Consider the following 113,497-nt stretch of genomic DNA (forward strand, 5'->3'; position numbering starts at 1 on the left):
GGTCTGCTGAACGCTTTGCTGTGTTGCCACAGGAGGCACACGATGCCACGTCCCACAAAGGAGATGAAGAAGAGGGCAGCGCGAATGTCCGAAAAATCCCAATCGGCAAAAGGTTCTTTGAGTTTTACGACGCGCCCTTCACCAAATTCTGGTTCAACACAGTACGTTTTTTTGGGTTTGATTCCATTAGTTGGTATGTCGATTCATGGTCGATTAGTTAAATTTAAATTTATGGCTTTTGCCTCATCACAGATTTGCTATCTGGGATATTTGATGTTGTACAACTACATCATCCTGGTGAAAATGGAGCGGTGGCCGTCTATACAGGAGTGGACTGTCATTGCATACATCCTCACACTGGGCACTGAAAAAGTCAGACAGGTAAAGTTCAGACTCCTCCTCAGCTCGGTAGACTCAGAATATGTGAAGTACTAAAAGCGGCTGACTGTGTGCAGATTCTCATGTCTGAGCCGGGGAAGCTGAAGCAGAAGATCAGCGTGTGGCTGGAGGAGTACTGGAACATCACGGACCTGGTTGCCATCTGCACTTTCCTGCTGGGTTTGATGCTGCGGCTGCAGCACGAGCCCTACATGGGCTACGGCAGAGTCATATACTGCATAGACATCATCTTCTGGTACATCCGTGTGTTGGACATCTTTGGAGTCAACAAATACCTGGGACCCTACGTGATGATGATCGGGAAGATGGTAAGGACGGTTTGCCAAATCATCTGAAGCTCGTGTGACATGTATATAAATGAAATGAAAAATCACACTGTTTTTACCGTTTCCTTTCTTTCAGATGATTGACATGATGTACTTTGTGGTGATCATGCTGGTGGTGCTCATGAGCTTCGGCGTGGCCCGCCAAGCCATCCTTCACCCAGATGAGGAGCCCACATGGCGCCTGGCCAGAAATATCTTCTACATGCCCTACTGGATGATCTATGGAGAGGTTTTTGCGGACTCGATAGACCGTAAGACTAGAATTCATAGTAAGATTCTGTTTCCTGATTCTGGGCAGATGATCAGTGTTATGTTAATCTGTATGACTATCAAGCTCATATCTAATAACAATGCATTGAGCCCCCGTCAATACTTTGTCTCCCTCTGCTGGCACCATTGTAGTACGTGTTACTAAACACTGCTCCATTAGTAGAAGATGTCTGACTACCTCTTCTCCTCAGTCATGATCATCTGCCTTTAAGTTTTCTTTTTCTGTGAATGTTTCTTCTGTCAGGGTGAAGGCGACAAGCAGGCATTAAACAGCATCTTCTGTATATGTTTCACTAACTTCCACTAAATGGTGTTAAAACATTTGTTTACTTGTATTAAAAGTGGTAAAACTTCATCCCTTTTTTTCATTTGAACAAAGTTATACTGAAGATTTTAACATCGTCAGTGACTGTTGAGAGACGGATGAACATTTGTTGACAGTCATCCACCCTCTCTTGAACATCAGCTTGACCTTGACAGAAAAATTGCATGAAAAATCTTGTATTTATTGATTTGTAACGCTTTCTTGGTGTTTATCTGTGCTTTTCTGGGACCTTCCCTCAGTCTATGCGATGGAAATCAACCGTGAGTTCCCTTCAAGTCAAGAATGCAAATCCAATGGATCGAAGTTCTGAGAACAAGCCTACAGCTCTGATTTCCTCCCACAGCTCCATGTGGCGAACATCTATATGACGAAGATGGGAAGAAGCTCCCTCCGTGTATCCCTGGAGCCTGGCTCACGCCTGCTATCATGGCCTGTTACCTCCTCGTGGCAAACATTCTTCTGGTCAACCTGCTCATTGCAGTATTCAAGTAAACGCATGCTCTGAAAAGCCTGGCCAGCTTTTTATTTTCATGGAAACATCCGCTCTGTACTCACCAGTTTGCTGTTTCTCCCTCACGCAGCAACACGTTCTTTGAAGTCAAGTCCATTTCCAACCAGGTGTGGAAGTTTCAGCGGTACCAGCTGATCATGACCTTCCACGACCGTCCCATCCTGCCGCCGCCGCTCATCATCTTCAGCCACCTCTACATCCTCTTCAACAGGCTCTTTCGACGCTGCGCCAGGAAGAAGCAGGAGGGAGAGCTGGATGAAAAGGACCGAGGCCTCAGTTAGTCTTCTGTGTTTATTCTCTGTTTTATGTGACTTGTTGCTTTCATCCATAAACAACTTTATTAATGACTGGTATCTATTTTTTTCTCTAGAGCTCAGGTTGAATCCAGAGGAGCTTAAAAATCTTTATGAGTTTGAGGAACAATGTGTGGAGGAATATTTCCGTGAAAAAGAGGATGAGCAGCAGTCCTCCAGTGACGAGCGCATTAAGGTCACATCAGAAAGGTAAATATATCTTTCAAGTTTCGGTTTCAAATGGAATTCACTAATAAATCATCCATAAACTTCTCGTGTTCCCTGCAGAGTTGAGAATATGTCAATGCGTCTGGAGGAGGTGAATGAGAGGGAGAACACGATGAAGGCCTCCCTGCAGACCGTGGATCTCCGTCTTGCTCAGCTGGAAGAGATCCACGGGAGAATGGCGGTGGCGCTGGAAAAGCTTGCGGGAGTGGACAAGCTGGAGCTGACCAGGACCTACTCTCGAAATTCTTCCGTGTGCGACCCTTCGTCTCTGCTCCGCCAGGGCAGCATCAACAGCGCCGACGGCTACAGCCTGTACCGCTTCCACATGGACATGGAGGAGTTCGCGTCCAAGACGAAAGACGCAGACGAGACGGCGAAAAGTGGGCTGGAGAGACAGCGGAGTCTGCGCCAAGCCTCCAGCGTCAGCAACCTTAGCGGCAAGGAAGCTGGTCAGACCTTGGAGGTGGGCGGTTTGGACAGATCCAGGCCCAGCTCATGCGTGGACATTCTCATCTCCCCGTGCGAACAGAAGCCTGCTTCTGCGGCATCAAGTCAAGAGACCCTAACTAACAAGGGCAGCACGATGCTGCTGGACAGGCTCATGGACAAAAACAGACTGAAGCCCTCATCCCCTCCGAAAAGGACGAAATCCTTGAAGCACTATCCGGCTGAGGACCAGGCCGCCTCTCCTCTGACCAAGAGGAGGACGATGAGCACCATCATAGTGAGTCCTCCCGACGAGCCGGAGGAAGTGGTCGAGCCCATAGAAAGGGCCGAAATGCTAATAGGATCATCTTCCTCCCCAAAGAGGACAAAATCTCTGAGATATGTCCCGAGTGAAAGTCAAGCATCTCCCATCACGAAGAAGAGGGCGATGAGCAGCATCGTCTACAACCCGGCCGACGCCGGGGACGAAGAGCTGCAGACCGCAGACTACAGGTCACTGCTGGAACAAGTCACCAAGAGTCCAAACCAGTGGCCGGCAGATCTGGAGTATCAGGTGCATCCCAGCACCCTGGGCCACATGCCGAAAATCTCGACAGTCAGAAACCTGACTCAGCAGTTCCAAGCAAACACAGAACTCAAAAAACAAAGCGAGACTGAAGAGTCGCACTCAGAGAGGAAAGAAACTCCTCCGGCCGCAAAACCCGAACAGAATCTAAGAAAGCCAATGGCCAAAAGGAACCTTTCAGACGGTACGGAGTATCTGACCGTGGCCGATGCAAAGTATATGCCATCGCACAGGTCGCAGAGCTGGAACGCCACCGAGAGGAAGGCCAAGTCGTTCACAGTCAGCAGAGAGCGGAGAGCCTCCTGCAGCGACAGAGACCTTGATGGTGATCGTGGCAGAGTGTCGGCGGCGGAAGGAGAGGACGAGACCGCCAAGAAGACGGAGCTGCAAGACGAGGCACAGGACAAGAAATGAGTAAAGCAGGAAAGAGGAACATTAAACAAAAAGAGACGAGAACTGAGCAGAAGCAGTGTAGTAAAAAAAAAAAAAAACTTTTGTAAAGATTCACTTTCTTTATTGTCTTTACTTTTCATTGGTGTAACATACAGTAGTTCACAATCATTCACATCACAGTTCCCCCCCCCCATCACTGCGTTCTGCTGTGGGTTATGTGAAGGGAGCCTGTTGGACGGCGACGGATTCAGGAGAAAATAAAGCACAAACACAACTGCGAGCTGTGCCGACGTCTGAAACAGCGAACACATGACCTTCTGACACACGGTTAACATCTTCAAAATACTGCCTGTAAACGCTTTCTTTTTAATACTGTGTGCTTAATAGTGACCCCCCTCGGAGGTCTTCCTACAAACTCTCATGCAAATACTGTCAATCGGATATCGATATGTACAAATAACATCCACCATGAAACAAACAATCCTTTCACAGTTTCATTTTGACACAGAAGCCTGTATAAATAAAATAAAAGCTTGGCTAAAATAAAATAATAAAAAAAAAAGATAATACAGTAAGTTGTATCAATACATGTTTTTGTCATTTCTATCACATTGCTGTGATTTCTTCTAGGCACACAAAGAGAACAAATAGAAATTATGTTAAGTGCAACTTGGAGACCGTAAGCGTATTAATGCACATGATTTCACACAGACAAATACAATCAATGCTGAGCCTTGATATGTTTATATTACAGCATCATAGTAAATATGATAGTAGGTAGTGTGTAGAAAAAGATGCTACAAAATATGAAAGGATCTTAAAGTGGTTTCTTTATTGCAGGTGCATTTCAATAAATTTGAAAATGTAATTCAAACAGTGACATATATTTTAGATTATGTCAAGATATTGTTTTTTTCTTTTTTAAACTGGAGGCCGTGATTATCATAAGTGAGATTTTTTTTTAAATCCTTTTTGTGTTGGGAGTGTTTGGAATGAGTGTCAAAGCAATTCACTTTTTGCTGTCGTTCAAACTTTTTGAGATGCACCTGTGTAAGACGGCTGTGTTTAACCAGATGGAGGCCCACGGCGAGCAGGCACTGCACGGCGAGCTACAAACCACCGCTGATGGTCACGCAGAAGTCTTTTGCATGAGTGGATTTAAAAAGAAAAAAAAAAAAAGGTTATCAGGCCTCATTCCTCATTGATCCTCTGCTGGTAGGCAGATCAGGGCGGCGTCTCAGCCGCCCGTAAAGCTGTCAGCTCAGCTGGCAGAAAAAGCCCCCCGACTCAGACCAGTGCTGCTGCCGCCGCTGCCAGGAGGCCCGAGAGCGCTCCGGGACAGCAAGGTCACGCTGGAAAGGTGAACGCTGCGGACCAGCAGCCTAGAGGAGCGAACACTTGAAGATCTTGATCCGCTTCGACTTCTTCTCTGTGATCTTCACTGGTTTTCCCGATCCTCCAGCGGTGCTGTCAGTCTGTCAACAACATCACAATTTAAAAAAAAAATAAAAATACAGTGACTAAAAGCTTCACTACAAAGCGTGGCCATCTATTTTAGGAGTCTCTTCACAACTTACGTTCTTTAAGCTGAGATTATGCAATATGTCTCTTCCCATTGTATAAAAAGCCTGATTTGATAAAAAAAATACAAAGAGAAAAGTTATGAATATGTTGCATGCATGTCATGTCACGTGGGTTACAAATTCTGCTTACCTCTTCTACGTTTAAGCTAGACTTTGCACTGGTTTCCAAGAACTTCACTCCATAATCAATAGCCAGCTGAGGAAGAGAAGAGCACAATGTGACTGTCACTGAATGCAAATTCTAAACTGCATTAGCATTTGTGTGGGTTGACTTCCTCTTTTAAGAAATGACTGTGCACGCTGCGGGGACTCACTTTTTCACCTCGGTCTTTAGACACCTGCCTCCTGTCAGTCATGTCACATTTGTTACCCAGGATCATCTTCTCCACATCCGACGAGGCATGCTGAGGACATTGAAAACACCCATTATGCAACCTTATGTAACTAAATGACTTTATTATGGGCACAGAAATGGGCTCATTGAATGAAAAAATACAAAACAATAACAAAACATACTGAAATACAGATATTTCAACCCCCTTTTTCTGCACTTAGTTTTAGTGCAAAGAAATGTAAAAGTGCTTTCTCTTATAATCTTAAGAGAACAAAATAATTAAGACAATTTTCTGAAAACAGGAAGAACATTAAAGTATGGAAGCATCAAGCATACACTATACTAAAGATATATCATAGATATTACTGTTAATTTCCCCACAGATAAATAAGTAGAAGTAAAATATAACATAGGAAACCACTGACTGTTATCGTAATCTTTTCAAGTACTATTAGAATCATTTATGTTCCAATTAAATATATTTTTCTTGGTAAGATGAAATGTTTATGAACATGAAAACACTTGTAATCCCTTATTTTTATACAGTATTACAAAATAAATAACTGAAGCTGTGGCCATTCATTCGAATGTGTTTCAATGAAAGGAAGTATAATTTTACACTGGTGCCATTTGTAAAATCCCCTGATTGCTAAATACATTCAAATGTGTTGACATGTATGTCCTCCGTTTCAACCACTTCCTCTGCTGCACTGACTGAATATATGACTTGATTTTGTGTTTCTGCCTCTGCATCTGAAATCTTCTCTTCAAGTCAATGTTCACAAAAATGCATGTTTTCAAGATGAACCTTAAGCAATAATAATATTAATGAAGACGCTTCATTCATTCCAAATTGTTTTTCAGCCATCCAAAGGATTCAACCCATTATGATCGTGATCAACCAGAACTCCACAACACTCAGTGGCAGTGTTTTGGCAGTGGGAATTGAACCTCTACACCACCACTGTCCAACACACTCCATCACTGCTGCATCAGAAAATGTTTCTTTCTGAGTCTCACATTATGCAAAGTAAGTTTGCAGGCCAGAACAAATCTTTTAATGCACCTGTTTTGGCCCACGATACTTTAGTGGGTCTTTCGTCATATCTGTAGTCAAATGGGCCAATGGAGTTTAAGAGCAGTGGGCCTCAAACCTCATTAAAACCTTATTATAACTTCAAGTAACTCCATAATATAAAAATACAGTATAATGTGTCCAGTGATGATTTTAAACTGCATTTTAAAGCCAGGGATGGGCTAAATAAATACATGACTTGAACTATCAGAAGTTCAGAACTTACCTCTTCGATATTTCTAATCCAGTTTTTGATATTTTCAAAAGACTTCTCATTGCAGATGTCGTAGACCAACATAATGCCCTGTTAGAGAAGAAATAAACAAATTCGTGACAATCTGCAAGGGAAGCTTTCACATCTGGGTGACAGTGAGAAGATGAGCACCCACCATTGCTCCTCTATAGTAAGCTGTCGTGATGGTGCGAAACCTCTCCTGTCCTGCGGTGTCCCTGAACACATCACATGAAAAAAGATCACATCTAGGAGGAAGTGCGCTGCATCAAAGTGCAGATTCATCAGTTTCGCATCTAAAAACAGGAACAGGAAGCTCGGAACACACTTACCAGATCTGAAGTTTGACTCTCTTTCCATCCAGCTCTATTGTTCGGATTTTGAAGTCTATTCCTGCATTTTGACAGGAGAGAGAGCATTCAGAGCAGCATCAGCTCAAGCATGCTGCATCAATTAGTTACATGACATCATTGAGTTTGTGTCATGCCTCAGATGCCACACCAAAACCATTGTTTTTTTATGGTTTAAGCACAATAACTTTCACTGTTAGATATTATCACAGAAATAATAAGAATTTGGGGACTATGTGAAGTGGCATATAATAAAAGTTAACATGATTATAACAGTATTTTGGACACACTGACTTCAACACAAACCCTAGTGGGATGAAGTCTGGAAAGATCAGAAATATTCAGAAGAATTCATCTCAAACTGATGGCAAATGAGCTTTCAAGGACAGAATATCACAATTTGGATCTCAGTGCCATTGTCTTGCTCTTATGCAGTACCAGCCCCTTTAGACAGCGTGGATCTGAGCGATCAAACTACCAAAAAAATATCAACATCAAAGGTATTATCAGCAGTAAAAGCGATCTACGTGCTCACCTGGGAGTAAAATGTGAAGTAGAGACGACGTGAGCTTTGTGTTTGATTCTGAGGGGCGTCTGCGGGGTACTCACCTATTGTGGAAATGAAGGTGGTGTTGAAGGAGTCCTCGCTGAATCTGAACAGCAGACATGTCTTTCCCACCCCGCTGTCTCCGATCAGCAACAGTTTGAACAGATAGTCGTACGTCTTCGCCATTTAAACCAGCGTTCGGTTCTCTCAAGGCCGCGCCGAGCCGGGAACTGCCCCAGTCTGAAGCCCTCAGCTGTCTGTGTAGCAGAAGCGAAAGACCACCAGCGTCCCGGTGCCCCGCCAATGACGGCACGCGCCGCTTTGCATCATGGGAAGTGGAGTTTTATAGGATAGCGGCCTTTTAAATTTTTATTTATTTTACCCATCCCTTTATCATGAAGAAACATAACTTTAATTTCAGAACTATGAGGATTATGAGGACAAAAATACTATACTTTATTTTTAAATAACATATTGTCGTATCAGACTCGTCTGAGCATTTCAGAAACTGCTATTCTACTTCCTTTTTTCAAGAACTTTATTGATTTATTTTTATGACGCCATGAACTAATTAAAACCCACTCACCCAAAGGCCAAAAAAAAAAAAAAAAAAAAAAAAAAAAAGATACTGCTGCGTTTGTAGAATTTGTAGAATTTGAAAAGATTGTGACTTTTCATTTTGAGGGTACTTGTCTGGTCATAGCATGTTATATAACAGTCATACACATTTTTCAGAAATCTGTTGAGAAATATGTGTAAAGTGATATGAAAGTATAGAAATGTGTGTGGTTTTGATCTGCTAGGGTTTTCTGCACTTTTACAACCTGTGCCATTCATTATAACAGTGTTCAACTCTAAGCAGGATGATTCTAAAGTGTGATTACTGAATATTGGAGAAGGGGTAGGATTAATTTTTTAATTTTTTTTAACCAACTTGGCATATGTTTACTTCAGGTTTATAATATAAGTATGTAAGTCTATCTGTCTGTGCATGTGTGTAGCAATAATTTTAGAAAGAGTTCAAGGACATAAGGCCAGTAATTTCAATTTTCCAGTATTTCAGTGAGCACCTTATAATATGACCAATCAAACTAAGTTTTATTAACACAGTTTGTGTTTTTAAGAATGAAGGAGAGCTCTAGCGTAATTTTTATGAACATACTTGGTTCATACATTATAAATTTGAAAAAAGGACTCCAGAAAAAAAAAGTCCAATGTACATTTTGTGTTGTGAGTAAACAGTTGATGAAATTATGAAACAATACCTTGCAGTTTGTAGATTTCAGGCAGGAAGACATCCTGTGCTCTGTTTACTGCAGTCAGCACGCGCATGCGCACTGTGAGACCAGCGCGGTGAAAATGCCTGTAAGTTACAAAGTTGTGGCATAAAACGTTTTCCTTGATGAGTTTATGTGCATTACTGTCACCTGTCTGTGCGGGTTTTTAGTCTCCGAATCCCTTGCGTGCGTTTAGTGTTGACACGGTGAAGCCTCGGAGTTGTGTTGTTGTTTCTGAGCACATGGAGATTGGTAGTTAGCTAGCTTAGCTGTCCGGGTGACGACTATTTGCTGAAACGCAACCGATATTCATGTGGAGGGATGTCGATCCGGGAAACAGTCTATAACAAGGCCTGTTTCGATAGTGTCTTTCACCACTAACTGGACACAGATTATATTTTATCCGTTCATAGTCATGGGTTATAACTGAGTCATCAGGATGCTTTTATTCACTACTGTCATACCACAGATTGATACTCAAATGCAAATTCAGTAAGATGGTTTCGTTTGTAGCTGGCCAAAGACCTCCTCCACCCTACGATCGACCAGGAGAGACGACAACACAAGAAGAAGAGACTGGTTCAGAGTCCTAATTCCTATTTTATGGATGTGAAGTGCCCAGGTAACTTTATAACGGTCATCCTCTCTCATTTTACACTATTTCAATCATTTAATGTGAAACAGTATTCACAGTTGAGAATATAAATCATAAGGGGGATTTAATACTAATAACCTCAAAAGTATCAATTGTTTATAGGTTTGGATAAAACTTCTGGCTGACTTTTTCACAATACAAGTCCAGCTTTGTTCCTCCCATGATTTTAAAGCTAGTATGATGCTACTCATGCATTGGGCATGTAAGTTGACCATGAGAAGAATGGAACATTTTTGTACACTATATTTCTGTACACATCCTCATTGGTGTGTCATGGATAAAAAGCTGAGAGAAAGGATCAATTCTGATTTGTAGTCACAGCAGATGAAACATTTGCTTACCCATATGACCCATAGATGCCCTCTGACACAGATCCCAAATCTGCCTAAGTGAATCAGCTGTTTGGCTGTTTGTTTGCAGGCTGCTACAAGATCACCACTGTGTTCAGTCATGCACAGACAGTGGTGCTGTGTGTGGGATGCTCCACAGTGCTGTGTCAGCCCAAAGGAGGAAAGGCTCGCCTGACAGAGGGTAACCCCACCTATCCAACCCCAAAAAAAGAGGACCAACTTCCCAAATACAAAGATTAATTTGTTTTTTTTCCTTTACCCTTCCACAGGTTGCTCTTTCAGGAGGAAGCAGCATTAAACATTTCTTCAACACACTTTCATACATTTCACAATTTTCTGTTGATTCCAGTGTCTTGTTTTTGCCAATAACAAGCTGTTGTACAAATGAGTTCAAGTTTTATAATGGAAGGTCTTAAAGGTGAAATGGTAAGAAATCGTAAGAAATCAATAAACACTTTTAAATGAAGTATCTTTTGGATTTTTTTTTATTGACGAATCATTAGAAATCTTTGAGACTTTAAATAACCTTCACAGAAAGCATAAAAGTCATTGTTTCCGCTTCTGGATGGAAAAAAAAAAAACCATTGTGCCACAAACGTTTGAAGAAACATACATACAGAAAGACACTGATCTTAGACAATACACCAACACCAAATACAGAAATTTTAGGAGCACATTGCTCCAATTACATTCATCTTGCTGACAAAAAGATCACAAAAATGAACTCTGTGTGCTCGGTTCCAAAGACACAAGTGAAATTTTGCTTTGACTGGACAAAGAAAGGAAATCTCGGAACATTACCCAAAATCCTGACATTGTTTCAAATTGACAAATCACTTCACAAATCACTGTGTCTGACACTGCACTCCACTTCTTGGACTCTCATCATCTTCCTCGTAGGCTTCCCTGCTGTAGTGTCTCTGCTGGTTCTCATCCTCTACCTCCATGAGATCAACCTCCTCCATATCATCTGTAATCATCACGTCTTCTCTGGGGGGAAGTAATCTCTCCAGCTGGAACATGAGATGCTCCGGGAGCCAGTGTTTTTCTGGGAACTCCACCTGCAGGACAAGTTAAAAGTGGTCAAAATTGACTTTTCTTTTAAACAATCGTGGCGTCGCAGAGAGGCTGGTAAACCATATCATATTTTTTTTATCTCTCACCTCAAACTGAATGATGAGCTGCCCCTTCTCATAGGGATCCTTGTAAATTGGCATACCCTCTTTCTGAACACATTTCACATCATTGTGCTTAATGATTTCACCTGTTGTGAGCAAAAACAAGTTGTTAAAAATAAAATATTTCGAACATAAAAAGAAGAAGTGGAAGACTAGCCGACGGCAAACACTGACCTGGCTCTGAGTTAATGATGAGCGTTCTGTTGTCCAGGGTTTGAATGGTCTTCTTGAAGCCACACAAGGCTTCCACCAGTTTGAGCTTCTGCTTCATTATTAAATCATCGCCTTGTCTCTGGAAAACGGGGTGGTCCTTTTGATCCAGTACAATCACAACGTCTCCAGGCTCCAGGCCAGGCTCCTGGTCACCTTCTCCATGGAATGTAATTTTCTGACTGTCTTTCATCCCTGAAAAAGAAATTCAAATAAGTTTATTTTTCTTCCTGAAGGATTTACACCAGTGTACGTTGATGATTTTTTTTCCTTTCTTCAAATTGTTACCTTTGTCGATGTGAACTTCGAGAATTTTCCTTTTGCGTTCTACTTTGTGTCCGTTGCAGTTTTTGCAGCGGTCCTTGGAGCTGAATTTCTCGCCCTGCCCCTGGCAGTCTGAGCACATGCTTTGGATCTGCTGAATCATGCCCGGTCCAATCTGCTGCACTCTGACCTGGACTCCTCTTCCTTTGCAGGTTGAGCACTTCTCTAAGGTACCTTTCTTGCCACCATATCCTGTATAAGGAACAAGATGGGAGTCAAATATCAATGTTGACTTTTATAAATTAGCCGCAATTATAACTTAGAATTGCAGTTTTGCCTAAAACTTCATTAAAACTCAGGTCTTAAAATTGCATATTAAGTTTTTGTATTATTTCTACTTGTGTATTATATGACTTGTGCTTTAAAATAAACATTTTTCCAACTGCCGTGCTCCCACCAGACAGTCCTTAAACCAGCAATACTGACCGTCACATTTTTCACAAATTACATTCTTCTGGAGTCCAAGTTTCCTTGTGGCGCCATTATACATCTCCTCCAGCGTAACAGACAGTTGGTGGACAACATTTTTCCCTACAGAAACATAAATTTCCCATTATAGATGCATAAACAGAAAAAAAAAGTAAACATTTCACTTTGTCCTACATCACAAGCTATATCTTACCTCTCCTCTCTCTGTGCATCTGCCCGCCACCTCCAAAGAACATGTTGAAGATGTCCATGGGGGAGCTTCCTCCACCGATGCCTCCCTCTTTGATGGCTTGCTCTCCTCCTTGGTCATACAGGTCTCGCTTCTTCGCATCTGACAGCACCTCATAGGCTTGTGATATAGTTTTGAACTATGGAAATAAAAAGAACGAAGCTGAATTTAAAACTTTTGGAAATCATATTATGGATCATCTGATCCTTTTATTAAGAATGCATCCGCTATTATGCTGAGACTTTGGGTGGAGTGACAGGAAAGGAAAATGCACATTGTTAGCTTCCAGATAATGAGAAATGGGCCGTTTGAGAGGGACACCAACATTTTTCTACTGCGACGTGTTTTGTCCGAGCGACACAGTTTGACTGATGTGCTTACTAATTAAAGGTCACAGAGCTACTTCTCATACTTCACTGAATGAAGTAGTTGACATTTATTTATTTTGAGGAAAATTCCTTCAATCTAACTCCAACTGAAAGGCTAAACATTAGTTTTCACACTCGGTAAAAGATCCCTGACACCACCTAGTGACTACTGCGGGATGTGTGCCAACAGTGATGTCCAAGTTTAGGAGATTTTTTTTAAGACAGAGTGACAAATGTGAGGCAGACTGTAAATTATGTTCTCACAAAATATCAAGAGGTGAAAGCCAGTTCATACAACACCAGCAACTTAATCGCCAGTGACATTTGGACAAAGAGATTTCCCAATGCTGATCATTAGTTTAGCTCATTAGCTCTGCACATAACTTGAGTCACGCTTTAAGAGTTTTTGGGCTAACAGGCCAGTCTAGAGCAGCAAGCACAGCACAGAGCAGTGTGCAGATAGGCTCAAGGTACAACTCTCTGCATGCTGTAGGCTGTAAAGTGATCAGGTGAGCAGAGCATTTATGAAGAGGCTTTGCAGAGAGGATTCATGGCATTGCAGAGCCTCCGCACATGGAGTATGAATTAGGCTTCATGGCACTAGCATCAGTATTCAGTATCTGCAAGTAGCTAAAGGTTAGTACTCAATTGTACTAATCTTTCATAAAAAGTGGTATCGGTGTATCCCTACACTTGAAAGTTATCCAGCATTCAGACAATAAATTCTTGAAAAACTGAGTGTCTTGAAAACATCATGTAGTGATGTAAAATAAAACATGTTCAGTACCAGCAAAAATCTAAATAACTGTATATTTTTGTTCAACATGAGGATTCTTTAATATCAGTTGTCAGTAAAGTGTTAGTGTACCTGGGCTTCCAGTTATAATGCAGTTTCTCTCTCATAAAGCAAACAAGCACTTACGTTTAACTCCAAAAGTAGGAGTATATTTCTGAGTCTACAGCTACTGAAATGAACAAATGAGTGAAGTGTAACTTTACTTGAAGCCAAGTTTAAAGTGGTGTTGTATTTTATGACCCAGCTATTGCACAACAGAATGTCTGTGCACAGCCCCAGCTGCAGGGTTTTCTAGAAACAGGATGAACAGTGAAGATTTTACATAAAATATGCCCTAATAAAACAGCCAGTTTAAGGGTTAAATCATATACTATTTATTCAAGTTTATTCCAGTTTTGTAGTTCATTTCAGAAATTCAATTCAAAACATTTTTAAAAATTGTTTATTTAATAAAGAATTTAAATGAATTTGGGAAGTCGCCGGTTGGGAGTCGATCTGGATCTTTTCAGAGGGTCGATCCATGGGATCGGTTCATCTTCCTGTTCCTGAAAAGCGCAGCTGCGACCAGACGCTTCCAGAAAGTTCCAGGCGTCCGTCCGTCAGCGTGCAGTTTAAAATTAGAAAGGCCGCTTCCAGCAGCCCATAAACGGATGCGGAGGCACCGCGGAGCCCCTTCAAACGTCTCTTACCCTCTCTCCTTCGCTGGGGTTTTTGTCGGGGTGATATTTCAGAGCGAGTTTTCTGTACGCCTTCTTGATTTCTTCCGGTGAGGCCGTGGGGCTCACGCCCAGGAGGTCGTAGTAACCGGTTTCTCGAACCATCGTGACGAGTCTTAAAACAAAACAAAACACACGGAGATAAGAACAAAATGTCACGTTACGTCAATTCGCTCGTTTTCAATGTCGCCGTTAGTCAAGCCGATATTACACAACCGCCGCTCACAGCGGCTGGAATGTCTTACTAATCTGAATGCTGCACATTAAAAAGAGAGTCGAAGCCTCGTGCCGATTAGAAGCGAGGAGGACGTGTGGTCGTGGTTGCACGTGAAGCTCGCGCTGACTGAATTAAAAAAGATGAATTTCTTCCTCCTCGTGACAGTCCGGGATACTTACTGCTCAGGAGTCCGCTCGCGGAGCCTTCGACTGGTGTCTGCGGGTTTGTGAGGGAGACGCGAGTCCTTTATAACCGCGGTGAACGGCGGAGAACTTTCTGGAGAGCTCTGGGGCCGGATGTGTGGAACGAAACCTGAGGGAGGGGGAGCTCTCAGCCAGTCCCTGCGCCCTGCAAAACTCCCATTCTCGAACATAGACATACCTGAAGCATATAAATGCTTCCAACTAAAAATACTGTGTTGTTTAAAGTGATTCTAATGCCACAAATAGAAAATATGATTAATGCATGAGTTAATTTAAGTTTTGATTGCTTTCTCCTTTGCTTTATATAAAATATCCACCTTGAAAACACATTTCTTGGAGAAATAATTTAAAAACACTAACCAAAGCTGCATTTTCTGAAAAGATTAAATTAAGTTAGTATGTACGGTAGTTAAAGCAGTCTGCAACAATGCAGTTTCAGCATTATGTGAAATTGTGGTCGGTCAATGTTGGGCAGGGACATTGAAATTATTATAAGAAAAGAGGAACAAAGCTCAACCAAACTGCATGTTTTTGCATGCATGCATTGTTATTAAAACACAAAAATATAAAGTGCTCTTACATTGTAGTCACATTTAATTGTACTGTTATCTGACGCATCCATATATCTTTTACACTGCTTTATTCTGTTCAGGGTGCTGGAGCTAATCCCAGCTGTGGTCTCTACACCCTGAAGAGACCACCACAACATCAGGACAAATAGAGACAAAGTGGCTTGAAACATATCCTGGATCAGTATATGTCAGTTCATTGTTTCCATTTTCTGCAAAGACAAAAAGCAGCTTCAATAAATGTAGCAATGATTTGGATGTATTATGTAAGGTGGTTGTAAATATGAGGGCTGCACATTGTAGTTACAACCACACTCACCTCACAGTGGGGGGTCTGGGGATCCTTTGTGTGTGTGTGTGTGTGTGTGTGTGTGTGTGTGTGTGTGTGTGTGTGTGTGTGTGTGTGTGTGTGTGAGTGAGTGAGTTATTTGTAACTATATGACAATAGTACTATTCATTGTAAATGTGTCACAAATTTTTGAAAAAGGCTTGAACTAGAAAAAGGTTTGTAATAAAAAAAAAATAGTTGGAACCGAAGTCCATTGTTGTGTTTTCTTTGTTTTGATAGTCAAGTGAAAAAGCCTTGATGTATAAATAAGTAAATATATAGTTAAAAATGAATTGCGCTTTACCCCCTTCTGAGTCCATCTATCGACACTTTGGGCAAACTGAAATGACACAGTACATCTTGACATTTTCTGAATTGAATCAAAAATGTTAACTTCATTCATATGCTGTTCAATGGATAAAGGGTTTGCAGAAGATGAAGATAAAAAGATCGACTCCTGAGCTGTGGTAACCAGTAACACTCATCAGACACGGAACACCAATGACTTTTATGCTCTGAAATATTAGAAAATATTAATTCAATTTGGGTTTTTTTTTTTGTTCTAGAGATGTCACAGTTATCTAAACACTCAATCATTATAAGTGAAAAAATATGCTGGTTTTATTTATCTAAAAAAAGACATTTATTTGCATTAAGTGAGCTGGGATATAATCCAGATTCCTGACTCTCAGCTGAATAAAGAAGCAGGTGTAGAAACAGGATTGACGGAAGATAAGAACTATTTATGAAGATTTTTCATTTACTCATCTTTACAAACATGATGTGCTGCCAGCAAACATACTAGCATAATATCCATACTAGACAGAAAAAAACCCAATCACACAAACATTTACACTTGTTACTTCTTTCAGTGATTGTATAAGTATCTTCTGATCAATGAAACGTGCTTTCACGGTGTAATTTAAACTGATTTTAAACAATAGATAAGGATACAAGGTGAAATAATAAGTTTTATTGTTCTGTCTGTCTGTGTGGGACTCGGTTGTTTGTAAGGAGACTGTTTTACATATTAAAGGGCTGAACTGATTTAAATTCTGGACCCGGCATGAAACAAGGGGTCCGGTGCAGTGTGTGGTCAGTTTCACAACTTCATGAGGAACTGGGTATCTCTTCAGGCTTCTGATCTCTGAGTCAATCTATAAGATTGATTTTGAAAGGTGCTTGTCTGACTTCTGAGGCTCGACTGTATGTAAACTAACAGGGGACCTGAAACCAATACCATGGTACATCCTGGAGAAGGGAAAGTTGTTGAGGTCAGGTAAGAAAGTTTAACTGTTTTTTTATACTTTGATCAAAACTCTTCAGCTTTAATACTCTCTTTAACAACTTCTCAGTAAAAGAGTTAAAGTTAATGTACAGTATGTAATAATGTACACAAACATATTCCTTTTTTAATGAGCTGGAGTGACCCATCTTTTGCTCTTACAGAATATACCCCGTCAAACAAAGGGGGCTTTAGCTGACCCAAAAGCTCGACATTGTGTTGGGTCAACAATTAGAGCCATGTGATGAAATGAAAGCTGCCGCATAAACTACTGCCAGAACCGGAGCTGGAGTGTGTGTGCGCCGGTTAAAGTACATGTTGCTCCTGTGTGTTTCAGGGTGGCGGCATCAGCTCAGGAGTCTATGGCACATGAGCAGGCAGACAGTGAAGACACTTTAGGTGAGTTAGTTTCTCAGAAGAGCTCTGCAGGGCAGCCAGCAGCTGACCTCCGCAGTTTTCCTTCTCTTTAGGAATGACAAGATTTATGTCCTGCTTCATCTTGACATCCAAATTTGATTTTCTTTCGTTTTAGAAGAGATAAATATAGCAGAAGACTCGGCAGGCACATCCCTCGCTCCAGCTCATTCCCTTTGGACGACTGACGCTGGAGGCTCCGTGCTGTTGAGGATGGATGATGGATGTCCAGAGAAACCTGTCACAGTCCACCAGATGTTCAAAACCGCAGTGGAGAGATATGGAAACATGCATGCACTCGCCAGCAAGATCAACGACAAGTGGGAGAAGATAACTTTCTTTGAGTATTATCAGCTCTGCCGGAAAGCTGCCAAGAGCTTCATCAAGGTATATGATCTAAAAATAGAATTCTTTTTTTTCTGTTTAGCATTTAAATAACTTGATTTAGAATCATAGTTTCAAAAAAATGTTAAGAGAAACCATTTGTTGTTGTGGTGCAGCTTGGTTTAGAGCGGTTTCATGGGGTGGCAATACTGGGATTCAATTCTGCTGAATGGTTCATTTCTGCTATCGGAGCCATCATGGCAGGGTAAGAAACGTCTCACCACAGTGGTTTTCAAAGTGTGGAGTGGGCTGGGTGTCAGAAAGCTGCACACATTGTAACAAAGATCGATTAAAATGCTAAAGTTTAATACAAATCCATAAGTGTGACAGTTTCAGACTAAATATATAAACACTTAATAGATATTTCAAATTAAAATTAATCCCAACAACCATGAACAATATCTTTAAATGTGAAAAACGTTCAAGTATCTGTAATATTACTAAATATATCCACTTGGCACTGAGCTTTGTTTTTTTTAATTCCTTACACCTATCTGTTGCAGTGGCACATTTCATGACTTCTTCTTTTCTCTGCTGTCTATAACATCTGGTGTTGTCTGTTGCAGAGGAATAATGACAGGAATTTATGCCACAAACTCACCAGAGGCTTGCCAGTATGTGGCCAGTGACTCCAAAGCCAACGTTGTAGTGGTTGAAAATCAAAAGCAACTGGATAAGATATTGCAGGTACTGATACTGATCGGGAATTGCATGTTAAATAGTACAGGTCTGCATTTTTTGGGGTGAAAATGTTCACTCTTGCTGCCGCAGATAAGAGACAGCTTACCCCACCTGAGGGCCATTGTGCAGTACAGCGGACAGGCTGACGAGAACATCTCAAATCTCTATTCTGTAAGTCCTCCAGACGTCACACCATACTGACTGAAACGTCTGCTGGTTTAAAGTGACATGCTGCTGTTTTTTGGATAGTGGGAGCACTTCATGGAGCTGGGTGTGGATGTTTCTGATCAAAATCTGGACGACATTATCGACAGCCAGCGAGCCAACCAGTGCTGTGTCCTGATCTACACGTCCGGGACCACAGGCAAACCCAAAGGAGTCATGCTCAGTCATGACAACGTAAGCTTTATGTGACTGCTGCTGTTATTGTCCAACTCTCCTCAGCTATGTCACAGGTTTATTATTTCACTTTAAACTTTTTAATTTAAACGTTAATTTTAAACCTTTCAGAATTTATCTTGCTGGTTCATAAAGAAAGAATTAAAAATCATAGCTTTGAACTGAGAAACCGTTAAAGACAGCAAGAAACAAAGACTATTTGAATTATTGCAGATCACATGGACTGCCAAGAATGCCAGTCGGGCTGGAGACGTGCAGCCAGCCGACACTAAACAGGAGTCACTGGTGAGTTACCTGCCTCTCAGCCACGTCGCCGCTCAGATGTATGATCTCTGGACGGGAATCCAGTTTGGTGAACTGGTCTACTTTGCACAGCCGGATGCCCTGAAGGTAAATGATGATCAAATATGTGTTGAGTCTATAGGGTTAGACACTTCCTCAAAGACACAAAGCATTCCTTTGACACACAAAAAGTTTCCTGTCTACATGTTTTCTTCCTTTTATTTTTCATAATCCCTCATTACATGAAGGGAAGCCTGGTCACTACGTTGCGTGAGGTTTGTCCAACATCTCACATGGGTGTCCCGCGAGTGTGGGAGAAAATGATGGAGAAGATAAAATATGCCATCAGTCAGTGCGGATACGTGAAGAAGAAGCTGGCCACATGGGCAATGTCAGTGAGTCTGGAAGTCAATCAACGGTTTCTGCTAAAGTAAGTGCCGGAAATTATACTGAATGACTAAAATCTGTTATAGAATTTAACTTCTCTTATAGAAATATGCTTGTGTTTATTGGCTACATTGATTCTTGTTCAATAAGTGCAAAGACTTACTGTTTATTGTATTGATTTCCCTACTCGCAGGGATGAGGGGAAACCGTTCCTCTTCTTCCTGGCTGACAGCCTCGTGCTGCAGAAGCTCCGGGCTGAGTTGGGCTTTTCCTGCTGTCAGAAGTTCTTCTCCGGAGCTGCACCCATCAGCACCGAGACAATGCAGTTCTTCCTGGGCCTCAACATCCGTTTGTACGAGGTCTACGGCATGAGTGAGAGCACCGGACCTCACTTCATGTCAGGGGCCAACGCTTACAAACTACCCAGGTGAAAAACTACAGGATGGTTAAAAAAAGAAAAGAGAAAGTTCATTTTAATCTTCTGTAAGATGTTTTTTTGGTTGTTTCTTTGTTTTCCAGTTGTGGAAAGGTGGTACCTGGCTGTCGTTATAAAATGGCTGATGTAGACTCAGAGGGCACGGGGGAAATCTGCTTCTGGGGACGCAACATTTTTATGGGATTCCTCAACATGGAAGACAAAACCAGGGAAATCCTGGATGAAGATGGGTGGCTGCATTCAGGAGACTTGGGAAAGATTGATGAAGAGGGGTTCTTGTACATCACGGGGAGGATAAAAGGTATGGACGTCTTTTGGGGCCAGTAAGGCATTTGTTAAACTAAAAAGGTAAATTTATAAAAAGGTAAATGTGTCCACTCTTCTCATCTAGAGCTGATCATCACAGCTGGAGGGGAGAACGTTCCACCCGTTCCCATAGAAGAAGCAGTGAAGGCGGAGCTACCGATCATTAGCAACGCCATGCTGATCGGAGACAAGAGGAAGTTCTTGTCCATGCTTTTAACCCTGAAGGTAAATTGATATTTCCTTTCATTGCACCAACAAGAAAGCATAAAATCCTTCTGTTGTGAAGGTGAAATCTAGAATCGAGTATTTGATTTCAGTGTTGCAGCAACACAGAAACCATGGAGCCGACAGAGGCGCTGAGCCTGGAGGCCGTGGAGTTCTGCAAACAGTTGGGCAGCCACGCAACCACGGTGTCGGACATCGTCGAAGGACAAGACAAGGAAGTGTACCAGGCAATCAAAGAGGGGATCGAAAGGGTGAATGCAGGCGCCACCTCGAATGCCCAACGCATCCAGAAGTGGACCGTTTTGAGGAAGGACTTCTCCGTTTCTGGAGGAGAGCTTGGTGAGTGGAGCAGACCTGATCAGTCAACAGTTCGAGTTTATATGGAGGGTGTATCATTAGAAAACAGCCCCTCCCACCATGAAAGAAATGATCTGGAGCAATGGTTCAATCAGATGTTTGTCTTTGTTTTCCAGGTCCCACAATGAAGCTTCGCCGCCCCGTCGTCTTGGAGATGTACCACAGCGTCATAGAGAGTCTTTATCGAAACTAGTCTTAATAAATTACTGTTTTGTGCAAACAATGTAAAAAAAAAAAAAAAAAAAAAAAAAAAAAAAAAAAAAAAATCAAAAATACCAGCAACACAATACTTCATACATTTTCAGAGGCTTTATTTAATATTTTAAATTGTGACTAATACTTTCTTAGGCATTCAGTACATCCTCTCACATGCTTATATATTTCCTCATGAAATTGCTGTATCTAGACAACACTTCATTTTAACGCCTTTAAAATGATTCCAGCTAAATTGCATCATGGAATTTGAATGTTGTGTATCGTTTTCTTTGGGATATTTACCCAAAAACTCTCCCGTAACCGTCAGCAGCATTCACAGCTGCGGCTGAAAGCTGCCTTCATGATGACACCCACAACAGTCACTTCGAAAAATTCTGAAGTAAATGCCAGTTATGACAATGTGATATCCATTTTTCTTTTTTTAAACATCTATCATATTTGCAGGAGGAATGATATTGTCATGTAAAGAGCAGCAGATATGTGAAGCAAAAAAGAAAAAAAGATTAAGAGTTTGATTTGCTGATTATTTGCCGTTTTCTCGGGTTAGTTTTAAAATAAAATAAGGTCCAGTACACTAAAATTCGGGTTTAGCCAATAAATACATAATATTCACCACAAACACCTCACAATCGTCACAATGAGTATGCATACCGCATGTTGAGAAACTGTTGGTCAAAGGTTTTAAGACAGTGCTTTAGAGTGTGCGTAGAGAATAAAATAAACATTCAGGCTCTGTAGTTCCTGAGCTCTTTTTCAACACGTTTTGATGTGCGCGTACAGGATGGCGTTAAGTAACTCAAACCCGAACAAATAAACCGCTGACCCAACCAGAATCTTCTTAGTCCATGTCTCGCACTCTTTGACATATTGCCTCTGTGAAATCGGAGCACTTCGACTCTCCTCCCAGGTCTTTGGTGAGAACCTTGCAAGATACACAGCAAAAGTATTAGAAATCAGAAACAAGTATAAATTACATTTGTAAATGAAGGATTACCTTTTTGTCTCGAATGGTGTCAAAGCAGGCTTTTTCGATGTTCTTGGCGTAGTTGTGCAGCCCCATGTGCCGCAGCATCATCACTGCACTGAGCAGCAAGGCGGTGGGATTCGCCATGTCTTTGCCTGCAATATCTGGAGCAGTTCCATGAACCTGAGGGGGGAAATTACAATCCATCAATATGCCCCGAGGACTCCATAAAACACTGCACTGACAAGACTGAAAAACATACCGATTCAAATATGGCCACTCCATTAGCACCGATGTTTCCACTAGGGGTCACCCCAAGACCCCCAATCAGTCCAGCACAAAGATCACTGCAGAGACAAACACATGAGGTTGATTGGAGAGAATTAAAACAAAAACAAAAAAAAGCAGCAAACTCCACAGGTTCCATGGACAGACACACACAGAGATGAACTGGAAAGATTAGTCTCACTTATGACAAATATTTGCACAACTGAAGCCAATTAATTTAGAGATACTCTTGGTCATGACTTTTCTTATTTTTAACTAGGGTGAAAAGTCTTTGGAAGAGCTAAATTGTAAGAAAAAAAATAATAAAAAATTTGTAGCCCACACTGCTTTCCTCAGTTTCTACAGAAGGTGCGACAACGACCCCATGTGGACCAACCAGGGAAAACACGTTGGACACATGACTGGATTTCTGTTTTGATTCCAACATGCTTTCATTTTTCTTTATTTAAATGACAGACACATTTTCACTTACCTCAAAATGTCACCATACAAATTTGGCATCACGAGCACGTCGAACTGTGTGGGGTCCTGCACCATCTGCGAGTGTGTACAAACACAGTCCCTCTTCATCACGACTGCCGAGTGTTTCATCAATGTCACACATTAAACAATGAACTATTACGGGACTTACGTTAAGGCACACAGTATCCAAGTACATCTCAGTGAATTTCACATCTCTGTGCTTCTCAGCGGCTTCTCTGCACTTTCGCAGGAAAAGTCCATCCGACATTCGCCTGAGTGGAAAATCGCTTCATGTCAGCAAATACACTTGAAATAACAGCTCGTTATTTACATACTGAACACAACTTACATGATGTTAGCCTTGTGAACAGCGGTGACACTGGCCCTCTGATTGTTTCTGGCATATTCGAAAGCATATTCAGCAATGCGTTGGCTGGCCTGCTCTGTAATGAGCTTAATACTCTGGACAACGCCATCAACGATCTGAAATCAGAGGTGTCATTAGTTCAAGTACTTCAACTACTGAACGATGGAAACTGTGTGTTGTTTTTGAAGAATCTCACCACATGCTCGATCCCACTGTACTCTCCCTCAGTGTTCTCTCTGATGGTCACCAGGTTCACGTCAGTGTAGGGGGTTTTGTAGCCCTCGATGGACACACAGGGGCGCACATTCGCGTACAGGTCAAACGTTTTCCTCAGCAGCAGGTTCATGGAGGGATGGCCAGCAGCTATCGGTGTCTTCAACGGACCTGTAAGATTATCAATTTATTACCTCTCAAATACATTTTTTGGAAGGACTCAACTATAAAGTCAGTCAGTCATGCTCATGAAGGCCTTCAGGCACATCGCAGAGCAACAAAGGATCGCCACTCCAGTCTGTTCGAAACCAAGAGGCCCGTCGTACCCAGTAGTGTTGGTTTCCTCTTGTTGCTATTTCTGTGACAGGAGTTCCAACCCCCAACCTAGAGGGCCAGTGGATCGTGCTTCGTCAGACCTCTACCCTTTTGACTTCTCTGGCATGGGCGACCCTACCAGAAGACAAACCTCCCTACGGCATAACTCTAGGGGTCAGTGAGACACAAGTCCACCAACCACTGCTAGGCAGTGATCCTTTGTCGAGTTCAGCTAAAAAGTGGTTTGTGCTTCACTTTGATGCAGTTTTTTCAGACCATTTTATGACTTGGTAGTTTTGAACCTGTAAGTCACTGCTGCATGCATTGTAGGGGGGAAAAAATACCATCTCAGCACACTTTGATCGCCCTATTATAATTCTAACAAATGATAGTCAGTCTGTTACCTTTCAGGCCAATTTTGTTCCTGTCCATTGATTCTTTGGCATCTGGAGGAATCATCCATCTCCCACCAGGTCCTTTGATGGCTGTAACATTTCTCTCCTCCCACTGAATTGGTGCCTAAAAACATGTGTTTAGATATAAATAGAAACAGTGAATTAGTTTCAATGAAGCCTGAATCAATATGAAAACAAAGCACTTTTCTTGTTACCATTAATTCCAAAATTGAAATCCTGATTTAATTTGAATTGTCAATTACGGTCTTGTGACTAGTATACGTTCTTGGTAAGAAACTGCGGTTTCTTATATATTTTATTTTTTTAGTTGATCTTTCAATACTAACTTTAGCTGCCTCAAATATCTTCATGACAGCAGAGGAGATCTCAGGACCAATTCCATCACCAGGAATTAGAGTAACAGTTTGCATCTGAAAGGCATAACAAAGACAAAAATGAAAATAATTGCATACTCAAAACATTATCTTAATGCAACAGAAGCACAAAGTGGCAAGAAGTGATACTTCAGAATTAGACAAAAACATACCCCACGGACGAATGTCCGAGACTGAGGAGCCTCATTTTTAAAAGCACCGACGACCCGTGACACCTGTCAATCAAAAATGCCCAAAACAAACATCACAAAACTGCTTAAGTACAAACTTACGATACTTTATAACAATTAAAAAAATCTTAAACATTAATCTGGTGTTGACAATCAATAATATTATAAACAGCTAGAATGTGATGGATACTTAGCATAGTTAACTGAGGTTTGAGAAAATATCAACACAACTGAATATGTCTTTGTAGCTGTAAAGCATGTATTTGATTGAATAAATGATGTGGTAATCACTGTGACCCAAACTGCTCACAGTTCCTTAAGCCTGTCTGACATGCAACAAACTTGAGACACTCAAAATACAAATCATCACTATCATGACAGAGAAAGAGACAATTAAATAGCTCAGATAGATCTGTGAATGACGAGTTGTTAGTAAGTTACGGACATGTTACATCTTGAAGCAGTTTCCAGCCATGTCATAACAAAATTATATTTTGTAAGTAAAAAGGAGAGTGTAAACATGTGTGTCTGATTTGATCTGAAAAATATCATTGAAGTATTGCCAACTTAATATTGTGATCTGAATAAAACCAAGGGAAAATGAGGCAGTTTTCTTTTTTAAAAAAAGTGACTGAGATATGACACCCTAATGTTCTTTTAACTGTGGCTCTGGAGGTCCCGCCCTGCATGTTTTAGATGTCTCCTTGCTTTGACTCCCTGGATTTAAGAGGTCAAACTCTACCAAAAGTGTGATCAACATCATTTTAGTTAGGTGTCAGAGCAGGGAGACATCTGAAATCATGCAATGCTCGTCTTGCTAGTTTACAATACAGAAATGGCAGCGGCGCAAAAGCAGAGAAGCTCGAATGAAGAAAAAAAAAAAAACACTGCAAAAGACGAGGTTTTTTTTCCCCACAGTGGAACATCAGCACTACGGGAGGATGTTGCCGACTAACTTTTACTAACGCAGCAAGAACAGTCAGCATTAAAAGGGCTTTACATAGGCTCAACTTACTTCCTGTGGTTTGATTTTATCCTTGTCATTGATCGAAAAACCCAACTGTCTTAGCAGATTTAGTATCTGTAGATGACAGACACGTGTTTCCATAATGTAGCTTTTACAGACAAATAATCAGGGTAAGAATACAGGTGAAATGTGTTACTAAAGTGCAACAAAGTAGTAATACTTGAAGAAACATGTAGTTAGCGTAGCAGCTAGCTTACATAGCGGACAGGGATGAGGTTGCTATAGTAACTACAAGCAAGTAAACCGCGTTAGCCATGAGCTAACTGATAGCATTGTGCTGGTACTGCGGCATGCCTGAGGTTATGTGGCCAACAGTCTCCAACAGTTTCAGCCGTAAAGACATAATCGGAACACGGTAACATGCAATTGATCATCCAGGCTATCGTTTACGTTGTTTCCGTGTACATACCGCTGACCTCCACGCTCTGCCGGCCATCGTGAGTTAGCCAAGGTCGACACTGCTAAAACGAGCAGGTGTCCTTTATAAATGAGCTCCACAGAGGATATCCGGTCTGGAGGGTTTGTTTTTTTCGACGTAAAACCAAATTGTAACATTTGCACCGCGCTGGTATCATCGCGATTAATTGTCCACTTTAATTATTTCATTTCATAAATATCTAAGTATAAAATGTTTCATTTAATTGAATTTGTTCTTTCTTTTTAGCGATTAAATTGACTAATTTTGCTCTTATTTTGAAACTATCTATTTCGGAAGTTGCATCAACATTCAGACTGGTTACATTGTAATAACTATAATTTTGAACTATTCTACACATAGATGTACATAAAAGTAACCCCAAATCCTACTTGAGAAAAAAGACACTTTATGACAATAGACTCTCTCTGATATTGTAAATTATGGGTTTAAATTTCCCAACATTGGCTTTTTAAGACCACTATCTACCAGCAGGTGGCGCCATTAAGCAACACGGTGCTACACAGTCTGTGTAGGCTGTCGAGAAGCAAATGGTGCATGGCAGTTGTATAAAAATAATCTTATTTATTCATTTTTTTGCCCCAATAATCAATAAAATACAGAATGTAGGATTATTTTATCATCTTGCAAAGCTCTGCTGCCACAAAACTCTGAGTTAAACACAGATGTCCAAAATATGAGCCTGGACTACTGCAGCCTGTTCTTACTATACCCTTTGTAGTTATAATTCGTCATATTATTTTATTATTTACAAATTTTACTGAAAAACTGAAATACATTGTTAATGTATTGGGCGAACCTACTCCATGAAGTTTACCATCTTTTTGTCAAGACTACATGTTTTTTTCACTTTTCTTTTGTAACAAAGCTGAATAAGTATTTTTATCAAAAGGACAGGTTTCTTTTTAATGTGTTTGCACCTGTGTTTATGACTTAATCAACTTAAAAATATGTAAAAAGATAAGACGACACAGTTTTGAAGCTTGGTTAGCGTTATATTTCCCACAAGTTGAATTTGCACATAATAAACTCTATGGTATAAAACAAGTAGAAACGGCTGATTTAATCATTCAAATCACTTTTTGCAAAAAATTCAACATACCAAGAAAGCACACAGCATGTTCCACATGAACTCTCCGAACTATCCAGCAATGCAAAATGGAAAAAAAGCTCTTAAATCACTGAAAACGTATAGAAACTCTTAAGCAGCATAGCTCTGAGCATAAATGCAAGCTACATGGTACAAAATGCACACTGTGCAAGTAAAGACATCGTTGGACCAAACTGAGGGCTGTCAGTATGGGTAAAGGTTTCTTTAAACCACCTACATGTTTGCGCCAGGACTGAATGCATAGAATGTGTACAGTTTCAACAAACACCACACCCTGCAACACACAGCACACGTCTGGCAATGACAGTTACCAAGCATTTGGATACAATGTGGTCCTTTAGAAAGCCTACAGTACATTAGTCATGGTATATAACACAACAGAAAAGTTGCTAAATATTGCACATAAAGGTGGAAAATAGCCGCGATCAGATGGCGTATTGCTTTGGCTGCTTCTTCAGGCTCATGGATCTCTCCGTCTGCGAAATCACATGGGTGGCTCTGTTGTTGAGGAGGCGGCATTCATGAAGAACATCTGCACAGAGGAACAGCGGGAACAATGAATGTCACCGAAAACCACACGATAAATAATCAATATGTTGAATTATAAATAACTCCAACTTTTCAGAGAACTTCTTACCATTAAATTGTTTGTAGGCTTCTTCAACAATGGCATTGTTTGACCTTTTAATCTCCCAGTAGTTGTCCTCCACCCATGGTTTGCAGTCTGGATGCTCAACAAGTTGTCCATTCTTGTACACACCAGCTAAGCATGCATCACAATTAAAGATGGTAGAAAAATAACACATTACTGAGTTAGATTCTTCTAAATGGGTATATATAGTGGGTATATTTCCTTTTAAATAAAAACAGTAATCACAAATCTGATAGAAATTATGGTGTGTGATGAGGTACAGAACACATTCTACTGTCATACAGTTGATTATAAGAAAAAGAAAATTATACCTTTGATCGTGTCGTCTATGTCTTTGCACAACTGGTACAACTCACTCCCACGTCCGACAACTCTCTCACCTTCAATTAAAACACAATCCAAATAATAAAGACTTTATTTTAATGATTCTGACACTTCTTTGGCAGTGGTGTCAAACTTATTTTACTTCAGGAGCCACATACAGCCTGAAATTTAAAAAAAGAACTCAAATTTCAACAATAACATGCCTCAAATCACCATGGGCTTTACATCTTTAATAGAAAAAACATTTGGTCACATGTAGCTGGAATTAAAAAATATAATAGTCTAGTTCATATTATGATCAGGCTAAGTTGTTATATAAAAATATTTTTACATCTGTGTTGTAATTCTAATCACCTAAACTGAATTGAGAATAAGAATCTGTTAGACATCTGAGCGCCCCTGGTGGTGAAATGAATTAAATGCATTTATTGTCATAATTTCTCACAGCAGGCAATTTTCATCTTGCTGCCAGATCAGACTCTCTGGTGGACCAGTTCTGGTCCACGGGTCGCACATTTGACACCCTTGGTCTATAGCTTTGTCCGTGAATATTAATTATTGTCATTTTCTAAACTGTTCAGGTTCAAAAACCACTTGTGCTATGTGGCATTATTGTAATAACTATGCTATCCCCTGCAGGAAATAAAAGTCTTATCTTAAATACTAAAATCTTTCCTCAGATGTTGGATGTCAATTTGATGAATAAATCTTACCATCCAGCACCTTGATGTTGGGAAACATTTCGAGAAGTACGGTTCTGTACGAAGCGTTCCTGCAAACTGACAGAGAGATTTTGTGTTTGCTGGCAGATTTAAAAAAAAAACAAATATTATTCAAATCAACCTGAAAGGTTTCAGATACAATCATAAAAAGGTACCTGGGTTGGAGTAATTGTACGTGTTGTCTTTAAACCGGATGTTTTCTAGCTTTCTCAATGAAGCAAGGCAGCGGAGGTTTTCAATGCTGTTGGAAAAAATAGGTATATTGGTTAAAAACAAAACATTGTTGAACAATTGACATAAGAATTAGAGATATATTCACATTCTTAGTCTTAAAAATCAGAGGTTTTCAAACAGTGGGAGTTTGAGCTTCCACCAGTTCTCATGTTGCTCAGGCTTCATCTCAAACCAGGCACTGATTTTTGGTTGAATACTGAACAATGTGTGTTGATGAGTAGTTGTGTTGAAGGGGTGTACCTAAAAAGGTGGCGATGAATGTAGTCTGCAGCTGTTTTGCCCTAACATGTAATTCAAAAACAAATCATCTCTATTCTGCTTGCAAAAATAGTGTCTTCATTTAAAAAAAAAAGTCATTGTTTACTCTCATTATCAACTCCCACCCACTGTTTTCAGGACACAACGGATCATTCCTACCAGGATATGATATTGCCAGCCACATTTAGGTTCTGTAAATTGTCACAGCTGCGCAGAGGCTCTGAAAAACACAAAGAAAATCAACCAATGCACAGTAACAATTTGTCCACTCACGATGACTCTTAAATAAGACCTTCATGCAACAAAAAGAAAACCTACCTATATTGGAGATCCTGTTGGCTGACAGATTGAGAACAGAAAGAAGCCACAGCGATGACAGAGGAGCTAAATTTGTGATATTATTCCCAGAGAGGTCCAGTCTCTCTATATTTATACATTCTCCAATACATCCAAGGTCACGTATACCTGTAAGATTGAAAACAATCAAAAAAAAACTGTAGACAGTAAAGCATTTTTAAACCTAAAGCAGATACAGATATATCAATTTTATCTTACCAAGACCTCTCAATTTGAGAAACAGGATGGACTCCAGATCAAACTCCCCTGTCCGAGACTTGAGCAGCACAGCTGTTATCTTCTCGCAGTCAGCATCTGAAAGGATGGCAGACTGCAGCATTAACACAGGATATTTATTTCTCCATTCTCACAGTAAACAAGCTCCGCTGCATATTTCTGAGTCAGCAACGGCCAGAGGAAACTGCTGGACGTCTCTTCCATTTTACACTGGAGCAGAGCAAACAGCCCATGCAATCATCTCCAAATAGGGAACAACAAATCATGCATCCCATAAATTTGCTATCTGGCAGCTTCTCCTGTGCCAGCTCAGAGGCACAGGGTCACAGACGGCCAGCTGCAGCCCTGTGCTGCTGCTCAGAGGCTTTATCACGCCAGTTGCATGCATGAATAGGGACTGAGGAGTTATATTTGGTTGACTGTCCTGAGGCAATGTCAGTGTGCTGCACATGGATTCTCCTCTAATGAAACAACCCCCTTAAGAGAGGAGGAACAATCACAGTCTGCAAAAATAACGAGGCTCTGGAGTCTGTTTTTAACCCAATTACATGCTGTTATGTCATATTCACAGCTCAGGTTCACTGTTTTTTCCCCACTTGTGACTGCTGCTCCGCAGAGACGCAGACGGGTGCCTTGCTTTGCGGCTGCTCATGTTAAAAGTGTTTAGTTTCGCCTCGCAGGAGCGTAAAAAAAAAAAAAAAAACTGTTGTTAGCATGTGTCTGTCGCTAGCTGTGAGCGAATTCATGAGGATGATTCAGCCGGATGAGAGTGGGTGGGTTATTTAATGAAATGATAATTGTCCTCCTCTGTTTTTCCCCCCTCCTGTGATGACACACGCACACATACACGGTATTATATAAACGACTCGGTTGCTCCCCCAGCTTTGACAGCAGCTAGCTAGCATCGGCGGCTAGCGGCTAGCGTAGCAACAAGCTACCGCCGTCCGAACTTACCTTGATCCTTCTCGCGCTTGGAGTCCATCCTCAGCAGCCGCGCCGCTCACAGCCGCGGAACCGACACGGAATGTGGAGGGAGGCAGGTGGCAGGCAGTGCGGCGGCGATCTGGGGAGAGGGGGGGAGGTGTGAAACTGTCATCTGTCCCGGGGTGTAGTCAGGACACGCTCGCTGTTAACTGGCAGGTGGAGGAGAGACGACGAGACGGACCTCGGTCTCCGCAGCCCGGCGGGGGGGAAGAGAGGCGGCGCGCCCCGGCCGCAGGGCGCCCAGGGCCCGCAGAAGGGGAGCGCAGAGCCCCGGACTTCTCCACATCCAGGGTTTCTGACAGGATGCTGCAGCGCAACAGGTCCTCTGGGTCCATTAAAAGTTTGACTCTTTGTCACAAGACTGATAAAACTCAGTTTTCGGTGGAACGATGTAGTAATAAAATATTAAAGTGAGTGAAATAATGGGAATTATTCGCACAAATGTTGATGCCGAGTTCAAGTGTATTCCTTTCTGGCTGACAATCAACAAAAATATATCTGAAAATGTTCAATGTGTATTTGTAAAGCACTTTTGAGCGATTATATGCTCAAATAATGGATCCGTTATTTGCGCAAAGATCCAGGGTTGCACTGTGCTTAATACAAATTACCATGCAATAGATCTGGCATGTTTCTACTTGCGCAATCTATCGATGTTGCGCATTTTGTCAATTTTATACGGCTAGAATGTCCCTTAAGGCTGGATTATTTGGTAGAACACGCCCATCATCCAATACTGGACACCCACCTATCTAGACACGCACACTTACAGTATTTACAGGCACTTAGAAATACACAAATAACACATATATCTATTTTATCATGAATAAAAATGGGAAGAAGTAATGAAACGATTATAATATTTAATAATAGGATCATGACATTCTTATAGTGTTGAAGGTCTGTATTTATTGGTAGCCCCGTCATCTTTACCAGCAGGCTGTGGTTGCTTTTATTTATTTATCTAGCAGAGCTCTCATTGGTGTGTGTGTGTGTGTGTGTGTGTGTGTGTGTGTGTGTATGTGTGTGGATGATCAGGGAGAAGCAGATCAGTTTGCACTGCTCGGACTCCGCAGACTGCAGCCTCCTCACACACACACACACACACACACACACACACACACACACACACACACACACGCCCACACGGCTCCCGGAGGGCTGCAGGCTGCTCCTCCACTCTTCCTCCTCTTCCTCCTCCTGCTTGGAGGCATGCAGCATCCAGCCACGTTTGGCGGCCATGGCGGGAATGTGCTGGAAGGACAGCAGTGACCCTTTTTAACATTTTGCAGGACCGATCGAGTCATCCTGTGCGGAGACTTGGACTAAATGCCTCCCGTTGAGAAAAGGCTCCGGACGTCCAGTGCTGTGAATGTGTTCAAGCAGCCGAGAGCCTGGTTAAGATGGGTAATAAACAAACGATCTTTACCGACGAGCAGCTGGATGCCTACCAGGTGAGCCTGCATGTCACACCTGCACTGAAAAACATCACATTTACTGTAAGACTCAGCTCTGTCATGACATGTGAACTGCAAAGTCTGGCGATTTTTGAAACCAGTTATGGTATTTACATCCCCATCTGATCACACGATGCTCAGTTTTTGATTTTCATGACTAATTCTGTCAATATGAGGAACTAGGAAGAGGGAAAAGGGGGCGATGTCTGAATCACCATGACTGGGAATTTCCCACAGTGAAAATGGGAATTTTTTTAAAGCTTGCAGAGTCTAATATAAGATTATTCTATACAATCACATTTGTGCATCTATTGTATAAATACATTCTAATATTGTTATTAATATTCTAATCACATTTCAAGTGAAAATAACCAAACTGCTGAAAACAACAGTATTTAGTTGTAGAAGTGATGCTGAATGAAAATACTGATGTTACGGGTGCCATTTAATCTCTCTGCTGGTTTATATGCTAATTGAGAATGTAATTTGCCACTAATCAGATGATTTTAGTGAGCAAACTGGACAGTCTTTGTTATCATGTGTATGTGCCCAACTGGGAAATGGGATTTCCCAACTGGTAACTTTACCAGGTAACTTTTGTATCTCATTCATGTGCAGCTCGAACTCCGCCTTCAGGAAAGACTGAAAATCTTACGCTGTAATTCATTCAGATTTTCAGACCTTGTGTAACTAGAGAAATTTTAAAAAGAATCGTGAAGATAAAGTAAATTCAGAGAAATAAACCAATGGTCATAGTGAATATTAGGTTTTGTCATGATGTATGCCTTAACAGGCATATGATGCATAGCTTAATAGAATAAAATATTAATTTCCTATCGAAGTGTCATCACTTATGAGTCAACCCTTTAAATATTGACATAGTCTTGAAAGGAGAGAATAGCCTAAAGGTTTAATTTCACTGCGAACTGTAGGATCCCGTATACGTCGAGTTACCATCCAAGAAGATCTGACCTTTTGTTTCCCTGTAACGACAATCCAGGGACGCATCTTCATGTGCACAGGTTTATCTTGTGATTAGGTGTGGGCTTAATAATTGATGCCGAGCCAGCGTGATATGCTGTGAAACTCTACTCTCAGGGCACAGTTTAGATCTCAAGAGCCTCTCTGGTTACTCCAGCTATACCCTGAGAATACTGCTGCGTTCTGTAACTCTCAGTGTTTGTGTAGACTTTGTACTTCAAGTTTAGCTCAAATATTTAAAGGGATCAAGCTGCAAGAATGGGATCAACACCATCTGACTGAAATTGGGTGGTTTGTTCAGAAAGAAATATAAAGGGATTGTATTAAATATACTCATAAACAGTATGATCAATCAGTAGGCCTCTTCATCCCTGGATGAATGCAGCAGTTAGAGCAGAGCAGGACTCAGGAAGGCGTGTTTTTGTCTCCAGAGCTCGGCAGACTGCGCCCTGCTTCTTTACACCCAGCAGCACAGCACAGACAGCATGGACACAATAGACGGACGTAAACTGAGGTGCCTCCGCCGGGGCCGTTGGATAATGTGTGTGCCAGCACATGCATGTCAGACAACGGCCGATCATGTTTCCTGGTGTACTCACACACACATCATCGTTTAAGAGAAACCAGACACCTCTCTCGGCGTTTTCCTGTAACGGTCCTTCACATGACTTCAGAAAAAAAAAAACAGTGATGAGACGATGAGTCATCAAGACTGCATTTCACCAGGTATTATTGTGCTTTACAGTATATTGTTGATTAAATTGATAGGATTTATCTTCTTTCTGTTTTTCTTTCAATACAGGACTGTACATTTTTTACCCGGAAGGAAATTCTGCGGTAAGCGTTTCATCAATTTTTATTACTTTGGATCCGACTCAAGCGCTCAGTTGTAAAGCACTCATTAGTGTTGGCCAGATGCACTCTCCCTTGTTGATGTGGATTTGTTGTGGAACTTTTTTTTGTGGATTCACTGATCCCTCTGGCATTATTAGAGAGGAGAAAAATCACTTCACAATGTCTGACCGCACCATTTCCTAACTATTGGTCAAAGGAGTGTCTCATCCTTGTCATCCATGTAACCACATTTGTGCACGTGGATTTCTACCTGATTCAAACGTGACTTAAATGTGATGCTTCTATTTTCTGTGAATCCCATATTACTGTTAACTTTATGTTGTCATCAGACTCCATCATGGACCAGTACATGATGATAGAGCGCATGTTGTTTACACTGTTTTCTTCTGATTTTGATGCACAACAGTGAATTTACTATTAGATTCAAACCATTCATTGTGGGACTTCACAGAGTCATTCAGTGTTTCCAGACCTACAATAAATTACCTACAGTGTTCCCTCTGTAGTTTGGCCAAAATACATTTTCTTACTTTCTGTCTTCATACTTTTAGCTGGAACACTTTACAACTGGATCTGAAGTTATCCTGTTTGATTTCATGGAGAGATTTTAATCGATCGGTATTTGTTTTGGGTATTTTAACCTCGTTCACTTGGCATTTATCATTGTTATCTGACTGTGCTCAACAGAATCATTGTATGGGATTTTTGTTGATGATTAGACATTATGTCTAAAATGTATAAATGATTATACGTGGAATAATTCTTAAAAGACCAAATTTTGTAGATGTACTCGTGGAGATGTTTTATGCTGCGCAAGTCTGTGGAAGGGTAAGCTGCTAAAATGCTCTTATGTTTTTTTGTAACACTCAATGCATGTTAGGAAGTGACTTAGCAGTAGAGAAGTCAGTTTTTGGTGTGTCCGCTGTTGAACTTCTCTCAAACATCATTTCTTCTCAGTGCATTTGAACACCAGGTTTTGAGGAAGGAGCAAAGTACAGATCTCCCACACATGCTGTCTTCTTCTTTAAAACCCACGCAGACCTGACTGTGTTACAATCAGGCCACTCTAGAGGCCACGCCATCACTTCACATCGGTTTTTAATGACTAAATGCTGTTTATTAAAGGCAAAAAAGAAAGAAAAAGAAAAGTTCCATGATGCCTTTTACAGTGTGTCAGCTGCACAGTGTTGTTATACAGACTGGCGCCTTGAACTGTTTAATTTCCTAACTCAATCATCTGATTATTCCAGCAAATTCAAAGAGAATGCAGCAATGCAGACACACATAATGACATTTACACATAGCACAGGAAGTGCTCTTATCATTGTGGAGGCTGCTGCTTTGAGCTTGTGGGTGGTTATCTCAGCATGTTACTCAAACATTTGAAAGTCATGCTGATATTATGACATTTCAACCCCTCTCTCAACATTTGCAACTTCCCTATTAAGAAAGTTAATTATATCTATTGGCCTCAAGATGACATGCGGTAGCATGACTTTTATGGTTCACAACCAACAATGTTCTTGTGAAACATTCAGTGAGAACCATACATGGAGAAGCAGATGATGATATTCTCATATCTGTATCTTTTGTTTTGGTGTTGGAAAATAAATAGCTATTTTAATACCTTCTGAAATTTTGTGAATCATTTATTGGATTTGAATACAAAACACCAAATAGTGACAATATAGTCATGATTTCTTTTATTCACACGTCATATGCAAACGTATATAAATACTTATTCAAAAAAGAGAGAGAGCAAGTTAAATATCTAATTTACCCCCTTCATTATTGAGCATAACCAGATTCTTATAGCATTCCTATTAAATTCTTACAGGGATGGAAGTAGTCAATTATAAATACTCATGTTTCTGTAATTAGCTAGTGTTGTTTGAATTAAAAAAAAAATAAACAAACTATGTCCTAAAGCTTATTGTACTCATATTTGAGTACAAATTATACCTTAGTATGTCAACTATTGTGGCGCCCACAGTCTGAATTCATATCCACCGTTTTTTGAATATAATCTTCCGGAGTGAATTTCTTTTTGTACTTTATGGTTTATCTGCAAAATATGCTTTATATTATCTACACTTTACTATGAATTGAATCAAACACTTGCTATTTGCATTGCAAATAAATGGGTTAAAAATCTCCTCTTGGAACAGTTGCTGTGAAGGTTCGTGGATGAACAGGTTCTTATGAAAACGTAACAGATCAGAAAACAGTTTTCTTGGTTTTGCAATATTCATTTGTTGAATAAACTACAATATTTGCTGTTGAACTGCAGCAGAAGAGGAAATACGTATATCTTTCTTTGCCACACGTGCACAGTGAGGCTCCGTGCGCTGCTTTTAGCCCGTCCTGTGTTCAGAGCAGCTGCAGCCGCCGTTGTGCTTGTGGTTTTACTCAGCGGCCCACAGCCGTGGTGATCATGGAGGATAAAAGTGTTTTCTCTGTGCTTCAAACCAGTGACCTTCTGATTACCATCTCCACCCTGAAACCTGTAGGCCGGCCGTTCTTAACGTCACATTTGCACTGTCCCCCTTTTTTTTTCCCCTCTCGTGAAAATGTCGAGTCTTTTTCTTCTCTTTTTGCCTCGATAACACACCCCGTGCGTGCACGTGCTCCTGCCCAGTGATATTGGACTGACTTTGATTCCACGGCTAGCAGCGGATCGGAAACAAATTTGACAATCGGCAGAGGGCGTAATAGGGTCCTTCACTTTACGACCTGCATAAAGCATCCGTCCTCCCATCCACAGCTGCCAGCGTTACGTAACACCTGAGAAAGAGGTCATCTTGGATTTAAACCCCTTCCGTCGATCTAAACCTGCGCTGACGCAAGATCATCACGTTTCTGAATTCAATAACTCCCAATGTCTGGTAGCTTGAAAAAAATGGAGGCAAAATTTAATTTGCTGACTGAACATAATCAAGGGGGCAATTAAAGTTGTCCTCATGAGTTGCTCGGGAATCGCAGGCGCTGTAGGGCGCAGAGGGGTCATCGCACAGTAAAACTGCCGGTTTACTTGCTCATTTCCAGGAACGTACCAATGAAACTCCATCATTTTGACAGGCTTATCTAATTTAATTGCAGCGAGCTTGTCCTCAAAGACCGGTGTCCCTGCTGATAAATGGCAAATGAAGGCACGCCCTGACAGGATTAGTCAAAGGACGGGATGAATCGGAGGCGGGAGATAAGCGCCCACGTTCCAGACACTGTGCCTTTAATCTTTCATACAGTCCATAGACATTATTCTGTGTAATAAATAATTTCAAATCAAGGGTTTAGAGTTAACCTGAAAGAGAATGATGGAGACAGGGACGTTAAAATGAGGAATAATCATCTGGCATTTCTACATATTTGTATTTATTCGGGTTTGTGTTTTATGCTTTCACTGTAGAGTAAATATATTTCTTTTTTTCCTCAGTAAAAGCTTTCTGGAAGCCTGCAAAGTCCTGAGCTTACGATTAAATGCTGAGGGACACACATTTCCTCTACTGAACGGCAGTAAATCAGAAGCAGTAAAACAGAGCTTTGTTCGCCTCTCCTCCAGGCTGCACGGCAGATATCATGAGCTGGCTCCACACCTGGTGCCGATGGACTACACCAACGAGCCCGACTGTAAATTACCGTTAGCCTTGATAGTCAACATGCCAGAATTAAAGGTAAGAAACCGCGTCTGTAATGTGGTTCCTGCATTTTGAATGAATCTGCGTCTCTTGCATGCTCTCTGTTTTTCAGCAGCGGTCTGAACCACATTGTGTTTTCTTATCCTGTTGGTTTTTCTGTTTTTCTGCCACACAGACACAAATGTAGCACTCACTGCTCATGCCGACCAGCACCTAATCGATTCCCTCCCTCTCTCTCTCTCTCTCTCTCTCTCTCTCTCTCTCTCTCTCTCTCTCTCTCTCTCTCTCTCTCTCTCTCTGTTTCCCGGGGACAGAATTGATTTTGAACCATCATCCCTGATCTGATTGTATGACTCTGCACTTTGTGAGAGCATGAAAGTTAATGTGCCGTGAAATGCTTCTGCCTTTCGGTCCCCACACATTCACCCCACCAACCCCTCCTATTTTTAAGTGTCTGACATTTCAAACGAACGTCTGGATTTTTAAAAAAATGATTTTGTTTATTTTACAGATGTCTTGTTGCGCAACATCACAGCCACATTTACCGTCGTCACACAGGAGCACGCTGTTTATTATTGGCTCCTTATCCGCAAAGGGCTTTTAAGCGCACGAACTCGTAATGTGTCTTTCCCCTCGGCATAATTGGCCCTTTCCTGTAAAACTGTCACATGGTCGCCAAGTTCTTAAGGCGGCACAAGAAAGATGGAGAGCACTCGAGGCTGAATATAGGAGGCCCAGACGATACACAGCCAACAAGAATTCTCCACAACTTCATAACTATAAATACATCATCCGCTCACTCAGGACTAATGAGCTGTGTAGTTGAGCGCCGTGATTCAAGCTCCAATGAGACGCCTCAGGATACTATAATAACAAACAGCATCGATCAGATTTATTATTTCTGCTCATCTGGTATTGACGTCAAACAGAGCCCGTCACAGCAGCCGTTGTCACAGGTTCAGAATGACTGAAAATACAACTCTCCTTTTATGGCGTCCACTTAAATGTGAAATTTATTACCATTTGCGTCAAACCTGCTAATTATCCGGGATATTAACCGCCTGGTAGCAGCTTATGGTTGATCAGTGGAGGAGAAAATGATGGCTTTGCCACACCAGCAAAAGCACAGAGTCAGCTTTCTTCATGTGAACCACATGATCAGCACAGCACGACGAGCGATTTCCCTCTATGAAGCTCCCATGTGAAAACCCATCACAACTCTAGCCACCCCATAATGATCAGGGTTGCCCATCCATGCTCTAACATACTGTTGACCACCACTGTCCAGCTATATGTTGGGATATTTACGTAAATGCATGTCATTCTATTGCAATGCAATTAGATTCAGAGATTCAAGATCTCCCGATTTCATTTGCAGGAAAATCCATTTCGCAACAGGATTGTGGAGTCCTTCTCGGAGGATGGGCAGGGAAACCTCAGCTTCAATGAATTTGTAGACATGTTTTCAGTCCTCAGTGAAATGGCTCCCAGAGAACTCAAGGCCATATATGCCTTCAAAATCTATGGTAATCACACATCTCCGTCACACTCTCTTGGCTTTTCTGAATTCTGTGAACTCCATTAAACGAAAGGAATCATGAATCTTTTATCTTTCCCACCCACAGATTTCAATGTGGATAATTACCTGTGCAAAGAGGACCTGGAAAAGACTCTGAACAAGCTGACAAAGGAGGAGCTGACTCCGGAAGAGGTGGAGCTGGTGTGTGAGAAAGCCATCGAGGAGGCGGATTTGGATGGAGACAATAAACTCTCCTTTGCTGATTTTGAAAATATGATCTCAAGGGCTCCAGACTTTTTAAGGTACACACAGTAAAAACGCAGTTGGCTTCTTGTTTCTTGCGCCGCTGCCTCCTCATGATGTTGTTTTGATTGTTTCAGTACCTTCCACATCCGGATCTGAGAGGGCTGAGAGGACAGCCTCTCATGTTGACGTCGTGCTGACATTAAGGACTCAGTATGACTCATTCCGCGGCCGCAGCACCGTCCCCGACTCCCACTCGCATCTTCAAGTCACCCATCAGTCCTGTCTGGCCTCCGCTTCAGCTGTCCGTTCGTCCCTGAATTCCCGGCACCCTGGATTTCACCAATGAGGATTTAAACTGTTTTTCTTTCACTACCTATGAAAGGGCTTGACCTGCGATGGAAAAATGGCGACTCTTTCCACATTTTAAGGGTGAAAAATGGTTAATGACACAGGTTGGTCGAACCAGACTGGATCATTGCCTACTGAGCACATTTAACAATGCATAAAAAAGCTTATCTACCTATATTGCACATGAGATAACTCCCAGTGAAGTCTTCCTACACTATTCAGTATTTATAAGACTGTGGAAAAAAAAAAAAAAAAGTCTGAAATGAATGAGAGTGCAGCACTGGCATCAAGGGCATACAAATATCCTTCGCAGTATTTGTACATGCAGTGTTTCGGTGGTGACTTTTTCATTATGGAGCTGGAAGTTGATGACAATCATATCTTACTGTTCTCCAGTTGGATCAAGGGCTTTGTCATCCGAACTCATTTTGGTAGCTTTCATCCTCTGCCTCAGCCATTACAATGCGATGTTAGTTACAGCCATGTTTGTATATTTTATAGTATTCACGTGAATTCAGATATTTGTCTTTCTTCAAATAAATGTTTTTATTTCCGCGTGTTCCGATTGCGTCACGTGTTTGCGAGCCTTCGTCAAAAAGACACACTCGCTCGGAGTGACCTGCAGGTTTATCGGGTTCTTCATGTGAAGCCGGTCGACCTCAGCCCACCCGCCCATGATGATCATGCGGCGTTAAAGATCGAGGAATGGCCGGCGCCTCTGCATAGCCCATCATATGAGCTGCAATAACTTGTTCTGCGGGACGTGATCATTAGGAGTGAGCTGCCTCAGCATTCAGGAGCCTGATTACATCCTGCACACACAGTCAATCTCAGCTGAGAGCCGGAGGGAGACGGTCTTGATGATTAACGGGTCTTTGTTGCTGTGCTGTAGGTACAGATTTACATCAAGGAACCGAGCTCCGGCGTTCTCTCTTGGCCGTTCAGCTCAGGTTGCACCTAAAAACTGGTTGTATTCCACGGTGGGCGGCGGAACGTGTTGACCGTGTCTTATCGTCTTTGTTGCAGCGCAGCACTTTCAAAATGGATGTGGCCTGGTTAGATGGTGCTGAGTCGGACAAACAGCAAACGGCAATAGAGTAGAAATGAGGCCACAAGCCACAGAACAAGAACAGCAACATGACTGTCTCCCTTTGGTTCAGTATAAATAGACACAGTTTACTTTATAAATGAAAAAAAAAATCAACATTACTCAATTGTCTTTGTTTTTACCTAACCAAAACACAAATTGGAAAAATCAGATCCAGAAATTATGTTTTTTGACTCATAGTTACATATTAGTGTACAAAATGCATTTAATTTACACACTTTGTGCTTTAACCATCTTTGTGATTTCATTGATTTTTATTATGTAGCTCCATTTGTGTTGAAATCAATGATAAACCCATGGGTGTCATTTTTTGGGGATCAAACTCAATTTGACAATTTGAATTGATATTATGAAACAAAAAATAGTTGAATAATAACTTGATCAATGTTGAGCAGGACCAGTACCTGTAAAATCAAAATTCATATACCAGAAACAGTCCTAAATGTGAAAAGCATTAAAAAAAAAAAAAAAAAAAAATTGAGATTAAGTTCTTAATTTCAGCTGGTGAAGAAGGAGAGGAAGGATTTGTTCCTTAAGCAGTGTGCAGCCATCAGAGCGGCTCGTTAATTCCTTCTCCTACTATCTCAGGTTTCCTTTATGAGGGCGGTATCAAATATTGGGGGCAACAGAGAGCTGATTGTGTGGCTTCATTAATTACTGGTCTCACTGGGAACATCTGTTAATTATGATTCCTGCAGAGAAGCTTCTGGCGCAACACGATACTGCGGCTGTAAAGCAGCCATTACTGTAAGCAAGCGATTCTGAGGCTGAAGGGGGCAAACTGAGTGTGTGTGACTGAGAGTGTGTGTGTGTGTGTGTGTGTGTGTGTGTGTGTGTGTGTGTGTGTGTGTGTGTGTGTGTGTGTGTGTGTGTGTGTGACACACACTGGTTTCACTTCAGAAGGCCGTCTGCTCCTGAAGAGATCTGAAGTAAGATGGCGAATTCAGCTCTCAGTTGAGGATTTTCGATCTTTCACAAGAATGAGATTAATATTAAGTTGATCTGTAAATGAAACAATTTCAGAAGCTTTTGTTGATTTCCAACAGATGTAACACAATAATTTTTATAACTAAATAAGGAAGTATTTACTAGCGTATTTCACACTTGTGCAATGCAGGAAAGTTGGACAGACTTCAACATAACGAAATACATTTAAATCACGTGAGCTGCTTGTATCCAATAAATGAAATGTAAGGATTGAAGCTTTTAAGCATTAATGCCCTTTGAGTGGAAAAGTATTTTGATCAATGACAAAGCTGTTGAAATGTTTCTTCCTCAGATATTTATGATAATATATATTAACTGAAAAAAACAAATCACATTTAAGGTTTACAATCAGTGTTTTGTGTTGAGCAGTGGGACTGTCCCTGCAGAAGACGACGGGGACGGTCCCCGGTTCGATTTCAGGCTTGGAGGCCTTTCTTTGTCAAGCTGTTAGGTCTCTCTGTGGATCTATGGGTTTAAAATATAGCAACGTCACACCACCAGACCTATGTATTCTGTGAACCCATGTTTTAATCTTTTATATGTGCATATGTACATAATTATTTTTTGTTTGTTTTATGGGAAGGATTGCATAAACGTAGCACATGCGCCGTGTTTTAATATTCACCACCATGTTTCAGTGACTTTTCATCACGTGGATCTCATTCACATGTCCTCACTCACATTATACCGCTTACAGTATAGTGAAAATTCAGCTAAAATCTAAAAATACTTCTCAGAACTTCATTTACCAGTGTTAGTATTGTTGCTCCAGAGATTGGCTTCTTCTGTGACATTAAAATTATTCAAGAGGTACAAATATAACTCTTTTACCGGACTTAATATAAAGAAATTTGAACATTTTAAAATGAATAAAGAACTGCAATTATAAGCAGTTCCTCACTTTTTAGGTAGGTGTGGTTAGATTGGACTTATGGACAAGGCAGGAGCTTCAAGTAAAAATAAATACAGAATTACCCTCTTGATTAATTTACCTTGAACACCTCGAGACGTCATACACTTTATATCAATATATATTATTTTAATGTTGCTGCTGATGTGGTTACTATATGTATCAGGTCATCGTCTGTGGAGGGTAAAACCATTTACTGATACATTTTAAAGAATTTACGGAAAAGAAAACACACACAGTTGTATTCATATGTGTGAGTAAAATTAAAAAGATATCAGAAATACAGGCACTCAAATGCAGATGCCAAAAAGAGGGTAGAGTACAGTAAGAAAAGTTTTTCTTCTTTCTTACTTCCCATGTCTGTGTTGTTGTATAAAGAGACTCTAAAACTATTTTCATAAAGAAAAACAGGTGTTCATAAATAACAATACACTTCTCCACATCTGTCGCTTCCATTTTAGAAATCTGGATGCAAATATGTGTGAATGAAGTAATAATCAATTTCCACAAACAACATCCTCCTATCACCTCACTTAAAAAAAATGCTCTGGTTATTTTTTTCCTCTCATAAAGAGCATTTACTGTGAGTTACATGCTGCAGATTAAACTACACTACATTTTCCCCAAAATTTTTATATGTGCTGCTGATTAAAGCCTCTGTGTTGAAAGTAGTGGTCTTTATTAATAAATATTTTACAAAATTCATCTTTTTGAAATAATTATAAATAATTTAATGACAGATAAAATTGGAAATAAAAAAAAATGATGCATCAACATTTAACAGAGAAATAAAAACACAGATAGACAAAAAAAAAAAGATATAATTAGTCTTCAAAAATGCATCTGAACACAGTAGTGTCAAGTCGTGCCTCTTCACTATTTCCTCTTCATTTCCGGAAAGAGCCATTTCCATTTGTCATTCTGTGGGGCGTAAATGTATAAATTTAAGTAAAACAATGATTGCAACTTAAGAGGTGAACTTATGTAACAATATAAAAGCATTTCTCATGAAGTGACTGACCTTGAGTCCCCAGGACGAGTGGCTGTGTTTGCGTTTGGCCTCCTCCGCAGGCTTGTGATGGTGGCTGTTCGGCCTGACGCTCACTGGTTCCTTGGCGCCAGGAATCATCTCGTACGTCCTGTCAGCGGGGAAGCGGTCGGCGGGGACTTCGCAGAGGATCTCGGCGTACACGGAGTCGCCGTCCTGCTCCGGCGCTGCTGATCGAGTGTCTCCGGACGCGCCGTGCGGGCCGGCGGGGCCGCTGGCCAGGTGATAAATGGCGCTGTCGTCCGTGTGGTTCAGGCTGTGGCTGCTGCTCGCTCTGCTGCTCAGACCTGTCCTCTCTAACAGTGAGACACAGCCCGAGAGCGGCCGCACCGGCTTGGGGGAAAGTTTTGGTGGCGTGCTGGGAGGCGTGCTCAGCCTGTGTGGCTGTTCTCCGTCGCGGCTGCTGTCCAGGAGCGGCAGAGACCGGCTCCTGCTTTCCGGCAGGTCAACCTCAGAATAAACAGAGTGTGGCTCCAGTACTAGACTACATCTGCCCACGGTCCCGCTCCCGTCCGTGGCGTTCGACGGCTCGGCCCTCGCAGCTCCGTGTAAAGCGTCCTGAGAGGCGGCAGCTCTGTGTTTCTGTCTGGGCGATTGCTTCTTGAGCTGAGCGTACAAAACGTGGTCCAGGAGGCCGGGTTCAAGGTGCCTGCTCCTCCGAGGCAGAGGCGGTACCTCCTGCTGTACAAAATATGTCCATTTTGGTTAAAAAGTCAGATAAAAGTCAACTTATCATCGTAAATTTCAGTGAGATGTGGTAACGTCCTGTTTACCTCTTGTGTTCTGTTGCTCTTCAGGGGTCGTGCAGGCTGCTGCTCAGAGGTCAAGGGTACCTGGTGCTGTTGTTTCATGTTCTTCAAAGCTCGTTCAGCAGCAGGGGGTCTCAGTTTGGGGCTGACCTGGATGGTATCATATATTTCCGGATTCATTGTCTGCAAAAACAAATTATCAGTTAGATCGTCTCCGTTTTTTTGGGGGGTTTTTTCAAACTGAATAAAACACACACTATTTTCTCTCACCTCGAAGCATGAAGAGGTCAGATACTCTCCGAAAGGCTGGATGGGGTTTTTCTTGTAGTAATCCACCAGATTGGGCACTGTGTTGTGTGTGGTGGTGTCCCCACAGATGACAATCTGTCCGCTTTCATTTTGATTTACGACAAAATGGCGGCACCGATCTCTGCCTCTGTAACGAATACATAAAAATATTTGTTCACAAGCAGAAAACACACACTGGTAATTGTTAGAGGTGTAGATTGAAACTTTAAAGTGTGTGAAATTACTTTTGATTTTTTTTTACACGTAACATCATATGATCTTAAAAGCAATTTTAGAAATACAAACAATAAGAAGATTGCTTCAAAAACCAAACCAATACTCACCTATATGAGAGAATGTACCCGATGGCCTTGTCACTGAGGCGGATCAGGAAACAGCCCAGCTCTTTTTCCCTGAGAATTTCTTCAGCCTCCCTGTTGATAGATCCATAACAACACTTAAAATCTATAAATCTTACATTTGTATTATTTTCTTTAATTTGAAACTTATTTATCAAGATATTACAGGAACAATTAGGCATATCTTTAAGGTTTGCAAAGTAGAAAATATAATTGTCCTTGGAACTGTAACTTTACTCGTAGCTCTTTTCCCATGAAGTTTTCGTTACCAACTGTGCCGACTGACATGATTGTTCCTCGTATTGTTTTTGTGGGTGTTTTTGAGGAAACAGCAGTGGAGAGACGGTGAGAGCGGGACATATCCGAATGAACACTTCTCATCACATTTACGAGCAAATTTTCTGTCATAAAGTCTGTTATGTTTTTCTAAACAGTCACGTTTATATTAGAAAACCATCACCGCTTATATGAAAAGAAAACACTGAAGGTACGATTGATTGTGTTATATTCCAAACATATGATTAAATCGCTGTCTTTTCTCATCGACTACTTACTTTCTGCTGATAAAACCAAGGAACCAGGTGGGGAGGAGGCCGCTGGTGACCATCAGAGGTAGCTGGGTCTCTAAAAACCACTGAGATGCCAGTTCCCTGACTTTCCTTTCGGTCCTCTCAGCTTTGGAATCATCCTTCGGCTCCTGCTGCTCCATCCTTGCTCGATCCTGAGCAAATCCACACAGACATCCAATAAGGAAAACCAGCCTTCACATCACAGTGTTTGCTGTGAGGCAGTACATTAACCGTCTAATTTGCTTATTTTCCAGGAGACATCATCCACAGCTAAAAACAGCCCAGTGCTTTCACAGTTATTGTAAAAAGCTGGCTCAGGAGGAAAAAAAGGTATTTGTTTATTGTGTTTTAAAATTTGTTGATGGTGTATTTACATTATAGTGAGGAAAAATACTATATTGGAATGATTTACAACACATATTCCCAAACAGACAAAGTCTCATCTCGGTATTAAATTTGCATGCAGGCCTTCAGTTAATAAATTACTCACAGAAGTTGTAACTTCACCTGAAGTAGGTCTTACCTTGACGCAAACCTTGAGACAAGTCCTAACTATGGGTGATTTTTCTTGCTTATGATTCTTCAGCCTGCTTTCAGAAAAGTAGCAGGTCGTTTCAGATCTATATTTCAGTGGTCGACACAAGCAGCAGCAGTTCCTGTCAATCTCTGAAAAATAGGAAAAAAAAAAAGGGGGGTTTAAAATATGTTCTAAAGCAGCTATTGTTTCCTGAAGGTATAAGAGAGAGTACTACATACCTTCCCTTGAGATTACCAGTGAGAAGTTTGAGCCTGGTGTCATTTCAGCAGACATTAAGATGTAACTCTCGACTTCTGAACAGCCTGTGATCTCCTACTGAAAGTGTTTTGAGGGACCCCTGCATGGGAGATATAGACTGATGACATTTACAATTACACACACACACGTTTCCACTGGCTTGGAAAGCAGATGCAATCGTCAGTGGCACAGCCAGCAGAGTTCACGTAGCTCATTTGCATGAAAGACCAAGAGACTGAGTCTGCCGAACGAAGCAAGAGCTTCCTGAAGAGAAACGGAAAGCAGGCTGTACGAAGACTCACTGTGGTTTTTGTGCACAGAAGTGCAAGAGGTTGTTTTGTTCCCCATGGAGCATCTCATAACAGTAACATGGTTGATAAGTTGCGTCAGCAGTTGAGTGTGTGTGTGTGTTTTCTGACCAGCTTGCATCATAAATTCAGATTACAGTTGCGAAGGCAGGGCATACGAGGGCGGAAATAACCTGGAAGATTTAATATGTTTGTTGATTTGTTTTTCAGGGGGGGCATAAACAAGGTTTTCACCTCTAAAAGTCCAAGTCATTCTCCCCGTTGCCGAGACGTTCGCTATAAATCCCCCTCCATAATTCCTGTTGTGTGAAGATGAGTAGGAATTCCCAGTGGGGAACCACAGTAACAGTAAAAAGTGTGTATCATCCTGAATGGGGAAAAGTGTCAGCACTGCCCACATTAAACAGTGATCTCAGGTGACATACAGTCATAATTACATCTGTAGTTTTCCCCTGGGGGGGGGCTGCCTGGGGTTACTCACGACGTGAATGTTAATTATCTTACTTAAATACATTTTACAGTCAATAGAGATAAATTGAATTCACAGATAAGGTTGAATACAAAACCAGATGTACAGAAGTTACAGATTATATCTCTAATATGACTTAAAGGTTTTAACTATAGCACAAGAAGAGTTTATGATCCCAACAAGTATAAATAAAAACATTTGACATTAATGTTTCCACTCTTTGAACAGAGCTGGTCTAAATTAAATTGAGAAAACACCCTGAAGCTGTAGTCTGTGACTGAATGATGGCAAAGTTTAATTTACTCCAGATAAATTACAGTTAAGGTCGTTAAAAGCAGCGGAATGTTCCTCACATGAGTAAGTATTGCTAACATATGGAGCAGAATTTCAATGTTAATTCAAGTATGGTCGCCGACTCTTTAAATGTCTTTGTGAGTCATTCTGTGCTCCTCTGTGGGAGGATTTAGGTTTGAGGTCAGGTTTTGTCACTGTATCTGTGTCTGGAAAAATTTAATTAAACTTCAGTGACAAGTGCTATTTGAATAGGTGTGTATTTATTCCAGAGATTTTTGTGTGAGGCGCATGAATTTAAAGAATTTGCAGTTATCAGTCAATTTCCAAATAAATGTCGCTCTTGTCTCTTGATTTTCTGAACCAGTCTTTTGCGGGGGTGTAATGCTATAAACGGTCAAAAGTCAGTTGACACAAAATGTCATTACAACACAACTGCACTGCTTTGACCTACAAACGCCTTTTTACTTGGAGTAACACACACATCCTACCAAAAGACCTAATACTCGTATGTTCAAATGTGAGAAGGTATACTGCTCATGTGTACATATCATGTTATTGCACGCTCAGATTTGCAGCCATAAATCAACATGATGTGTTTGACACATCCACCCTCAACGGCAGAACAAACCCTTTGTTCCTGTGGAAATTTTTCAGGATACTTTTTAGAGAAGTACCTTAGTTTTGGATGAGTCAGACTGTGAATAACATAGTTAAACATGTGTCAGAGGGACTGATCATACGTGGAGAAAAGAACCCCATCTGTTTGTACTGACTCACTCATCATATAGCCTGGGTTATACACAAAGCATTTACAATAAAAGTAACATTTCATTTCATTTATTTGTTTTTTGGAGGGACACTGCGCATTAATAAACATTTTATATAAAAAATAAATGTAAATGCACCCGAGTTAGCCAAAAGGCTGGTTTACATCGGCTGTCCCAACATCTGTACCTGTAAATGAAAAGACATTCAACAAATGAGAAGTTGACTAATATTACTGATCATATTTATTGAAGACAATTCAACTCAGTGTATATAAACTATATGGAGGCCCCAGTCTGATGCATTTTCACATTAGATGACTTTCAGAATAATGTTGTCCAGGAGAAGATGTCAGATATATTTGAATACAGAAAGTAAAGAGATACATTGATACTGGTGGACCGAATGAGTGACAGAGTTAAGTTCACCTCAGTTATTTTCCATTATCACCACATCAAAGCTGGAATATGGCTGCAACAGAGTCAATTAGTGGTTTTGTATTATATTCAAATAATCCTGAATTATAAACTATAAATCATAAAACAATGTTATCTGGCATAAACAGAAAAATAAGTTTTTATTTTTAGTAGTAACCTGAGGACTACTGTTTTCTTCTCTGCTGCTGTGTCATGTCATGTCGCTCATGTGGTCAAACAGCGCCCCCCAGCGGCCCCTGTCCGCTCTGTCGCTGAGAGGAACTCCAGCTCCCGGCATGCCCCGCGGGGGAGGCGGGCAGTCATGTGGATGGAAACGGCGGAGTGGGCATCCGCCGCGCTGCACGTAGAAGAAACTTCGAGGGAAGATGCACGAAGAGGAGGATGGCGGTGAGGAGAGCCCCGGCAGCGCCTCGCGCATGGCGCCCTCCAAGTCCGTGGACGTGTCGGAGCTGGAGAGCGCGAGGGAGCAGACCTCCAGGCTGTGCGGCTACTTGAACAAACTGTCCGGCAAGGGGCCCCTGAGGGGGTACAAGCCGCGCTGGTTCGTCTACGATCCCAGGAAATGTTACTTGTATTACTTCAAGACTCCCCAGGACGCCCTGCCTCTCGGACACATCGAGATCGGCGATGCGAGCTTCGTGTACGACGTGGAGGGAGAGGAGGGCCAGTTCGAGATCCGCACGGCCGAGAAGGAGTTCCTCCTCAAGGTACGAACTTTTCTCTGTGTGTGTTTCAGTGTGAGCTGCTGTCATTTGGGCAGACACACCCTTCACGGCTACACTGATTTATTCCCAAATTTGGGAAAAGATTGTAAATATTCCTGCTGACAGCAGGAAAAAAGTAAGAAGTGTTTTTGCTTGTGTGAGATAAAAGCTCTATCAGCGGGTTATCCAGCTGAGTTTTCCAGAAAGACACTCTCAGCTTTTATAAACATGATGGCTCACTGCATCTCATGTGATGGTTTTCTCTGCTGTCATGTGACAGGGTGAGGGGTCAGGGATCAGGGGTCAGGCCTGCAGACACACAGGTGTCCCCGGGTTTCTGCCTCTCTCTCAGCAGATGGTGGGAATGCTTGATTTTGAGCAGCTTGTGTGGCCTCGGGCTCAAAATGACACTGAAACTCACGCCTGTGCTCATTTCACACAACAGATCCTCACAGCAACGCGCCGTTTGCAGAGCTCCTTCATATCAGATCCACATCTTTTCAAGTGTTCATCTGGATTGCTTTGAAACTTGTGTGAGTGTGTGATTTTGAAGGAAGATCTGGTGAGCTGAAGAGCCGTGTGTGTGCTTGTGTGTGTGTCTGTGTGTGTGTGTTTGCAGGCCCCCACCAAGCAGGTGATGCATTACTGGCTCCAGCAGTTGCAGCAGAAGCGCTGGGAGTACAGTAACACGCGCGGCACCGGACACAGAGACAGCTGGAGCTCTCCTACGCTGGCCTACCCTCCCTCTGGCCTCGTCGGCAAAGATAACGGTCAGTATTTACACACACACACACACTCACACACACACACTCATAAGTTTTTTTCTTTCTTTGCCTAATGGGAACATTGAGGTACATTAACTTCCTGCAAAGTTGCACTGTCTGTTGTCACAGTGACAGAATAATGCTGTACATGGGTGCATCTGCTTTATTCAAATAGCTGAGATGTCTCTTGAACCAGCGGGAAACGGCCATCTGCTGTGGTTTAATATTTACACTCGTGTTGCAAACACAAGCGGCATCATTTATTTTGTTGCCAGGTTCCCAAGTTCCTGCAGAAAGTGTGTGCGAGCGGGGCAAACTCAGATTAAAGATTAAGTGTTGGGGTGAATACAAGAATTCATATCCATGGTAGCTGCCGGGTTTTCATGTATAAAACACATCAAAGCCCAAATGCTGCTGTCTAAATCATGTTTTGATTTTATAAATTAATGATTGTAGCTCAGCTGTGATGCAACTGAAGTTTTGTTGGTTAGAAAACAAGCTGTGAAGCGAATGAGCTGGCGTCGAACCTGGTAGTGTATGTAGTAATGTTGATTCAAATAATATTCACACTGAAGCTTTTCTTTCATCATCTCATGGTGTTTAAAAAAAACCCATTCTTTCCCCATGACAAGCTTAACTTTCAGTTTTAGAGGATTAAAGTAATGAATGAATGCAACACTGGATTTCACCCCTCTCTTTCAGTATGTTGTAAGTTTTATTTTCAGTATGACTGTAGGAGTTATCAAATCTGAAGCGATCTGCTCTCCGACTTTCCTCAGAATAATTAAAATATATCAGAAATGCCACGTAGAATAAAACTGGTTAGAAGTCTGTTGATGAATCCACCCTGCCAGAAATAGACGACTGGGGCAGTGACTTAATTTCCGTTGAGGACTATAGATTCAGACGAGGTGTTGCACAACAGCAGCTCTGGCAGAAGGAGTGTATTTCATTCGGTGGAATTTCATTCTCGGGGGGGGTTCTCCGTCAAATTTCAGACACTTTCGTCTTTGAGAAGCTGAGCGAAAGCATGGAGAAGGTGCGCAGTGACTTTGCCATGGAGACGGAGAGGGACGGCGGGGGGACGGCGGGCGTCCAGGCCGCCAGGGGGACGTCCGCGGCGTCCACAAACCCGCTCAACTTCTCCCTGAAAAACTTTGATACAGTGCTCAGGTGAGGCGGCACGGTTCAGGGAAGTGATGTTTTTTTGTTTTTTTTTCCTCAGGATGACTTTTGGACCCTCGGTGTATTTTTTTGTTGAATTTTTTTTTTTAAGGAACTCTTCATGTCAAGTCTTTGTTGTGAGTCCCCACGAAACAGGTAGATCTAGTTTGTCTACCATTTGCCTCGACGGTACCGTATCTATGGCAGAAAACACCTATTCAGGTGTTTGTGTTCAGGGATAAAGGTCAGTATGGAAGTAGATGGAGAATGTGGACATGGTCCAACATTTTACCTCCTTAATCTATTCTAAACTGAAAAGAAGAGGCAAAATAACGAAGATAATAACAAAGATTAAGATTATTTGATGACAATATTAAAAACTAATTATAGGAAAATAATAATACTTTCTGATGCATTTCTATTAGATGCTCGTAGCGTCGGAGGAAAGTCCAAAATTGCAGTGTGGAGCTACAAACTGTGTAATTTTGGACTTTCCCAGATTGCTTGGATCTGACTCCAACACAGTGGTTTCACACATCGTTTAGATGAATTGAATTAGATCTGATTGGATGAGTGGAACTTGTGGTCATGTAGAAATTGAGCAACAAAAACTTTGTGCATTAGTGGCAGCAGTAGTTGTGACAGTTAAATAAATGATTGTTTTTTTTTTTATTATTCTGACTATTGGATGAAAACAACATTTCAGTCGAGGCGATCATCTGGAACCAAACTCCAGATGTTGACAGTCAGTCGGTAACACAGCTCTCCAGTGGAGCTACAGGTAAACAGAACCGTTAGCTTAGCAAGCTTCACAGAGGATCATTTTGCCAGATCTTTTCTGCCAATATCAAATAGCTTTTGTGTTGTTTGTGTCCCTGAACCAGTGTAATATTCACGTTGAAATCAGTCGAGGAGACGGCTGTAGCGACTTGAAGTTTGTCCGGTTGCATAATGTTCATAAAGCAGAACAAACTGCAATTTTTCAGGAAGGCTTTACAGTATGGTTGTGCTAATAAAGTCCTACTCAGCTGCCATCTGTTACCGGCAGCTGTATGTATGCAATGATACACGTCCCTTTTTATCCCCCCAGAGGGTTTTGTCGTTTTCAAAACGGGCTGGTTCAGCGTGAAGATGAGGTGAGACCGGTTATGTTGTCTTTTACAGGAACTCCATGTCTTATCTGCGGCCGGGCCGAGCAGGGGAGAACCGCCGGAGCGTCTTCTACACCGCCAACAGTAGCGCGGAGGAGTGGGAGCTGGTGGACGCTCCACCCAAGGACTTCCCCGAGCACAAACCTCACCAAGACACACACAGGCGTACGTGTTCTTCTTCACCTTACTCCTGCCTGCGTCCCTCTGCAGGATCACAGATAAAAGCCAGTGAACTCACCTTCCATTTTCCACCTCCCTCTCAGATTCCTTCGGATCGGCGTTCACCTTCGATTTCGTGCGGAACCCCTCGCGACCCAAGAGGCCTCTGCTTCGAGACATGATGGGCACCGGGAGGTTCGGCCGCAGCCCCGACTCGACGCGCGGCGGCGCCGAAGGCTCGGCGGCAGAGTGCAACGGCAGCAAGCCTTCGGAGATGCAGCTACGCCTGCAGAGCCAGCAGGAAGCACTGAGCCAGATGAAGCAGGAGCAGATCGAGCTCAGGGAGGAGTTAGCCAGCCATAAGGTACCGTTATTCTCCTTGTTCTAGCATTTAAAGAAGACTTAACCCTTCCCAGTCTTTCTTTTTCATTTATTTGCACCTTTTTCTAAATCAGCCCAACTGCCTGGAGTGCATTTACTATCGTTTGAGTTAGTTCAGCAGAATCCTTAGGATGTGGCGTCTGACTGTCATTCTGATGCTTTTAGTAATACAGGAAGCTCGCTGATGATTAGTCATTCTTAAGCAAGAAGTAAGGAAACGGCAGCTCTCTTCATAACAATCACAGCTGTGGCGCCGCTTCCCCAAACTCTCGGTTCTTGTTTTTTGGTGCTGTCAGACTGGTTGCAGCTGAGCGCATGAATAAATAACGCGCGCGCGTGTGTGTGTGTGTGTGTGTGTGTGTCTGTGTGTCTGTGTGTCTGTGTGTCTGTGTGTCTGTGTGTCTGTGTGTCTGTGTGTGTGTGCGCTCCCAATCTGAAATGTGGTTTGCTTCCAGGTCAAACTTTAACAATAGAGAATGAAGTCAGCTGGGGTAAACAGTTCAGCTGGATGTTGGCGTAAAACAGCTGATTTGTGAACAATGTTCACATTGTGATGTAAAAGCCATTAATTTATGTCTTCCAGGTTTCAGATTGTGACATTTTAAGGATACCAATGGTGGATATGTTAGCCGAATTTATTCAGTCTTAATGATACGGCGTGTGATAAACTGTAGCTGAATGGAGTCTTCTGGCTCTCCTCCAGAGGTTTTTCAGCTCTCGTAAATAGGATTGGAAAAGAACGGCTTTATTTTTGAAGTTGGCCTCTGATATTTTACATTTCCTATTTTCACATGTCATAATCGAATGAGGAAGTCTGCATGACTAATTTAATATTGGTGAAATCTGCTTAACTGGAGAAAATCAGACATACAGACTGTTTTTCCAATAGTTTTCTTCTTCATTTGAAGTCTTCATGTAATATATTTTGCGACAAGTATTTAGCAGTATATGAAATGTTATTAATGAAAGGTATGACATTTTGAAAATCTGTTGTTTTTTTTTTAAACAGAGGTTTTTAATGAATAATATCTTATATGTCTGTGTGGTGTTTGCATGTTCCCCCCATGCACAGCCCCCTCCAGTAGTATTGGACTACAAGGCCAGTTTCTTTGTTTTTGTTGTTCAGAAAAGGCTTTTCGTACTTTTCAGTGTGAGCCACGAGTTCAGCATTTCAGCTTTTATTTCCTGGTATTTACATCTAGATGTGTGTTCCACTTTTTCGGACATATCACTATTTGGATTAGACCACAGTATTTTAAATTGAGCAGAAGTATTGGATCATGGGACTGACAGGCGTGTCGCGTTGCCCCGGCGTTTCCTTTTTGCTTATTTTTCCAAACATTAAATGCACTTTGCATGACTACTCTTAAGTTTCTGTCCCGGTCGTGTCTTACCCTCGCTGATAGTTAACTGTTATTGTTCTCTTCATCTTTCAGGAGCTGGTCAGACTTTTACAGCAGATCCTCAGAACTTCGCAGGGCGACAGGCCGCCGGTGCGCCGCCCGGCCGCGGCTCCAGACTCGTCCGCGGAGCTGATCCAGATATCGCCGGGGCCCCAGGAGGAGATCAGCCGGCTGGAGGCGCTGCTGCAGGAGCGAGACGGACAGATTCAGTCCCTGTCGGGCTACATGGAGCATCTGAGAATGGAGAAGGACAGCCTGCAGCAGGAGCTGAAGGGGCTGAAAATCAAGGTGGGGGAGATCAACGACCAGCTGGGGATGATGATGGAGACCATCCAGGCCAAGGATGAGGTGATCATGAAGCTGTCGCAGCAGAGCGAGGAGCAGGGTGGGAATCCAAACGAGTCCGGCTCGCCGCCTCTTCTCAAAGAGCAGCAGGAGTTAGACATCCTGAGGGTAAAGAAGTGAAGTTAAACAAACTTATTTTATGACGCAACGCACCTTACGCGCTGTTGATTCTTTTTTCCTTTTTCTTTTAGGACAGTCTGCAGGGCTACAAATCCCAGAACAGATTTCTAAACAAAGAGATCCTGGAGCTTACAGTGTTACGCAGAAACTCGGAGAGCAGAGAAAAGGCCTTCGAAGCAAAGGTACCGTCCTGCGGTCGGTGGTTAATGATACAATATTCATAGAAACAGGAAGTCTGAGGAGCTTTAGGGGAAGTCCAGCGTTGATCTCGGCCGCCGCTCACCAGATCCGTCCTGGAAAAAATACCAAGTGGGAAAGAAAACAAAAACAAAGCCGGCTGGAACTGTGTTCTTTGCCCTCTTTTGCTGCAGTGCACGGCCCTGGAGGCCAAGCTGTGTCAAGTGGAGAGCAAGTACCTGGTGCTGCTTCAAGAGGTTAAGACTCCAGTGTGCTCGACTTCCGAGCAGAGCCCGGCCAACGAGGTCATCTCAAGATTAGTGGAGGACGCGCTGCAGACGGAGAGCCCCGACCAGCACGAGCAGCAGATCTTCAAGCCCAACACAGTCAGGTACCTGCAGAAAACACATCAGTGTGTCGTATGAAGCTCATGTAATACCAGCAGCGATACCATGAGGAGAAAACTCTCATCCAGTGTTTATTAAGACGTCTCTTCAGTTTAAAGGAGAATGAAGCATCCTGGATGTGACCTTGCGTTCTCACACAAGCTTGATCTTAACATCACCCAGTTCTGCTCGGCCGCACCGTTCTTCTCTTTTTCTGACATGTGACGCATTCTCATGTCCTCATCTCCTCAAAATGTATTTTTAGACAGTCTCCCGGCTGGTGTGGAAGTGACGACAGATGCTGTGGTTCCCATGCGGGCGCTAACCAGCTCCGGAACACGTGTGTGAATAATGATTTCCCTCCCGCAGCGAGTACGACGCGTACGGCTTCAAGACGGTCCCCGAGGAGGAGGAGGAGGAGGAGAAGCTGGTCGCCAAGGTGCGGGCGCTGGAGCTGAAGTCCCTGTCCATGACCAACCAGGAGGTGTCCGTCGGCGTCAAGTGGGAAAACTACCTGACCAGCACCATGAACCGAGACCTGGTTCGATCCCCGGAGCTGAAGGCGCTGATCCGCTGCGGCGTGCCGCACGAGCACCGCTCGCAGGTGTGGCGCTGGTGCGTGTCCGTCCACGTCAAGAAGCTGCGCGAGCAGCTGGCGCCGGACTATTACGAGACTTTGTTGAACGTGGCGCGGGACAAACCCAACCCGGCCTCCAAGCAGATCGAGCTGGACCTGCTGCGCACTTTACCCAACAACAAGCACTACGCTTCCCCGAGCGCCGCCGGCATCCAGAAACTCCGCAACGTCCTGATTGCTTTTTCCTGGAGGAATCCAGACATCGGCTACTGCCAGGGCCTCAACAGGTACACCGGTTCTCGTCCTCTCCTTCCCTTTTTTTTTTTTAATATTCATGTATTTTATAACCACTTATTTTGACTGAATGTGATTTCTGTAGGCTGGCAGCCATCGCGTTGCTCTATTTAGATCAAGAAGACGCCTTTTGGAGCCTCATCGCCATCGTGGAGGTCTTTATGCCAAGAGACTATTACACTAAGACTCTGCTTGGCTCTCAGGTGAATAAAGTATCTTTCGTTGTAACGCAATGGTAGAATTAGTGACGTTCAAAAACCTGAGTCAAATCAAACACAGGCGGCCATGTTGGCCCCGGGACGGAGCCGTCTGGTCACCACCAGGACTCGTCCTGCTCGGTTTTTTTGCGCAGGTTGACCAGCGCGTGTTCAGGGACCTGATGAGCGAGAAGCTGCCGCGGCTTCACGCCCACTTCGAGCTGCACAAGGTCGACTTCTCCCTCATCACCTTCAACTGGTTCCTGGTGGTGTTCGTGGACAGCGTGGTGAGCGACATCCTCTTCAAGATCTGGGACGCCTTTCTGTTCGAAGGACCAAAGGTGAGAGGAGAAGCCTGCGCCCGTGAGCCGCGGCGCCGTTTCACATCTGTGTCTGAACACGCTCACAGAGCCGTGAAGGAAAAAAACAAATCTGAAATAGACGTGCGATAAAATCAGTCTGCAAGCTGAAGTTCGCTGCTCGTTCTTCCTTCCTGTTGATTTCCACTTTGATATAGACCGTGTTTAAGTCGAGCTTAATTAACCATTGGAGGCAAACCCGGATGACCTCTTGTCTTCTCTCTCCTGAGTGTAAAATAATGAGTTTTTTTTTTTTTGTGTGCATGCTATATGATCCGTCTCCACATCAATACAGTCTGATCACACTTCTCTACTGGAGCAGAGGAAATGCGTCCCAGGCAGCGTTCCTCTGAACACGGGTCCATGAAAGTTTGCAGTCAGACGGAAAGTCATGAGCTGGATTTCACAGCTTTTGATCGTTATTCTCCACAGATCATCTTTCGCTTCGCCCTCGCTCTCTTCAAGTACAAAGAAGAGGAGTTTCTGAAGTTGCAGGACTCCACGGCCATCTTCAAATATCTGCGATACTTCACACGCACAATCTTGGACTCAAGGTACAGAGCGTTCTTTGTTTTATGTGTTGTCACGTATCGGCTAAAAATAACCGAGGAAAGAAAGATAACCCTGGAAAAATGGATCAGATCTCCTTCCTGTGCTGCGACCATACTCAGTGTGTGACTATAAAGATTTCACATGGCAGCACAGCCGGCTGTTCCAGCATTCCACAAATGACACAAAGTCCGGCTGTATAGTGTATAAAAAGAAGTTAGAGGCTAATAAAACACGACGGTGTCGTAATAATTGAAGCCACCGGGCGTCGTCCATAAAGACAATACAAGTGACAGTAACTTTCAGAAACACTTTTAACACATCGGTGTCGACTGTCTGTGTGAGTGCATCTAAATGAAGAGTGTGATCTGTCATGGTCCGACCACAACAAAGCAGAACGTGTGAACAAACTTCATGAACTAAATGGAGTGGAGCTCCTGTTTGATTCACTCAGTGAACAGAAAATATAGAAATGAGTGAGAGCAGCTAAACTATATTGATATTCACAGTTCTCTATCATGTCAGAAGAGTCGTGAGCCTCCAGCGGACTGACAGGTCGATCCGAAGTGGAGATCAAGACAAACATTTACCGGTCCTCGTAGGTACACAGAACTAATTCCACACACTGGAGAGTCGCACGTACAAATCTGTGTGCACATAATTCAAAGTGCGCGTTCACAAATCTCTGTAAGAATGTTCAAACATGATCACACTGAAACAAAAATCTGAAATAACTCAAAGCAAATCAATCAGTAACAGGTCTGTTTCTGTAGTGGGTCCATTGAGATGAATTGTAACTTAGAGATAAAGTGTATCAGCTGAGCCACAGCTAGAAACATGAAATAGTTAAGAGCAATAACAGGCTGACATGATGTTTCTTTTTTTTTTCTTCCAGGAAGCTGATGAACATTGCCTTCGGGGACATGAACCCGTTCCCCATGAGGCAAATCCAGAACCGGCGCTCCTTCCACCTGGAGAAGGTTCGCCTGGAGCTGACGGAGCTGGAGGCCATCAGGCAGACCTTCCTCAGGGAGAGGGAGACGAGTCAGGACCGACGCAGCTTCGGCAGCGACGACGAGGACGACGGCTGAGCGGCCTCGCGTCGGCGCGAAGACAAAGAGATCAGCCAGCCCCGCACTGCAGCCGTCTGCTCCAAGAGATTTCCTCTCCGCCGTCGGAGTTGGTCTCTGCATCAGAGCTGAACAATCAAACGAGAGTTTTTGTGAGGGAGTGAAATTGTGTCCAAGGACCAAAATACTCCAGGCTGAACAGGCTTTCCATCAGTATTCCTGCCATTTTTTAATAGTTATGATTTTTTTTTTGAATGCCTTGTTTGTTCATTTAACGCCAAACTCAACACTCGCTGTCCGAATCAGTATTTTCAAAAGCATTAATGTGATCTTAAAACTTTTTTTTTCTTCTTTGCAACAGCTGAAGGATTTTTTTTCATTTCATTATATTTCATTCGTATTTTCCAAAATAACTTACTTCTTTTCAAAGCCAAATCCTTTCTGACCTTCCAAATCACATTGCACTCGTATTTTGCATAAATCTGTTTTTCTTCTGATGAACTCAAATCCCTCATGCTGAAAGTGAAGCTGTGCTGAATATTCAGTCTTAAGGCCCTCAGTAATATTTCTGTCATTCCCATTTGAACAGGTTTGAAAATGCAGGCACTTAACAATGAAAAACACACAATTTCAAGGAGACTATTTTTTTTTTTTTTTTTTTTTTTTTTTTTTTTTTTTTTTTTATGTCAACTAAAGCATTATATTCCTGCAACATTATTTTTTAAAATCATATGTTGAGTCCACTTTATTTGCTGTAATTCTTCAGTTTCACCTGCCTTGGGTCTTTTGTATAGTTTTTTTTTTTTTTTTTATCTTTGTCTCGAGGCGTGCTCTCCTGTTCCTTTGACTTCTGATGCTGCTGCGGTTCTCTGTTTTCTGAGTCCGCCTCGAAATGCTGGCGATGTGTTTGCATCCGCTGTCCACAGGGGGGCAGTGGAGGTTCTGCCTCTGTCATGCTGGCTCTGGTTCACAGGTACTCTCACTGTGGGGGCAAACTGAGTGTCTGACACGGCTGCAAAGTCGGTCTGTCAGCGCGATTGTTGTGTGCAAATGTAAAAGACGATTTACGATTCATGAGGGAAGCGTTTGAAGAAATTTCCCGACGCGTGTTTCAGAAACTGTCCCTTGCCTTCAGGTACTTTCGACCGCTCCTCGCGCTGTGTCTTTGATTTCAACATCATTGAAAAGTTACTGATTCAGTTACATTTACACTGATACCTACAAATTTAAAAGCCCAGTTGTATGAACTGTTAAATTATGCAAGTATAAACTTTTCTATTTTTTGAGACGTAGCAGGTTTCATCGATTGTTCCACAGAACCATCATGAAACACCAGAACCCATTTGGAAGCATTTTATTTTTAGTCATTGATCCATTTACAGTGTTAGAATGGTGGAGTTGGAAGTTCTATGCTGTGAGTGTTTTTACTCCTCTTCTGTGTGCCGATGTATCGTTTACGCTTTAATTTTTTGTCTTTAGGACGTTACATGTTTACAAGATACATTTAAAAACCTTTTTTTTTATTTTGGAAATCATGCATATAAACTGAAACATTTAAGCCAAATGAATAACTTCGATCGAGACAGTTGTGGCATCTGGTTTAAACGCATCTGATCAGTTGTTTCAAATTTTCTCAACTTCTGAGTAGTTTGATGATTGGATGAATGAACTTTTCCATTATCAAGATACACCTCTCCCTATAGTTCAAATGTGATTGAGATTTGTCTTGGTTTTTGTTTTTGGGTAGTGAGAGCAGGTCTCTCTTGTGACCAAAGTATCAAAACTTAACATTTTTTATGATTCAGTATTTGTTGGATTCACTGATGTTGCTGAAAAGCGCCAACAGGTCTCAAACTTGAGTTCCTCTGCTCAGGCTTGTTTGCATGGCATTTTTTTCCTATCACAATTAATAAGCTACTCTTAAAACTCTTCTTTTTCTAATTTCAATTTCTCTTGCTTGCTTTTTACTTTTCTCAGCATCATATTGCACAGTTTTAAAAGAAAGATCAGCTCAATGTTTCACGTACTGCACTTCACTTTTTGTATGTAAATTTGCCTTCTCTTGTCCATCGTCAGTCTGTGTTACTCAAAGATGAAAAACTGCAACATTTGTTACAGAAATGAGAATATTGCCACTGCGTGTTGTTACCATGCCAACTTTCAATGAATAAATTCAATAAACAGCTGCTGCCTGAATGTGTTTTTTCTTTTCCCTTTCTTTCCGTGACAAGCAGGTAAAAAAAAAAAAGATCGGTTTAGTCAATCTCAGTTCCTCAAATGTTTGTCCGGGTGGCAGACGTGACGGTCATCTCCCCTGACAGTCATTTCTCCCTCCTGCTGCAGTTTCATAATGGAGCCGTGAGGGGGAGGGACCTCTGCTGACACAAAAGCCCGATGGTGCGGCCGCAAGTGACAGAAAACAAGCCAGACGCTGAAGGAGCCCTGTTCTCGCTCGGCTGCAGCCATGAGGGGAGCACAGCAGCTGTAGAGGGACTGGATGCAAGTTCAACAGAAGGTAAGAGGCGACGTGTGAAACTGACCCAGTAGGAAGTTTCACAGAGGTGTTTCAGGTGTGAGCATGTTTACTTTGTGTTTACATCACATGTGTGTGTTTTCCTCCCTTACTGTGCAGGTCATGATTCTGTTGTTCCTGCCTTGTTATTCACAGCTCTAATAATGGCCATGGTTTTATGATTACAAAGTCTACGTTTCAGTCAAAGCCAGCTCTCTCTCTACCAGATGGGCCGTTTCACAAAGCATGCCCTGCCCCAATTACTCAGAAAGGCACTTTTCTTTTTTATTTCTAATCCCGTAAAACGCGGCTGCAACCGCCTGCTTGACACAATTGCAAGTCTTGAACTTCTCAGCCGGCGATCAGCAGTTAGTGAAAGGCGGACTAACGGTGAGAACAGGTACAGGTCTGAATGCTTCACAGCAAGCTGGGACACGTCGCGGACGCTCTCCCTTCACTGCAGTAAAGATCAACCTCTTTGTGTCGGCAGGGTTGGACCTCCAGTGAAAGACAGAGAGGCTGATCGGCAGGGCAGCACATCAAGGACCGACCGACATCAATGAAGACACCTGGCATGGCCATTTTCAAGCAACAGAATGTGGATGATTTCTATGAAATCGGTCAAGAGCTGGGAAGGTGAGAATCATTCTTGAATATCGCTTAATTTCGCTTAATATTGTTTAATTTCAGATGTTGTGAAATCCTCCTCAAGTGCTGCATGAGTTTTCGCCGCTTGACGCAGGGGATCCTTCTGTGTACCTAAGTATGCAAACAGCTGGCTTGTTGAAGCTTGAACTTGGGAGTGTCCACGCACAAAGTAGGTGGAAGTTTAAAGCGGGAGAAACTCTTAAAGGTAAACGCAGGCTGAGAAAACAAAACCTGGTGACGACTTCGTGAGGCGAGGTGCGAAAATGAAATGCTGACCGGCTGCTTCAGCAGCAGCTGGTGGTTCAGGGTGGAGGATCAAGGTGTTGAGTGTGTAATCAGCCCTGTGCAGAGCAGACATCAAGGAAGCGGTGACCTCTTGGGGGAAATCGGTTAAAGGAAGCTGGCCGGGTGCAGCGCGGTTTTGAGGAAGCTGCTCATCCATTTTGCAAGGAAAGACGGCTCGGGCATATGAGGCGTCTGTTAACAGATGGAGTGGGTGTTAAAGGAAAGCCCTGCGACCGTTAACCTCTCATTATTAATCCAAGCCTTTAATGGCCACTTTCTGCAGAGCGTCTTTGATACACCTAGACCTGAAAGCTGAAGCTGAAACGGCTGCTCTAGAGGAGGAAGAGTTTCCAGCAACCGTGTTTATTTCACTATGAGAGCCTTCATGGAGTATTCAGACTCGTGTATGGTTTATCGATCATTTCATCAATGCAAACAATGAGTACGACTTTCAATTTTGGTTCCATTGACAAGAAATCTGAAGATAACTGTGAACATTTTTAATGTTTAATACATTAGTACTAAAGTAAAAAAAAAAAAAAAAATTAATGTTTGATTTCAGTGTACATCAATATATGATGATATAGCATGACAGATCAGACAAAATCATCCAGCGGTCATCTAAAAGACGGTTTTATGATGTGTTCCCACCTGAGTCAGCGACGTTATTCAGCTTTACAAATCTGTTTAGTCGGTCAATACAAGTTCGCACCACAAGGTGGTGTAGTGAGTCTCTCAAAGAAGCAGTATGATTGAGTACTTAACTAAACAATGGTGAAAACCATGTGATGAGCAGGTTTACAGAAAGTGCTCAGTGGACCTGATCACCAACCAAAAACACCCCAGAAACCCAAAGAAGAGCCAAAGCTGTGAAAAGCCATGCGGAGGACGGAGGAATTAACAATCAACGCTCTGCAAAGGCTAAGCTATAATCAATAAATAAACCACTGTGATCATTATATTTGATAATTGTGAGTAGTTAGCTACACACTTACTGAGGGTTAATAAGTCAGTTATAAGTTGCTCATGGGGAGGATTTGAGGATAATGCTCAGTCATATATGGGGTGTGTTCTGATTGCTGAGCTAAGTTATCATCATCAAAATACTACTAATTCAACCATTTGGCTTTAATAGATACTAATGACGATAAAGACCACTTTGTAGATGATTTTCTAACATTTGTAATGGCATAAAATGCTCTTTACTTTTTTATACTGTTTTGGCAGCTTGTCACCTCCAAAGCTTGGCTCTTATGCACTGCATTAGTTAATAATCCGTTTAATTTTTCAACGTGTCACTGATAATCTTTGACCCTTTTACAAAGATTTAGAAAAAAATTAAGAAGCATTACCTGAATGAAATAACTGTTTGCTGTTCAAAAAGGTTTGAAAATGCTTTTGAATGTTGTTTGATGTTTAATTGTTGTCTACAGTCTAAACGCCGAAAATCACCGAGTTGTTTTTCAGCCTTTAAAGAGCAGTTTTCTCTCTGAACTTCACCTTCGTGAGATTCAGGAACTGCGAGCTGCTGTGGTTTAAAGCCGCAGCTGCCTGTGACTGAAAAAAAACCTTTGCTGCCTCATAGTGTGGCGTTATTTCCTCATCGTTTGTATGTTTTTTTTTTCTTCAGCTGTTTTGCGTTGTTGTGACTGCTTTCTAGTGCGCATAGGAAGATCCATCTTCACAGTTCCGTTCAGAGCTCCCTCCCACACACCGCACTACTACAGCTATTACTCAATTGTCCTTTCAAGCGGGTGTGGAAATTCAATAAAAGGGGGCTGTAAGCTGATCTGTGTGTGTAGGGGGGACAGTGTAAGATGTCCTGGAGGAAAGTTAATTCATCATTCGGTCCTCCTGATGACAGATTTTAATGTCACACCGGAGTACCCAGAGTTATTTCCACTAATGACGCACAGTTTTGAGTAAACCAATCTTGCCGCCGACCGTACCTGTCTCCCCGTCCACCCGAGGCGACACACAGTAGGAAGTGTGGCAGCGTGACACGGCTGACAGGCGATCGTCACACCTGAGAGATACATACGTTTACTGGAATAAACAGTGAGAACTTTGTGAGTCACTGTCAAACGGTGTTGGTTAGGGTGTGCCGCCGTCTCTGCAAGCCAGAACAGAGTTCAGGACTCCACAGACTTTTGGAAAAGTTCGGTTGAATCTCGGACTTCCTGATGTTTTTCACGTTGTTAAACCATTGTCAGTTGTTTTGGGCGTGAAAAGGTCGCATCTCATCACACGGATATGCCGAGTAATTTCACTATTACTGCTTATAATCCAGCACTGATACCGATCATATGTGTTCAGAAAGGTTGCGGACGGGACACTGATGTACATTTCACACGTTTGATGTGTTGAAGTGAAAAGAGCCGACGGTCGTCCGGCAGACAGGTGCTGCCAATGAACACCGCGGTAAAAACGTCCTCGAACTTTTCCAAGGAGATGTTCTTTCCACGGTGTGCGTGTGGCGCAGGCGAGCAGACCTGCAGCAGCACAAGACGGCGCGCTGTCAGCTCAGACAAACAAAATTCCTGCTGTTAAATAAGGAGAGAAAAATGTGTTGTTTTCCAGTGTGGCCTGACAAGAGGGAAGCCCCACTGTGACCTTTGGGACATTCCCAGAGTTCCCATTTGACAGAGGTCATCTTATTACTATCGCCGAGCAGCCCGGCGGATCCTCACACACACACTGCTGACAGGGAGGCACTTAAAAACCCAGAGGAATCCAAAGAATCCCGAACACTCTGGAAGCGGAAATGTTGACAGATATGACATAAGTAGCAAATGAAGTTCCTTAAAAATTGTTTGTATTCTTGCACAAGGTAACACATAATACAAGAGGAATTGTGTTTTGTGAAGCGGTGAGTCATCTGGTCTGGGCTGCTCCCTCCTCAGCTCTTGACATGAAGATTAAGGGGATGTTTGGGGACAGGGTTTGGTTAATTATGAATCTGGCGGTCTCAGCCGGGCCGCCCCAGAGGTTACTCGCTTGAGAAATGTGTTTAAATATTGGGCCGGCGCCGCTTGTCCAAGCATTCCCCGCAACCTTGGCTGTGGATAATGACCTTCAGCTGTTGGAAGTGGAAACTCTGCGGAGAGATGGTCCTTTCAGCCCCAGCGGCCGGCTTAGGGCTAAGACTGACGGCACGCCAGGCCCGTTTGTGGAATACCACTCCCTGCATCTCCTCTTGTCGCCCCGCGCTGCAGAAACAACACGGCGCTGACATTCGTGTGGAGCACGTTTCTGATCACGTTCCTGATCCTCCAGATGCATCTCAGACAATTGCATTATCTGTGAAACACACTTTTCGTCCCTCTCGAGCTGACTGCTTCCCACTGTGTTCTGATTTTTAAAGTATCCGTCGTCGGCGTTGCTTCGTAGGCGTATCGTGCTCTGCCGTTGGCCCCCCTGCCCCGTGACAGCTCCTCCCCTCGACGTCTGTTTTTACAACTGGAGTCCATTGAGTGATTTACCCTCCTCTTCATTTCTCACATTATCATCGTCACGTCGAACGGGGTCAGCTCTTCAGGGGAGGGACTCAGGGGTGGAGATATCCTGTGAATAGAACAGACAGAGGGAGCGTTTGGGATTCCACGCTGCTGGCGCTTCGTCGCCCCAGACGCTGCGTTTTTTTTATTTTTCCTCAGCAGCAGCAGCAGCATGTGAACGTGACTCTGCGGACCATTGTAGCAGTGTACAGTCTTCTGCAGCACTCTCTCTTGGGACATGTTCATGCATGGATCAAATGATAAAGCTACCTGAGGCTTTGTGGTTGAGCAGCGAGCTTTCCATGAGCCTGAAAGCGGCGCGGAGGACTAATATCCATTCATCAAATTCCTTTTCTTTTTTATTAGACACACTCGTGACATAACTGAGTAATCTAATGTGATTCAGAACACGAGGCTCACAAGTGTGAATTGTGAGTTTTCAGTGGTTTAATACCCAAAAGTATTACATTCATTCCATTTTTTTTTTTCTTTTTTCATTTTGAATTTATCGTCTGTTGTTTTGAAGCCAGGCTTTTACTGGATGTGGTTGCAGAGCTGGAAAAGCACAGTGCAGGGTGTGCCTCAGACAGAGCAAGCTGACTCCACCATCCCATATTATCAAGCTTGGGGAGGAAAATGCAGGTTGAACCTCTTTCCCTCATACGTTATCTTGTTTGCGTGAGGTCTTTCCACCGAAGCGACAGCACGGTCGCATCCAGCAGCTCGTCTTCCCGCTGCCGGCCTCGGCAGGCTGCTTCCTCCCCGGCAGTGGCAGCAGGTGGAGAGTCGGCCTGTGCTCGGCTATTCTTAGCTCAGTATTGACACAGTCTGGGGAGCCCGTCGCAGCCACATCAGACTCTCTGTGTGGGCAGTCACTCCAGAAATGTACAAAATGTCAGCCTGATATTGTGGGTTTTGCCTCGCTGGGAGATCTCGGAGTGTCACGGCACGTCAGAACTTGCAAACATTCAGTCGGTTTGGAAAGTTTGCACATTCCTTTCACCTTCTCCACATCTGTTAAGTGTTATTCTACAACTGGTTGAATTCATTATCCGTCACAAGGTTCCACAGAAATGTCAAAATGACAAGGCGAAAGTGTGCTTATGCTTTGAAGTGACACATAGAGAGCTGGATGAAATTTGTATAATTGACTTTAACTTAATTGAATTCCAACAGTGATAAACTGAAATAATTGACTACAGGTGGTTCACAATAGTCTGGATGTCAAAGGTCACAGTAAGGGTTGCATTTCAGGGCAACCTCTGAGCCATAATAATGTTTGAAGGTACGGATTTGGAGAAGCTTACAGGAGAAACTGCTGCTGTTCTACAGCACAGCGCCCGCCATCATCTGGGACCACTACGTATCATTTCCTGAGTTAATGGTTAACAGAGAAATTTACTCTCTTTCACAAGACTCCTTAAAAGAAATGAGACCAGTCATCCTGGCAGGACTATTGTTGGATCAGTCAGAAATCTGAAGTTGGTGAGATTAATGTCCGAGAGCGAATGGACCACAGAATAACTCCAGTGTTTCCTTCTGGAGCTGAAGAAGCTCTCAGAAGATCATATCAGACAACACTCCAATGACTATCCGACAGCAGACTGCATGTTTGTCAAAAGGCAGCTGGAGGACACTTAAGATTTTCCTGTCTGATACAACCAAAATTTCACTTTTTGGCCTGAAGTCAATCATCACATCTGGAGGAAAACCAGATGCTTCACATCCAGCAGGACAGAGTTTGTACAGAGAAGCTCAGAGAAAGTGAATAAATTGTCCACAATCTCATGCAGCAAAAGCAGCTTCATTCTTAACACATCTAGTGGTGGAATGAAATGTAAAATAATGTTTTTTAATAGGAAGTGACCGCAAAGGAATATATTCCACTCTGTTAACTGGCGGTCTGTTTAGCACACAACCATTGGTTGTAACATGTAAAACAAGAAAGCACTGATCCAGCGAGCGTCTCCCAGCCACACCTCTGTTGGGAAATATTCAGTTTGGGGATTTTTTTTTTTTTTCAGAGGGCTGAACGCTGGAGGATGGCTAGAAGTTTTGGCAGGAAGCTCGATGCGGTGGGAGGACTGAGCCTCTGTCTGATTGTTCTCTGTGTTGCCAGGAAACAGGAAGAGATGGACTGTAGCACAGTATTTTAGCCGTGTTTGTCACTCAGCTTCCTCTCTGTTGTCTGTAAAGTCACATCCTGTTGTTAAGTGTGACGGATCTAAAAAAAACAAGATGCTAAATCATCATTAGATTGGCATACTTCTTGAGGACAACAGTTAAATGTCACATGTATTGATTTGCCTGGGCAAATTTGAATATTTCTGAAAATTATTATTTTTTTATTCTTGGAGTTTCACGGAGGTTAAACTTGAATTATTCCCTTGATCATTTAATGCCAGCTGTTTGGAATCATTCAGCACCATTAACGTAAATCGCTGGTTGTCTTTGTGTGTCCGCAGTGGGCAGTTTGCCATCGTCAAGCGCTGCACGGAGAAGAGCACGGGCGCCGAATACGCGGCCAAGTTCATCAAGAAGCGGCAGAGCCGCGCCAGCCGGCGAGGCGTGAGGCGGGAGGAGATCGAGCGGGAGGTGGACATCCTGCAGCAGCTGCAGCACCCCAACGTGGTGGCGCTGCACGATGTGTTCGAGAACCGCACGGACGTGGTGCTCATCCTCGAACTGTGAGTCCCAGAAAACATTATCATTATGGCGTCTCTTCATCTGAGGCAGGAGGTCTTAATGTTATGGCTCACCAGTGTACGTTGCAATTGTTTCAATTTAAAAATAAACTGTCCGCAGTTGAATCTTTGAGGTCAGTGCTCGTAAACTGCCGAAACCCCCCACCCTGCCGTGACCCCGGCGCTGGCGTTCCCGTTCTAATCTGTCGGTTTATTTCTGTGTACACGTATTGTTTGTGGAAGCGGTGTTTGTTGAAGACCGCCGGCCAGAAAGAACCCAGTGTCTCTGACAGAGTCAATAGTGCCTGTATTCAAACGGAGGCCCTTGAAACGGGCCCCCATCCCAGTCCGCTGACAGCCTGGGAACATGCGGGGCCTAATTAGGACATGCTGGAAACTCGTTTGATTCAAATTAACGGGGAATCATTGTGACTGTTAACAGACTGCTAGACGGAGGTTGACAAACCGTCTTTCAGTCACTGCGGAGTGTGTAAAGAAACGCAGCATATGGACCGCCAGCGTCGGTATTGACGCTTTACACGAGCTTCATTAGGGTTCAGGAGACCTGCAAAGATTCACCGACAAAGCAGCGCCGAGTTGTCACCACAAACAAACATATCTGAGGCATCCAGGACTTGAGTATCTAATTCCTGAGGACACACTCCAGATAAAGTGCTTGAGAGGCCTTTAGTCCTGATTATCTGAGCCCACAGTCACCCGAGTGTGTGTATGTGTGTGTTTATGTGTTGCAGGGTCTCTGGAGGAGAGCTTTTTGACTTCTTGGCTCAGAAGGAGTCTCTCTGCGAGGAAGAGGCCACTCAGTTTATCAAACAGGTCCTAGATGGAGTCCAGTACCTCCACTCCAAGAGGATTGCACATTTTGATTTAAAGGTACAACGTGCTGCTTTGCTCCGCTGGTAAAAATGTGCTCAAGATTAAAAATACAGCGACTGTACAGATACGCACGTGCAGAGTGATGCAGGACTCAATGTCGAACGCATATAGCAGGTGTCTTTTGTACGTGTGGCTGGAGTCTCTGTGTTCTGATTCACACCATCCTTCCTGTTTACCGTGGCTGCCGTCCAGACTCTCGGATACCGACACCACAAGGTTATCTTCACATTCAGAGAGCAGTGACGCCTGCATCGCTCTGCGAAAGCCGCCGCTCTGTCTCTCTGCAGCTGCAGCTGCTCGTCGCGCTTCATGCATTTTATCTGGCAATCAATGAAAAGAAAAGAAGTCTCAGTGCAGAGATTGACATATTTTAAAGTAATATTTCTGTAACAGCACTACTTTTTATATGCTTTTTCTTACTATGATTGAAAATATTACACTGTGTTTCATTCAAAATAACATCTTTGTTTAATTTACTTAAAAACTACTTAAAGCACTATTGAAAAGTAAACTTGAGATCCTTGATGCTGCCTTCAGGATACTGACCTCTAACAGGCAGGTTTGTGATTATTTCCTTCCCAACATTGAAAACAGCTCAGATTTCTGGGATCGGAAGCAGGCGGCTACCGGTTGCTTCCATGGTAGAATGAATCGAGCCGTACAGCTGCAACAGCTTTATGCTGGCCCCTTCGCTGGACTGTTAGTGTTAGTCCTGCCTTAGCTGGTAATCTTTCACTAAACTCCTGTTTACTGATAGTGAGCACCTCATTACTAATGAACCAACTCAGTCCTCCTGACAGTCAACACGTCCTACTTTAACTGAGTAAACATCACTGTACCGGTGATCCCAGCAGCTCAAAACAAACATTTCTGCTTCTTTCTGTCGTCACCTTCCCCCCAAAACTAATGTAACTTCAGCTCAACATAATGAGAGAATCAGTCATAAGGTTGACACACATTTGGGGCATTGTGGGTCAAGCCTGTGCTGGAGGGCTGTTTTGTTACATGTGAAAACTTGATATTTTCCTGTGTTTCCAGTAAATTTGACAGGCTTCCCCCCTAAAGCACCGTATCTGCACTATTGAGTCGAGAGAATTTGCCAAGACTTAAACTTTTGCTACTATTATTGCGCACTAACAAATGTGATTGTCTTTTTAACGCTGACACAAAAGGCAGCTTTTCCCAGGTAATTAGTTTCACTGGCTGTGTGTTATACCCAGTCTCTTTTTACTGAACCTCTTCTGATAAACGTCCCTCCATGTTTTGTTCTCTTTGGATCTCCGCAGCCTGAAAACATAATGCTGCTGGACAGGAATGTTTCTCTACCCCGAATCAAACTCATAGACTTTGGACTGGCGCACAAAATAGAGGCCGGGGCCGATTTCAAAAACATTTTTGGCACGCCTGAATTTGTCGGTGAGTGAGATTTCTTTTTTAACCATCTGAGATACGTTTGTGCTGCGGTGCAGTCGGTGGGTTGATACGATGCTGTTTGTGATGCTGAGCATGTCCGGTCTATTTTCAGCTCCGGAGATAGTGAACTACGAGCCGCTCGGACTGGAGGCCGACATGTGGTGAGAGCTTCGACTCGCCTCTCCCTCAGCTTCAGCAGCATAACTTGGGATTAACAGTGTTGCGTTTTTCCACAGGAGCATCGGAGTCATCACTTATATACTGTAAGTGTTCATTAACGCGCCTCTCGGTGTGATTGAGGACTTATCAAAGGAGTTCTCGTCGTTTCAGGCTGAGCGGCGCGTCGCCTTTCCTCGGTGACACCAAACAGGAAACGCTGGGGAACATCTCCGCCATGAACTACGAGTTTGACGAGGAGCTCTTCAGCAACACCAGCGAGCTGGCCAAGAGCTTCATCAAACAGCTACTGGAGAAAGACACGAGGTAAAACAATGGGAGGCTGAAGAGCTGGACGCACAGCAATGGGAGCTTTGCTCTAATAAATCCCAACGGCGCAGACCAGAACCAAATCAGCACGAAAGGCCAGTCAGTAGGAATTTGGACCAATGTGATGAGCCAAATTAAACGAGCTTACTCTAATTACTCTAATGATTACAGACAAGAGGGATTCTTATCTTTCCTTTTTGCACCAAAGGAACCTGGTTTCCTGACATGTGTTTCCATTTAAATAAACTTCCTGGAAACTTCATACTCCTGTGAATGTGAGGCTTGACTCGTCCTCCGAGACTTCAGCCTAATTCACAGCTGACCTGCTCGGTCTTTGTCTGATGAACCTGCTAGGATGTGTTTGCCCTTCTGAAGGCTTTTCTTCATCTTTTTCATTGTTTCAGAAAACGGATGACGATACAAGACGCCTTGAATCACCCCTGGATCAAGGTATGTGCTGGGTTTGTGTTGCGCTGCAGCATGCCTCGCGTTCTCTAATGCCGCTGTCACTACTTCACGTCCGAGCAAAGAAATAGAGCAAAACAGGAAATGTGGTTTTCATTTCGAAGCCGACACGTGGATAAAGGTCACGTCGAGGAGCAGGAGCTAATCAATCTTTCAATTTTCCAAAAAATGTGGCCGCAGTCTCAAGGTCCCAGAGTACACACCTCCGGCTGCGATGTTCTGGATTATTAGAAACATACTGCACTGTAATTTCTCTATATTCTGTTACAGTTTTTCTCGTTTGTTAAAACACTAAACCTTGTTCTCTGAAACTAAACCTTCACAAGTCAAACCTTTAACTCTGCTCAGGTACTTGCGCAGCAGTGGAACATTTCTATTCCTCTACAATTGTTTACACATTTAAATACACATTGTTTTATTTTATAAACTGTTCTGTGAACTACAGGCCCCGGATGCTGTTTCTTGAATTGTTTTATGTGTAATCTAAACACAGTTTGGTTTGTAACGCCAGATAAGTGGCTCCTGATGATGCGGTTTGATTTTGATCGAGTTTTAGATATTTAATTACAATTTGCATTCAAAGTTCTGAGGAAACGGGTGGCGTTTTAGAAGAATATTGTTTTAGATGTTGATATCAGACTGTATTTGTCCAAACAACTACCTCAGCTCATCTTTTACAAGCTTCAGCCGCCTGAAAGTCTTGTTTTATCACAAGAGACTGAAGACAGACTGGAGGAGGATCTCACTAATCGTGTTGTAACGGCATGGAAATGCTAACAGTGTGTGTTGAAGAGGCGCGCTCCCTCCCCGGCTGCCGAGATGCATGTGGACGGTGTTTCTGATGTGGAGTCCTCATCCTGTTTGGACGCAAAGCATGAAGCCTGGAAGCGTTACACACTCAGCAGGAATGTTTGCTGTTATTCGGCGCCCTTACCCTCTGACCTGCCGCTGTAGGGTCACACACTAATCCCACAAAGCCGCGCCTGCTGGGATTTTTCACTGCTGTGCGTGCTTTTTCTCGAGATGCAACAATGAGACAGCCTCTCACTCAGTGTCCCCCTCCTCCTCCTCCTCCTCCTCCACCCTCTGAAGTCCTGGGACCCCCAGGACGAAGGCAGCGCTGCCCCCGAAGCCGAGAAGAAGGCCGAGCAGCTGAAGACCAAGCGTCTAAAGGAGTACACCATCCAGTCGCACTCCAGCATGGCGCAGAACAACACGTACGCCAACTTCGAGCGCTTCGCTCACGTGGTGGAGGACATCGGCCTGATGCAGGCCGGGCTGTCGGAGGTGGCGGGAGCCCGCCGCGCTCTGCAGGCCGACGTAGACACGCTGCTCTCCGTCTACAGCGGGAAAGAGGCCCGGTACAGAGAGGAGAGCGAGACGGCGAGGAAGCGGCTCTCGCAGGCCAGCTACGAGTTCCGAAAAGTGGAAGCCACCAGGAGGGTCCTGCAGGAGGACATGAAGGCCGTCGACGCCTGTCTGGAGAGCATCGGCGGGAAGCACGGCCACAGGCAGCGGCAGCTGGACGCCCTGAGGCAGGAGCTGAACTCGGAGCTGCAGTGGCTGCAGGAAGTGATGAGCTCCCTGCATCCCGACGGAGCCGGTGGCGGCGGCGTCCGCGGCCACGGCGTCGGTACTGATGTGAAGCGTGCGCTGAAGGAGCTGCTGGAGCAGGCCTGTGGAGGAGAACTGAGTCCGGAGGTCCAACAGCCTGCCTCTCACTAAGTCCGCCTGACAAACACATCCGGGAAAAACTTGACTTTATTGACAAAATATACAATTTCTTTATGTCTATAAGTCTTTACTTGTGTGGACAAATGCACAACATTATACCTTTTTTAAAAAAATGCAAACGATGCTTTACAAGGGAAGAAAGACGTCATGTCTGCACATTTTATACAAACAATAAGTTTGAGTTGATCTAACTTACTAACACTAACTTGGTTTTTCCAGAGAATAAAGAAAAGAAACTTTCTAACCACCACCTTTGATATATTATATTCGCACACTGCATCTTGTCTGCTTGTTCAGGTAAAGAAATGGATTTAAATACAGTTTAAAACAGGATTTTTTTTCCTAATAAACTCAACTAAGTTTTCGGTAAATTATAGCACAATACAAGAATTTTCTTAAAATAGAAACTGTACGACTAAAAACTAGATTTAATAATGTATTACTCAATTTGATTGAGGTTTATTATTATTTATTCTAACAAATTGATATTTATTGAAGAGTGTTTGAAGGATTTTACTGAGTCAAGGCCAGAAGACGATGCAGGATTGAATGAAGTGATCTGAAAGTCATTAGATTTTCTTTCCTCCAGTTCTGTATTTCAAGCTGTGTTTTGATGCACTTTCTTACTTTCTTTTTTTACTGACCTCATTTGTAACATGACGTGTGCCACTTTTTTAAGGGATGGATTTTTATGGAAGCAAATGTGCACTTTTATTAAGAGTCGATTTAATTTATTTGAATTGTTTTTCTTGGAGATGTTTTCCTTGTCAAAACATCTATGATAGACTCATACTTGATCATATATTGGATTTAAAAAAAAAAAAAAACTTTCTTTAAGCATCTCTTGTTTCTCTTTTCATGAGCACTTTGTTTCAACTCTGTTGTCAAGCCTGAAATAAACTTTGATAATTTCTTTTACATTCAAGTTCCTCATTTCTTATTTTTGGTAGTGTGAGATCTCAGGGTTTTATTGAAAGGTTTGTTTGCATACTGGAAAGTATTTCCTCTGCAGCTGTTTCTCTGTGTGTGTGTCTGCAGCCTCTGAATCCCAGACAGGCCATGGTCAAGCGGCTCTCGGTGGTCAATCTAGAGAACTTCAGGAGACAATACGCCAGGCGGAGGTGGAAGGTAAACCGAAAACACTTTTCAAGATAATTTCCTCACAGAAGATCAGGATTTTTAGAGGTGAACTGACTCTGTGTTGGTTTGTATTTGTCCACCAGCTCTCGTTCAGGATCGTAGCTCTGTGCAACCACTTAACACGGATCATGAAGAAAAGCCAGAAGCTGCCTGAACAGGACCAGGTAGAGATGCTCGGTCACAAATACAGCATGAAATACTTCAAATTAACATACATTTTATGATCAGATATGATCAGAAAGAATTTATTGTTATTGCATTCACACCTATACAGTGAAATTAATGGTGCTTCATCTGATAGTAAATTGACAGAAAATGAAATCAAGCATTTTCAAAATGAGTTGTATTAAGTGTAAAGGCAAATAATTTATATATATTAAGTGATTAATTAGAGGGTATAGCGGTAGCTGCTTTAATGTTATTACTCAAGAAGTTTTCCTGAATTCCTCCAGTATTTTTGTACAGTGTTCTAATCAACCAAAAGACAAATACGTACACATTTTCCCATTTGTTGTTTCTTCAATCAAATGTGTTGTTTTATATTATTTTCATTAGAGGGATTGTGAGAGTGACCAGGAAGAAGAAATACTGACGATCAGACCGAGGACCAGAAAGAGAAGCAGCACTTCCTGAGAGCAAAGTCAAATGTGTGTTTGGACTCTGTTACGGTTGTGAAACAGTGAATCAGTGAAATTTGAGGAACTCTGCAGCTCGCACTTGTCCAAAAAAGATGATCTGAAGAGGCAACTTTTCTTTTTCTTTGTTAAAGATCAATGCAACTGAATTTGTCTTTTTCATCCTGAAAACCAGGCGCGTGCTGTCTGTTGGATATTATCATCCACCCCCATGTTAGATTTACAGTTTTCAGTCACAGAAACGTGAAGTGTTACTGACAGGAAGCAAAGCGCAATCGGACGGTTTCTTCTGATAACCGCAGTCTTAAAAGTGCTTCGGCTGTTTCACAGAGTTCAAACCTGCCTCTTTCATTTTGATAGCGACACTGCAGTGTTTTAGTCCAAAGTATTGACAGATAAAGGAGGTTTGAAGGCGTTTAGTGCGAGATGGCAGCAGATCTTCATAACCAAACGTTTACATGTTGTTCTGCTTAACACCACGCAAATGTCTGTACAAACACACTGTTTACTTTAAACCTCAAGAGTAATGCATTACCTTGAGCCTGTTCACAACACCGAGCTACGTATTGACTGTTTGTAATACAGGCTGAATCACTGTACAGCACTGTCATGTAATAATAACTGCATTTCATCTTATGTGTACATAAAGGCAGAATATGAAAGCCTCATTTACAGATGTGAAACTAATTTTTGTCATGTATTGCTAATGCAATGTTAAGGTCTTGATGTATTTATGGTGTAAATACACACGAATCGGTGAAATGTCTTAAGGTCACTCTCTGTTGTGTCTTAGCTCGGCAAACAGAGCCGCCGTTGTCGTTTCTGTACTCCTGTGTGAATTGTAATAAGAGGATGTTCAATAAATTAATGAACATGATGATCTTGTGTTGGTTTTTTTTGTCAACATGAAGTCGGTAATTGACCCATCGTACATAAGAATCCCACAGGTGTGATCAGAAGTGCCAGCTGTGACGACGCCCACATTCTCACAGCAGTAAAGCTGTCTGAGCTCACTCGGGCTGAAACAGATTGGAGGGATAATTTGCCCTGAACTAAATACGTCTTGGCATTGGCACAAAGTGGGCCGATTCCACCCGGACGGTGCCGATTGAGACGCAATCAACAAGTGGGTCAGTCTGAAGGTCTGCTGGTCTCGATTCTGCTGCAGCATCTCTTCACAGAATAATACTGACATCTCAGGAATCAAGTCCTATTTTGGGATAGTTGCATATTGTAATCTGTAACTTTTGAGATCATTGTTCAAAACTGTGGCCACCCATAATTTGTAATGTAAAAAAAAAAAAAAAAATCTTTATTACCATTTCTTTATAAAGCGATTTTTACATCTTTGTTTGTATGAGAAATTTGCTTTGGGCATTTTATACCAGTACACTGGATCAAAGCCCTGTGATCAATGATGCAATGAAACATGGTTATAAATTCATGTATGCGTTGCACACACACTTTAAAAAATAAGGCTGACCCTGCATCATGTACTCCAGTTTCATCCTGGATTCCTCATCCAGGCAGACAGAAACACTGCAGTCACAGGGTGTGTATTACACGACACTGAATCTTTCCTGTAAAGACAGTACTGTACTCCTGCGTTCAGCATGTGAGTTACTGGCATAAAATGAAACGAGAGAAACGTAGTGCTCGCCTGTGTCCCTGGTCCGCCGGACCAGGCCGCTGGCTGCAAATATTTCAGCCGTGTCTCACTGATATATGAGCCGAGTACTTTGTAGCTTTGTCACCGCGAGACACTGCGATGACATGCCTTCCAGTCATCCATTACCCTCGAGTCCAAAGCATCTCGTGTAACAGTCGCAGCTGGGATGGCGGGGATCAATTCTGAGGCATCATGGGATGCCAGCAGACTTATGCGGAGATGATCTGTTCACACAGACAAATAAGGTGTGCTGTCAGCAGCAGGAGGCTGCATATGGGCAACTCAAAACGACGTCCTTCAAGGTATGTTTACAGCAGGGTCTGACTCAGCGCTGCATCGGGAGGCCCAGCTGTCATGTGTGACGGTTCAGAACAAACCATGCAGACTCTGATCACTCCTCTCTGACAAGCTGATGCTGTAAGAGCCTGGCGGTTAAATCTAAGGGATGTGGTATCATCCTGATGCATAAAATGAAAATTTACATCTAAGCAAATTATCCAAATACAGGCTTTGGTCAAGAGAAAAACTCTGATTTCTATGGATTAAAACTCATAGTTCAACATTTACAATGACACTGAAATAGTTAAAATTGAATTAATACTCTCAATGTTTGTATAAAATATAATTTGAATCTTTCAAACCTCCAAGCCCAAGTTTGGTTCAAGAATATGCAGTTCTTGTCTTTTACAATAGCGCCATCTCGTGGTCACAATGTGTCAATACTGATTGAGCCACCCAATCGTCAGTCCTGCAGAATAAAGTCTGAATAGTGTAAAATGACTCGTGACTGTAGATTTGACTGGACTGAGAAATGAAATAAGAGCTGTTTGAATCGTCAGTGGAGATATTTAAAAAAGAATGAATAACTTTCAGTCGTGAAGATGGGTGTTTTTAAAAGATTTAATGATTAAGTTTACAGGCTTATCTCTGGGAAATTAGAATACAACAGAAAAGTGTATTGTTTGTTGGTTATTGAATCACTTATAATATATGAAATAAATAAATGATTTTTTTTATTCCAAAGTTTTATCCTCTTTTCGGACCATTTCTTTCTTCTGGTGACTCTTCTCTCCCCTGTTCTCTTTTTACTTGTTGGTTGGTGTTAGTGGTGTGTGTCTGCCAGTATCTTGCATTTTGTCACTGCTTACACCACACACTGCCCTGTCCTCTGTCCACACCGTGTTTTATATTCCTGAATACAGCTGTTGCTGTGTGCTCAGCGTACATGTAGTTAGAGGCCGTGTAGCTCTGGAGACGGACCTGAGAGCATTAATCATGAATGCCAGCCTCTCACTTTATCTGTGTGATCATTAGGCCGCATGTTAGCGTGATGATCACTCTCTGAAATGAGCTCCTGGAGCCGGCTTCCATTATTCATACCTACAGGAGCATCGTCTGCCCCCTATTCTTGGAAATGAGACTTAATGGGGAAGGGTGTGGGGAGTGGGGACATATTCTGGCTCTGTGCTCCTGATACGTCACTGAGTGGCAGGTCTGTGTCAGCAGCCTTCACTCCCCTCACTGCATCACCGATACACAATTATAGAGATTAATTGTATTCTTCATTAGGTTCATGAGGAGGTGGAAGTTTCCTCTGTAGGGACAGTATGTACAAGTTTATTTAACTGACACATTTTAAACTAAGAAAAACAGGCATGATGTAATTCCACTGACATTTATGCACTGTACTGTTAGTATGGCCTATTTTTGGAGGAAATTTGAATACCTAGAGAAAACCAATGGATGCATAAAGAGAACAAGCAGATCCAGAAAGGCTCCATACGAGGATGAAGTGGAGATATTTTTCTCTGGGAAGTGAGAGCGCTGCACACTACAGCAGTGCATGGCCCATATATGGCACCTTAAGGGTAAAACGTGTCATTTGATTGGCTGACCTTTTCATCCAGGTTGTATAAGCTTGAAGGACAACTGTGACCCAGTACATGCTAACCCATGTCACAGTTTGGCCTCAGGACAACACTTTGTGGAGGCTCCATATAGGCGATAGTACATCTACAGTAATGACCATTCTCCACACTGTTTTCATGGGTTATTTTTAAATTAGTTTGAAGAAAAGGACTTTCAACCTGGCTGTTCGATCTGTTGTGGTCTGTAAAAAAAAAAATCTTAACATCTAAATTGAGGCATTGCCATAATGTTAATATCCCCCTCTGAGTACATGTTAATGGTCAGTTCCATGAAGAATATATATTCAACTAAAGGAGCTCCTGGATTAGCACGCTCCCTCATGTAATGGACAAAAATGCTTTAAAAGTGTTGTCTGGATGTTACAAGAACATAAACATCTCAGATCATGTCCCCAGTCACCAGGGTAAGTACAGGCAATTAGCTGATGACATGTTGTGGTGTCAGGACTTGATGATCACTTCGCTCACATGATTGGTCTCTGAAGACTGATGATTCATTCCTTGAAATGCAGCTGAGAGATAAAAGCACACATATAATGGCCTCCTCCTCTATGACTTATATACTGTATGATGTAGCTGCTCAACAGTATAGCAGTTCATTTTTACAGTTTCCAGTAGATACGATTCACTGTCTGTCCTTCACGTTTAAAAAAGAAATCAAAGAGCCAGAACATAATGAGAAATTCAGCATCAATAAACCCACGCAGAAAGCCAAAGGTGCTCTTTGAACACCGTTCTTTCCCTTAGAAGAGATGAGGATAACCTATTGGAGACGGCAAAATCAATTGTACTCTACTGAATTGTAGAGGCCTGTACTGTCTGTATCATCGATCAATGTACTAATGGTCACGATTTCTCAGGAGACCAGAATGTCAACACTGCAAAGTCAGGGCAAAAGAAACAGCTAAATTTGCTAAGTGCAGCTATTTAATGTTTGGTCATCATTGCCACGATTGCAAGTAAGAAAATGTGCATTACTCATTTTATACAAAAATAGAGAAACAAAACTAGAACAGGTAGATTTCTGTCTAGAGTGAAAGTGACACAAGACTGACAGGGTTTTTCTGGAATTTCTGAGAGCAGTAAGCCCACAAACTGAAGCCCTCAGTGCCAAGGAGCGATCGGTTTCTTCGCTTGTATAACCTGCTCTCCTGGTGATTGATCGAGATGTATTTTGGGTTCACGGGTCTCCTAATTAAAGGTGCTCTGTTCTCTGACAGAAAGGACTATTATCTCTGCGGAGTGTGAATGAATCAGCTGCAGTTCATAATAACACAATGAGTCCACTCCTCCCTGGCTTTGCAGGGATCAAATGGAAATGTGTGACAATCTGCTGCAAAAGTTACCGAGTGTTCTGAACATGCTGTTCTCACACCAGAACCTCCTGCTGTTCTGCCAACCTGAATATTCTCAGGAAAAATTGAATTATAGAGACCGATGGAAGATTTTTTAACCTTTATGCTAATTTAGCCTTTAGGAAAGGAAATGGACAATCCATATTTGGCTTTTAGATGAAAGAAAAGATAGTATCTGCTGGTCCTTTTCAGGCACATCATATTGAATGAATGAATGAATGAATGAATGAATGAATGAATGAATTTATTTCGAACATGCAAAGGAAAATGGAACATAGGTTATCACCAAAAACAAAAACAAACACATGCATAATAAAATTAAAAGAAAACGAATACTGCATCAACGCCCTACATGTGTTACAGATCTGCATGTTCGAAAAGGAGTAGGAAGAAGTTAAACTTATTTAATCCTACCCCTTTTATCCACACCCCCTACAGTGATATTATAACTTAACTTAACACACATACACACTCCCCCATACACATCCATATATATATATATACTATATATACACATACATACATACATATGCTTACATACATACATATATGGACACACACACGCACACACACACACACACAGACACACACACATATGTATATACACAGTCATACACATTTGTTTGCTTGTTTGTTTATTTTTATTTGACTTTCATTACCGCCCTGGGTCAAACTGCTGTTCTTCATCCCTATATTTATTTAAAAGTTGTGTTTTTAATATTCTTTTAAATATGCCTATGGTTTTACTTTTCTTTAATTCATCTGCTAAACTGTTCCATATTTTAACTCCTGATATTGACAAACACATACTTTTTAGTGTTGTTCTGGCATGGTGTATTTTAAAGTTCAGCTCCCCTCTTAAACTATAACCTCCTTCTCTTTCCGTAAACAGATTTCTTATGTTGTCTGGAAGTAAATTATTTCTCGCTTTGAATATTATTTGTGCTGTTTTAAACTGGATCATATCTTGAAGTTTCAGAGTTTGTAATTCTAGAAAAAATCTGTTTGTGTGGTCTCTGAATCCTGCTTTATGGATGAATCTGATGGCCCTTTTCTGCATTTTAATCAGTGTTTGGAGATTACTTTTATATGTGTTTCCCCATACCTCTAGGCAGTATGACAAGTATGGCAAAGTTAATGCACAATATAAGATATAAAGTGCTCTCTGGCTGAAAATTTGCCTTGTTTTACCCAGGACGGCCAACTTCCTCTGAACGTATTTGATATGTGGCTTCCAGCAGATTTTGTGGTCTAGAATTACACCAAGGAATTTGATTTCATTAACTCTTTCTATGTTAACATTGTCAACGTTTAATTTTACATTTACATTTATACTTCTATGTCCAAATAACATAAAATTTGTTTTGTTCAGATTTAAAGACAGCTTATTTGCTTTAATGTTATTACATAACATTTGTAATTACTGATCAGTTTCAAAACTGCAGAACTGAAAATATGACAAATAAGCTCAAGTAAGCATCAACACCAGAGGTAAAGCAGAAAGTTTGAACAATGTTGCTACAGTTCCCCAGAAGGGTCAATGCTACAGAACAACACCAAAACTCCAGACACAACAGCATAATCCACGACACAACACAAATGTAAAGGTCACAACACCACAGAAAAAGGCTACTATAGAAGTTAACTTACAGTGGAAGAGCTCAGAGTCTGGACGAACAGGATTTGTTTCCGGGGGACAATATTTACTGACGGACAATTCTGATTACACGAGAAAACCTTGCAGCTCGACGGCTGTCATCATTATCGTCATGTTTTTTCAGAACTGTTTTTTTTGATGCTATATATTTTCTTTTCCTCTTTTTTTCTTTTTTATTTATTTATTTATTTATTTATTTATTTTAATTGAAGCTAGGGTTGGCAATCTTGGAAAACTAGCATGTAGCATCTCCCCAAGGCTGGGAGCGGAGACGTGGAGAAGTTCGCGGCGCGCGCATCGCAAAAAAAGTAAGTATGCTGTTCTAAATGACTAGGGAATTGCCCTAAATGGGTCAATTTGCCAAAATGTTGAAGTATCGCTTTAAATATACATCAAAAGGGATTTCATAACCTTGTGTATGCGCTCTCTGAGTGGTCTGCCATTATTTCCATTTTGGTTCCATCAGAAAATATCATCCCCCAGAATCAAAGCCTGTTCTTCTGACCGCTGTGCACTCCCATTGTGGGTCAATAACACAACCACAGAGGCCACAACACAACAGCAAAAATCAGTCATGGGACCAACATGGCTGATTTCTCTAAACACAAAACGAGTATTCACAGTCATCAAGCAAACCTGATCTGGCAAACCGTCCGGCGCCTCAGGAGGGGAAAGCAGGTCTCCGCCAACACTGTTTACAGTGGAGGTGGGGAGTTGCTGACCTCAACTGGGGATATCACAGGACGGTGGAAGGAATACTTCGAGGACCTCCTCAATCCCGTCGCCACGTCTTCCGTGGAGGAAGCAGAGGCTGAGGTCTCAGAGGTGGACTCGTCCATCACCCAAGCTGAAGTCACCGAGGTGGTTGGTAAGCTTCTCGGTGGCAAGGCACCGGGGGTGGATGAGATTCGCCCTGAGTACCTCAAGTCTCTGGATGTGCAGGGACTGTCTTGGTTGACACGTCTCTGCAACATCGCGTGGCAGTCGGGGACAGTGCCTCTGGATTGGCAGACCGGGGTGGTGGTCCCCCTGTTTAAAAAGGGGGACCGGAGGGTGTGCTCCAACTATAGGGGGATCACACTCCTCAGCCTCCCCGGGAAAGTCTATTCCAGGGTACTGGAGAGGAGGATCCGACCGATAGTCGAACCTCGGATTCAGGAGGAACAATGCGGTTTTCGTCCTGGTCGTGGAACAGTGGACCAGCTCTATACCCTCCATAGGGTGCTCGAGGGTTCATGGGAGTTTGCCCAACCAGTCCACATGTGTTTTGTGGACTTGGAGAAGGCATTCGACCGTGTCCCTCGTGGTGTCTTGTGGGGGGTGCTCCGGGAATACGGAGTCCGGGGCCCCCTGTTAAGGGCCGTCCGTTCTTTGTATGACCGGAGTAGGAGTCTGGTCCGCATTGCCGGCAGTAAGTCGGACCTGTTCCCGGTGCATGTTGGACTCCGGCAGGGCTGCCCTTTGTCACCGGTTCTGTTCATCATTTTTATGGACAGAATTTCTAGGTGCAGCCAGGGGCCGGAGGGGGTCCGGTTCGGGGACCACAGGATTTCATCTCTGCTTTTTGCAGATGATGTTGTCCTGTTGGCTTCATCGAACCAGGACCTACAGCATGCACTGGGGCGGTTCGCAGCCGAGTGTGAAGCGACAGGAATGAGGATCAGCACCTCCAAATCCGAGGCCATGGTCCTCGACCGGAACAAGGTGGCTTGCCCTCTCCAGGTAGGTGGAGAGACCCTAGCCCAGGTGGAGGAGTTTAAGTATCTTGGGGTCTTGTTCACGAGTGGGGGACGGATGGAGCGTGAGATTGACAGGCGGATCGGTGCAGCGGCTGCCGTGATGCAGTCGTTGTATCGGTCCGTCGTGGTGAAGAAGGAGCTGAGCCGAAAGGCGAAGCTCTCGATTTACCGGTCAATCTACGTTCCCACCCTCACCTATGGTCATGAGCTTTGGGTCATGACCGAAAGGACAAGATCCCGGATACAAGCGGCCGAAATGAGCTTCCTCCGTAGGGTGGCTGGGCGCTCCCTTAGAGATAGGGTGAGGAGCTCAGTCACCAGGGAGGAGCTCAGAGTAGAGCCGCTTCTCCTCCACATCGAGAGGGGCCAGCTGAGGTGGCTCGGGCATCTGTTCAGGATGCCTCCTGGACGCCTCCCTGGGGAGGTTTTCCGGGCATGTCCCACCGGGAGGAGACCCCGGGGAAGACCCAGGACACGCTGGAGAGACTATGTCTCTCGGCTGGCCTGGGAACGCCTTGGGATCCTCCCGGAAGAGCTGGAGGAAGTGTCTGGGGACAGGGAAGTCTGGGCATCCCTGCTGAGACTGCTGCCCCCGCGACCCGGCCCCGGATAAGCGGCTGAAGATGGATGGATGGATGGACAGTCATCAAGCAGCTGTATTTTACTTACGTTTCATTAAACTCTCGTTATCAACATTGTACATCAGAGAATATTGTCCCTGGGAAACAAAGGCTGTTTTTCCAACCACTGCACACTTAGGTTAATGTCTGTTGTGGATTTTCACATTTGTGTTGTGGGTTTTCGCTGTTGTGTAATGGCATTGACCCTTCCGGGCCACCATATTACCTCCCAGGTTGAGGAAGATTCTTTCAAGGTTTGTGTCAGAAATGCTGTGATTGTCTCCGTTTCATTTAAAACCTATACTGGTGCAATCAGTCCATTTCGGCATTAAATGTAACGTGGTGCACTTCTGACTTTCACATTGTGAGGGTGTAATTTTCTGATTGGGTAGTTAGCGGTTGGTAAACGACTTTACACACATCACATCTGGTTCCTTCTGTCAGGAAAGATCATGAACACAGTGCACATCAATAATTACCACCAAATGAAGCACATCCACCTCAGTGCTATTCAAGCTCACCCTCTTGTCATTTCACACTCAACTGGAGCTCAAATCAAGGCCAATTCAAAATAAATGAGTTGCGCGAGAGAATTAAACCCTATTTATTATTCCTTCCGGGCTTTTCTGCAACAGGAACCACAGACCTGTCCTCCCCTCCTTTTTTCTCTCCCACTTGCTTTTGAATGCTGCTTAACAAAAGGCTCCCATCTCTGCTGCTCCAGTAATGATTAGTCTTTGTAGTTTTGCCCACGCAAACTGTAGCCCGGACAAAAAAACAGAGAGGGAGAGAAAGACATCAGTCAATATTGTAAAGCATACCCTCTGTGAACCTTTAAAGTGGAGAGAAATTGGATGTATTTTCACAGTGTGGCGACATTACCAAGTGAGCATAATACAATTGAGTTGAAAATAACTCAGTGAATTCAAAGGTAATTCGTAATAATTTACATTGATATTTATGGTGTTGGCTTATTTTTGTGCCCGTGTGTCTTTGTTTTGATCGATGCAAAAAGCACCATCAAATCAGCTCATTTGCATTTTTGGATCTCTTCACCAATTATAGCAAGCATCCACAAAATGCAGTACATATGGATTTAATATTTTTTCCTCACTGTATCATTTGTGAGGGGTCCAAGAGGAAGGATCGGTCCCCACTTATCTAATCACCAATAACTTTTTTCTTTTAAATTAATGAATAAATGAATAGAACTATGAAAAAAAGAGGAGTTTAAATGTAATATTTATTTAATTAAAAGACTGATTTTTGAACTGAATGTGTTGCAGATTGAGTGGTGAATGGAGTAAGAGCTATGAGTCAACATCCTTAAGTATATATAACAGGTTGTCAGTTGCAGACCAGTGTGCTCGATATCTAAGGAATTATTCACTCGCAGAGATTTTTTAAAAACTCCGACATCAAGTTCAGTTTATTCCAATGTTTGATCCTAATTCAGGGTTTTTTTTGTGTTTGTTTTTTTTTTTGTTTTTTATTGTAGTAGGATGAGACTCTCTCAGAAGGCTTGAACCACTTTGGTGAGTGTGGGATAAACCCTGAACACATTACCAGTCCAGCACAGTTAAAGACACATACGATCAGATCATTTAGAGTCACCAATTAACGACAGATTAACCACAAAAAAACATGAAGTCAAGACTCTGCAGCTATGAGGCAAGAAGGCAAACCTCTAAACCATTGAGCCTCCCCTGCTGCAGGCACAATGAAACCAGAATATATGAGTTTTCTCCTCCACTCCATCACACATGAAAAGGCACCTTCCGGACCCCCAGATGTTTCCTGGTGATGACCCTCTGGTGTCTGCAGCGAAAAGGCCCACCCCACACTGTCATGAAAGTCAAGTGTGACTTTCACTCTTGGGAGTGAGACTTGGCGCCACTGCGATAAAAATAATTCACCTGAAGGGGGGAATCCTTCCAGAGGGAGAGGGCGATACACACCTCTTAGATCTAACCTTGAAAAATATGCTTAGCAAATCACCAATAGCCATGACTACATCTTTTTGTGGAGTAGAGATTCTTTCCTTGTTTTTCAATTGTATTATTTATTCCCGGCTGTTTGTTTAGTGCTACAGCTCAACACTGGCAGCGGCGTCACTGCACAATGGCGATCCGGTCAAACCTCTTCCAAGAAAAGTGCCGTTTTGTTGATCATTCACAACAGCTTCTTTTTCCCAGAGTGATGTCTGCCTGCTGCAGATGAACATAGATACACTCAGGTTTTCCATGCACGTGAGTCCAGACCATTAGCCTTTCCCTGGGAGATGAGATCTGGGGCAGCACAACAAAAACAACGTAGCGTGGTAATCGACCCAATCAGCCCATTTAGTGTGGAAAAAGTGGCATGTGACCGTGCTGTGTAATCCGGTAAATCACAAATCAAAAAAAGAGGGTTAGATTTGTCCCATTTTCTTTTTTTTTTTTTTTACATTTCCCAAACTTCCTGACATGTTTCTTTCCAGGCCACAGCTCTCCCACAAACTTCTGTTTTCACCCTCAGTGAGTACAACACGTTCTCTTTGACCTAAGCTGACATAAACAAAAAAGAGATCTGGCATAAACCGACTGCAACAGGATCTGGTGTTCGTGGTATCGTGGAGGTTTTCACAAGAATGTTATGACTTATGTACTGAGAAGGAAGAGGTTCTACAGCAGCATTAATCTGTAAATCTAAAATAAATTCATAATAATAAAAGGTTTTCTCTGAGTAATCTGCGTGAAGGTTACACAACAACCTGTCGTGTTTTTCTTAACACCTACAGAGGGCAGCATTCGGTTTTGCATCCCAAGGTGAATTTAAATCCTTTATGGCAGGAGTGGTATGTGGGCCTTTTTCCTTACAGTCTGCATGTTCTCCCTGGGGGTATGTAGGTAGTACAGTTTCATTCCACACTCCGAAATTTCACGTTTGTGATTAACTGGTGACTAAATTGCCAAAAGGTGAGAATGTGAGAGTGTGTGTGTGTGTGTGTGTATGTCTTTGTCTCTGTATTTGGTTGCAGTGGACCAGCGCCATGTACACGATGCATTGATGATACATGATTTCTTTAGTCAAGATCAGAGATAAACTTCTGAGAGAAAGAACAAAACACTGTCTAAACCGAGCAGATCATGGAGATACAGATGCTTCTCACGCTTTGCAGAACAAACTTTCACATGGCCAAAAGTGGTTTTTCTCTGTACCACAGGGTGCATGTTTGTTTTTCGCAATAAATTTCCCCATTTTTTTTGTCTCACCAGTCTTGTGAAAACCCACACTGGTAGCACTTCCTGAGAAATGCAAATCGATACCGATTTTGGTTCATCTATGCCGACACACAATAAATCTTATTTGCCTGGGAAGTAAGCTCACTGCGAGTGTTCCCGTCAAGTCACACTGTAATTGGTGTAAATGTGATATAAATGAGATAGCACCCTCATTCTGAAGCCCTTTTAACGGCATTGAACTTTAAAATGGGCCATTACTTAGGTTTTCACTCACACGGGGCTTTTCTCCAAGTTTTAATGCTTAATTCAAGTTTACTTGTATAGCAGCAATTGTAAAAATAGTCATCACATGGATTATTTAGAGAAAAATTCAATAATTGCACCTGACAAGGCTTTGCTCTTGTGTGTGAGAGTAAGTATATTTGCTCTCAGTCTCTCCAAGTTTAATTGGCGTCTCCGAATTGATGATGTATGAATGTCTGGATGGAGAAAAGTTTACATTAAGAAAACGCACAATGAAACAACCTCAAAGCCATTTTTTTTTGCATCAAACAAATATAACCACATTTATTTTGAAAGTATAAAATTTCACACTATAAAGGCCACTTTTCAGGGTAAATTGACAACCTTTGTTTCTAAGATTTACACAGACAAAATACCTTGTCCCTCTCTGCTGGTCGAACATACGCGCTTGTCCAGTTCTGTGGCAAAATAAAATAGTAAAATGTTCTACTCCACCACAGAAAGTAGTTGGCAAGATCTGAATAATTTACTTGATACAGGAAAAATGGCAGGAGAGCGAGAATTCCTGATTTGTACATCCCACGGAGGAGCAGGTATACGAAAACGATTCTCTCTTTATTGAACCGGCTTACAGGCACAGCTTGACGTTACAGGCACTGTTCGCCTTCTACTGGGAGACCGAAGAAAACAAAACAAAAAAAACAAAAAAAAAAAAGGAAGAAGAAAGAAATTTGCAGTTGACATTCTTTACAATGACACCAGTCAGGCCACAGGAGCATCCCCAGCGAGAGAGAGAGAGACCGAGAGAGAGAGAGAGAGAGAGAGCATCCTCTGTTTGTGCACGTGAAGCGACGTGCGCCGTGGACCCGGCCGCCGGAGACCGCCGTCCGGTGAGGTGTCCAGACTTTGAGCCTAGTGTTCACATTCCTACTCACTAACCGTGACGTGGTGCTCGCCGAGGTAGAACAGTTGTACCAAAAAAAAAAAAAAAAAGACTTATTTATAAAGAATACAAATGAGTAACAGTCACATCGATAAAACTTAAAAAGTGGAGTCAATGGGGAGGTGGTGGAGGTGGAGGGTGGAGGAGGCCAACGTCACATTTCACTCACGTTTTCGGCTCGTCGACACGCGAATCCTTCCTTCCTTCCTTCCTTCCTTCCAGCACAAACTTAGCTCTTTTCCCTTTCAGGCATAACGGCAGTTTCACAGATACTCAAACTGTGTCGTTAACATCTACAAGCCAGTGGGAACAAATCGGTTTGTGAAAAGAAGAAAAAAAAGAAAAAAAAAATACTTGCTTCTGGTTATCTCGCCACGTGAAATCTATCCTTCCAACTCTCACACATGCTATTCAAGAGTGCAAACAAAAAAAAAAAAAAAAACAAACAGGAAAAAAAAAATAAAATAAAAATAAAAAGAGAGAGAGAGGAGAAGTCAACAGATGGGAAGTAAAGCGGACACTTGTCATGTCATTGAGGGCGCGTTGCCAGACAGAGAGTACGGCGTGTCTGTGGACACTCCCTCCCCGCTGCGGGGGAATCGGTGACGTCCCTTTTAAAGGCTCCTGTCTCTCCTGAAAGGCTGGAATGAGCGAAGCGGGCCGATCGGCTCCCGGCGGGGCGGACAAGGCGAGGACGGCCCGCCCTCTGCGTGGACTAGGACCAGCTGCTGTCCATCAAACCGCCCGTCCCCGTGCCCGCCCCCCGCCGCGGGATGATGCTGTCTCTCGATTTGAGGAGCCTCTCTAGATAGGGGGCGTTGATCTTGCCCGGCGGCGGGGGTCCGCGGGGGAGCGGGTCAGTCTTAGTGTTGCTGTCCGTGCTGGAGGACACGGCGCTGTCCTGCGTTAGGTCTCTGTCTCTGGGGGGCAGCAGGTGCCGGGGACCAGCCTGGGCCTGCTCTGCCGTCAGCGAGCAGATGGGCGACGTGTGGAGCCACTTCAGGTTATTGGCGGAGTACGCTCCGGGGGGAGTGAGGTCCGTGACCCTCAGGGCCTTGGCGCCGGCCGGGGGGTCGCTGGCGGGGACGGGGCTCGCCGCTGCAGCGATGGTCACGGGCGAGAGCTGCGGGCGATTAAAAAAAAAAAACATCAATTTAACACAATAAAATAACACTCATTCCTAGATTGCAGCTTCAATTCTGCAGTCGTAAAATCAAAGTGAGTTCGGTCGATGTGCGAGAGCTTCAGGCGTTCTGGATCTCACTGCTGTTCAGCTTTACTGTGTTTCTCAGCAGCTCACATTACAGGTCCCTGAGGCAAACATCATGACTGGTACAGAGCACAAAGCGCCACCTTCCTGCTTAATGATAGTTTTTTTAATGTCCCAAATATCAAAAAAGTTTAAGGATTAAGCATGAAAGAGGTTTCAGCTTCTTATTAATGTCTTTTTGTTTCATTTTTGTATAATCAAACTGTATAGATGAAGAAATTAAAAAAAAAAAAAAAAAAAATATGATTTGAATGTAATTCCTGATAGGTGAAACAGAATGTTTTGGCATTAAAACTAAAAACTGAAACACATGACATGGCATTAAAAATAAGGAAGAAGCACTGTTAAAAAACAGAACAAGTCCGTTTTGTTCTGATTACTTGATAAATGTCCACTTTCAGCTATATTTTGCTCCTGATCTCTTCATGAGAGAATGTAGTTCATGGAGTTCAGAGGCTCACTGATAACTTCAGTGAGCTACATGTTGTTGAACTTGTACAGTAAATTTAGATATTTTCAAGCGTTTCTTTTTTTGTAGAAATGCAGAGACTGAAACCCAAAATTAGAAATACATTGCTGTAATGGAATAGTATTTTTGGAGAATATTAGTCCAAATATTTTGCTTATATTTGATTAGAACTGACAAATAATTAACTGTGATGCAGTAAAAAAAATTTAAATAAATGTTACTGACTTCAAACAATAGAAACTGCTATTAGAAGCCGTGTGGCTTTAACAACTAATACGTTTACACCTCTGAGTGACAAGTTCCTGTAAAAACACGCTTTTGCAGGTGAGTATTTAGAGTAAACGTCTGACGTAAAACTTGCTTTTGAGAAAAGTGTGTGTACTTTTTCTTGAGTCCTCCTGTCAATGTTTAGTATTCCTTCCACCTCTGAATACATGCTACTGTTTGCATTTCATTATCTAATTTGCTGCCTTTTGTGTGAAATAATGCTTTAATGTTTTCCTCTTCTCCTATTTTTATTCACTTTTGCTATCCTGCATTTGTTGGTTTAAAGCACCTTGTTGCTGAAACACGTTGCACAAATAAAGTTGCCTTTACTTCAAACACTCTAACAAAGGCGTAAGTGTGACCTTCACGTTTAAGACGACAATTAAAATTCATAATTAATATTAGAGCAGTAAAACTTAGAGCCTTAACACTGAGAGCCCTCCCTCTCTGGAGTCAATAAAAAAAAAGGAACATGAAATTCCTGTTTATAGGAGGGTGTGTCAGGATTAGCCATAGAAATAAATCCTCACCAATTAGACGCCAAAGAATGTTGGAGTGTATTCTGACCGTACTTATCCCCGCAGGGACACTCCTCCGAAATTACCTTTTCTCCTCTTGTCATTGTTCTTAGCGAACCTGAGACTCCAGTAATACCTTCGAGCAAAAAATAGCTTTTAATCCTCCTTTCCCAGTACTGGACTTGTGATTAAATAATAATAGATATTTCAGTCGCTCCTTCGCCGTGTCGTCACCATGTGCTCTTGGCAGCAGGAGCTCTTACACAACACTTCTGTTTGGTTTTTTTTTTTTTTTCTTTAATTCTCTCTATACCTTCTCTCTTACCTTGGGTTTCTTGGTAGGAGTAGCTTCTTCTGTGTGTGTGACGTCAAGCTGCTGCTGGACTCTGACGTTGGGAAACCAGCTCTTCAGCATTCCCTCCATTTTTAGAATGATATCAATATACTTCCCCCTAAAAGAAATTAAAAAAAAAAGAAAGAAAGAAGCAGAGATGAGCGTTTACTCAGTCGCCCGTGGGTGAATCTTGCCAAATATCTCGCCCAGCCTCTCGATTGAGATCTTATCTCTCCATCAAACTCGCACAGGAAATACGCAATTCTGAGAGCGAGCAGCACATGCTCTCACTCCGCCGAGCCTGCGCTCCGTGCGAGGGAGGGAGGGAGGGAGGAAGAAAAAAAAGAAAAAAGAATTTGGTGGAGTACATTTCTCACATGTTTTGCGCTCACACGTGGCCTGATGTATAATAGCCCCGCTCGGCGCTAAATATAAACAGCAAAGCCGCAACGCCGTCTCCAGCAGCGTCACTGTGAAAATAAACGGGCTGTGGAGGTGGGCGCAGCCAGCGTCCCATTAACTCCCACTCGTCAGAACCAGATGGCCGGCGGTGGTGGTGGGGTGGGGGCGTGGGTGGGGTGGGATTAGCTCGTGTGTCATATGATCAGGACTTTTCTCTGCTGCGTTTCATTCGGAGCATGTTAAATTCATGCGAAAGATTATCCGCGACGGTGACTGCTAAAAAAGTCACTTTGATCCGATCTGCCCATTGTGTCGCTGCGGGGGCCGCCAGCTGGCAACACGGAGGGAAGCAGCGAGGGGGGGGGGGAGGGGGGGTGGGGGGTGCAGTCCACCTTCCAGCCTCTGCCCCGGCTGTCTGCGGGGAGGCGGCCACACCCACTCTTTGTCTCCCATATGAAGGCAGCAGCTGGTGGCTGAGGGCTCCAATTAGTCTGAGCCAGACTCGGCAGCGGTGTGTCTTACATCTTCTACCTTGATGCAGAGCTGCACAGGCCCGCCGCCGCGCGGCGATACCGGAAGGGACGCCTCCATTTCAGGGCCCGTCCCGGACACGAAGCTGCTTTGTCCATTTGAGATTTTCAGAATTCAACACTGTCTGCTAGCTCTGCTCACAGAGGAGCGAATGACCCCCTACGAATCTGTTTAATTCGCACATACAGAATTTTCAAGACGACCTAAGGAAGAAAGACGGCTGTTTGCTCCTGTAAAACAGCAAAATGATCAGATTACAGGGACGAGGACTTTCTCCTCTGAAGGGGTAATATCATACTCCATTATACTGTCTGGCCAGTGGAGAGCTAATCAGGCAGACACAAGTGTACTGCTCCCACAGAGGAGCCTGATACATTTTTAACAAGATGCCCAGCTATAGTGAGATCCAGCCATCTCTGCAGTGAATTCATCCTCAACGTGTGTGTGTGTGTAGGGGGGGAGAGCAGCAACCTGCTGTGAGCCGTGTGTCAGAAACAAAATGGAGACCACTTTGACCTGCTGATAGCGAAGCACATTTAAAGCACTTGTAATTGCCCTGCTGGAGGACGGATTTTAGTCGAGATTCAAATCCCGGTGTGAAGCCCCGCACTTGACAGGAGCGTTTAGAAAGGCGGCCCTTTTCTGACAGTATATGCCTGAACATTCATTTGCATTCACGTTAGGTACAAACCCACTTCGGAAAACACATCGTTTAATATCAAGTGTTGACCGGGATCACCCTTTCGAGTGTTTGCAGTATGAAGGTGCTTTTTTTGAACCGATTCTTTACAGTTTTACTGCAAATAAAGCTAGAAAAATGGTTCCAGAAATGCATCAGAAGTCATGTGTGTGAATAGCGTGATCAGCCGAAACGCCGTAACCAATTATTAAAGGTAGAAAAACAATCCTTTAGCTTGGACTCAGAGTCCTGTACAGACAGACAACAGTAATTTGTGAGGAGGCCACACTGCTGACTGAGTATGAAGACGCAGCGCAGTCTGACGTCAATATCGGGAGGATAAAAATACATTCAACAGTTTCTTCCCACTGGATTGAAAACCAGTCATTCAAACTTCAGTAAGGTCAACCAAACAACAGAAGCAGCGCTCACGTTGGTGGAGGAGGAGGAGGAGGAGGAACCGGTATGTGGGTCACACTGAGGACACTTACCCCATGCAGGGGTTCTGCAGGACACCCATGATTCTCTGGATCCTGTCCATGGCTACACTCTCCTGGAAACTGCTGAGTCCTGGGAGAGAGAAGAAAGTTGCCGCATGAGCCACACGAGCTGCGTTGACAGCAGGTCTGAGTCTGAGCAGCAGATGGGTTGTGTGATATGTGTGTGTGTGTGTGTGTGTCTGCGCACGAGGGAGGAACAGGCTCCAGTTTTAGTGGCCAGGAAGTGTCGGGTCACCCGAGGTCCGGGTGAGAACCAGATTCCAAACTAAGCAGTTTCAGAGCTTATCTGGACGCTGGGTTATCTTCCAAAGAGCCTTTTACAATGCTCACAAACAGCAGCTGCTTCGCTGAAGATGGGGGGGGGGGGGGGGGTTACAGTATGTTCCCCTCCCATCTATGATCTGGTAGGATTTATGAAGAAGACTGAACTGTGACATTTACTTCATCACTAAGTGGAAAATAAATAAATAAATAAATAAATAAAAATCTGATTTTCCCACTTAAAAGTCTTTCAGAACTGTGCAGACAGTAAGTGAACTTTCACCCAAAACAGGCCCTTTCACAAAAGAGACACACACACTCACACACACCGGAATAGTTGTGGTTACGTGATAGTCATACAACAATGCATGTTTCAGACATCGCACTCTCAAATCTCAGGGACACATATTCCACAAAGATTGGCACACTGTCTATGCAGCCCATTGTTTATGTCTGACTCCAAAAAAAAAAAAAAAGCCAAGGGAGCAAAGGAGGACACAAAGAGGCTCCGTCAGGAAATACTTATGTTGAACAGTATTGATCTATTAAGATTCAAGACAAAAGGTGCAAAATGATCGACTTACTTTCTTTGTATCTCCCTGAACGAAGGCCATTCAAGATGGACGACAGCGGGTCAATGTAGCACTGTAGCTCCATACACTGGAAATGATTACAACAAAAAATGATATGTTAGTGAATAAAACCACTTCAAACTATTGATTCTGATTTTATTTCATTTTTTTTTAAATGTCGATAAACCCGACATGAGGTTGCTGATTTTAAACAGGATGACTCAAGTTCTACAGAAACGCGTGATGACGGCTGCACGCGGCTATAGGAGGAGGGTCCTCCTCTTTACTGGAAACGATGTGCAGGAAGCAGTCTGCAGAAGCGGCAGGGGAGTCGAAGTGGGGGAGAGGGCATGCGCCAGCCTGGCTCGGCGTGTCAGCCGCCCCACGTGAAAAACAGACATGAGTCACAGCGGAGCTCACCTTTCTGCTGAAAAGCCAGTCTCTCTCCGACGCGCTGAGCTGCCTTTCCCTGCACTCCTCCTCCTCTTCCTCCTCCTCGGAGCCGTGAGGTCTCTTCAGTGCTTGCTGGGTGTTCTTGCCGTTCGGTTTCCCCCCTTGCTGCGGTTTACACAGTCCAGTGGCGCTTCCTCTGTCCCACGTCTCCGTGCGGCCGGAGACCTGGCTCCAGCCGCCGCCCCTCAGCTGTCCGCCGTCGGACAGGCCCAGGTGAGGGGGCGCGCCGGGGGGCGGCGAGGCCTCGGCCTTGCCGTGCTCGCTGGAGCAGTCGAACTCCCGCTCGCTTTCGTTCTCCTCATTGTCGCTCGCCAGCCAGTCGATGGAGTTGTCCGAATCCGTAGCAGACATCCTCAGCTGCAGGTTCTAACTAGCACTGACCATCACTGACCTGCCGGAGGAAAAAGACCAGGTTACCAGTGAAGCAATACAGGTGTGAGCGAAGAGATGACGATCAGGAACGTCACTTTTTCCAACCCCTGCTGCCATAAAAGCTAAATGATCGTCATGCAAGCGTTGGCACAATGTGACCTTCACCCACACTGAAACCCACAAGTTTCATACTGCACAGAGAAGTGATTTTTTTTTTTTTTTTTAAAGGACTTCCTGTTTTGCATATCAGAAGAAGGCATCTGATTGTGTAACATCTGCTTACTTTGCTGTAACTGATTGGTCTCCCTTACACTTTCCAATAAATTCAATTCTGACTGCGTTTTAATAAAAATCCAACATCGTTTGTTGTTTTTTTTCTTCCCTTCGCCCCTATGAAAACTGCTATCCTGGGGCAAAACGCTGCAGGTTTGCCTGAATAAAACCCTTCCAGAAAGCGCTGCGTCTCCAGCCAAGTGGAGGTGAATGAAGGCAGGGAGGCGGCGGAGTCCTCTGAGCAGATGGTGGCGGTGAGGCCATAGTTGTATTGAGGCCACAATGACCTGTTTGTTTTGCAGATGCAACACCTGAGCCAGTAAACACGGGCTGACCACCATCACAAAGCAAACACCGAGCGGTCCTCGGCTGTCCTCAAACACTCGGGCCGAACGGATCTTTATCTCCCTGAATTACTGTCGCGGATTTCGACATTTTCAGTGGCCGGGCGGGCGCGGTGTTTTCCCTCTCTCTCTCAGCTGGCCTGCCAGCTGCTACCACCGCCACATTCATTCATAAACATTGTTAGCTTGTTTATTCAGCGAGGGCAGGGGTCTGCCACCATGGCGACCAGCGCCTCAATGGACTGCAGGCCTCCCATCGACACAAGTGACACTTGTGGGCTGGGAAAAAAAAAAAAAAAAAAGATTTTACAAAATGGGAGCCTGGCACTGTTTGTTCACAATGGAAGATCGCTTGGTGAATGAAAACTGCTCTTCACGGATGCTGAACTGCATTGAGGCTCTTTACGGCGTTTTGTCTGCGATCTGTGCATAAAGGAAGTACGATCAGCAATTTTTTTTTTTTTTCAAGAGAGTGATTATTTTTGGGGTGTTTGAACGGTCAGCGGTTGCGACGTCTCCTGCTTCCCGTGAGATCCGATGGCAGAACAGTTAATTGCTCCCCTGTTCTTTGTCTGAGGATGACCACCTCTGATCTTATTGTTGCAGAGGAGGGTGGAGCAGGGATTTACTGATCCACAAACACATAAATAAGTGAACACTTCAATTCTGAACTCGGTGGTTTTAATATTTAGCTCAAAGCAGATGTTGAACTTTACACGCAGAATCTGAGATGGTTCCGGGATTAACCTTTTGTCTCAAACAGTGCAATGTGTGCATAACCTTTTGGATCATACGGAACTCTTTTATACACAAACACACTACCTAGAAGGAAAGAATAACAGTCTAATATTTGTTTTTTTTTTTTAAAGAAGGCAAATCAATAGAAGCATCTCCTCACCCCTGCCTCCTCTGATATGAAATAAGACACATGAACAATTCTGCTTAAAAAAAAAAAAAAAAAATCAATCAAATGAGTGCCACAACTTGTTCCTTCAACGTTTTTTTTTCTTCTTTATCAAAACATACACAGACCAGGCTTGTCTAAATACTCAACTGGCCCGGGCCTTTAACACACCTCACAGGCCTGCAGTCATTTCTGATTCCAAATCCAATTGTTCAGGTGGTGCTGAACTCACACTCAGTACATTACCGAGGCTTTAGTGTTGCACACCAGCATTTTATGTATCCTACTTCAAGAGCTTTTCTTCTTTTTTTCTGTATTATTACTGTCTTTTACATCTAGCATGGGCTGAGAAACGATCCTGCAGTTCATAATCTATCTCGATTCTTAATCAGAGAACTGTGTATATTAAGAATATACAAAACACTAGTCTGTGTCCTTTTTCCCCCCACCTACCTGTGTAGGTGGGGCGCCTAACTGGAGATAACAAACACACACTCTGATCTTTTAATTGTAGGAGATTATGCCTTCATCCAAAAAGCGGAAATCATCCCGGTCCAGGGAGGAAAAAAGAAAATAAAGGGATAACACGCGGAGGTGAAAGATGCGATGAATCCGCCGACATGCAGGTTTCACATGAGTTGGGTAACAGACACAATAGACTTCCTCATCAGTCAATAGTAAATTTGGCAGCCCGCATTCTTCAGATTATATAAAGAAAGAAACGCACATGGGATTAGGAGTCAGACACACGAACTCGAGCAATAGAAAATCTTCATTACGGGAGACAGCCTGTTTGATGTCTTTTTTTTTTCATTCTTGCTTTTTATGTCAGTGTGAAATTCCTCTGGATGATATTTTTAAATTAAGATGATTTCGGGCGTTTCATTCTCTCTCTCTCACACACACACACGCGCGCACACACACACACATAAATATCTACGTTGTGGTTCGGGTGCTGCGGCGGAGGGAGGCGGTTCTCCTACCGTTCCCGGGCTGCGGTGTCCTTTGTTCGGCGGTATATCCAACAGGACTGTCGGGCAGAGAGCAGCTGATGTGCGGGACGTGCGGCTTGTGAGCGGGGAGGCAGTACAGCCAGTGATCGGGCCCGTGTTGCTTCTCCCAAGGCAACGTGTCTGGGTGGGCGGGACCAGCGCGAGGCGGCGCTCCCATTGGCCGCCGCGGCGCTCCGCGGAGGGCCAATCAGCGGCGCGGCTCGCTGCAGCCGCGGAGCAATAGGCGCGGCCGGTTTACATGTATGCAAATGACATGGAAATGACACAACACGTGGACACGCGGATCGGTTTCATTTCAGCAGCTGGGCGAAAAGTCAACTCAGGGCTAGCTTTGGTCATTCTGCAGGCATTCTTCCTCATTATATCATCTGGATGGTGATGCCTGACTTCAGGCATGTCAGCCAGCTGAGCGCGCGCACGCTTCAGGGCGCACTCAGCAGTTTCAGGCGCAACTGTGGTTGTTCAACAGCCAGTTTGCTCAAAGGCACTCCAGCAGATCACATGTAAGCATGGATTGTCCGGTCAGACGGTCTGGAGAATAATTTTACAATAAAATACATTTTAATTGTCAGAAAGCTGATTTTTATCAATTTAATCAATGATAGTAGTTCTATTATTCTATATTGATGTGACCATCAGTAGACTAACGTATGCAGTGTTTTACCTGTATAAAAATGAGGAAATATGTTTTGGAGAAAATGTAGTAAACGTTTTCAAAGAACTATTGATTCCCTTGGGAAATCATTTAATAAAGTTGGTTAATTGTATTCATAGATAACCTTAAATACCCACAAGGAGCAGAGAGCTGCTGTGGTTGCACCTGGGGGCTGTCAATGGCCTTGCTCAAAGAGCCATCGTAACATGCCAATTGTGGAATTCAGACCAGTAAACTTCTGGTCACGAGTTTGCCTCTGTAACCTCCAGGCCACCACAGTGCGATTTTTCCATTTCAGAAGTGCTTTATTCCAGTGAGGGTGATACACAGTAGAGATGCACACTTTCAGCTCACAACAAGGTAGACCTGTTCTGTGGAGTTTCCTTATATATTTGCGGGTTTCTGTCTTCCACCATTCAAGATGTAAATTATTTCAAATGATGATATTAACTGTGGGTCTGAATGTGTGTGATTGTCTCGCTGTATCTGTCCTGTGATGGACAGATACCGCCTGATTGATGCCAGCCAACTGTTGAACAAAAGTGTCTGGAACATGGCTTCATAGTTTTTCCTCTAAGGATGGTGTAATCGGGTAGTTGTTACTTTGAAGTCATTTTATTTATTAACCCTGACTGATCACATTTATGATTAATGAATGTTATTAATAAAAATACACATATATAATCGGTTTTATGATCTTCTTTAATTGTCAAATACATCAATCCTACATCATTTTTACAAGCCTATCATGACTTCCATTCATGACTAAACCGAAATGCACATTGTGTTCACTCTGCGCCTTTTTCCTTCATTGTTGTTGTGTTTTTTTTAGGCATTATGACGGTAAAAGCTCGATGACTCACAGGACCTCTGTTTGACTGCCCGAGAGGGTGGGATTAGGAGCGCTCTGTCAGAGGCCGGACAAGAATCCCGAGCCTGGAGCCAGTGAGTCACGAACCCTCTTCACAGCAAACTTGGATCACGTGCACACGGGAGACACCCACTCCCAATACACAACCAGCTCGGCGCTGACAGTGATGACAAACAGGATCTAAAACAACACATTTATGCGCCTGAGCGACTCAGTCACATGTGACGAAAAGGCTCTGTGAGACTCTCTACCGAGCCAAAGAAGGTTTGAATGGCTGGGTGCAAATGTGTCTGAAATGAAACGCTCAGGAGCATCTTGGACTGCCCTCTGCACTTTCTATAACGGGATTGGACCATGGTAATTAGATCCTAAAGGCAATTTGTGGGGAAGTGATCACAGAGGAGCGTATGTGGTTGCTTTTGTTTTACGCGCTGCTGTCAGAACGAGGGCCAGACATGACCAGGGCAGCAGCAGCCCTGTGTGTCCAGACGATGAATTTACTCTCCACTGCTGCGCCTTTAATCACATCCTACTGGGAAAATGCACTCCACAAATACCAGAGCACCCATAAACCTGGTCGAGGTGACTCGACACGGCGAGTGCTGAATTTTAAACGTTTTTTTTTTAAAGATGCAGCAATCCTTTCAACATCCCACTGTGTCATGTCATCCTGCTCCTTGAGTTCAGATCCTCTGGTGACCCCAGACTTTGTGACGACTTTGAACTTCCTACAGATTTCCAGCAAACTCTCATTTCCCTTTTTTTTTGTTTTTTCGGTTTTGTCTTCAAGGCAATCATAGCACTGTGGAATACATCACCTCCACTTCAAAGCACAGGAAACAGCCATCTACATTTGTTTTGGGATGAAAGCGATATTTTGGGCACACACATTAAACAGTACACACACAGTATACAATGAAGAGAAGCCGGGGCTCACATTTATATAAGTAACAGGTGCTCGATTGTCTTTTGCTGCAAGTGTTTAACCACAGATTATCCTGAATGTTTCACTAAATCTTCTGTGTGATCTCCAGGAATGTTTATATAACAATAATCCCTCTCCATTCAGCCGTACTGCAGTTTTGCAATTTGTCATTCCCATAAAGAACAACAGCAGCAATTTGCAGTCTTCTCACAAAAGGGTCCTCTTTTATCTGCGCATTCTCCTGTCAGGAGCCGAGATGAGTCACACAACGCAAACTGGCACTGCGATTTTCAATTTGTCAGAGAGGCTGGCTGAGTCTGTATCCCACGGAGACTAGATGTCTCCAGCTCTCATTCATAAAAAATAAAAGCCCAGTCAGAGAATCACACCCACTTTATTACAGGGCGTGCAGTGAGCATCAGTCCTGCCCTTCACGAAAAAATCCAGCACGTGTGCGCAGGGTGCCACATGCCACTCGATCTTCTGAAATAAACTCGGATGTTCTGTGGTCTTCCGGGGGCTTCAGACGTGTGTATACAGTTTACAGCATTGCAGCATCCCTTTCTCATCGTTATCAAATTGCATGCAGGTCTGACACAGGAGCTCGCTGTTCCAAACATCTACTGACATGCGTCGCACCTGCCGATTGCTTGCCATGACCCGTGTTTCGCTTGCATGGCAAGAGATCAAGTACTGACTCACAAGTATGCTGCAAGTGGATATGGACGTGTGTGTGAGAGAGTCTGGGTGCAGCTGGCCAGGGAACATGTTTGTGAGAGTCTGGTCTTACTAACATCTGTACCCTGAGCAGAGCAGATGACTCAGCCTGGTGTACTTTGGCTTCAGGCCGAACCTCCAGATCTGGACCTATAGTCTGTGATGACACTTGAGCAAAGGTATGTGTGTGTCTGTGTTCATTACACAATGTCTATCTATCTATCTATCTATCTATCTATCTATCTATCTATCTATCTATCTATCTATCAGCAATATAATAAAAAACTAATACCTGGAATAGATTTGAGATGTACTACTCAGTAATTTTGCTCAAGTATTTTATTTTTATTGCCAACAACATATTCATTAACAGTTAAGTACGATTTTAGCAAAACATTAGTCTTGTCTGAGCACCTCTTCTCTGTAGTTTCGGCCGGGCTCTCAACACCGCTGTGGCCGTCACGGCTGCTCGCCACTAATAGCAGGAGCATTTCCCAGCCACGGGATTCAGTCTGAGCTTGAGGGGAGGAGAAGACCGACTGGAATGTTCACAACTGCGACAATAAAACCTGCTGCAGGCGAGACAAACGTAAACACCAACATGTGAGCCATGACAGCATGCATCAGTTGTGGAAGACGCTCCCTGGTTGGACACAATAGATGTTGGTACAGAACACTCTCCTCTTGCGGCAACTCGTAGCCTCGCAGGATTACATAATTATTTTCTGTGACGCTTGCAAAGCCTTGGACCAGCTGCTTCAAGTCGCTGCTTATCTGATGAAATAAAGGACGGTCTCTATGAAGGATTAAAACGTGTGCGCTCATTAATCAGAGTGAAACATAACTGTAGGAATTGGGTTTAATTTTCACAGTTTGACAGCAGAGAAAATCACTCCAAACGCTTTCACAGTGACATCTGCAGATGCTCCACATGACAAAGTCAAAAACCTGGAAACCACTGTAGATTTAATCTTAATCTGGGCAAAGCTTCCCCATGTCAGGACCCCGTAACTCCTGTTAATCTTGGTTAGAAAACGTGTCTTCCACTCCTCCAGATATGTCATTGTGTTACAGTAAATGCTAGTTCCGCAAGTTAACCCCACCCACACACCAGAAATGTGACTGCATGCAGTGTGGGCACGCTGCAGCAGTGTGGGGGGGCGGCCGGGAGGGTGAGGGAGAGAATGCCAGCTGTATGTGCACCAATCGCATTGAGTGTTGGCGATCGAGGTTATGTAGTCGGAGGAGAAGTGATACTCAGTGCATTTTTGTGACTTTAAAGGGTTGGACTTCCGGCACCCCCGTCATGCACCCTCCCCTCTCCCTTTGCGACTTCTTCCCAGTCCAACTCTGCTCAGTCACATGTGCTACACCCAGAGAGGAAGCTCCCTGACCATTTTCCATGCAGACAGTTCACATGCAGGCAGTAGAGAATGTCTGGCAGCGAATCACTGTCAAATCTTTTATGGTCATGTGTGTGTGTGAGTGTGTGTGTGTGCGCACGCGCATTCGTGCGTGTGTGTTTATACTCTCTCTAATGTCTGAACGGCTGCCAGAGCAGCTCAAGCGACAGTGGGATATCTATCTGCAGGGCTGAATGTTACATGTGACTGGGGTATATTTTAACTAGGTTATGTAAGTGCTCCAGCCTGCGCTCTCCACGCACAGATGAGGAGGGCTACGCATGATGCAGAGGACTGTGAGCTCACCACAAGCATTGCCTTCGCAGCACATTGGATAATTCCTGCACTAGGCTGGAACTTGGGCCAATATGCGCTTCATAGAGAGACAGAAACGGGGCTGATTCCCACTTTGAAAAGCTCTTTTCAGAGTCTCTTGTGATTCATCATCGCAGCTTACCTTCGCCTTCAGCAAATATGTTCAGATCGATTCCAGATGATGTAACATTTTGAGTTTGTAGCAGTATAATATAATCTTCATGTGAAGGTTGGGGTTATGTAAGGGGATTTTCATGTGGAAAAAAGCAGAAGTCAGAAAAGTGAACCTGAAAACTGACAGTTCTACTTATATTGAGACGGAAATTTTACTGTGGGCTTTTGTCATGTAGTACGAAACAAGCATAGAATTGGGTCTTGATCTTATGTAGCCACTATGCAACACTTTTTCTTAGATAGGTTGACCAAGTGTTTTTCTGAGGCTCCCTGCGGAGAAATGGCTGATGAGATGGCTGACAACAGGCCTGTTGCCAAATTTATGTCCAATGTAGAGCAGCCCACGCTCCCTCTGCTCCCACTTTTATGGGATCATCTTGTAGGCGTTTTGGTGTGAAATCCTATCTAGAAGTGATGTGATATGGGCTGATAATTTCTTAGTAGGCAGCCATCCAGCCACACTAGAAGAGGAGCTGATGATTAGTGTTCTTTCTGAGGAATGACTTTTGACCCATAACTTCATCACAGGCCTGCTCTGACGGTGGCAAGGACAGAGATTCAATGAGACTTTTCTTCATCACAGAACCCATTATTGTGCAGTAATTAGAATACACAAGCAAGCAGACATGAATTTAGAACATCCATTTATCAAGTAGTTTTCTGACAGTTGATTTGTGTTATTAAAAAGATCAAATGTCAGTATTTCAAATGTCGTTGATCAACAAGTACCTGACTATAATTGAACACTTTTGTACAGTACAAAGTGCTTTACATGTGAAATATAAGCATTTGTGGGATTGTGGGAGGGGATTAAAAAAAAAAAACCTACGCGAACAATGGAAACCAAACACTGAAAGGCCCTGACATGGTTTCAAACCCAGGTGCTGCGAATTGACTGTACTAAGGACGCTATCAATGAGAAACTCAAAAAATCCTTCAACAAAGCATTCCTGAAATGGTATTCTTTCACTTAGTATGAGAAGCATTATCTTATTAAACATTAAGTCATGTGTGTATTTTTTCCTGTATCTAATCAGTCTATGGCCATATTTAAATTTGACGATGTGGTGTTCTCAGGTGGCAGGAGCAGACTTTTATCGATTGAGCTGAAGTATTTGGTCATTACTTACTGCTAGACAAACAACTCTCTATTGGCCTTCCTGAAAATTCAGTTTAGTCTTACATGGGAAAACATGCTGATCTTGTGATCCAACAGAGAGGTGTTCCACAGAGTTCTCTGCTGGGACAACGTCTCTTTTCCATCTGCGTGAGTAACCTTCTGCCAATTTTCAACTGTCATGTTCAGCTTTATGTGGATGATACTGTCATTTATATATCACCTAATTTTTCTTTGTATACACTTCAGTTAACGTTTTTATTTGCAACAATATTTGGTAGCAACTATTTACCACTGCCTGATTAAGCATGCCAAACGATTGTCAATCAAGCATTTATGTGCATGGCTCAATTTGAAGAAGTTTAAACATGTGTTCTTACTTTGTGATCAGTTGTTTTTGTTATCAGTTAAACTGTCTCTAATAAAAGTCAGTGTCAGTGTTCACACCTAAACATAACTGGTAATACTCTTGCTTTATATTTTGTATTTGCTTTGGGTCACTTTGGCCAAATGTGTTCTTGCAATGTGTTGTTTTTGTTTTATAATTTAATCTGCTTTCAACTTGATAACTTGATAATTGTCTTTGCAATTTAACCTCTGGCATTACTTCTATGATTTTATTTTGATGGGACCCTCTTGAAGACGACAAATTCTTTAAATGTTTCTTTTAGGACCAAATAGCACAGGAAATGATCATGTATTTCACGACTCATGTATTGCTTTTTCAGTACATTCTGCCACCTATGACAGGGGTATTTTGGAGTTACACAGGACGTGCTTTATAATGTTTGCAGTGGGAGCTGATGTAAAGTCACAGTGCTTTTATCCAGGAGGCAGAATGTCTGAGTGCAATTTTACCTTGAGATACCTCATAGTCACAACTCAGTGCCGGAGCAGATTTGCAGACATGCATTAGTCATCCATTCAGAGTTGCTTTACAGTGTGGCTAAAGAGTCAGACCTCAGAAATTTCCACCCGGAGCAGATCTTTAATAGTGGGGGCTGTTTGTGGCTAACACGTGTCCTTGGCCCTGCCCCAGGTGTGAGGTTTCTGCTGTCCTCACCAATGGGAGTGAAAAAGCTTCAATGTGGGCTTCATGTTTTTTGTTTTTTTTCATTATTATGCTGTAGCTGCTGCAGTCATATACTTGCATAACATCGAGAGGCCCACATTGGGACTATGGCTCTTTTGTTTGGCAGTCATCCCAACCTTTTAGAGCGATAAAAGTACCTGGGATATTTCCAGCTTTCTTCTACAGAGGAGGAGGAGTGAAGCTGGGGGTCCTGAGTGCCAGAGAGAGGAGTTAGCTTCTACTCCGTCACCTCTTTTCAAACAGAAACACTAAGATGTGGCGCTAAGTGATGACTGCACCCTATAGTTAGCCTAAGGGCACTGGTGGACCTGCTGCTGCGCCTTGTGCCTGAGCAGGGATGAAACCGCGCATGTGTAATGGATTTCAAATGTCAACCACATACATTTACAGCGAAGCCCTACAGCCTCAGCCAGGCAGAATATGCAAGCTGAGATGAAAGCCGCTAAAAATCCCATAGCTTCACTGGCGCATCTTTATGAATGGGGTGGGAATATGGCAAAACCATTGCAACAAGATGGTTGTGATTTCCCACGAAGTGAGTGGTTCTCTCGAGGGCTGTGGTGCTGATACTGTGGCTGGAGGATGGGGTTAGGTAAGGAGATAGGGAGGACAGGTGTCAGTGAAAATACATGTGGAAGGAGCATGAGGGACCAGAGGGACTTGGGGTCTGACTTGCTGCTGCTGCTGCTGCTGCTGCTGCTGTGTGCAGAGATTGCTCCGCTGCAGCTCCACGCTTATTCGGGCATACACGTGACAACCTCTCACTCCTCTGGCCCCGACTTTCTCTCTCTCTCTCTCTCTGTCTCTCTCTCTCTCTCACACACACACACACACACACACACACACACACACACACACACACACACACACACACCTCCTATCACTCTATATACAGTGCACTAATCCTGTTCCTGCCCCCTCACTGCCCTTTCTGGCATTTCACATCCCCTTTTCCACCTCCTTCAGTGGTCTTTCACTCAACCTTTCTTGTCGTATTCCATCTTTCTCCCTTGTCGTCCTATCTCGCCTGGAGAACATGCACAGGAGCTCCCTCACTTCACGTGAACTTGAACGTGATGCCCTTATGAAACATCCATTTGCAGTAGCCATTTTATTTAATGTTGCATTATAGTCATATTATTGCGTTTGTTTGTGAGTAGGTGCCTCCTCAGAGGAAAAAGCCTATAAATAGGAAGAAAATGCAATGTGAAGTGCATGTGTTGGTCTGGGATGCACAGTATTTGACCAGTGTTGGGAATAGCATGTTTTTCTGTCAAATACTAACTTTTACTCTCCATAGTGCAAAGATATTGAACTCTAAAAATAACTGATTGACTCATATAAGGCAGAAAAAATATGCTCACCACCATTTTACTTCCATAAAGTAATACGACTATCAGTTTACCAACAGTTATTCCTGAATGTCGGCCAATTCAGGATCTTCTCTCTAATTGATGTAGTTGAATATTGAATTGAAAGTAAAGTTTGCAAACAAAACATGACAGAACTTTTTCTTTGTGTCAAAAAGTGTAAGAAAGCAGAAAAGTGTGACTGTTTTGTTGAATAAACACCTCATTGGAGTGATGAAGACCGCAGGTTTGAAGCGGCCTGCAGTGAAACCACTCAGTACAGAACAGTATGTGCTTTAGGAACCAGTCGCGGCAGTCAAGAAAAACAAAGCGCTGCATGATTCACCCTGCAATTTTGAGTCACTGCTGGCCTCATCACTAATGCGATGAGATTTTTCTGTCGTCTTTATTTAGACAAAATTTTCTGGTCTGTGACCCAGCAGTTTGTTAATGAAGTACTCATGGCAGCAGGAGCTGGATGTTTCAGTACAATATGCACGAGTTTGCTTTTGTGTCTGAGATAAATTCATCATGTGCACTATTGCTAATACTTTTTGGACTGTTTAATCAGTACTCAGATTCCCTTTATAGGTGCCTGATATTAATGCAACACAACAAATTAAGATGCAGTTCATTAGCACGAACTCGTGAGCCGCAGTAATACACTGCAGCGACCCGAAGCAGCAACAGCAGGGGAAGCGCAGGTGTGATCAATAATATTTATGACTGTGTCCTAATTAAATGTCCATGAAAACAAAAACAGAAGGCCAGCGTGCATGACACCAGTCAAATTTCACTGCACATTATATTCAAAAATCACCTCTTATTTTTTAAAACCCTCTTTTTGTGATCACAGATGTCAACGAGAACGGATCATAAAAGCAGGACCAACACGCATGAAATCTCAGCTCAGTGACTGTGAATACTAATGAATCTATAATTGGATCTTGGGGGGTAGTGTGAAAAGCTGAAAGTCACACTCTGAAACAGCCACATGTTAGTAAGTTTTTCCCCCACTGGAGACACGTTTGACATTTCGCATCCTTAAATTCACAAGTGCTCAGGATGAAATCGGTTACGGCTCGTTACAGCGTGCTGTTCATGCCCGCTCTGTTATGATTAACTGCTTTACAATATTACTGTTTCTTTACTCAACTAAAACCTGACGGCACGTCTGAGTGGTGATTGATTATACTGACGGAGCCTCTAAATTTACGGCTTATATTTCTCACTGTGAAGTGTTTACACACTCACATCCTGAGGGCTTGAGGTGAAGACATGCTGTGGGGTTAAACTTCAGGTTTGTGGTAGATCTGGGTTCGAGTTTGGCGAACGGCAGTCGTAGTAGAGTTCAGAGTAAGTCTGCAGGAACTGAATGTAGGTCAATGAGAGGAACGAACACACAACACGGGGGAAGATTTGCGGTTTTGCATCTTCTGTGTTTCTCAGGCTTAAAGTTTCTTCGCTTTTGTTTCTGGTTTCATCAGCTCACTTGAGTCGTCATTGAAATATGAATCAACAGATGTTGAAGAGAGCAACATAATCAAGGTGACACATGGTAATGTAGGCAGTGATAAAGAATAAATTCCCTTTTCACTAAAGAGAAAGAATTAACTTAGCCAAACAAAAAAAGCTTAAAAAGTAAAAATACAAACTGAACAATTAAAATTTTTTTGGTCTAAATATTAAAGAGAGATATCAGTCTCCCTAGTTGTCACTTTTGGATACTCCTCAGGTTTTACTTTTGGTACACCGTTTACCTTTCCCTAAAAATTCAGTCTGCCTCTGGTTTTAAAGGAGTGTGAGAATGATAGATTTTTTTTTCTCTCTATTAAGAATGATAAGTGTTATTACATGACTTGCCACTGGCACTGTATAAAAGATAGAACAACAGTCTATTAGAAAAATTGACGCTATTGGCATATGAAGTAGGAGAACCGGTTGACGTTTGTGTAGAGCGACTGAGCAGCGTGTTCACGTGACACGTGAGAGTTACGAGATAGAGTAAATATTAGAGCAGATGTCAGATATCATTGTCACATTGCAGCCTCGAGCTGCAAATATTCAGGACACCTGCAGCATGTGTACAGAGATTACAGAGCATGGCCTTTTAAGTGTATATCTATAGATAGCATTTAAATGGGATAAAAAGCCGTAAAAGCATGTGTTTACTGTATGAACAATTTATTGTGTTGTTGCAACGCTGCTATTTTACTGCTAATTTCTCAAAACAAACGGCTGTCAGGGAACCATTGTGCTTCTCTGTTCGTCTCACATTGATCTTTTAACTACACACTCACACTGATGCTTTTTCTTTTCTGTGGAACGGCTTGATTCTCACTGTTGTACAATAAGGGTAAACACCGTTTTGAACATCATGAAAGACAGGAAAGGAAAATGTCATTAAATAAAGCACAAATTATCCCACAAAGGAGAAAGGTAGCCTACTACAGAGTCAGTGTGTCCACAGGCTGTTGAATATAGAAATGCTCTCCATGCATTTGATTGCATGACCAAAATATTCCCTCTGAAGAGGCTCCTCCCACGGCCTGGCTCATGAACTGGGTGTGGAAAAGTGTGGAAAATTCCAGGTTTTTGTGGAGAGCAGCAGTTGCGTGTGTATTTACCCTTCACCTCTCCAGAGACATTAACTAGGTCAAGCGCAAATGATTCTGCCAGCATCCTAAAGAGTGGTGGCGACAGGGTGGGGTTAAAGAGAGGGGGCGGGGGGTGGGGGGTGGCGGAGGGGGTATCCTGTGGACTTCGGGCTCAAACCTCGCAGACAGGATGAAACGCAGCTAACTAATTTTAGTGCTAGTCGCCCTGATTGCGTCGGCTTTGGGGAGGGGGTCTGACTTGTTTCGCAGTTTAACGACCACACGGTTAATGATGTACAAGGCTATCGCTGACGTCCAACATTACAACCGTTTGCTCTGCCATAAATCGCCTCCTCTGTGACAGGAGCACACACCTTATCACCTTCAAACCTCTCCGTTTAGATTAAGCATATATTTGATCATATTTGAACTAAATTCCCTTCATGCTTGTATTTCTATACACTGTTGGCTGGCTTAAGATAAATCCGTCTCTCTGTGGCATTTTCATTTTGTCAATAATGAAACGTGACCAAGCATTGAGCTTGTGGGTTTTTCTTTCCAGATACACCTTTTCAACTTCCTCTGTGATGAATATCTGTCTGCACATGGCTGTATATCCCTTTGAAAATATCAAGGCCATGGAGCAGCAAAACACCTTTTATTACAAATTTGGGAATAAAAGAAAAATCTCACCATTTAAGTGCTAATTAAGTGACAGGAAACAGCCGCACGGTGCAAATAATGGTCCAGTATCTGAGGGGGAGGCAGCAGATATCATAGAATTAAGTGAAAAGGTTGCGCGATACAGTGGAAACTAACTCTGATGCACCGCGCTGCAGCCCTCAGACACACGTGTTTCTCGGTGAAGGGGTGTGGACGAAATGGAAATGGCCTCAAACACAGTTAAGCACATTAAGTCTGACAGCTGATCCTCGGGGGAACAGGTTTCAGGCAAATGTTTTGGTCTAATTTACAGGCCTGCTTAGTCAGGAGGTCCAAAGTGTCACAGATGGCCGAGCTCAGGAGCTGAGACACTGGTATTTCTTAGCGAGGAGCGGGGGTGGAGGGGGTGGAGGGGGTGGAGGGGGTGGGCGACCAGCAGGTCAGTGGGTTTGTGTACACTGCAGCGCCATCGTAAATGTAAAGCCCCTTCCCTTCGTGTGTTTGTGCTCCCATCCTATTTTCCCCGACCATCTCCAGAGAAACCAATTAGTGGAGTAGTGTGTATTTATGAATGGAAAATTGGATTTAAAACCTCCTGTTTCCACTCCACAAAGACCTGCCCCGCATGACGTAATCTCATTACAGATCTGTCTCATCGTGGAGGTTTATCGTAATCGATGGGAGTAATGAGCTTCAGCACCTCAAAGAGAAACGCATTAAGCCCCGTCAAAAGTCGCACGCTGCGCTGAAAATGACGGCCGACGCCACGTACAAGCACATCTTCTCTCTCTCACACCTGATCAGGAAACACTTGAGAGGTAACGTGGCTGAGGAGTGCTGTAGTGAGCTTAACACACGGTGACCTTTCATTGTCCGTGGTCCCAGCGGAGCTTTTCTGTTCATCCCTTATGAAAACATTGATTCTTGTCCAAGCTGCCAGCAGAGTGACTGACATTTCCTCCTTCTGCCACGAACAAACTCCGACTCCACACATGCGTACGAAGGTTCAGTTCCTTTTAAAATCATTGATTCAGTCCTAATGCACTGTTTACCTTTACGGATATCAATCCATTGCTAAAGCAGGTTACTTTAGGCTCAGCCGGTGAATCTGCACCACCTAATGAGATCACCAAAGAGCAAGTCAACAGACACGTCATTAGTAATCTGTGGTTACAACTTATAAACACTTGTCAGCATGAGTAGGTGTTTATTTATTGAACTTAATGTCTTCAGTTTTCTGAGTGACTAATGGACTGCTGAAACGAAAAATATCAGTCAACCCATGAAGAAACTGCCATGGCTTCGGCCATGTTTTTAACCACGCTGTAAAAATAAACTTTGCCCAACTCAAAACAAGGAGTGCATTTACTTTAATAGTGCAATTATTATTATTATCTTTGTTTGACTTTGTTTTGGTTTTTTTTTGTCAGCATGGTTTCAAAGTTGATGATATGTGTGTGTACATATATTCTGTGTGGACAGTTGCCGCTGCTTTCATAACTTGATTTGACCATCGTTTATCACGATTAGTTTAGTGCAGTGCAGTAGCTGTTGTTTTTGGAGTAGTGTGATATTACTGTCTCATTATTTACATGCAAGCAATATGCAGACTATGAGGGAGAGAACGCTTACTTTTGCTGATTTTTGTGTATAGTGTAATAACGGTCAGATGGACATTTGGTTCTACTTCTCTTCAGCTTTGGGCTTCGGTTGGAAGGTATTGACGAGAGACACCCTCCAGCTATTCTTACCACACCTGCCTTGACCTCCGGCATCGGCTTTTGAGTCGAATGTAATGAGACACAATGTGAAATGTGAGGTCTTGCCTGACCTGTCAGAGATTTCATTTTCCAGCACATTCACAGAAAGACAGCTAAAATGTCACAGCTGCGCCATACATCACCCAGAAAACCCTTCCAATCAGGTCAGAGGTCTCGGTCCAGTGCGAAATGCTTCAGATTGTACCGTAGCACAATGACAATGATTTCTCCTGGCAGCATTAGCAGTTTTCATTTCGTCTTCAAAGCACGAAAGAAAAATAAATCATCCTTGCAATGTACTGAAAATGTAATATTGATAATCTAACCAGTTTCCAGTGTAAAATCCGTGTTTGGATGCAATGTAAAATCACATTCTTAATGTTACAGAGGACACTTCATACCTCAGTCATTTAAAAAGCAACAAACATTTGTTCCATACATTGAAACAAGTTTAGATTTTAGTTGCATACAAGAGTGGCTTCACAAAATGTATTTTCTAGGTCATACACCCAACACTTACTATAGGGAATCAGCTTCAGTCTGAACAATTTCAAAGAAAACACAAACATATTAAAACCAGTTTTGACAAGCATTGGGAAAGTTACTTCAAGTAGCTCTCAGATACGATTACTTTAGTCATGTCTTTCAATTCACCGAAGTTAATTTACTGCATATTTAATATGTTTCTCTCACTTATGATGTCTTGGTATCGTGTTTGGAGTCGTATTGTCAGCATTGTGTGGGTTTCAGCTGAAGCCATCACTTTCATCACTCTCATAATAAGGATCTGGCACTGTGAAGGCCAGCTAAATAACAGTAATCCCTTTTTCAGCCCAGAGGCAGATGCGATTCTGTTCCATTGTATCGACTGGAGTTCACACCAGCGCTCTATCACTCGCACTCGAAAAATTAAGTAAAAAACCATCTGTCCTCAACACAAGACCTTTTATTGTCAAAATTAGCAGATCCTTTTGGGTGGGAACTTCTGGTCTTGCTTGATTTCCTCTGCACAAACACATGCAGCTTCAATTGATAATAGATTTACCGAGTATTGTCTGCTGAGTGAAATGCTAAAGCTGCACCTTGCTAACAGCCGCCTCAGGGAGTATTGCAGGGAGAGACAGCAGCTTTCTGACGGTTTTCATTTTTAATTGATAAAAAGCTCTCTTAATCTTCAGTAATGGTAACAGCATTACTAATATGAATCACAAACAATGCAGGACTTGTGACTTTTAGACTCAATAAACTGCTAAATAATAAATACGAACCCTTGCCAAAAATGTGAGGCAATGAGTGAAGACACAGCTCAGCCTGTTGCTGCTGATCTTCCTTTGTTCCCCCCTGCATGGCTGGAGAGCTTTTACGTCTGTGTTTCTAATCCTTTCCACCAATGTTTCCTCTGCAATTTTGGAGCTGACAACAAAAGAATGAGCGCGTTACGAACTCCCGGTTGAAAGCCCGTCATTAGAAGTAGCTCCTCGTGTGCCCGTGCTGTGACTCACGAGCGCGCTTCATTCAGCCTCCCACTTCTGTTTGCACATGTCATCTGCTGCTCCGTCCCCGGTCCATGCTCACGTCAGTGGAGGCTGGCTGTCCTCCTACATCGCCTGTGGAGTGCGACCAGTTGGCCGCGCAGCCCGGTCCAAGTATGAAACCTCTCTGCGCGGCTTGTGATCGACAGCAGACACAGAGGGCCCTCATGCCGGTCCTCTAATTACCCGGCCACACGGCGGGACGGGCAAACAGCACGCGGCGTGCGATGTATCGGCTCAGTGTGCTCCTTCGCATCTCGCACCGCTTTTTGATTTTCCTCCCTCCCCTGATGCCCGGCCGACGAGCGTCGCCGGCGTCTCTTCCCTTCGCTGCTCCAGTTACTCGCTCACATGCGCTCTGGCCGGAGCTCTGCAGCCTTTGTGGATGTTCTGACAGACAGAAACAGAAATAGCTCCACAAATAGACCCATCCTGGAGCTCGCAGGGGAGCACTAGCCCCACTTCTCAGTGTTCTTGCCTCCTATTTCATGTGTGCC

General features: G+C 43.1%; 12 protein-coding genes across 17 annotated transcripts; 6 read left to right on the forward strand and 6 right to left on the reverse strand.

Moving 5' to 3' along the window:
- The first annotated feature begins 1,466 nt into the window (after positions 1-1,466).
- LOC115391618 (transient receptor potential cation channel subfamily M member 1-like) lies at positions 1,467-3,778 on the forward strand. Its single transcript, XM_030095901.1, has 5 exons — positions 1,467-1,580; positions 1,664-1,808; positions 1,902-2,107; positions 2,202-2,334; positions 2,413-3,778. The coding sequence occupies exons 1-5, from the start codon at positions 1,568-1,570 to the stop codon at positions 3,776-3,778; spliced, it is 1,863 nt and encodes a 620-aa protein (XP_029951761.1). The 5' UTR covers positions 1,467-1,567.
- Positions 3,779-3,867: 89 nt separating this feature from the next.
- Positions 3,868-8,165, reverse strand: LOC115392531 (ras-related protein Rab-8B). The gene is made up of 8 exons (XM_030097203.1): positions 7,941-8,165; positions 7,314-7,374; positions 7,139-7,199; positions 6,976-7,053; positions 5,655-5,744; positions 5,471-5,536; positions 5,335-5,385; positions 3,868-5,232 (listed from the first exon to the last, which is right to left on the reverse strand). Exons 1-8 carry the CDS (start codon positions 8,062-8,064, stop codon positions 5,140-5,142), a joined length of 624 nt encoding a protein of 207 aa, XP_029953063.1. The 5' UTR covers positions 8,065-8,165; the 3' UTR covers positions 3,868-5,139.
- A 1,037-nt stretch (positions 8,166-9,202) lies between these two features.
- Positions 9,203-10,631, forward strand: rps27l (ribosomal protein S27 like). The gene is made up of 4 exons (XM_030097207.1): positions 9,203-9,243; positions 9,669-9,777; positions 10,231-10,341; positions 10,430-10,631. The coding sequence occupies exons 1-4, from the start codon at positions 9,238-9,240 to the stop codon at positions 10,456-10,458; spliced, it is 255 nt and encodes an 84-aa protein (XP_029953067.1). The 5' UTR covers positions 9,203-9,237; the 3' UTR covers positions 10,459-10,631.
- dnaja (DnaJ heat shock protein family (Hsp40) member A) lies at positions 10,630-14,935 on the reverse strand. Its single transcript, XM_030097198.1, has 8 exons — positions 14,807-14,935; positions 14,384-14,525; positions 12,495-12,669; positions 12,299-12,403; positions 11,837-12,064; positions 11,513-11,743; positions 11,324-11,424; positions 10,630-11,221 (listed from the first exon to the last, which is right to left on the reverse strand). The coding sequence occupies exons 2-8, from the start codon at positions 14,513-14,515 to the stop codon at positions 11,006-11,008; spliced, it is 1,188 nt and encodes a 395-aa protein (XP_029953058.1). The 5' UTR covers positions 14,516-14,525; positions 14,807-14,935; the 3' UTR covers positions 10,630-11,005.
- Positions 14,936-17,301: 2,366 nt separating this feature from the next.
- On the forward strand, positions 17,302-21,829 carry acsbg1 (acyl-CoA synthetase bubblegum family member 1). 2 transcript variants are annotated; one of them, XM_030097195.1, is made up of 13 exons: positions 17,302-17,411; positions 17,545-17,813; positions 17,927-18,015; positions 18,377-18,497; positions 18,582-18,662; positions 18,741-18,890; positions 19,104-19,280; positions 19,421-19,602; positions 19,753-19,986; positions 20,079-20,296; positions 20,387-20,526; positions 20,619-20,865; positions 21,000-21,829. In XM_030097195.1, exons 1-13 carry the CDS (start codon positions 17,375-17,377, stop codon positions 21,074-21,076), a joined length of 2,022 nt encoding a protein of 673 aa, XP_029953055.1. In that variant the 5' UTR covers positions 17,302-17,374; the 3' UTR covers positions 21,077-21,829. The 2 variants fall into 2 exon arrangements, with proteins under 2 accessions (XP_029953055.1, XP_029953056.1); XM_030097196.1 differs by having other exon boundaries at positions 17,345-17,411; positions 17,548-17,813.
- On the reverse strand, positions 21,178-26,219 carry idh3a (isocitrate dehydrogenase (NAD(+)) 3 catalytic subunit alpha). Of its 2 annotated transcripts, XM_030097199.1 has the most exons (12): positions 26,105-26,168; positions 25,684-25,749; positions 24,651-24,713; positions 24,451-24,534; positions 24,113-24,227; positions 23,377-23,564; positions 23,163-23,296; positions 22,983-23,085; positions 22,824-22,888; positions 22,326-22,410; positions 22,094-22,246; positions 21,178-22,021 (listed from the first exon to the last, which is right to left on the reverse strand). In XM_030097199.1, exons 1-12 carry the CDS (start codon positions 26,129-26,131, stop codon positions 21,938-21,940), a joined length of 1,167 nt encoding a protein of 388 aa, XP_029953059.1. In that variant the 5' UTR covers positions 26,132-26,168; the 3' UTR covers positions 21,178-21,937. The 2 variants fall into 2 exon arrangements, with proteins under 2 accessions (XP_029953059.1, XP_029953060.1); XM_030097200.1 differs by lacking the exon at positions 25,684-25,749 and having other exon boundaries at positions 26,105-26,219.
- A 902-nt stretch (positions 26,220-27,121) lies between these two features.
- lrrc61 (leucine rich repeat containing 61) lies at positions 27,122-31,187 on the reverse strand. 2 transcript variants are annotated; one of them, XM_030097202.1, is made up of 10 exons: positions 31,171-31,187; positions 30,960-31,068; positions 29,988-30,083; positions 29,751-29,897; positions 29,592-29,652; positions 29,096-29,181; positions 28,932-28,997; positions 28,206-28,274; positions 27,880-28,005; positions 27,122-27,774 (listed from the first exon to the last, which is right to left on the reverse strand). In XM_030097202.1, exons 2-10 carry the CDS (start codon positions 30,985-30,987, stop codon positions 27,668-27,670), a joined length of 786 nt encoding a protein of 261 aa, XP_029953062.1. In that variant the 5' UTR covers positions 30,988-31,068; positions 31,171-31,187; the 3' UTR covers positions 27,122-27,667. The 2 variants fall into 2 exon arrangements, with proteins under 2 accessions (XP_029953062.1, XP_029953061.1); XM_030097201.1 differs by lacking the exon at positions 31,171-31,187 and having other exon boundaries at positions 30,960-31,145.
- On the forward strand, positions 31,173-40,333 carry cib2 (calcium and integrin binding family member 2). Of its 2 annotated transcripts, XM_030097205.1 has the most exons (7): positions 31,173-31,309; positions 32,282-32,443; positions 34,230-34,264; positions 37,842-37,953; positions 39,296-39,443; positions 39,543-39,738; positions 39,817-40,333. In XM_030097205.1, the coding sequence occupies exons 2-7, from the start codon at positions 32,393-32,395 to the stop codon at positions 39,836-39,838; spliced, it is 564 nt and encodes a 187-aa protein (XP_029953065.1). In that variant the 5' UTR covers positions 31,173-31,309; positions 32,282-32,392; the 3' UTR covers positions 39,839-40,333. The 2 variants fall into 2 exon arrangements, with proteins under 2 accessions (XP_029953065.1, XP_029953064.1); XM_030097204.1 differs by lacking the exon at positions 31,173-31,309 and having other exon boundaries at positions 32,127-32,443.
- Positions 40,334-43,775: 3,442 nt separating this feature from the next.
- Positions 43,776-47,017, reverse strand: LOC115392526 (SH2 domain-containing protein 7-like). Its single transcript, XM_030097197.1, is given in 10 exon segments — positions 43,776-43,956; positions 44,057-44,761; positions 44,857-45,015; positions 45,103-45,268; positions 45,465-45,554; positions 46,034-46,200; positions 46,572-46,714; positions 46,805-46,886; positions 46,888-46,918; positions 46,920-47,017. Coding segments are annotated over 10 exon segments (1,620 nt in total). The 5' UTR covers positions 46,952-47,017; the 3' UTR covers positions 43,776-43,911.
- Positions 47,018-49,404: 2,387 nt separating this feature from the next.
- Positions 49,405-61,075, forward strand: tbc1d2b (TBC1 domain family, member 2B). Its single transcript, XM_030097038.1, has 13 exons — positions 49,405-49,803; positions 50,420-50,570; positions 51,563-51,737; positions 52,893-53,044; positions 53,143-53,402; positions 54,856-55,275; positions 55,359-55,469; positions 55,659-55,855; positions 56,220-56,714; positions 56,807-56,924; positions 57,074-57,259; positions 57,710-57,831; positions 58,722-61,075. Exons 1-13 carry the CDS (start codon positions 49,462-49,464, stop codon positions 58,915-58,917), a joined length of 2,925 nt encoding a protein of 974 aa, XP_029952898.1. The 5' UTR covers positions 49,405-49,461; the 3' UTR covers positions 58,918-61,075.
- A 204-nt stretch (positions 61,076-61,279) lies between these two features.
- Positions 61,280-76,156, forward strand: dapk2b (death-associated protein kinase 2b). Of its 2 annotated transcripts, XM_030096931.1 has the most exons (12): positions 61,281-61,411; positions 61,899-62,044; positions 68,304-68,525; positions 69,275-69,413; positions 70,703-70,832; positions 70,942-70,990; positions 71,066-71,092; positions 71,160-71,312; positions 71,720-71,765; positions 74,553-74,642; positions 74,738-74,818; positions 75,210-76,156. In XM_030096931.1, the coding sequence occupies exons 2-12, from the start codon at positions 61,968-61,970 to the stop codon at positions 75,285-75,287; spliced, it is 1,092 nt and encodes a 363-aa protein (XP_029952791.1). In that variant the 5' UTR covers positions 61,281-61,411; positions 61,899-61,967; the 3' UTR covers positions 75,288-76,156. The 2 variants fall into 2 exon arrangements, with proteins under 2 accessions (XP_029952792.1, XP_029952791.1); XM_030096932.1 differs by lacking the exons at positions 74,553-74,642; positions 74,738-74,818; positions 75,210-76,156 and adding an exon at positions 72,873-74,493 and having other exon boundaries at positions 61,280-61,411.
- An 11,860-nt stretch (positions 76,157-88,016) lies between these two features.
- ciartb (circadian associated repressor of transcription b) lies at positions 88,017-97,930 on the reverse strand. Its single transcript, XM_030096589.1, has 6 exons — positions 97,800-97,930; positions 94,891-95,314; positions 94,483-94,558; positions 93,629-93,707; positions 91,517-91,643; positions 88,017-89,790 (listed from the first exon to the last, which is right to left on the reverse strand). The coding sequence occupies exons 2-6, from the start codon at positions 95,272-95,274 to the stop codon at positions 89,383-89,385; spliced, it is 1,074 nt and encodes a 357-aa protein (XP_029952449.1). The 5' UTR covers positions 95,275-95,314; positions 97,800-97,930; the 3' UTR covers positions 88,017-89,382.
- Between the last annotated feature and the right edge of the window lie 15,567 nt (positions 97,931-113,497).

The sequence above is a fragment of the Salarias fasciatus genome, chromosome 7, assembly GCF_902148845.1.
Source record: "Salarias fasciatus chromosome 7, fSalaFa1.1, whole genome shotgun sequence".
Taxonomy (NCBI): Eukaryota; Metazoa; Chordata; class Actinopteri; order Blenniiformes; family Blenniidae; genus Salarias; species Salarias fasciatus.

Coding starts and splice junctions, on each gene's coding strand:
- LOC115391618 (XM_030095901.1), top strand. Junction 1,809..1,901: donor CTGCTCATTGCAGTATTCAA/GTAAACGCATGC, acceptor TCCCTCACGCAG/CAACACGTTCTTTGAAGTCA. Junction 2,108..2,201: donor TGAAAAGGACCGAGGCCTCA/GTTAGTCTTCTG, acceptor TTTTTTCTCTAG/AGCTCAGGTTGAATCCAGAG.
- dnaja (XM_030097198.1), bottom strand. CDS start 14,515: ATGGTTCGAGAAACCGGTTACTACGACCTCCTGGGCGTGAGCCCCACG. Junction 12,404..12,494: donor GATGCACAGAGAGAGGAGAG/GTAAGATATAGC, acceptor ATGTTTCTGTAG/GGAAAAATGTTGTCCACCAA. Junction 11,744..11,836: donor CGAAGTTCACATCGACAAAG/GTAACAATTTGA, acceptor TTTCTTTTTCAG/GGATGAAAGACAGTCAGAAA.
- lrrc61 (XM_030097202.1), bottom strand. CDS start 30,987: ATGGACTCCAAGCGCGAGAAGGATCAAG. Junction 30,084..30,959: donor CAAGCGCGAGAAGGATCAAG/GTAAGTTCGGAC, acceptor CCATCCTTTCAG/ATGCTGACTGCGAGAAGATA. Junction 29,182..29,591: donor GCTGGCAATATCATATCCTG/GTAGGAATGATC, acceptor TTTTTCCAACAG/CATTGAAAACCTCCGCTGCC.
- LOC115392531 (XM_030097203.1), bottom strand. CDS start 8,064: ATGGCGAAGACGTACGACTATCTGTTCAAACTGTTGCTGATCGGAGAC. Junction 5,745..6,975: donor GGATTAGAAATATCGAAGAG/GTAAGTTCTGAA, acceptor CAATGTCCTCAG/CATGCCTCGTCGGATGTGGA. Junction 5,537..5,654: donor CTAAAGACCGAGGTGAAAAA/GTGAGTCCCCGC, acceptor TCTCTTCCTCAG/CTGGCTATTGATTATGGAGT.
- tbc1d2b (XM_030097038.1), top strand. CDS start 49,462: ATGCACGAAGAGGAGGATGGCGGTGAGGAGAGCCCCGGCAGCGCCTCG. Junction 50,571..51,562: donor CCTCGTCGGCAAAGATAACG/GTCAGTATTTAC, acceptor GTCAAATTTCAG/ACACTTTCGTCTTTGAGAAG. Junction 57,832..58,721: donor CGCACAATCTTGGACTCAAG/GTACAGAGCGTT, acceptor TTTTTCTTCCAG/GAAGCTGATGAACATTGCCT.
- rps27l (XM_030097207.1), top strand. Junction 9,778..10,230: donor TATGGATGTGAAGTGCCCAG/GTAACTTTATAA, acceptor GTTTGTTTGCAG/GCTGCTACAAGATCACCACT. Junction 10,342..10,429: donor AAAGGCTCGCCTGACAGAGG/GTAACCCCACCT, acceptor ACCCTTCCACAG/GTTGCTCTTTCAGGAGGAAG.
- acsbg1 (XM_030097195.1), top strand. CDS start 17,375: ATGGCACATGAGCAGGCAGACAGTGAAGACACTTTAG. Junction 17,814..17,926: donor CTGCCAAGAGCTTCATCAAG/GTATATGATCTA, acceptor GTTGTGGTGCAG/CTTGGTTTAGAGCGGTTTCA. Junction 18,498..18,581: donor AACTGGATAAGATATTGCAG/GTACTGATACTG, acceptor TTGCTGCCGCAG/ATAAGAGACAGCTTACCCCA.
- ciartb (XM_030096589.1), bottom strand. CDS start 95,274: ATGTCTGCTACGGATTCGGACAACTCCATCGACTGGCTGGCGAGCGAC. Junction 94,559..94,890: donor ACTGGCTTTTCAGCAGAAAG/GTGAGCTCCGCT, acceptor AATCATTTCCAG/TGTATGGAGCTACAGTGCTA. Junction 91,644..93,628: donor CTGCAGAACCCCTGCATGGG/GTAAGTGTCCTC, acceptor AATTTCTTTTAG/GGGGAAGTATATTGATATCA.
- idh3a (XM_030097199.1), bottom strand. CDS start 26,131: ATGGCCGGCAGAGCGTGGAGGTCAGCG. Junction 25,750..26,104: donor GCAGAGCGTGGAGGTCAGCG/GTATGTACACGG, acceptor TGTCATCTACAG/ATACTAAATCTGCTAAGACA. Junction 22,411..22,823: donor TTGTATGGTGACATTTTGAG/GTAAGTGAAAAT, acceptor TTGTCTCTGCAG/TGATCTTTGTGCTGGACTGA.
- dapk2b (XM_030096932.1), top strand. CDS start 61,968: ATGAAGACACCTGGCATGGCCATTTTCAAGCAACAGAATGTGGATGAT. Junction 62,045..68,303: donor ATCGGTCAAGAGCTGGGAAG/GTGAGAATCATT, acceptor GTGTGTCCGCAG/TGGGCAGTTTGCCATCGTCA. Junction 71,766..72,872: donor TGAATCACCCCTGGATCAAG/GTATGTGCTGGG, acceptor CACCCTCTGAAG/TCCTGGGACCCCCAGGACGA.
- cib2 (XM_030097205.1), top strand. CDS start 32,393: ATGGGTAATAAACAAACGATCTTTACCGACGAGCAGCTGGATGCCTAC. Junction 32,444..34,229: donor AGCAGCTGGATGCCTACCAG/GTGAGCCTGCAT, acceptor CTTTCAATACAG/GACTGTACATTTTTTACCCG. Junction 39,444..39,542: donor ATATGCCTTCAAAATCTATG/GTAATCACACAT, acceptor TCCCACCCACAG/ATTTCAATGTGGATAATTAC.